The 144,179-nt window shown below is 42.5% G+C and overlaps 1 long non-coding RNA gene and 1 other non-coding gene across 2 annotated transcripts; both read right to left on the bottom strand.

The window, feature by feature from the left end:
* Positions 1–24,061: 24,061 nt before the first annotated feature.
* LOC126485122 (uncharacterized) lies at positions 24,062–99,290 on the bottom strand. Its single transcript, XR_007587909.1, has 3 exons — positions 99,170–99,290; positions 91,528–91,629; positions 24,062–24,175 (listed from the first exon to the last, which is right to left on the bottom strand). It is a non-coding gene; the product is annotated as an uncharacterized LOC126485122 (long non-coding RNA).
* Trnas-gga (transfer RNA serine (anticodon GGA)) lies at positions 98,233–98,316 on the bottom strand. Its single transcript is given in 2 exon segments — positions 98,233–98,267; positions 98,277–98,316. It is a non-coding gene; the product is annotated as a tRNA-Ser (tRNA).
* Positions 99,291–144,179: the final 44,889 nt, after the last annotated feature.

The raw sequence follows: 144,179 nt of genomic DNA, 5'->3' as shown, positions 1-144,179 counted from the left end.
GAGCATACACCTCGGTTCTCCAGTGGTGGATTAAATGCGCCAAACCAACGTTACGGAGAACGTTGATACGATACGGGCAGGACAAATCGCAGTGGAATCGCACAACGGCTGATTTTTATTTTACAGCCCTGAGGGAGCTGATGACCCAACAACCATCGCCGGAAAGGCATACGGCCATGCGCAGGATAAAAGCCAAGTTATTACAGCTGACGAGACTAAGAATGGAAGGTATAATGGTCCGGGCGAGATTGGCGGACACAGTTGCTGCCGAAACCCCGTCCATGCACCACGTGGTACGTGAACGCCAACGACGACGCAGGACATTGATCAGGGAACTAATCTCTGAAACTGGCCAGCAAGTTGTGCACCAGCGTGATATTGCGCATGTGTTTACCGACTATTTCCGCCAGTTATATTGGACCTGTACATGTGAACCACGAGACACTACATGATGTCATCTCGGAAATGCCAGATAGAGGACCACCACTGGATGCAGAGACTTTCATCACAGCGATAACAGAGGACGAGCTGACAGACGCAATTGCCAGGGGGGCTCCGAACAAGTCCCCAGGACAGGACGGCTTCCCAATTGAACTTTACCGCGCCTTTGCATACCTCATGGGACGGACCTGGATTCAGATGTACAACGAACTCCTGTTACCGCAGACTGAGATACCTGCCGAATTCACGGAGGGTATCATCATCCCAATACCCAAACCACGCGGTGGCAGAAATCCAGGAGATTATAGACCACTCACTCTCTTGAACTGCGACTATAAGATTTTCGCGCGCATCCTTGGGGCTCGCCTGCGGTCTTCACTTTCTGATAGACTCCTCATAGATCAAACTTGCCTCGGCGGTAAGAGCAACGTACATACGGCGCTCAGTGACTATCGAGATATCGTCGCATTAGCAGCGGCATGCCGAGTGCGTGGGGCACTCGTCGCTATTGACTTCGATCATGCATTCGACAGAGTGGATCATACCTTTTTGCATGCGGTCATGGGCAGATTGGGAATCCCACAGGCCTTCATCCTAGTGATCATGCGACTGTTACACGGCGTACGATCAAAGGTCTCGGTGAATGGGCGGGGCACTGACTACATTGTTATTTCAAGGTCAGTTCGTCAAGGTTGCCCCCTTTCGATATTTTTGTATGCAATGGCTTTGGAACCCTGTCTATATGGTCTCCGAAGACGGTTGGAGGGCGTGCCGTTGCCACAACTGACCTTTCATTGCCGCGCTTATGCTGACGATGTGATGCTGGTGGCACGGACAGGCGAAGAAGTACGTACGGCGTTGGCATGGATACAGCGATACGGGATGGCGGCAGGAAGCGTGCTTAACCTACAAAAATCACGCTGCATGAATGTCGGTCGAGGATTACAACCGGGGGAGGAAGGCCCGCTCATCTTAGTTAAGACCATAAAATGCCTAGGTATTACGTTCTACACGGATGTGCAGCGGACAGCAGCGGATAACTACCGACGCATATTGAAGCTGATGCGGACAATGGTGCTGTTACAGAAATTAAGAGCGTTGGATATGATTCAGAGGGTGACCTATGTTAACGTATACCTAGCACCGAGACTCACTCACGTAGCGCATGTCCTGCCTTTAACGCGCACAATGGCATCACGGATACAAGCAACTTTCGGAACCTACGTGAGTGTGGGACACCTGTTTAAGATCCGATACACAACGCTTACGCTACCACCTGGAGAGGGTGGACTTGGTCTAGTGAACGTATATGAAAAGGCACGGGCGTTAATCGTCAGTACAATTTTCCGACAGTGGCGCGGTCAATTTCGCAATATCTCGGGTGCGTTGGCCGATGTACTAGCGCCCACTTCTATGCTGCCCCCAGTCGATGTGGGCCATATTTCATCGAAGCTGTCACATTTCAAGTCTTTTTTTTTGGAGCTTAGCTATGTCAGAGATTCCTTCCCAACAACACGACTACCGACGACGCGAGACGTATACCAACTCTTACTGCGCCGGTGCCCCAGGAATACCCTGGAAAAGAAGTACCCAGACAAGAACTGGCGACAGATATGGCGCGTTATACGGAACGTTTACCTCCCAACGTCGGTACGCTCAACATGGTATGTGGTGATAAATAGGAAGTTCGCAACGAATCAACGGCGGCACGCGATTCATTTGGCAGACACTCCACTATGTTTAGGCTGCGCAACAGTGGATACTGATGAACATCGTTTAGCATGTAGTGGGACGGCTCCAGTGTGGCACTTGGCACAACAGATATTGGCGTTCCTGTTACGCTCCGCCCCTCACACAATTTCATCAGACACACTTTTTTTCCCCCAAGAATCTTATTTCCCGGTCCAAAAAACCAATGCAGTGACATGGGTGCGGGGAATGGTGGTGGGCTACGTGTATAACGAATCGGAAAAGGACAAAATTGATTTTTGGCATTTTCTCCTGGATGGACACACGAAGCTGCAACGGCATAAGAAATATAGGCAAGACTTCGCTAATTACTTGCGACTTACATTTACCGACCCGCCGGCCAGATGGGGTGTGACGGGTGAGAGATGAGATAGACGAAGAAGCCGAGATAGACATCGATCACACTTACAGCCCCTTAGTTAATTTCGAGAAGACGACCCAGTCTTACACCAACGTCTGGAGAACGAATAGATGGCTCTCTTGCTCTATCGAACGTCGGGTCGTGAGCAGGTGTCGCCCCCGACACGAATTTCATTTCATTGCTACAGGAGCATGTTTCTTTTGTATTTGTACTATCCGCAATTGTCTTCATGTCTTTCATTTGAGCATTTTCAGTTTTATTCATTTCCTTAATTAATTAAGTTACTAATTAGCCACTATTTGTCAACATATCGACTTTGTAGACACTATTTATGCGATAGTACAACAACATGTATGTCAGCAAAGGTGGTAAGCCTGACATTGGATACAAACAAAAAAAAAGAAGAAAAAAACAAAAAAAAAAAAAAAGTTGGTAGAGCAATTGCCCGCGAAAAAAGGGGTAGCGTTAAAAAAAAAAAAAAAAAAAAAAAAAAGATGGTAGAGCACTTGCCCGCGAAAGGCAAAGGTCCCGAGTTCGAGTCTCGGTCGGGCACACAGTTTTAATCTGCCAGGAAGTTTCATATCAGCGCACACTCCGCTGCAGAGTGAAAATCTCATTCTGGAAACATGCACATTTTTTTAAATTTAAAAGTTGTGACTTTTGGCATGAAGGTCATATAGCTACAGCCCTTTGCGATTTCTTTCTTTCTTTGGGAACAGATAAGTGTCATATGGCGCCTTGTCTCGCAAATGCGGAGGCTGAGACACCATTACTGTTTTGGTTTTGACCAAAAATTCAGGAACAAGTGACAGCAGGATGGTAACCTGCATTCTGGTGCACTTTAGATATCAAACTGATATGCAAATCTATTACATAGTGAGAGCTGATTGATTTATAACCTAAACCTATTGTTCTGCTAAGTGGTTTTTCCTGTAACCCCTCCCTCCCACTTTAATTGTTGTTCTGCTAAGTGGTTTATGACACCCTGAAGGTTGAGTTTCGACTGCCTGGGGATAATCCTTCTTTTTGAGGAACCCCTTACCCTTCCCCTCCACATCCACCTTCACCAACCCTCTGGGATATCCCCAACACCTTTCTGCTTCCCTTCCCCAACACAATCACACTTTTGATATCAAATTAATTGACTAAATAATTAAATCAGTTGATTTATTAACCCTTCCATTTTTAAGAAATCACCCAGCCCTCCTCTCCCATCTGACAGGCCCCCTCACCAACGCCTTCTGGAAGTCGCCGAAAACAGCACCGAGTCTGTGCTGAAGAAGTAGGATCTCATGACATAAAATCAAAGTCACTGTCAATTACATAGCAGAGGGCATACTGTTCACTTATAAAATTCGAATTTCAGGGGTTGAGACCCTTTATGTGGCAGCAAAAGCACACATCCAGAACTATATGTCCTAATTAGGTAATTACACTGTTGAAGATTGGAGGTGTTGTCTTGCTGGAAAATTTTCGTGCGTGTGCTCAAACCTACATGCAGCGATAGACTGCCTAGTGCACAGTGCCACCATCAAAAGATGGCAGGCGGCGCCTCAACTTTGGTAGAGCTCCTGCCTGCTCACCCGCCACCCCCATTTCCCATGATGTAATAACCGCAAGGTCAGAGAAACGAGATGAAATGCAGTGTAGTAGCCGCCATTTGGGGTATTTGCGCGTGTGTCTGTCATTTGGGCACCGCCAAGGAGGTCAAAAACAACCCAATGTTCGAATTACAGATCACAATACTAAATACCACCTACCATCTACCACAAACCAGATGTCAACCTCCATTCATCTCGTGACCCCAAACAAAGTATCAGGTAGGGGCAACTTTTTGATATTGATACCTGAGAACTTACTGTCAAAACAATCCTCCCTCCATTCCCCCCCCCCCTCTCTCTCTCTCTCTCTCTCTCTCTCTCTCTTTCTCTCTCTCTCTCTCTCTCTCTCTCTCTATATATATATATATATATATATATATATATATATATCAAGTGGCTACTTCCTGCCCAACGCAGGTCTGTTGTGTGCCACATTAATTCCTCTTGTGACCTAAATAAAGTAGTGGATACCTGACAAACGACTAGCTGGGGATGTCTTGGAAATATTTCCTCACTCAATCGGATTCATTGACTACTTAATTAAATTGATACCCACTGTGTGTGACAGTTTATCCTTGCATCCTATTGGATACTAGGACTGATAATTTGCTGTGATTCGATCCCACGGCAGTCCGGTTTCCAAACCCTTCTGGATTTTATTTTCCCTTGCCTCCTTTTGGTGGATACTGGAACAGTTACATCGTTTTGTAGGACGTCCATGTTGGAGGTGGCTGAGACTTTCAGATTTCAGCTCCATTCCATGCATCTAAAGTATCTGGACCCCTGGCTGGAAATGAAGTTCGTGGTACCCCCATCGGCAATGCTGGAATTCTATATGGTGTTGGTCCACCCTTAGCCTTGGTGACAGTTTCCAGTCTCGCAGGCATACGTTCAATTAGGTGCTGGAAGGTTTCTTGGGGAATGGCAGCCCATTCTTCACGGAGTGCTGCAATGAGGAGAGGTATCGATGTTAGTTGGTGAGGCCTGGCACGAAGCCGCTGTTCCAAAACATCCCAAAGGTGTTCTTTAGGATTCAGGTCACGACTCTGTGCAGGCGATTCCATTACAGGAATGTTATTGTAACCACTTCGCCACAGGCCGTGCATTATGAACAGGTGCTCAATCATGTTGAAAGATGGAATCGCCATCCTCGAATTTCTCTTCAGCAGTGGGAAGCAATAAGGTGCTTAAAACATCGGTGTAGGCCTGTGCTGTGATAGTGCCACACAAAAAAACAAGGGGTGCAAGTCCCCTCCATGAAATACACGACCACAGCATAACACCGCCGTCTCCGAATTTTACTGTTGGCACTACACATGCTGACAGATAACGTTCACCGGGCATTCGCCATACCCACATTGTGTACCGTGATTCGTCACTCCACACATCGTTTTTCCACTGTTCAACCTTCCAATGGTCACACTCTTTACACTAAAGGAGGCGTTGTTTGGCATTTACCGGCGTGTTGTGTGGCTTATAAACAGCAGCTCGACCATCAAATCCAAGTTTTCCCTCCTTCTGCCTAACTGTCATAGTACCTGCAATGGATTCTGATGCAGTTCCGAATTCCTGTTTGATTGTCTGAATGGATGTGTGCCTGTTACACATTATAATCCTCTTCTCTGCGTTTATAAGACGATTACATCCCTGTTCCTAAGACACAGTAGCACCACTCGCAAGAAAAACAAGTGGAGCGGGTCCATTCATCACGATTTCGCTAAATATTGCTCGGTGCCATCAGTATCCAGTAAATGACGAAGTATTATACTTCGTAGGGGACATGAGATGGATTCGCTGTGATCAGCAGGCTTATAAAATATCTGTTGGGGTGTAAAGTTACAGTGTTCTGACATGTGCAAAGAAAGTGACTATGGTAGTAAGGGAGATATGGGTTCAATGTGGAAAACTGTGATTTCTGTGCGTCAATAGCTGTAAGGGCGATGAAAGACTATAATGTAAAACTATGTGCAGTCATAAGAAGGATGTATATACTGATATTTCAACGTGAGATTCGTCCCAGAGCCACAGACGTCACAAGGAAGTATTTCCAATTCTTCGTTCACTGTCGATCGTCATCAGACTGGGGTTGCAATCGAAACAATTAATTATAATTACGGTGATCTATATGTGACTGGTTTAATACGAGTATTACTCTGCCGATCATCCAGGTGTGTGACAAAGCTAGTTAGTGACTGGAACGAATTGAGATTTCCAGCTTAAGGTTGTCGCGCGTGTGGCTGCAAAGGAAAGTTCCAGCCAGCTAGCAGTCAGCTCTTACCCACAGCAGTGGGGGACAAGTGCTGGCGGCGATCTTCGCAGCGCCCTCTGGATATATGAATAGCGAACGGATACTCACTATACATTAGGCTGTCTCCATGATCGCGCATGTTGCATGTATTCTGCTTGGAAGATTGAGTGAGTGTCGATCACTGTCGAGTTTGGCGCTGGGCGCGTTGATAACATCCGAATTTATATTATTTGAATTCTCCGCGGGTTCCCTCCCTCGGTGGAGGTGGTGCACTCTGGCAGAAACGCGCATCCACGACAGTGGTGGCTGCAGTTTCCTTCAGCCTCTGAACGTTGGCACTAGTGTCGTACAAGAGGATGGATGTTGACATCTGGGAGGAGAGTGGGCTGTATGTACAATTTTTTGTCAGCTATGTCAGTAATATAGCGTGACAACTACTAGGATCATGTTTTAGTATCTCTCAGTATATTGTAGTGCACTCTGTGTTGTAGTGGTATTAGTTGTTGTTACTATCCTGTCATGTGGTACATCCTTTCTTCCTCCTTCTCCATCCTGGTGTAGCTGACAGAACAAATTTAGGAATTCTACAATGCTTTATGGTTCAAATGGCTCTGAGCACTATGGGACTCAACATCTTAGGTCATAAGTCCCCTAGAACTTAGAACTACTTAAATCTAACTAACCTAAGGACACCACACTCACCCATGCCCGAGGCAGGATTCGAACCTGCGACCGCAGCAGTCCCGCGGTTCCGGACTGCAGCGCCAGAAACAATGCTTTATAAAATACACTTAGCAGACCTGTAGTGGTCGGGAATCCCACAACCATGACCGCATAAATTCACGCTGATATTTGAAATTCCAAATATTACTTAATACAGCACTAATTCCAATCAAGATATCGAATTCCGGTTGGTCAATTTGTTTCATTAGTCATACAGCAAGCACACACAGGAATCTAACACCTCTGCAGTTTACTTAAGGACATGGCATGGAATGGAGCTGAAATTTGAAATTCTCAGCTACCTCCAGGGTAATGGACATCCTACGAAACGATGTATCTTTGTCAGTATCCACCAATACGGAACAAGGAAAGACAAAATCCAGAAGGGTTTTTAAACCAGGCTCTTGTGGGTTCGGATGACAGAAAATTTACCAGTCCTAGTGTCTATCAATAGGATGCAAGGAAAAACTGTCCTACACAGAGGTATCGATTTTATTAACTAATCAGTCAATGCAACAGAGTAACTACAAAAAAATTTCCAGTGGGCTAGCAGTTGGTTCTTGCCCACAGCCTTGACGACAGGTCCTGGTGGCGGACCTCGCAGCCCTCTTTGAATAGCTGAATAGTCGACTAATGCTCAGCAGGTGTTGGACTGTCTTCACTATCACCTGTTTTGCATGTATTCTAAGTGAAAAATTGAGCAATTCAGTATTGATTACCGCCAAGTGTTGGCAATGGATGTATCGATAACATCTGCATTCTTACCACTACAATCATCACCAGATGTCCTTCATGGCTGGGTTGGTTCACTGCTTCAGACACGAGCATCCACGACTGCGGCTGTGGTCACGCAGCATTTTTCTTTGTCCTCAGACGGCTGGCACTGGCAGTGCACGAGGGGACAGGCGCACTGCGCGTGGACATTTGTGATGCGAGTGTTTCCAGTGATCTCAAGAATCTAACCTGACGACTATTAGGATGGAGATTTAATACTTATCAATAAATTGTAGTGAACTTTGTCTTGTAGTTGTATTAGTTGTTACTGTCCTGTGACACAGTAGACCCATTTCTCCTCCTCCTCCTTCATCCTGGTGTAGCTGAGAGAACAAATTTAAGAAGTCTACAACGCTTTATGAAATACACTTAGCCAACCTGTAGTGGTCGGGAACTCCACGACCGTGACGATTTAAAAATTAAAACTCCACCTATCATTGAATGCAGCACCACTTCCAATCGCGACGTGAAATTCCCAATTGGTCAATTCTTTGTTTCCAGTAGTGGTGCAGCGAGCACACACATCAATCCAACACTTCCACAAATTGTTTAAGGGCATATCATCCAGCTGCGCTGAAATTTAAAATTCTCAACTCTGTTCAACGTCACGGACTTCCTACAAAACGTTTTAACTGTTCCAGTATCCACCAATAGGAGATAAGGGAGTAAAAATCCAGGAGGGTTTGAAAACTGGGCTGTTGTGGGATCAGATCCCTCCAGACATACCTGTTCTATTACCCACTAACTGAATGCAATAGAAAACTGTCTCACGCAGAGCGTACCGCTTTAATTAGTCAGTCAATCAAACTGATAGATTTAATTTTCTCATTATGAGGATATTGAAGGGCGATCTATTTTAAATATTAAAATACATTCAAATTCCAATATCTCAGAAAGTATTTTTTGTTCAAGACAATTAATTTCAACAGTCTTATCTCTCATTTTCTGGTCTTAAACACTTTCTTGTAGTAAAATAAGTTGGCTTTACGCTGACCTCATACATAAGATGTCAAATGGATAATTATTCATCGCTCTTGGCTTTTGAATGCTTTTTAACAATCAGATAGTGAGGGAATATTTCAAAGACATCCACAGCTGGTGATTTATCAGGTATCCACTATTTTGTTATGGACAAAAGAGAGGTTAATGTGGCACACAAGAGACCCGCATTGGGCAGGAAGAAGCCACTTGAAAGAGAGAGAGAGAGAGAGAGAGAGAGAGAGAGAGAGAGAGAGAGAGAGAGAGAGAAGAGCATGTGTTTTGACAGAAATGTCTCAGGTGTCGATATCAAAAACTTGTCCCCAACTTATGGTTTGTTTGGGTTCGCAATATTAAAGGAGGCTGACATCCAGTCCATGGTCGATGGTATTCAGTGTCCTGATCTGTAATTAGGACAGACACACGCACAGGAGGCCCCAGACAGTGGCTATTACACCGCACTTCATTCCATTCCCTGGTGTTTACAGTTTTATATCGTGGGAAGTGAGGGTGAGGGGTGTGTGCAGACGTGAGTCCTATACAAGTGGAGAAGCCCTGCCTCCTGCAAACTGATAAAATAAAGAGTTTATATCAAAATATTATTGACATTGATTTGAATTTCATTTTGTGAGGTCCATCCTCCCCAGCACAGACTGAGTCCTTCGTCTGTCAATTTCCAGATGGGGAAGAGGAGTGGGATTGGGGAATGGGATGGGAGGGTTGAGGGATTTCCCAGAGGGTGGTGGTTAATTAATTGATCGATCAATTAAGTAGTCAGTTAATTTGATATCAAAAGTGTGCTTGTGAGAGATGAGTAATTCCCAGAGGAGTGGTTGAGAAGGGGGATGGGTAAGAGTTTCTCAGAGAGCTGGATTATCCCCAGGGGTCATTCATCAACCCTCAGTGTGTCATAAACGACTTAGCAGAACAGTAGGCTAAGATCATAATTCAATCATCTGTCACAATTTAATTAATTTGCATATCAAAAGTGCGCCAGAACACAGGTTACCCACTACTTGAGACGCTGTCTAAAGAGGTGCATTACCGCGTTGCACAAGACATGAATTGCTTCACCATTGGGTAGCCTTTCCAAACAGCATCACTTAATCGGCGTTCAGCTTGTAAGCAGTTCTCCATACTGTTCTTGCTCCTTGAGGCAAGATATCATGGGACTCTATGTCGTTAACACCGAAGAACACAGTAAGCATAACCTCCACTTTTGACTGCACTTGTCGAGGTTTTTACGGTCTTCGCAATCCAGAATGTTTCTAATGGAGTGACTGAGCCTTAATTTCGGTATGACATCCGTAACCCCTGCATCATTACCTGTTATGACACGTTTCAGTGGCTGTCCGTCCTTATTGATTTAATCTGAGCAACCTCCTTTCCTCAGTTTGCTTTTGCCTTTTTTTGTTCGACATAAGACATTTTCGCAGACACCTTAGCAGTCGCACGTTCCACATCCAAAACATCTGAAAAAATTTCATTTCTTGCGCCCATTGGCAAGCCAACACCATCAGATACTCAACGATTTCCCTGAGTGTGATTTAGCGAGAATTCATAACCATGTCTTTCATTTTTCCATGACATCATCAGTTGCTGCTGGTTTCGCCACATCTGTGCTCAAATATCACAAGAAGAGTTAACTGAGTTAATAGTGTACTGCCATTGCAAAACCATTAGGATAAACATTTGTAGTTTACATCGATTATAGTTACAGCTGGAGAAAGCTAAGTCGCCACATGTTATGTTAAAAGAATGGTGCTTTCTGAAAAGAATACACAGTGCTTTCGTGTATCGGTGAGATGTTTTGTTGAACACATATTACTGAGCGATTTTCACTTTACAATAGTATGTGTAGATTTTGTTCTGGTACTATATTTTGATCTACATGGTTTAATTAAGTGACTGATTAAGCATTCCTTTCAAGTCTGCCTTAAGTGATTACAGATACGAGCGCTCAGCCTCATTGCACAGCTTTTGCCTATAAGCTGAAAGCGGAAGCACTATATAAAGAGTGATTACTTATTATTTCTTGTTTAAATAGCTAATTATGCGAAATACACTTCCACTTTAGAGTTATCCAGGAACAACGACGACATTGTAATAGTTTTCTGTGTACATCGGGATGCTTGATGTTGGTGAGTCCCCATGCCTCTCACCCATGGGGTGCTTGATTGCGAAGAATATCTATGGCAGTTGCGCCTGTCAAAATCACTTCATGGAAGTTTTAACCTAATACAATTATTATGGATTATATTCCACCAGTTGCCGATTATCGGCGAGAGCGAGAGTTATAGTGGTAGGAACACACCGAAGTCAGTCATACCGATGGCGGTGTTCGAGGGAGGCCAACGAAATCAGGCATTCCGACGGCTTGCTGATTCACCACAATAAATCCCTCAGGAGAAAGAAAACTACGTTACCATTCAAGTAGCTTATTTGCCAGAAATGTCACTGTCTAGCCATATTATTTGTATTGCACCATCACATTTGCAATACTTAAATAACGTTTGAACATCAGGGTCAGCCGATAGAACATCGTAAATGAAATGTAGAATCAAATGCGTCGGTTCTTAACTGCAACAACAGGCACACTTGACATTTTTATATTACAGCGCCGTCTACCATGAATGGAAAACAATGGTTTCAGCAAATCATAGACATGTTATGGTATAGGAGGGCAACTCGGGTGCTTAGCAGGTGGTCAGTTGTAACACATACAGATCCCCCTTCACTGATATTAGTTCTTCACCTAGGACATTTATTTAATACGATGCATTTGTATCGAAATATTTAGTTACCTCAAGTTGCAACGAACACCCTGTATATCCACAAAATAATCTACATCCTCTGTAGTGTTATACTCACACATTCCTCGTTTCGTATTCTGCCGCTAACTACACTCATGCTCATAAATTAAGGATAATGCTGATATATGGTGAAACAACGCTCTGGTGGGCGGTTTGGGGGTTTAAATCGCCTCGGGGCATGACCATGCGGTGCATTTGACCTGCGGTCGTCGCACGGTGGCAGCAGTCCATATACACAGAAGTGTGTTGGTGTATGCCAGAGTACGGTGCAGCGAGTAAGAGTGCAGACGTTTTCAGACGTGCTAATGGTGACTGTGGCTCAAAGAACACATATTGATGGCGTTATGAGGGGTAGAATACTAGGGCGAGTGTAGGCTGGTCAAACACAGCAGGTCGTAGCACGGGCCCTCCGTGTGCCACAAAGTGTGGTCTAAAGATTATGACAACGATTCCAGCAGACAGGAAACGTGTCCAGGCGCTACAGTGTGCAACACCACAAGAAGACCGATATCTCACCATCAGTGCCCGCAGGCGGCCACGGAGTACTGCAGGTAGCCTTGCTCGAGACCTTACCGCAGCCACTGGAACAGTCGTCTCCTGACAAAAAGTATACAGACGACTGAACAGACATGGTTTATTCACCCGGAGACCTGCAAGGTACGTTCCATTGACCCCTGGTCTCAGGAGAGCCCGTAAAGCCTGGTGTCAAGAACACAGTACATGGTCATTGGAACAGTGGTCCCAGGTTATGTTCACGGTCGAGTCCAGGTATAATCTGAACAGTGATTCTCGCCGAGTTTTCATCTGGCGTGAACCAGGAACTTGATAGCAACCCCTAAATGTCCTTGAAAGGGACCTGTATGGAGGTCGTGGTTTGATGATGTGGGGACGGATTATGATTGGTGCACGTAAACCACTACACGTCTTTGACAGAAGAATTGTAATATGTCAGGTGTATTGGGACGTCATTTTGCACCAGTATGTCCGCCTTTTTAGGGGTGCAGTGGGTCCCACTTTCCTCCTGATAACGCACGGCCCCACCGACTTGCCGTCGTGGAGGTGTACCTTGAAAAGATATCGGGCGAATGGTCTGGCCTGCCTTTTCTCCAGACCTAAACCCCATAGAGCACGTCTGAGATGCTCTCGGTCGACGTATCGCTGCACGTCTTCAAACCCCTGCGACACTTCAGGAGCTCCGACAGGCACTGGTGCTAGAATGGGAGGCTATACCCCAGCAGCTGCTCGACCACGTGATCCAGAGGATGCCAACCTGTTGTGCGGCCTATGTACGTGTGTATGGTGATCATATTCCATATTGATGTCGGGGTACATGTGCAGGAAACAGTGGCGTTTTGTAGCACATGTGTTTTGGGACGGTTTTCTCAACTTATCACCAGTACCGTGGACTTACAGATCTGTGTCGTGTGTGCTTCCTATGTGCCTATGCTATTAGCACCAGTTTTGTGTAGTGCCACATTGTGTGGCCCCACATTCTGCAATTACCCTTAATTTATGAACATGAGTGTACCTCTTTCGTCGACGGGACATTAAACCGTTATCTTCCTTCGTTTCTAATGTTTCACTTTTTGTTTTATCCAAGTCTCACTTGCATTCAGTACAGAGCTAATGGTCCCGTCTCTTCTTTTCAAGGTCTTCTATCGTAGGGTGGCCTGCTATTATACATTGGCAGTATGTCATGCTTTTTGTAGTATTGTGAGCTATAGTTGTCCTCTGTGGCATTTAATTTTACACCATCTTGATTCAGATCTTTTTCCACTTCATTTTTATTTTTTTATCACAGTTAGAAAACAATTTTGGTGGCTGGGATCTCAATAATTTTTGTAGGCCACTGCTGAGCTGGTCGGTCTTGAGTAGCAGGTGAGCTGAATGCGGTTCAAAATGAAATAGGGAGATAGTAACAATGGAAGAATGCCTGTGTGTGAGATGCGTTCCGACAGACCAGTTGCTAGATCAGTATCAGTGGACAGAAGATGGAGATATGGATTTCGCTCGTGATGCGGTGCTAGACTTTAATCTGTTACAGATACGATCACCATGGCTCTTAAATATAGCTTAGTCACTAGTAACCAGATACAGAGAGACGGTTTGCGGAGTTTGGGATCTGAAGAATTCTTAATGACAGTAAAATTATAGGAGACTTAGACTATGTAATTAATAGGTCGATGGGGAAAAACCGGTATCATATGAGCAAAACAAGTAGCGGTAACATGCCGTTCGAGTAGGAGAGTGGGTAGTCACATAAGCGTAACTGGGGGGGAAAAAAAAGGAAAACAAGAGGCTGGCCTCGGTCTAGGTTCTTCTGTAAGACGTTGAGAAAAAGCACTTTTTATTTCTACGAAGGAGACTCCTTGCCTAGCTTCCCTTGGAACGTTGTACAAGCGTCTCTGATCACAATCACATCGAGCTAACAGCGGGTACTGAAGCCGCACTGACTACATTGCCTGAATAAATTTTCTTATCAGCATTTAATTACAAGATATTAAGTACTATTAAATGATTTTGACAGTTCAAGAATTCTTCCAGCGCCCTGTGTAGATACTTTCGTCCAAATGATGAGGACCAGATTACATGTATCAGATCAGGTACATCTGTGGCGGAGCAATTACTCGTCTCCTGCTCCATGGGATGGGAAGGATGTTTTATGAAACTGCTGTAGTAAGAAGTGATCTTTTTCTCGGCGTGGTAATTGACTACGTGCCGATATTTATGTATTTTAGTTGTTTTTTCAATACATTACACAGTTGTGACATTTTAATTGTTGTTATTGAATTCTTAAAGAGGGCGAAATATTTCCTAAGCATTTAAGAGCAACTCTAGTCATATGACGTAACTGTCGAAAGCAGATAACGTCACGTCAGCAGTTACCACTTTCACAAGGAAATTTGTGTACTAGTCAACGTAAATTGGTTTTGCGTGTGTCAAACAACAAGTACATTCGTTCTTGAAATTCACCTAAACTGTAATAAGCATAGATGTACTACCTAAAGCGACTTACGAAAATTTGTCCCAGTTTGTGACTCGTATCAGATTTCCAGCATATCGCGATAAGCAGGATATCCGGATTCCAGCCCCGGCCTGGCACACATTTCCATATGTCGCTTTAGGAAGAGCGTCTACACTTTTTACAGTTAAGGTCAGTTTCGGGAATAAAATTCCATATTTGAAACTGTAGTTTGTCATCAGATATAAACCTTCATTCTTCGTTGATAGTGTATATTTTCGTAGATAAACAAAGGAAGTGTTATTTAAAAATTATAGCTTTTATCTCTCAAGCGTAAATATCAATACCACTGAAGACTTCCAAAACAATAAACGTTGTATGGCACCTTTTACTTAAGTTTCAAATATATCCTTTTTAATGTATTACAAGTAAGTAATTATACACGGATATAGAGTGCATCAGTAATAAACTGAGGTACACTGGCATTTAGTTGCTGGTACGGCCGAGGTATCGTGGAACTAAACACTCGTGTTATTTACGAAATAAATTTGATTTTTACAGGAGATGGGTGAAATAAACATAGAAAAATCGTAAAAATATCGCAAGAGAATAATGTATTCTATGTAAAAGTAGTGGCTAATGCTTCAACCACGCACCCAGCAACGATCTCTAGTGCACTCACAAAGAGACTCCCAACAAGCATCTCAGCGTGTCTATGAGCTGCAGCACTGAGAAAAAACGGTTCTATAATTTTGGGAAGATCAATGTGTAGTGTCTTTTTCTTCTTTTTAAAAAATCTTTCTTTATTGTCTACAATACAACATCACATCTACTGACGAACTTATTTTATGGTTATCATTCTCTACACCAGATGAAAATATATTCATCACGATTGATCTTCCCTTTCCTCCTTCTAGATATAATTAGTGGTTTGTCTGCTGCTATTATTTCGCATTGGTTCTTATGAAATGATGCTAGTTTTTCTGTATCATGGGTAAACAAAGGTTGATATATCGGATAACAAACAGACGTTTGACATGCGAGATAAAGCTACGATATCAGACTATTTATTTTTTAATAAAAATAAATTTCATTATCAAAATTAAAGGGAAAGTCCTAAAAATGTGGCATTTATGAAATGATCAGACAGACTCCAAATTCCCAGGAACAGTTACAACTAGATGTGATAAAAGCATCCAGGTTAGTGCAACGGAAGATGGACGCGATGCGTGGATTCAAAACTGGGGGTGCTAAGGCGCACGGTCGTCAGCGCCCTTTTCCGAGAGCGTACTACTTGGACCAGCAGGAGAGTGACACGATGTAAAGGAGGCGGTGAAGAACCTCTCTGTACAGCGAAAGTTAAAGGAGCAAACTTAGTGGAACTTCACGAGAAAAGAACGCAAGAAAGCGCGAAATATGACAGAAAGCTTATAATACTTTGATACGAAATCAGCTAGAGCCTAAAGGAAGGGGAAGTAGAAATGCAAACAGGAGACTGGAGAATTTCTCTTAGAGGATCGTGCCGAGATAAATCGTGTTAAAAATAACAAAACTGAAAAGTACATAAAGACTAGATTTATATACAGGAAGAATTAATATAGCTGTGGAGTGAAGAGGAGAAATGTCTGTATGAAATGCTATGGTAGCTTTTAAGAACAGAGCAAACTCCGGATGACTGAGAACACTCTCAGAAAATATCTTTGAGAAATGTCCAGCAATATGACCGACGAAACGGAAAGGATCATTTTGAAGAAATGAGCGTACATTGCAGAAATTAGAATTATTCAGTGCACTGAAGCATTTAATTATCAACGTAATATATACGAAGTGACTGATTTCAGAGTACTTTATGTATTAAAATATATTTCGACATGCTCTTAGACTCAATGATATACGAGGGCAGTTCAATAAGTAATGCAACACATTTTTTTTCTCGGCAAATTTTAGTTGAAAAAACCAGAAATTTCTTGTGGAACATTTTCAAACATTCCCGCTTCGTCTCGTATAGTTTCATTGACTTCCGGCAGTTGGCAGCGCTGTACGGAGCTGTTAAAATGGCGTCTGTAACGGATGTGCGTTGCAAACAACAGGCAGTGATCGAGTTTCTTTTGGCGGAAAACCAGGGCATCTCAGATATTCATAGGCGCTTGCAGAATGTCTACGGTGATCTGGCAGTGGACAAAAGCACGGTGAGTCGTTGGGCAAAGCGTGTGTCATCATCGTCACAAGGTCAAGCAAGACTGTCTGATCTCCCGCGTGCGGGCTGGCCGTGCACAGCTGTGACTCCTGCAATGGCGGAGCGTGCGAACACACTCGTTCGAGATGATCGACGTATCACCATCAAACAACTCAGTGCTCAACTTGACATCTCTGTTGGTAGTGCTGTCACAATTGTTCACCAGTTGGGATATTCAAAGGTTTGTTCCCGCTGGGTCCCTCGTTGTCTAACCGAACACCATAAAGAGCAAAGGAGAACCATCTGTGCGGAATTGCTTGCTCGTCATGTGGCTGAGGGTGACAATTTCTTGTCAAAGATTGTTACAGGCAATGAAACAGGGGTTCATCACTTCGAACCTGAAACAAAACGGCAATCAATGGAGTGGCGCCACACCCACTCCCCTACCAAGAAAAAGTTTAAAGCCATACCCTCAGCCGGTAAAGTCATGGTTGCAGTCTTCTGGGACGCTGAAGAGGTTATTCTGTTCGATGTCTTTCCCCATGGTCAAACGATCAACTCTGAAGTGTATTGTGCTACTCTTCAGAAATTGAAGAAATGACTTAAGCGTGTTCGTAGGCACAAAAATCTGAACGAACTTCTCCTTCTTCATGACAACGCAAGACCTCACACAAGTCTTCGCACCCGAGAGGAGCTCACAAAACTTCAGTGGACTGTTCTTCCTCATGCACCCGATCTCGCACCGTCGGATTTCCATATGTTTGGCCCAATGAAGGACGCAATCCGTGGGAGGCACTACGCGGATGATGAAGAAGTTATTGATGCAGTACGACGTTGGCTCGGACATCGACCAGTGGAATGGTACCGTGCAGGCATACAGGCCCTCATTTCAAGGTGGCGTAAGGCTGTAGCATTGAATGGAGATTACGTTGAAAAATAGTGTTGTGTAGCTAAAAGATTGGGGAATAACCTGGTGTATTTCAATGCTGAATAAAACAACCCCTGTTTCGGAAAAAAAAAATGTGTTGCATTACTTATTGAACTGCCCTCGTAAAAAAGCATACTTTCGTATTTACAAGAGTTCACAACCAAGGAAAGCAAAATAATTTTTTCTATCTCAGGTGTGTCTCTGGTTCCACGTGTAGCAAAATAAAAATAAAACAAAAAATGTTCTGCAAAACAATCTCTTATTTTATCCTTTGTAAGGGGGAAAACGAATGAAGCAAAACGTGAATTTGTCGGTGGCGTTTACAAACTGAAATACAGATTTGAGAGTGTTAACTGAAACTGAACGTCCATGAGGAACGTGGAAGACATAACAAACAAAGAGGAGTGCTTTACATAAAAGGCAACGCTTTCGACCTTCGACATTCGTTTTATTCCCTTTTAGATACTATGTGAATCGAGGGTCTGTAGCCATATGATTCTCTCTATTATATGAAGGATAGACTATGCAATGGATAGTAATGAAACACTGAAATACCTATAGAGACGAAATTAGAATACTGTCCAATAAGAAACGAAAGAATAGTCAGATTGTGAATGCATTATAATTTAGACTATTCTACATGACTGTGACTCCAAAAAATACGGAAACTATCGACGTTTCTTCAGATGATACATAATAAACTTGAAATAGTGCTGAACGAGTGACGTATGTTAAAGCACCATAATAATATTACCAGTTTAGCCCGTATGAGGTAGATGCAACGACAGACCTGAAAGAGACATTCTCAACAGTAGGGGAGAAAACGTATTATATTAGCGTTCACGCATGTATCTGTCGAGGAACATCAGCCTCAATCGTAATCTAATAAATATCAAAGATGAAGTATAAATCGCAAAAACCGGAAGCAAACTCACTAATTTTGGAAGCAAAGGCATCTTGTAAACTTTGACGCAAATAAAAGTATGTAAAAAACAGACTGGAACAGCTGAAGAACAATCACACAATTTGAGCGAAGAACAAAAATCCTCAGGAATATCTTGTCGCAGCCACTGATACTCAGTGGTGATCACTATAAGCCGACGATAAATGGTTTCAGGGCCATCAACGTCCTACTTTTCTTGATCGAGGGGTCTGTGGATGTTGTTCTGCTTTGAGATGGCCAGTCTGCGCTGCTCGCATCACGGTTCAAATACAGAAGGAAGATGTTCCAAATGGTGATTAGATTTTCATGTCACTATAATTCCTTAGTGTCCACCTTCGAATATCGTGATCACTTAGACTAGTTTTAGAAATCGAAAAAGTTTCGTAATGATTGACAAAAAATTCCTTATTAGTATCCCATTCCAGTCTCCGTGATGGAACTGCAAAGGTGGAGGTAACCATGAAAAAAGTATTGACTAATCAACGAAATAATAACATTATACGAATCGGAGCGTGGAATGTCAGAAGTTTAAAGGTGTTAGAGGGCTAGCAAATCTGAAAGGCGGAATGAAAAGAATCACTCTGAGGGGGGAGGGGGGAGGGGAGGGCATGAAGCGAAATAGAAAAAAGATAAGGGTAATATCAATAGCAGAAAAAAATGGAATAAAGGGAACAGAATTCTTTACGAATAGAAAAGTGGAGCAGAGAGTGAGCTACTGCTAACAGTTCTGTTGTGGCGTTCGCTGTGTTATTCAGTGGTTTGGTATTTAACTAATTTTTAAATGAAAATGATAATCTTATTTCATTACAGTGAGTAATTACTAAATAATTTTTCTCCCGGCTAAAGATTTGGTCAAGTTGCTAAAGAACTCCAAGTTAATGTTGTGTTAAAGTGTTGTCTGTAAGTTTTGTAAGTGTCACTAAATCACAGTTCATACAACAGATTCTATACAACTTTTGACTATGATGGAAACAGTTATCTTCAGCAAAATGATCATTAAAACCACCGAATATCAGACGCACACAACACTGACGTATGTTAACTGAAACAATATTTTTCGCAACTCGTGCGTAATTAATTTTGGCTCCATACAGCAACTAGAAAAGTTTGTTATAAAGTTCGTGCTATGAGTATTGTTTCTAAAGAACCGATCTGGTTCGAATTATTTTCATTAAAATGAGTTCGGGACCACCGGTGCACATTTATTTTTGCACATTTGTATTACTTTCGGCATTTATGTCTGCAGGGTTTCGTAATTTGAGTTTGCCACTGATATAATTGTTAAGATGGCGGCAGACAATTGATAGAGACTTTCTATTGTTAGAGCAAATAGGATAAATATTTGAAATGCTTATTAAACTTTGCTTTCGTATTGTGCACTGTTTAGACTTCATCGAGCAAACATTTGATTTTTTATAAGGAAAACATACACAAAAAACGCGATACAAATCGCTATCATCAATGGCTGCGCTCCTTACAGCGGAACGAAATAATTAACACAGATAATGCTTATAGAATGAGGAATTAAAGTTACAAATAATTATTCACTCATATTTATAATAATAATGAACTCTATTCTCAAGTAATAATTAACAAATAATTACAATTTCTTAACAGACCTCAGTTTGATATGCGTCCGCAACCTACAAAAGCCATCCAACAAAAGGTAAAAACAAAGGAAGACAAACGCAGATCATAAAAGGAATTTACAATTATCATTGTCTTTGTATGACACACATCGATATGTCCAATCACATAAAATATTATATAAATAATTAACATTTATTTCACTGTTTTTTCATATGTCGTATAGATAATGTTTACAACTGTTAAAGGCATGATTTCCTCTCGTCGCACTGTAGCTCAAATTTATCTCGTGGATGTTATACTGTGATAAGGTTTTTCCCATCATAATCAGTTTATGAAGGGAGATGATGATTTAATAATCACAGAGGACTCGAACGGGTTAGCAGGGAAAGGAATAGATGAAAAAGATGCAAAACACTATAGCCAAGGATGACTAATTGAGTTTAACCATCAATTTCAACACTAATAGCGGATACACTATTCAAAAATCACAAGAGAAGAAGGTATACTTGGTAAACGCCTCGAGGTATGAGAATATTAAAGCTGGATTACATCATAATGACGTACCAAAATCAAATATTGGGTTCAGAGGCGTACACAAGAGTCGATTAGTAATCATGAAGACTAGGGTGAATTTTAAGAGGTTCCTCCGGAAGAATAAGTGTGGAAAGAAATGGCACACTGAAGAACTGAGGAATAATGAGGTGCGTTTGAGGTTCTGAGCCTACAGATACTGCGATGACGAAAATCTGAATCGGCAGTTGAGCTGAAGTGGAAAGGAAATCTCTAAAAAGGGCACTCATACAGGTTGGAGAGACAAACGTAGGTACAAGAAAAATAACTGTGAAGAAAAACTGGGTAACAGAAGAAATAATTCAACTGAGCAATGTAAGAAGGAAGTAGAAAAATATTCAGGGATATTCAGAAATAGAGAACTATGTCACATACGAGGGTCACTCCAAAAGAAATGCACACTATTTTTGTAAAAATACAGTTTTCATTCTGCATTTGTGAAAGTTTTACAGTGTGTAGAAACATCCTTCCCGCTTGTTTTCAAACTTAGTTCAACCTGTTCCCGTGAGTGGCGCCGTCACAGCATGTCTTCAAGATGGCTGCTACAGTTGACGTTCGTCAGAAGCAACGTGCTGTCATAGAATACCTGTGCTGTGAAAACGAGACAGTGGGAAACATCCACAAAAGGTTGAAAAAGGTGTGTGGAGATGCTGCTGTCGATCGCAGTACAGTTAGTCGGTGGGCAAGCAGGTTACATGATGAAAGCGGGCAGGGCAATATTGAGGATTGTGCTCGCAGCGGCAGGCCTCGTACTGCACACACGCCAGACAATGTGCAGAGAGTTAATGAATTGGTGACTGTTGACAGACGCATCACAGTGAACGAATTGTCACGCCATGTTGGGATAGGGGAAGGAAGTATTTGCAGAATACTGAAAGTGTTGGCGTTACAAAAGGTTTGTTCCAGGTGGGTTCCCAGGATGTTGACACTGGCTCACAAAGAAACAAGAAAAACGGTATGCGGCGAACTTTTGGAACAGTACGAGAATGGTGGAGATGAATTTCTTGGCAGAATTGTGACAGGTGATGAAACATGGCATCATTTTTCAACAGAGACGAAGAGGCAATCAATGGAGTGGCATCATGCAAATTCACCCAAGAAAAAAAAAATTCAAAACCACACCTTCAGTTGGAAAAGATATGGCTACGGTGTTTTTCGATTCCGAAGGACTCTTGGTTGTGGATATCATGCCAAGTGAAACCACCATAAATTCTGATGTATATGTGACGACACTAAAGAAACTTCGACCACATTGGCAAAAGCAGGATGTTTTGCTGTTGCACGACAATGCACGGCCACATGGCAGTCAAAAAACCATGGAAGCGATCGCAAAACTCGGATGGACAACACTGAAACACCGGCCTTACAGTCCTGACCTGGCTCCATATGACTATCATCTCTTTGGTAAACTGAAAGACTCTTCGTGGAACAAGGTTTGAAAATTATGACTCCCTTGTGCACGCTGCCAAACAGTGGCTCCAACAGGTTGGTCCAGAATTTTACCGTGCGGGTATACAGGCGCTGGTTCCAAGATGGCGTAAGGCTGTTGAGAGGGATGGAAATTATGTGGAGAAATGAAAATATTATTCCTAAAGGATGTATCAACACACTGCAAAACTTTCAAACATGTAGAATGAAAGATGGATTTAAATAAATAGTGTGCATTTCTTTTGGAGTGACCCTCATACAAACAAAATAAATAAGATATGCAGGATAGTCAAGTCGAAATGACAGCAGCAAAAATGTGAAGAATTCGAAAAGCAAATCGTCGTTGGAATGACTGATACGGCATACAGGAACGACAAAACAACCTTCGTTAAAAGTAAAAGCAAGGGCGGCAACACCGAGAATGCAATGGGAATCCCACTGTTGAGCTCAATGGAGAGAGGGAATAAGTAGAAATGGTACACCGATGGCGCAAATGGTGGGGAGAACTTGCCTCATGACGTGGTAGAGGAAGAAATAAGAGTCGGTTTGGAAGACATAGGCGATCCGTTCGTAAGATGGCTGTATGAGCAGAAGTGGCAGTAGTTTTGTGATCTTTGGCACAGGGAGATAGGTTCAAGAGGACAGTTGTGAAGGAATTCACATTGGGCTACCAGAGTTAATAGTGTTATGGGTAGACGACGTCAGTCAGCTGTGGCTGAGAGTGCGCTTTTCTTTGGTTTATACGATTGTCACTGATGGTATGGAGCGCTTCGTACGGGATGCCGTCTTCTCCATCTCGGGGTACGCTGAATATTCGTCAGGCAAGGGCCTGAAGACGGTGCAGTAAAACGCTGAAACTGGTTGGCATATACAATAAGGTTGGAAACTAGAGGGCTGAAAGGTATTTAATTTGACATCCTCTACCGCAAATATCTCTAAAAAAGCCGGACATACAGAGACCTTTTTTTTAAAAGTCATGATGCTAAGGTTCAACTCTTGGTTAAGAGAACACTGCATGGGTAACTATTTATTGATTACCACATACGATCTCAGGAAATTAATATATCACTCTTCTCCCTTTTAAGAGTACTGAATGCAGACACACGATTTTTCTGGAATGTTTAATATATGATCTATCTGTTATATATTCATTTTCAGGCACTGTCAACATCAATACAGTTTAACACAGAGCTCATACGTGCAAGTACTAACCCTGTTTATCGTTCATGCTTTCTCATTTAAAATACAGCTGTTTAATTGAAATAGGATTTTTTATTTAATTGATCTCGGAGCTTCATATTTCCGTTTGATGACTGAAAACCTGCTACGTACATACATGCTCACACACATTGCACAGTGCTTGATTTATTTAAACGCTTGTAGTAAAAGCTAGTAATTTATTTCTGTGTGCTGCAGAGTACTGCTTTACAGGTAGGACGGCAGAACAGAACTTATCCTCGTTATTATCGTTTGGCAGGAAAGAGTTATTGGTAGGGCCATGACAGAAGTTTTTCGAAGTATTCGGGTAACAGTTAACATTTATACCGCGTGGTTTTATGTATGTCAGTTAATATCACAGTCTTGACGGTTGGAATGTTATCAGTCACAGATGCTAGATAAAATTCCGCTACTGTACTGACTATAGTGCTTGTAGAAAACTCTGTACTGTTACGTATGAATCGTGTTGTACAGGCACGCTTCATATTCACAAACTTATACACTCACATCATGGTTATATTGAAAGTCTACTGACTACAGAGACTAAAAATTACATACCAGTCACAATTCATGTGCGGCTGTCATCTGCCTGCAGCCTGGTGTACAATGGGCGGCGGCCACGCGCCTCATCGGTCTTGTTCACCTCAAGATGGGGCTATAACAGCTCGAAACCTGTTGAGATTGAACCACTACAACTATTTACAACTGAAGCAGTTTATTATCTGATTCTTCCGTTCTACATTCGGAATACTAAATAGGAAGATTATTGAAATGGTATGGAGCTATGATATGGAAGTGGTAACGTGCAACTTATATATAAAAAAAGCCTTTCATCATATTTATTTACCACAGATGCCAAACTTCACAACGACAAAGATGAGTAATACTTATTCGAAGCATGGACGAAGTTCAACTGAAGCAATTGCGAATCATTAAGCTCACAGGAACACCCCAAATAAATAATTTTAAATTACAGTTCCTACAATAGTATAGCAAATTCTGTTTTTGTAATCAAAATCAGACAAACCTTTTGAAGACTATAAACATCAAAAAATCGCCCCGGAGGCACTAACTTCATCAAACAACAGTTTCAGCTATTTAGAAATCAATATTGCGAACATCAAAATGTGCGTACACTTAAGACATTAAAAAACTTTCAAGGTGGGAGAGTATGTGACTTCCGTACAGGCATCAAAATAAGTAAGTGACCATTATTAAATCAAAAAGCATAATCAGTTAGTCATAACAGCAAACAAGAGCAAATGTAAAGCAACGAAGCGGCTGAAACACATGCATTAACCCACGCCCCGAATTGTTTCTCTATTCAGTACAGATTATAAAACTCACGCACAGAAAATACATTAAATTTACGTAACATTTAAATGGCAGATAGCACATGGTCGTTTCATTCTTAACTGACAATGATAAATATTTAAGATTCATAAACCCGGAGGGCACATGCTCCAGTAGAACAAATCTTTCTGCATCAAAGGTAATTGGCAACAAAACCTTTCAAAGATAGAGAAACCTAGGACATACAACCACCATTAGTGCAGGTAAAGACAAATCTTTGTAGATCAAGATTAACAGACAGTGAAATTTTTTTTAGATATACCTAAACCTAGAAAAACTTGCAGCAATAGTGCAGCACAAAGCAAGTCTTTCTAGACCAAGTACTCAGGAACAGAACAGCGTAAAATGGAAGGCTACTTACAATCAAATGAATGTTTAACCCGAGTATCCTCTTATTACCAAGATGCTAATACCACATTAAGGGCTTGGTCTAAACCAACGGCCAGCAGTATAAATCGTAAAATATCACGAAAAGCACATCAAACGAAATTCAGGAGCACAGCACGAGAGTTTTCAGAAACAAAGGCGGTCACTTCATCGCACGTAACAAATAGTGCTCACCTTTATTCCGTATACCGTATGAGCCCTAGGAGACTTAAGGATGGTGTATGTGGCCACGTCCACCAACCAAGGCACCTGTAAACAGCTTTAGTTGAAATCCAAAGTATGACCTATTACTGCAAAGGCAGAGGGAAGTCGTGAAGCGGATGCACACTCGTCCCAGTAGCCATCCGCCATCTAAACGCAGCGTGTAGGCCTCCACAGTTAGCAAGCTCAGGCCTTGATCCAGAGAGACTTCCTCTCATACACTCAACTGCCAGCAGTCAGACCTCTCGTGTGAGAACCCACCTGAGGTGCAGCAAGAGTGCACCTACCAAGACAAGGCTACAAATGTTATACAGTATTTCAGACATGAGTGTTTCACCTGTGTTATAGTATACCGTCTGTATAGCCATTAAGTATAAACCCAGAAGGTTGCTCTTGTCGAGATACGGCGAGAATTCCGTTTACAGTGGCGTATTCTGATTAGTGGTCAGATCGAAATAGTCTGTCTCAAACCACGTTAGCTACAAGTGTTCAATGTGTAACTTCAGTTTTTTGTGCCTACTTATTTCATAATTTGTATCTTAACAATTTGGGTGAAGTGTCATTTAGTAGAACTTTATCTTTCAAATGGGAAGTAATATGCAATGTTTATAAATATTTACTGCGTGCAGTACAGTACATGAAATTGATTTTTCAGGAGTGAATGTAACGTATGTAGCGTCTATACTTAGTGACTTCTTTTTCAGTGAATCTAGTTCATGAATCCTTTATTTCATTTTAGAGTGAGCGTTTGACTGAATTTTATGTTGAGCTACAATTTATAAAACTAGAAATTTTTTACTGCCTTGGTAAAGCAGCACAGTGGTGTAGCTACTCGACATGTTTTCATTTAACTGAATGAATATGTTCTGCTTGTCTTGTGAAAAGAAAACTGTGATTTTGCATTATTTTTTGAAAGGATAGTTGAAATTTTGTGATCTTGTACGTGTAGAGCGAAGTGGTATCTGCTAACAGGAGATGTGAACAGGCTTCAGAGGCATTTTGATTATTCCAAGTGTGGTTTAGTAGTTAACTGGAATGAGAAACTAACTGCATGGGAGCGCAAAAACCAGCTTGTGTTAAGCAATTAATAGAACCAACAGCCATTTTTGATACTGTATAATTTAAGTAAGGGCTGTGTTACTTGGCTATGATAGTTTTATTATTTGCGACTGTTTGTTGAAGTACTCCACGGTGTAAAATTTTTGTCTGGGATGTAATGTGAATAACAATATCCTTTAACTGTGGAAGAGTTTATCAACCACATACATCTTACTTGATGCTTGTATCTTATTCGGAGCATTCGGAGAAAGTTATTGGTTTCCTGCAAATATTTTTATTTCTTTTTGACATTCGGCGGAAAGTTAAGTATATGTCTCCTCTATAAGCTGAAAGCTGATCAAAGTACTTAGGAATGTTGTTTGGAGACTTGAGATAGTAAGTCGGCCAAAGCTTACTTGAATCACTGGCGTGCAGAAGTTACCTTCCTTTTGTCCATTTATTGTAGGATATTTATGTACATGGATATCTTTTGAGGTTTGTGCCAAGTTTCTAGTGTTGTGAATAGCCATTAAGTAAAAACCCAGAAGGTTGCTCTTGTCGAGATACACCGAGAATTCCGTTTACAGTGGCGTATTCTGATTAGTTGTCAGATCGAAATGGTCTGTCTCCAACCACGTTAGCTTCAAGTGTTCAATTTGTAACTTCAGTTTTTTGTGCATACTTATTTCATAATTTGTATCTTAACAATTTGGTGAAGTGTCATTTAGTTAGTGGTATTACGAAATTGTGGGGACGCATGTGAAAATATGTTACTGAGGTAACTGAAACATATACCTTTGATTAGAATCTCTGGTACGCAGGACTGACTGTATCGATGTAGGCGGGTTGCTGTTGTTGATCTTCAAGGTTGTGGAGCTAGTATAATTATTTCATATGTAGTAATTATTCTTGTACAGTATTATTTTTTGTGTTAATTCGAAGTTGGGTCTTTTTTATTGTTAGCCATCTAAGTCAAAATCTCAGTTAGCACTAAATTCAAAAGTGGAACTAGGGTATATTGAATTGCATCTAACAGCATTAGCAGTAGAAATTATTAGTGGGGTAATTTCCCAGGTCAATGATACAAGTGAGTTATCTGCCACAGCATTACATATGCGTGATCAGAGTAGTTAGCTTCCTGTGTTAAGATAGGAACAGGAAAATGTACAGTTAGAGTCAATATTGCTAATATACCTTTGCAGTGTGATGAGGCACAGAACTCTAGCATGGTAGCTGAGGGTTCGAGTCTGGATGCTAAGACAACCATGCAGACTAACCCAGCCTCTACACATTTAAGTACTGTTACTGAAATGGTGATGGAGTATTACAGCAAACTATACATGCGTTGATTCAAAACACTCAAGAGGAGGATGCTAAGCAGCTGAATGAGAAAAGTGAGAGGTTAAGGATGAACTGTCTTGTAAGATTCATAACCTGTCGATGTAGATTAGATGATGAGTACGAGGGGTGTTCAGTAAGTAAACCAAGCCTTTTTTTCCTTGGCCGATTTCGGTTGGAAAAAATACGGAATTTGTTGTGGAGCATCGTGGAATATTCCCGCTACAGTCCCTGTAGTTTTATGAAGTTACGATACGTTTTGGCGCTATACGTATGCTTCAAAATGGCGTTTTTAAGGAATTGTGTTCCAAGCAGAGAGCTGTCACTGAGTTTCTTTTGACGGAAAACGAGATATTCGCAGATATTCATAGGCGCTTGTAGTACGTCTACGGAAACTTAACAGTGAACAAAAGTACGCTTATTCGTTCGACGAGGCCTCTGTCATCATCGCAGCATGGTCGCGCAAACCTGTACGATATCCTGTGTGCTGGCTGGCCGCACACACTGTGACTCCTACAATTCTGGAATGTGCAGACACGCTCAGTCGAGGTCATCAGCCAATCACGATCAGACACCTAGCAGCTCTACTCGACATCCCTGTTGGTAGTGGTAGCACACTCGTCCACCAGTTTAAGTGCTCAAAGGTGTTTGCTCACTGGTTCCTCAGCTTTGAACTTTCACCTGTTTGGCCCAACGAAGGAAGCACTCAGTGGGAAGCAGTGCATGGGTGGGGAAGATATTAACGGAGCAAGACGTTGGCTCCGAAGTCGGGCAGTAGAGTGGTAGCATGTGGCCATAAAGACCCATACAGACCCTTCCAGTAAGATGTCGTAAGGCCATCGCATTGAACGGAAATTATGTAGAAAAATTGAGTTTTGTAGTCAGAACAATAGGAAAAAATATGATGTATTGCAATCCTGAATGAAACTAACATGCTTTCAGAAATAAAAGTGTTGCATTACTTATTGGACGCCCTTTGTACGTTAGGCTCTAGAATCTAAGAAAATAATATAGAGACCAGGCTGGAAAATACAGATAGAGCAAGTTAGGCAAAGGTAATAACTCACATATAGATATAGAAAACTGTGTGCAGCTTTTGTGCGGAATAGCGATACTCCACAAAAGTTAAGGAAGAAATGATAACAAAGATGAATAGTGTCTTACAAGTCGCTGACATCATCCAGCTTAAAAAAAAGGAGTCACATAGTTACCCTATCGATGAAATGAGACGTTAGTCACAGTCTTTCGAAGCAAAATCAGCATCTCTCACAACCAAGAAAAAATTTAGTACAATTACAGTACTGGTAGAGGAACTAAAAAACCTTAAGGACGAGTAACCACTAGCTCTGACAGAAATTCTGGTGCCACTCATCTTGTTCCTTTGGCCTACACATAACAATTTCAGTCGCTGAAACAGTTCAAGGAAGGGCAGAAAACTATTAACGGTCAGAATAAGAGGCATGTCAAAGAATCATATGGACACATTTCACACATTGAGAGCAAATAAGAGTAGGAGGACAATGTTGGCAGACTTCATGGTTCTCATCATAGGAAACATGGTAAGCAGATGCACTCGTGGCATGTAAACGAGCCTGCTTGTGTTCATGACCTGTTTTGGAGAGAAGATAGACATCATTCACCATAGAATGCCTGAGAAAAATAGTGTACACAACAAGCATTTTCTTGCCTTCGAGAAATTTGTAGATATTCGAAATGCTACGAATGAAATGCATCTGAGGGCTGGTTTCAGCAGCTTAATTATTCACTATCACCAATATAACCAATTGGCCATAAACTAGAATTTGAGTATGGATACCTACCTTGCCACTAGAATGTGTCCACTATCTTCTATATGCAAAACATATGGAGATTTTTATCATGCATTCCTGTCAGCCTATTGGTCTCAACCAACACAAAACCTTCTCAAACCTAACATTGTCATCACGCTTAAGAACTTTCAGCAACCTTACTTTTCGATATTCTATTTTGAAAACATAGTTTTAACGAATCTGTTTGTGTCCAACCCAAATTTATCTGAATACCTCTCACCAAATTACCAGTCCAGCTGAAGAACATTGTGCTAATGGATCACTGTAAGATTGCCACTGAAGCCTTTTACAAGAACTTGAATTTCATAATGTTGATTGCCCATCGAAGAAAACAATCGGGAAAATAGTAGACAAGAATTACAAATTCTGCATGACCAACGAAATAAGTGGTATGCAGGGGGACTGTTTAATAATTGGGAGAATGAGAGACAAGACTCCAGGCACCAGCCTTAGCGTACAAATAATTGTCATTCCACAATGTAGTTTAACAAAAATGGAGGAGATTACATAGTAGGAATGGTGAGCAGAGCCCTTCAAATCAGAGAAGGTATAGAAAAAGGAAATAACTTCAACTGTGATGCTCACAGTGACAGATTTAACCCAAAACAACATAATCAAGGAAGGTACAGCCCACAGAGAAGAGTAGGAATCGTTGGGGTTCGATCTCAGGACCAACGTAATAATCACAGAGAAAATGGTTTCACACGACAATGACATCATACAACTCGAAAAACAAAGGGAGTGTTTGTCAAGGTGGAGGATACTGCAGCCAACGTTGTAACTATTTTACATTTAAACGATCTGAGGGATATGTTATTAGATGAAATTCAGAGCAGTCAAAATTTTGTAATCCATCCTGTTGTTACGATGTCAGCTGGTAACTTCAGTTTATCTTGTGTTCTATATTCTGGGAGCACTGTTTCTGTTATGAATGAAGTTGCATTTCGTGTAAGAGATCGTTGGCTGGACTGCACTGCCACTACAGCAGATAAAGTGAAAGAGCAATTGTGGGAAAGAGTGTTTAAGTTTTGAAAGAAACTCAATGACAATTTGTATACCAGGGCCACAAGATTTTTGTGAATTTTTTGTTAGCTCCATTGCTTAGTACAGATGCAATTCTTGGAGTAGACTCTTTAATTGAGCATAACGTTGTACTGAACTTTGGTGGTGTAGGAGCAGAATTGGAGGTGAATGAGGTATATGTGCGGCTAAGGTTTGAAGGCAGAGTTTAGAAGAAACAGAATGAAATGATTTCTTATAAAATCTCCCTCCATTCAAGTCTAAACCCAACTAAAATTTTTGTGTGTTGACACAGATGACATCAGGGGGTGATACTGCGAGCACAAACAATCTCTTGACGTACTGAGGACAATACAAGATAAGGCTAACGAAGTTGAGGGTTTCGCCAATGCAAATGGAGATGTTTTGTTCGAATATCTGCAGTCGCATTTTCAAGTACTCTCCAAATGCCAGATACTATCAGAATTTTCCTATATGTCTTTAGAATGAGGAACAAAAAAGCTTTTCGCTGAACTGTAGTCAATCCCTCTTGTGTACAAGACGAAGGTAGAACAGGAGATTCAATCTACATTAAACCAAGGAATAATTGAACCTGCAGTAAGTTCGTATAACAGCCCTTTACATGTGGTTTCGATGAAAGATGGATCGGTAAATATGGTTGGTGCTTGACTGTAGGCAAATTAAAACCATTATTATGCCAGAGGCAGATTGTCCTCAGATGCACAACAAACTTTTATATAAACATCATAGGAAGAAAGTCTTATATTCTGTCTACTTGCATTCCAGTTATTTACAAATTAAATTCCATGTTTCCTGCCGACAATACACGACTTTTATTTGTTCATCTGTGAAGCATTTCTTACGTGGAGTTGGTCGTGTGAATAAAGTTATATCAGAGAATGGACCTCAGTTTTGTGCGTGCCACTGGGTGCAACTTTTATTATGCGTAAAGATAAAACAAGTTTTTATCTCTTGCTATCATCCTGCTTCGATTCTGTCAGAGCGCGTGATGAAAGAATTAGGAAAGCTGTGTTGGTTATACTGTCATTGTCAACACAGGGCTTGGGACCACTAGCTGAATTTTTTCATGATATCTTGAATGAACTGCCCAATGATCCTGCCCCACTTTCGGCCCTACTTGTACTGAAAAACAAGCAGTTGTGAGACAGAATGATGGAGCTAGTTCCTTTACCTACTGTACACACCAGCTACGTCATTCTGAGGCGGTTGATTGGTGAATACCAATATGACAAGTCGGAACCAAAAATTTTGGAATATTGTCGAATGAATGTAAAGGTGTTATGTGTGAGACAGAGTGAAGGATCTAGTTCGTTTACCAACACACCAGCTACGTCATTATAAGGTGGTTGATCTGGTGAATATCATTATGACCACTGAGAAACATACAATATTGTAATATTGTCGAATGAATGTAAAGTATGTGAGGCAGAGTGCAGGAGCTAGTTCCTTTACCAGCACACTAGCTACGTCATCATAAGGTGGTTGACGTGATGAATATCAATGTTGCAAATAACAAACAGAACAGACTGGATTATTTTCAAATAAATATAAAAGTGTAATGTGCAATGGAAAAGGTATTCGTCAGGTCTCATAGTCTGTCTCGCATTAGAAAGTCACTTAACCAAAACTTTTTCTTGTTGTACAATTCACCATTTCGTGTTCAATTGGTTGCACAGTCCAATATGCTTGGTGTGGAGACATTAAGAATAAGCATTTTACGAGGTCTTCACTACACGTAAAAAGTAAAATCGTTCGTTAGTGGTTTGGTTAGTGATGATAAGTGTGTACATTCAGGTAGAACCTTAGGCCAAATACAAACTGTGACGTATATTTTCATGTCAAAGAAGACTGCACTGAGGAACTTACTGAGTATTAGGACAAGTATATATCAATAATTTGAGATCTGAAGTAACAGTTTTGCATAGTAAAACCTGAAATAAGTGCATACGTTGAGCTGGGAACGGAAGGTAAATTGCGAGCCAATGTGATGTGAAACGGTCTTAAAAATGAAACTTCTACGTGGATTAAAACAAAGTCCCAGAATGAGACTGGAAGTCAGGAACTTTGCCTTATGCATTCAAATGCTGTATCGACTGAGCTAACCAAGCACGGCTCACTACCTGTCCTCACAGCTTCAATTGTGCCAGTACCTCGTCTCCTACCTTCCAAACTTCACAGAAGCTCTTCTGCGAACCTAGCAGAACTGGCACTCCCGGAAGAAGTTTCATCTCAGCGCACACTTCGCTGCACAGTGAAAATCTCATTCCATCCCCCAGGCTGGCGCTAAGCAATGTCTCCGCTATGTCCTGTACTCCAGGGGTGCTAGTTCTGCTAGGTTCGCAGAAGAGCTTCTGTGAAGTTCGGAAGGTAGGAGACGGGCAACTGCCAGTGTTTAAGCTGTGAGGAGAGGCAGCGAGTCGTGCTTGGGTAGCTCAATCAGTAGAGCAATTGCACGCGAAAGGCAAAGATCTCGAGTTCGAGTCTCCGCCGGCACACAGTTTTAATCTGCCACGAAGTTTCATATCAGCGCACCCTCAGCTGCAGAGTGAAAATCTCATTATGGTCTTAAAATTCTTAGCACAGAGGCGCTGCTAAATAAGTTTAAGGAAACATTTGTACAGTGTTGAGTAGCTTGCTGGTTAACTTTCTTTGCATTCTTATTAGTATTAGGGTAGTGTATATTTTTCTGCTGTGTGTTTTTTCTATGTTTGATGTTCTTTTTATGGAGACTTTTCTTGTCTATTCAGATTAGCATCATTACAATTTCCTGTGACTGTCTAATATTATTAGTGTTAGATTTCTAATGTCAATTATATAAGACATGTAGTGACAGCTTGTGAAGTTCAGTTTTGATAAATGATGTTGTTTTCTCTTCTAATATGGCTGATTATTGAGCTGTGCATTCTTGTTACATTTGTTTCTCACTGTTTCAGAAAAGTAAATACCTTTTGATATATTTTCTATTGTCTTAGAAAATTTGGACTGCCCATATTTCTGTGAACTTGGTAAAGAAAAAAACTGATAATTACGTGAACGCAATGCCAGTAATCAACGATTAGCGATAAATAATAGCGAGTACACAGATTCACTTTAGTGGTTTCTTTTGTGTTTGCATCAGATTTTCTCACTAGAATATAAAAATTTTGAAGAGTCTCTTTTTATTGAATAATTTGATTACCTGTAGAATTTTGCACTTCTAGAGCGCCATTATCTTTGTCTTCGAAGTTGCTCATTTCAGTTTCATATGGCGTTCAAAACTGTTAACTATTGTTGTGCCTGAATAGTGGTTAATAAGAAAGTGCAACAATGGGTGTTTGACTTGATATATGTTGAGGTGACGATGAACTTTTGAGTTTGAACTGTTGTAGAAAAGGATCTTGTGGGCAAGCGCATAGATGCTTCGTTGTATTCAGGTTGTGTTTTCCTGTTGTATATACAACTGACCAGCAAGGCACTGTGCAGTTATTGAGATATTGTTTGATATTTATGATCTTTTTTGTAGTGAATCTTGTGCAATACCATAACATTATTCTTATCCTGAAGACAGTTAAAAGTCAACTGGAAGTGTTGAGAAAACTGGATGTCGGTTTTGAAGAATGAAGTGTTGTATATACAGGGAGACTAACTTTGCATTAATTGAACGAGACTTTTGTCCTGATGACAGGTTACTTTACGTTTATCCTGAAGTTGTTCTTTATTTGTAAAAATGATCCGGCAGTGTTTCTAATATCAGTTACAACTACTTAGGTTACTGGGATTTACTGGACAATGATTTGAAAATGGGAAGGTTAATAGACATCTGATGCTGTAGTGTTCTGTAACCTGTTACAACAAAGAAATTGAAGATCCCTGGATAAGGTGACTGTATTTCACTTTTCCTTATTCCTTACTCCTTATTCATGCCAGTATATATCAGATAACTACAGTGCATGCCTCTATTCTTTATTTGTAACTAACCTCACATTAATCATGTGTTGAATGCAATGTCGTGTGACGAGGGCCTCCCGTCGCTTAGACCGCTCGCCTGGTGCAAGTCTTTCGATTTGACGCCACTTCGGCGACTGGCACGTCAATGGGGATGAAATGATGATGATTAGGACAACACAACACCCAGTCCCTGAGCAGAGAAAATCTCCGACCCAGCCGGGAATCGAACCCGGGCCCTTAGGATTGCCGGTCTGTCGCTCTGACGACTCAGCTACCGGGGGCGGACATGTGTTGAATGATCAGTAGAGAAGAGTAGTTTATTCTTACACATGACTTTAAATTTCTTTACTTAAATATCCTATGACTTTTGGTACATTGAAAAAGGTATATAGAGCACAGAGAATAATATTTACAATATATGGTAAACTGTGAACATCTAGAGCGTTAATCTTATGTGTCAGCTTCAGAGTCGCCAGCAGGAAGTCGTCTGGCAACTTATCGCATGATCTCGTGAGGCATTCTTTGTTATGTGTCTGACGGTCTGTGGGCCTCCACAGTCACAGCGTGGGGATGATCGCTCACCTCACTTGCCTCAAAAATCTACACAGCTGCCGTGTTATGTTCTACTGCTGCTTAGCTTCGAACATGTTTTGCGTGACAAGTCATAGTCTGGTGGTTTTTGTGTGATACATGATGTATTATTGTTTTGCTGTCGAGTCCATTCTTGATTCCATGCATTAGTAATATTGAACTCATCTTCCACAGGGACAGCTACTGTTATTGTTGGTGGTCGTATAGAGTGCATTCGGTTATGATCGACGTTTTAATGGACTGCTACCTTTGTTTACTCGTTCGTGAGAGCATTTATGTGATGTAGTTGAGAGAGTTGAATGTGGCTTACGTCTGTGAGCCATTCTGTTGGTCATTAGTTTTTCCTCACTTCCAACTGGCATACATCTCGTTTGAAGCATCCAGATGGTGGTGTAACCAAACTTCCTTGATTTTAAATATTTGTTTACGGTAAGATTATGTTACACGTGAATGCTAATAGTTTTCAACATTTCGTTGGTGTTGATTTGATAGCATCAGCAATCATTCTCATGGGGTTATTTAATTGGCTATCAAACTTTTGTGCATATGGGTTCTTTAGGCAAATTGGGGCACAATATTCAGCGGCTGAGAAGACAAGACCCAGAGTAGAAGAACATTTGCAGTAGCTGTTCACACACTTTACTTTCAAAAAGATATTTTCTAGTAAATATGACCACTCACTTTTCACATTATTAGAAACAATGTTTCTGTCTTCGTATTGTCCAGATGGGATTCTTATTGTTTAAAATTTTGCAGTTTCATCATCTTATATAAAGATGAAGAATGTCTGCTTCAGACGCCAACGTTAGTTTACGTTCATATCATTGCCTTTACGTTTGTGTCACCTGCATGTTGTACACTCTTTATATCTCTCCGTTGAACATCGTGCTTCACCTCCTTGTATTGTGGGGCCAATAGTGATATCTTCACTACTAACAATGCTTTCCAAAAAAGTAAATTGATTATTCGCAAAGTAAATGCGTTTATCTCCGTTGTCCATTTCTCAGTCTAAGACTAATGTGAAGCCATGTGTAATATATTCCACAATCGAAACAACTGCTACAATTAGTTCTTACAACGCTATTTTCGTATTTTGTGTAAAACTTTAAAAATACATGACCAGTCCGCGATCCGAAACTGTGATCTCTTTTTCTACAGTCAGATGTGCTATCCGTTCCACCATCAAACGTCTGCCAGAGTCAAATTCTCTGCTGAGCAATAATTTTTGCCAAGAATAATTTTGTTGTGCTGTGGGTCGCAGCTTATGCCTGATAGTCGACAATCTAGTTATGATATGCAGATCCATTTGAGAAAGCTCTGCATTTTACTTAGTTCTGAGCGAGTTTAATGATGCAGCAGGGAAAAGAAACGCCCGTCGTTGCACATATCACCGCTCTAAAGGGGTGGAATATAAACGCCTCAACTTTCGCTATGCTTCCACTATCAGCGTTACAAAATTCCTTTCTATTGTTACATGAAAGTTGTAATGGCATTTTCCATCATTAAATAGATAAACTGTTGACAGAAAAAATACGTAAAAACCACGTAACTTCGACTAACGCATCTATAACACACATATAGCGTCGTTTTACTCCTAACCTACCATAGCACCAGAGCATCAGCCTATAACAGAGCGTTTTCGATCGCATGAACATATCTCGATATTTAATGATTTTTAAGCTTTAAATAAATAAGACTTATTTTTTGAGAACGTTGACCGTAAATACTATTCAGATGTTGTAGTCAATCAGAATAACAACAATCCGAATCACATTTTTAACATAGGAAAAAAAGGCTATTGCTTTCGGTTCCTTGACTCGCACAAGCTCTACTCAATAATACCTGAACCTCTTGTAACCAAAGAACACGGGTCTTTCATATGTTCGACATGCAGAGATGCTGAAGTTGGTAGACATTAAAAAAAAAAACAAAGCGAAGAACTGACTTTTTCATGATATATACATCTTTCGTAAATATTTATTCTAATATGTAAACATTTCAAGACTCCATGGGATAGCCACCATAATACTAAAGTAGATATAGATGGTGAAAAATGTAGAGGAAAACGGAGGTTGGAAGACATCCAACAAATAACTGAGGAATCTTGATGGAGAAGCTACTCTGAGTTGAAGAGGTTGGCATAGGAGAGGAAATCCTTGTGGGCCTATCGAACCAGTCAAAAGACTTTTACTCAGAAAAAGTTACTCTTTGCACGTGATGTATTGCCTCCAGTCATGTATGACAACAGTGTGGACACTATTGCTCCTGATACGTCTAAATATTAAGCTATTGCTACACTGATTGAGTCGTCGTCTATTGTCAAGTATATAAGTAGCAGATTTCCTTAACTTCATCTACTTCGGGACCATCAATCCTGATGTTAAGTTTTTCGCAGTTCTCATTTCTGCTACTTCTCATTACTATCGTCTTTCTTCGATTTACCCTAAGTTCATATTCCGTACTCATTAGACTGTTAATTCCATTCAGCAGATCCTGTAATTGTTCTTCACTTTTGATCAGGATAGCAATGACATCACCCAATCGTATCGTTGATATCCGTTCACCTTTAATTTTAATTCCACTCCTGAATCTAACTTTCATTTCCATCATTTCTTCTTCGATGTGCAGATTGAACAGTAGAATCGAAAGACCACATCCCTGTCTTACATCCATTTTAATCCGAGTACTTCGCTTTTGGTCGTCTACTCTTATTACTCCCTCTTGGTTCTTGTACATATCGTTATTACCTGCCTCTCCCTAAAGGTTACCTCTATTTCTCTCAGAATTTCGAACATATTGCACCATTTTACAATGTCGAACGCCTTTTCCAGGTCGACAAATCCAAAGAACGTGTCTAGATTTTTCTTTAGTCTTGCTTCTATTATCAACCGCAACGTCAGAATTGCCTCTCTGGTTCCTTTATCTATCCTAAAGCCAAACTGAGCGTCGTCTATTATATCCTCAATTTTCTTTTCCGTTCTTCTGTCTATCTCTGTCAGTAACTTGTATGCATGAGCTGTTAAGCTTATTTTGCGATAATTCTCGCAGTTGTCAGCTCTTACAATCTCCAGAATTGTGTGGATCACATTTTTCAAACGTCAGCTGGTATACACTCTACACACCTACTTGATTAGTCGGTTTGTTGCCGCTTTTCCCAATGATGTTAGAAATACTGACGGAATGTTATCTATTCCTTCTGCCTTATTTGGTATTAAGTCTTCCAAAGCTCTCTTACAATCTGACTCTAATACTGGATCCCCCATCTCTTCTAAATCGACTCCTGTTTTTTCTTCTATCACATCAGACGAATCTTCCCGCTCATACAGGCATTCGATTTACTCTTTCTATCTATTTGCTCTCTCCTTGGCATTTAACAGTGGAATTCCCGTTATACTCGTAATGTTACCACCCTTTCTCCTAATTTTACTTTCCTGTAAGCTGAGTCAGTCCTTCCAACAATCATTTCTTTTTCGATTTCTTTATATTTTTCGTGTAGCCATTTCGTCTTAGCTTCCCTGCACTTCCTATTTAGTCCGTGCTTCAGCCAACTGTATTTCTGTATTCCTGAATTTCCTGAACATTTTTGTACTTCCTCCTTTTGTCGATCAACTTATGTATTTCTCCTGTTACCCATGGTTTCTTCGCAGTTTCTTTTTTCTAATTTCTATAATTGCCCTTTTTAGAGATGTCCATCCCTCTTCAACTGTACTGACTACTGAGCTATTCCTTATTGCTGTATATATAGCCTGAGAGAACTTGAAGCGTATCTCGTCATTCCTCAGAACCTCGTATCCCACTTCTTTGCGTATTAATTCTTCCTGACTAATCTCTTAAATTTCGGTCTACTCTTCATCACTACAACAATTTGATCTGAGTCTATATCTGCTCCTGGGTAAGCGTTACAATCTAGTATATGATTTCGGACCATGCTGTAATCTAACTGAAATGTTCCCGTATCACACTGCCTTTTCCAAATATACCCCTTCCTCTTATGATTGCCGGCCGCTGTGGCCGAGCGATTCTGGGCCCTTCAGTCTGGAACTGCGTCACTGCTACGGTCGCAGGTTCGAATCCTGCCTCGGGCGTGGATGTGTGTGATGTCCTTCGGTTAGTTAAGTTTAAGTAGTTCTAAGTTCTAGGGGACTGATGAGCTCAGATGGTAAGTCCCATAGTGCTCAGAGCCATTTGAATCTCTCGTGATTCTTGAAAGGAGAATTCGTTATTACCGGCTGAAAATTATGACAGAACTCAATTAGTCTTTCTCCTCTCTTATTCCTTGTCCCAAGCCCATACTACCCCCAAAATATATCTAACCTACAAACAAAAACAATATCTAACGCCACCCCCAATTTCACGCTAGAAGCTAATAGAAAGGATTTTTGTCATCACTTCAGGCTCCGACCGCGAAAAAAAAGTAAACAATTTTCCGATAGTCCTGTAAAAAAGCGAGGGAGAAAGGAAATGGTACAATTTTTTTCCGCAGCTGTCAGACGGCGGGTTGTCCAGATCTTATTCTCGGTCATCGAGAACTAAACACCCTATAATTACCGAACATGTCTCACGTCATTCACCCACTCCGCGGAATTATGACGAGTAGTATTGAAGTAAGTGACGTCACGAGGAATCAGTTCGGTGGGCCCTACGGAATGAGGCGTCCGTCGCAATAATAGTGCCAATATGTGGCGTGTGAGGACCCACCAGTCCGCAGTCATATCAGGAACGAAACTGTGCACGTCGAAGTCGAAAGTGGCGCATCTGGGGGACAGAGAGTCCTCGACAATATGTTTAGTGTTGAAACGTGGACGAGTGGGAAATTTTTCAGTTGCTATCACATAAGACAGCGCCCTCACTGCGGTGGGAAGGAAAGGCGAGTGTATGTTATTCCACACCCACTTCCTGCTAACTGCCAGATGTTTGCGTTCACAGTAGCAGGCAGTGTCGGGTGAAAGTAGCAGTAGAAGTCCCTCTTTCTAGACACCCGCGTGATCGGTAGGACTTCCAACTGACAACTCATATCGACCAGATAAGTGTGACTGTAAGGTAGTGGCGGCGCAATATCTGCAACTGCGAATGGCCAGCGGAAAACCGGCACAACCAGTGTGCTGTTGGTATCCTTTTCCGAAGCATGTAGGTCATGTAACATTAACAGAAAGAGAGCACGATCCATATTTTGCACGTGTATCAGTGCAATGCCACCAACATGTGTAACAACGCCTGTGTCTTATAATGGGTCTTGAATACCCTACCACCGCTGATGAAATGGCCAAAGGTCGCCTGGAACTTGGCAGCCACCGTAGCAGGCAGAGCGAGAATGTCTGTTTAATGATTAAGGCGTTAACAAAATGTACTCCCATGATCAAGTCAGGGGTTTAAAAGGTATGGAGATGAGCTTGAGTGAGAATCACATTAAATAGGCTGTGATATGTTTCCGCTGCTGTATGGTACACTGCACGTTCTCATGGAAGGTCCCTCCCAAACATGTCTTTGCTGGAGCCTTGGTAACGGATACAGTGATACTGATGCTCAATGCTCTCCCCACGTCCATGTATTGCGACCTTCGGTTGCTGACACAGCTGCTAGCCATCTCGCTGGAGCGCTGAAGCCACGTGATCGTCGTAAACACGTCTTTCACTGATATCGCCAAGTGAACTGTACAGTCCATGTAGACCCAACACTTAAGACGTACACTGCAGAGACAAATGCCCTCCAAGTGCTGAAATATACCATGAAGTGCAGGCTAGATGGTGACGGTGAAGAAAAAGGTTGAAAGAGGGCAGCCTTACTGCATGATCTGAGTCGACCGCCAAGGCGGTACCTTCTAAACGACATGTCGACATGACTGCCACCATATCTCTATAAGAGCTTAACGCCACGTGAATATTACTGCCACCTGCCAGATATGTTTGGTTGGCATGAATGGCATCCTTTACAGCAGTGAGGAAGCGAGCACAAAGGATGCGTATGAACAGTTTATAATGCGAATTCACTAACGTCAGCTGGCGGAAGTCTTGTGGGCTGCACCCCCTGTTCAGTTTTGGCACATGCGACCTCTCTTAGCAGTTTACCAGGTTCCAACGACACTGACAGACGAGGAATTTCTTGACGAACTTTATGAAATAAACCTCAGCGAGCATGTTTCCCCTGAGGAGTTTCATGCTGAGGTAGCTGTGAAGTTTAAGACGGGACCTAAAGGTAAACGTATAGTTAACAACATTATTGAAGTCACGCCGAGAATTCGTTGTCTTCTGCTGCAAAAGGATGGAGTTTACATCCAATTTGAAGCCCTAAGAGTTAGAGAATTTGTTGCTGTCCAGAAGTGTTTTAGGTGTTGGGGTCTGGGACATTCCACCAGGCACTGTGACAGAGAACAAGCATGTGCAAAATGTGGGAAGACAGGCCATAATAGGTCAGAATGTAAAGAGCAGACGGTAGTTGGGTGCATTCCATGCCATCACAGGAAGAGGGTATGTAAAAAAGCTGGGGGTCCAGACTGTCCAACCTTCAGACAACTTTACGAAAGGCAGATCCAACGTACAGACTACGACTTGAGTAATGTTAACTAAGCCTAACTCTCAAGTGTTTACGAACTACACTAACATTCAGCATACTCAGCGGAGATATAGGTCACCGTCCACTAGAGCCAGAGCATGGCGACGTGCAGTGGCATGGAGAAGACAAATGAGTATTTTAGCACAGGGAGAAGGAGATACAGCACCGGAATCACTCTTAGTGGCCATTCAAAACAAATACTTTCGCATGACCGACATGTTGGATGATGCTTGCATTCATGGAGCAATGGAGTATCATCTTGCGCGAGAAATTAAGCATGAGTTATTTCAATGGGCAATGCTCCATTCAGCCTTGTTATTTCGCATAGAGGACTTGGAGGCTCAACTTCTCGTCGAGAACAGTGATAATAACCCAGCATCAGCTTCTGACAACTTCTCAACTGCGGAACCCTCCCTGCATTCTTCGCAGCAGGCAACGAGTGAGAATGGGTACTTTGTTACTGACTGTCACGAGGGAACATCCACAGTGTCACCTGAATACGATGTGTCTAAGTGTGAGTCTTACATCAAACCTGTTCGCTTTATTTATGGAGGTAGCACACATGATGGATCAAACCATGGGTTGGTGTCCAGAAGTAATGATTCAAATTCTCAGGGTCCTACAAACAAGGAAATAGAAAGGGACAAAGTACGCAATGAAGGACGTCACATCAAAGATAATGAGAAGAATACTGAAACTCCTCACTCTGTGGACTTAAAGAATGGTACAGATGAGGAACCAAGATCTGAGGAGCAGGAAGTACCTACCGTGCCATCCAAACATACAGTTGACTCAGTTGATTACTGTGACTTAGAGAATAACATTAGACTCAGTAGGTTAGAAAATAAGGATATATTTCAAACTGCTCTACGTCTGGTGACGCGATTAACTCACCCTGAGGGAAATACAATTTGTTACCCCACGACTGAACAGACAGATCGTATGATATTAAGGGTAGAAAACTTGCCAACGGATAAAAGTGAACTTTGTAACTTGCTGGCTATGGTATGTACGCGTCGTGGCGAGGGGCTAAACTTGCATAACGTATACAAAGACCTGGTTCGCGCCCATGGCAGAGTGTATTTCGACCCTAAGGAAACTACTCCTAGGTGTTTTGTATTCACCAAATATTCATCGTGAAATTTATACAACTTAATTGTATGATAAGTAGACTGGTTATGGCTGAACTGGGCAGATTGATTGATGACGTTGGAGCACAAATTGCCTGTCTTCAGGAGCCTTATATCCACGGCGGTAAGATTCCCGGATTACCAACGCATTGCACGACAATCACAGGAACAAATGATGCTAAGGCGGCAATAGTGATAACAAATAGGAAGATCAAAGTCACACGTATTGCACAACTGTGTTCTGAGCATGTTGTGACGATTGAGGCATTAATAAGGGGAGACGTTTGGATAATCTCCTCAATTTATGCCCAGTACTCCTTGGAAATTGAGCCCTTTCTTGACAATATTAGGAACATAGTAAATTTTTCCAGACGGAGAAAATTACTAATTTTGGCAGATATAAATGCAAAATCCACACTGTGGCATGCAGACAGGACAGATACAAGGGGACTTCTAGTGAATGATCTTCTCAATGTGTGTCAGCTGGTAGTATTGAATAAGGAAGGACATGGGCCCACGTATAGGGGCCATGCTGGTGGCACTAGTAATATAGATATATCGCTTGCGAATGAACTAGCTTATCCCCATGTCGCGACCTGGCGGATTTGCGATGGTGCATCACAAAGTGATCACAATATGATTATAATAGAGGTGGATAACTCTTATCGCTCAAATGTGCAGGCAGATTCATCATGTCACCCACGATTGCTGTTTGAGAAGGTCAACCTGGAGACCTTGTTTAATGTAATAGACAGTTTCAACATTAATGAAGTACAAGGGAGTGTGGATTTCAGAGCTCACTTCCTGGTACATGTGCTGCAAGAGGCGCAGGTCAGGGCCATTCCGTCTGTGAGTGGTGGAAGACAATCTCGTTTCCCCTGGTCCCGACAGCTAACAACACTAAGGAAGAAAGCTCGAGATGCTAGACGATATTACCAACTAGCAAAGACATATAATGAGAGGCATATAAGGCTGCAACTGTATTTGGCTGCCAAAAATAGGTACAAAGATGAACTGCAGAAGACAAGACAGGTCCAGTGGGACAAGTTTGTCAAGACAAATCTGTCTAAAGACATCTGGGGCGAGCCATACAGAGTGCAAACAGAACGGGTCAAATCACCTCTGATTATGTCAACACTGCGGCAGGCAGATGGACGCATGACGGATGGATGGCGGCGTACGGCAGAATTTCTCTTACATAGGCTGCTTCCTGACGATGATGTAATTGAAGATGACGTTTACCATCGTGATCTTCGCAGGCAAATTGGTGAAGAATACGTCAACGACTTAGCTGTAATTCCGTTTGCGCAGGAAGAGGTTGCATTAGCAATTCAAAACTTGAAAAATAAGAAGGCCTCTGGCCCGGATGGCGTGCATGCTGAGACCGTGAAGGCCGCTGCCCCTCTCATTATTCCGTACCTGACAAAATTGTTTAACGACTGCCTACTGGAGGGTAGAGTTCCGGCCACCTGGAAGACGGCTAGTGTCATAATTATCAAAAAATCGGAGGATAAAGATCCGACAGATGCCAAAACATACAGGCCAATCTGCCTACTAAACATTTTAGGCAAATTGCAGGAGAGACTATTGTGTGATAGACTTCAGACTCACCGGCAGCTGAGGGGCCTATCACCCCATCAGTTTGGCTTTCGCCCTAAGAAATCTATCGAAGACGCAATAAACAGGGCAATCGAAATTACCAAGAATACGGACTACAGTTATGTTCTGGCAGTGTTCATAGACATCTCAGGCGCCTTTGACAATCTCTGGTGGCCTGCTCTGTTCGCCAGATTGCGGGACTTGGAAATTCCAACTGCATTGTACACAAACTTTCTTGATTACTGTAGACATAGGACGGTAGAATGGAGGGCAGGAAATCAGACAGTTGTCAAAAGAATATCTAAGGGTTGCCCTCAAGGCTCCATCTGTGGTCCCATTTTCTGGGACATTGTAATTGAACCACTGCTGGACATGATAGATAAGGATAGCAGGGCTTCAGGAGTTGTTGCTTATGCTGACGACCTAATGGTGTTAGTATCAGCGAACTCTCGGAAACAACTAGAGACTATGACTTATGATTTGCTTCGTGACATTACTGATTGGTGTAAGAAAAACAAACTGACTGTGGCGACGAGTAAGACTGTGTATATTCTCTTAAAGGGTCAGCTGCTACGTAACCCAATTATTAAACTGAATGACGTGTCATTGAAACGACATGAGGTAACGCGGTATTTAGGGCTTTATTTGGATGAGAAGCAGTCTTTCATACCACATGCAAGAACAATGACGGAAAAAGGACTGAGTATTATGCATAAAGTGGCGAGACTGAACAGTGCCTCCTTTAGGCTGCCGCTGAACGTTATGAGAGCGTACCACACTGCTCTATTTGAATCTATTACATGCTTTGCAGCTAGTGTCTGGGCACATCGGCTGCACCTAGGTACTCACGTAAACATAGTTAGGCGTGGCCAACGGAGTGTTCTGCTCCGATTGTCAGGGCCGTTCAATACCACTTCCATCGAAGCCTTGTGTGTTGTACTAGGTGTATGCCCAATTGATCTTACCATCAGGCAACGTGCGGCAGCCTACTGGTTGAGGAGAGGGGAAGAAGGGAAGGTGAGAGATATTACAGGGCAAAATCTAAGGAACATGAAGGATTTAAGAGACTGGAAGCTACAGACATGGCAGTCTGAATGGGAAGCGACAGACAAAGGACGACGAGTATACAACTTTTTTCCTAATGTACGTGAGAGATTAAGATTGCAACACTGTGATCCTACGCGCGGTATGGTCCATTTCCTGACAGGTCATGGACCATATCCTGCGCACTTACAACGAGTGGGATTAAGAGAGAGACACATGTATGTGTGTGTGGTCAAGTCGGTACACCGGAACACGTCGTTCTACACTGTCACAGGCTTTCAAGGACACGACAACAAACTGTGAGTGAAGACTTATATAATCTAATAAGACAGCAGGATGAGTGGGTGAGACTGAACAATTTAAGCAATGAAATTTCAAATGTACTCCATGAACAGTTTAGGGAGGATCGTCCTTATGCACGGGTCAGAAAGGGGGCACAGGTCAGGCAGCATCAATGGAGTGACACTGACACAGACTCAAATACACAATTAGACCCAGATGAAGTTGTGAATGAGGACATGGAATGAAGGTTCTGGCATCCCAAGAGTGACTGGCTCGAAGTCAATTCCGAGCTCTCGCACTTGGGTGTTAATGTATACAGATAGATGTGTATTGTTGAAATAGAATTGTATAAATATTATGTATTGTCTGAAATTGTTCTTGTTTTCGTAACTAATGTAATGTGATGATTGGTAACAAATGAAGGTACTCCTAAGATTATATATTAGTGCACATTTATCATGAACATGGTAGTATGGTTCTTGTTTGCAGAGTAATGAATGTAGAGGTTCGAACGTACAGGAACCACATCCACTATGACAGGCTCGAGGATTTGCCGAGCCCTCATATGGGTGTGGCTTTCTGTGGAACCAGAGCTTGCAGTTCTTAGTTACATTGCTTTGGCCATCTGCCAAAGAAATAGATCCTAAGTTTATATACATCATATGTTAATTTAATTCTTCTTTGATTTTATTTATTTCTAAATCTCAAATTTTCTAAATTTTTTTAGAGTTTTTTCTGTATTAACAATATAAATAAAAAAAAGGGAATAACAAACAGAAGAAGGTTAGTGGCACACCGAGGAAGAAATCTGGTCCGCCTCCACGTGGCTAGGGACGGGCAACGGTGTGAGAACTTTTACGACCATCTAGAAGTTCTCACACCGGCTAAGACACCATGAGTGCCACTAACGCTACATATTGTAGAAGACATACAACCCACCATAGCTACTAGACGGTGGGTTCTTCTGTAAGTTAAATGAAAAAAAAAAATGTCCTATTTTACCAGACTACCTAACCTGCGACGTCCGACTATAATGAGGGGTGGCTGCCCAGCGCCACGACGTCTGGGTATGGTCTCACCTTGGTTTCGACACGTGTTGAGAACACTCACCACGGCACTCCTCGAACACCCGACTACTAGTGCAGTTTCGGAAATGCTCGGGCCGAGACTCCAAGCCATCATAATCTGTCCTCGGTCAAACAATTAGATCGCGCACATTCCCAATTTTACACCGGGTTAGCACGCCCACTGATACTACATACATGTGTCTGACTAGCAGTCATTCCTCGCCAGGTGACGCTGTCATCGCCTGGATGGTTTTATATCGATAGCAGGTCGGTGGTCATAACGTTCTGGAGCTGGCCGGTGTGTTGGAGCGGTTCTAGGCGCTTCAGTCCGGAACCGCGCGACCTTCTACGGTCACAGATTCGAAACCTTCTTCGGGCATCGATGTGTGTGATGCCCTTAGGTTAGATTAAGTAGTTCTAAGTTCTAGGGGACTGATGACATCAGATGTTAAGTCCCATAGTGCTCAGAGCGTTTTGAACCATAACGTTCTGGCTGATCAGTGTATGAGAAAACATTACAGGAAGTTGAAGTATCTGGCAGATTAGAAGTGCATGTCGCACCGTGCCTCAAACATGCGACCTTCGCCTCACATGGACGAGTGTTCTACCGTCTGAGCTACCCACCCTTCACTCACTACCCAACCTCACAGCATTACTTCCAATAGTACCTTTATGCTATCTTCCAAACTTCACAAAAGTTCTGGTGCAATACAGGACTGGCACACGAGCGAGCAAAGTCTTAGTTTTGAGTCCCGATCCAGCACACAGTATTAATCAGCCAGGAAGTTTAATTCAGCAGACACTCCACAGCATTGTGAAAATTCATTCTCGGTTACAAAATGTTCTGCACCAAGCTAAAAAAATTAAGTATTCACATGGCGCTTGGCAGAGCGCCAAATTGGCCGTGTTTTCTCAGTTTCGCATAATATTCATAATATTTACTGCCGGGCAGCATGCTCACTCACAGAAAGGCGACTAAAATGATATTGTACGGAGCAGCTACAAGAAAGAATGCAGAAATTAAAAATACAACTACCTCGCTTTCAAAACATAATTGTAGGAAGAAACCGCGCCGCTGCAGATCGACCATTTGTGGCAACAGTACTAAAACTTTACCTACATATAAATATAACTGTCAGAATACCTTCACACACAGCTGCTTTACATTTTATGAAATATCACCATATGCTGTGAAAGTCAGCGTGCAAATTACTTCAAGTCTCCTACGTGACTAACTTTAAATCACTTTATTTCTCTCCCAACTACTATTAAATCCGGACAAGAACAAACTATAAGACGTTGTAAAGTTTCGATGTTGCTCAAGGCTCATAAGAATCTTAGTACATGTGGGAAGCCATGGCAGTCTTTCTTACATAACGCGCTGTAGTTTCCTGAAACTGTTTAGTGGTCTGCAACCTTCAAGCACGACATAACGTTCGGACCGTTTCGTAAATACGAAGTCGTAATGTTTCAAATGTGCCGTACTCTTAATAGCTTTCGTTAGTACCACAGTCAGTGGAAATAATAAACTTCTTGTACTTGATACCGAGCAGTAAAGTCTTGGGTCACTCTAGACGCTGTCTGAAACGTGTCCAACTGGGGGCTACAAACGCTTATATGCATGTGACTCCGGCTGTAACAGCAAAATACAACGATCGTTAAAAATGTCTCCTTTGCTGTGAAAATTACCAAACAGCAAGTTCAGACCGATAAGAAAACCCGTCGGCAGGTCTTAAGTTCTCCGAATTAGTGGCAATAGCTTTAGCACTGCGTGTTTCAGTTTATAGAGCTACTTTCATAGCTCTGAAACAAAAAAGAAGAAAGCTTCTCGGGATTCGCTAGTCTTCTCGCAAGAAATCTTGGTTTACTTGTGATGCCTAATGGCTATTAGATTTCACGTCCTCAGATTTACTCCTCTCTTTTTTCGAAAAAAAAAATGGTTCAAATGGTTCAAATGGCTCTGAGCACTATGGGACTCAACTGCTGAGGTCATCAGTCCCCTAGAACTTAGAACTAGTTAAACCTAACTAACCTAAGGACATCACAAACATCCATGCCCGAGGCAGGATTCGAATCTGCGACCGTAACGGTCTTGCGGTTCCAGACTGCAGCGCCTTTAACCGCACGGCCACTTCGGCCGGTTCTTTTTTCGAAAAGCGGGAATTTATTAATGGCAGTCAAGTATACTTCCCTATTGGCGTATTTTTTTTTTTTTTTTCTCGGGTTCTAAAGTCATGCTCAAGCAGAAAACGATGCCCGAGAGATTGAATATCAAGTTTCATTTTGTGTTAGCTCACGACACAAAATATTTTCATTTTATTTTACTGCTTTATATCGATACTTTCTGGTCATTGATATAATATTCGTCAATCTTCAGGTTGAAAGTCTTCGCAGAAGAATCTGAGAAATGTTCTAAAATTGAAAGGCAAGTCTACTGGAGTCGGCGATTGCGTTGTAAACAAGCACATTCCAGGATACGTCTTTCTACCAAACCTTTCGACTGTTTATTTGTCTTCGCTGCAAGAGAAGCAGGAATTGTCCCGTCTATGGGCAAATCAGTCCAGCTTCAACTTTCTTTGCATGTAGACGTGTACACCAATGAGGAGAAGTTAGATATGTTACTTTTATACAGTGAACATCAAAGAAACGCTGTCGAACCTATAGGAGTGTGTAAGGATGTCCATTCTGATCGGCGCGGTCCGTTGCGCCAGGAACGTGCACGAACTATAAGGCTACTGATGGGAATAGTCAACTTCGACGTCAAAGAGGCGACGAGGAAGAAGACTGCAACTGGCAGACTGACAGAGCACATGGAGAAGCTGTTGTGACTACCACACTTGTCAACCGCATGGTAGCATGACATGTATTGCCAGGGAATATGGGATCAGCCAGAGATTGTCATTCGCATCTTAAACCAATATACAGTCCACCATCATCTGTCACTATATGCTTTAGAACGTAATGTAGTATTTTGTTGGTTTGCTCTGCAGCATCTGGGAAAGGACACTACGTTTTCCCAACGTGTGCTCTCCATCGACGAAGCTACGTTTATGAACCGCTGTTGGGTAAATGTCCGTAAGATGGTCTGCCTGCTTAGCTTGTCTACCCTGCACCGGGCTAGGGCTCGATTCGTGGCCGGGTTGGAAATTTTTCTCCGCTGGACTGGGTGTTGTGTTGTCCTCATCATTACCGACGCGCAAGTCGACCGATGTGGCGCACCCGGCGGCCGAACTTCCCCGGACGAGGCCTCCCGGCCAACAATGGCACACTATCATGTCATTTCATTTTCCGTAATATGTGCTACTGGCCAGCTGAAAATTTGCGCCGGTTTCGTCACGTATAACACAAACGAGCGAGGGGTGTAAAAGGATGGTGCGGCATCATAGTAAATTACACTGTGGGATCTTAACTTCATCCCAGGAGTGTTTAAATGTAAATACGTATATAGACTTTCTTACGAACGTTCTATTTGTTTTTCTAGAATACGTACCACTAGATAAACAACGATGTACGTGGCACCAACATGGTGGCTGCTCAGCTCACTCTTCCTGTGCTGCAACGCAAATACTGAACGAGAAGTTTCCTGATCGGTGGATAGGACTGAATGCTGCATAACAATGGCCCGTCTACCGGGATGATTTCACTCCTCATTTTTTTCCGTGGGGAACACGGAAAGATGCAGTCTATCAGGAAGCCCCAACTACGCCATACAATATGTATCGTCGAAGCGTCACAGCATACAACGGTATATCATCCAATGTTCTTTCATCTCTTTATCTATCTCGCAAAAGATGATTGCAAATAAGCCTTGCAGACCGTAAACAATTTGAGGAAATGTTTAAGAAAAGTGTAAAACTACTTACCGCTAAGTAAAATATCTGTTTTGTCTACGAAATATCGTCAGTCACTCGAAAAAAATATTTAGCTTATTTAAAGTGTATTTCATCTACTTTTAATTTCTGCTAGTATCTATAGAGAGCATGTGTTTTAACTTTAAGAAGCATTCAGGAGTCTCCAGGAGGAGGCACGCCTGGTTTCTTGCTTTTCACGTTGGCAGGTAAGCAGCAACGTGGAAGGTTTAAATGGAAAACTGCCTGACGCAACTATAGTTGTTTCCATAAAAACCTGGAGACATACACATAATTGAAACATTTTTCTTAAGCCTCAACTGATGCGCTAGGAGCTAGAATATGCCGTAGTTCCATATCCAGAAATCATATCCAATTTGTACAGGAAACGAAGTTTTATCTTTGTAGCGTAGACCTGTCCTGCTGCATGTGACGACGAATCCTCGCACGAGAGTTGTGCCTGGCGGTGTTACATCGCAATAGCCGACTCTGGCCGCATTGCTTTCTGTTTTCAGAATATCCCTGTGTCTCTTTTGTGAAAGGATCAGATGTCATCATTAACAAGTGCTATATCACAGCAGTTGTCTTTCCAAGAGTTACTGAATGCAGTTATAAAAGCTATGCGGTACCATTAAAAAACACACTTTTTCAGTATCTCGGTTTATAGCAGAGTTCAGAGGGTTGTCAATATAAATTATTACCTTCCCCTCGGCATAATATCAATTTTGAGAAAGCTCGTTTCCATATCTAGCACCGTTCACGAAATAAAAGGAGCGTTGCTTCTTACATACTCTCCCTGTACTCATATTTATGGCGCAAATAGGTATCAGAAACTCCTAACGTTCTTGTGCACCTGTATCAAGAAATGAGGGCCGCAGATGGGAAAGAAAATGAAGAGGATGCAAAGTTTCTTTCAACCAGATCCAGCGCTGCTCAGTAACTGCAAATATTGCTCCTTGGGAACAGAAGTTCTTCAGACATGTAACGATTCTGACCATACCTCATTTCAAGTAAGCTTGATTAATAATTATATAGCCCTGGTTTTCGACTTAAAAGCCACCGTCAGTTCACCCAGTACGCCATGCGGATAATTTGAATATGACTGTTAAATTGAAAGCAGTCTTCTAAAGCAGTTTTTAGAGAAGTTGATGATAGTAAACTTTAACGTGGTTGCCACGTTCACCGACTTGCATTGAGTATGAATGGGATCATTCTAGTCTAAAAGAGGAGGAAAAATACTTCACCACATCTGAAATGTGCAGCAGTAACCACCTCTCCAACAAGGTGTGCCAAAAATGTAGTGGAAACTTCTAAACGAGAAAACGAAGAAATATAAGGAATTAACGTAGTGTCGACGACGAGGTCATTAGAGAGGGAATACGAGCTCGGATAACCGGAAGATGAGCGGAGATATAGCCCACATCCTTTCCAAAGGAACCACACCGACATTTACTGTAAAAGATTTAGGGAAACCATGTTGAATCCAGTTATGGATGACCGCCAGAAGATTATTTTTGCTATAGTGCCACTGCACTTGGCTATAATTTCGATCCCGATGTACTTCATTATAAGTGATTCACTGTAATGTAACACTTGCAGAATGAGTTTTTGAATCTATATGCTTCCAGACAAAACGGTATTTTATTATACTCCTTATTTGAATTCACCGTATTTTTACGTACATATAAAAAATTGTACTTGAATTCCCCACGTTTTCGTGTATAAATAAATCTTTGTACCTTAACCCATCCTTTTACAAATGGGCAATAAAAGTAGAGGGCGTTGGCTGTCCAGCACGACGTAATGTAACATTTGTCATAACCATTTCTAGTATTTGTACGCCTCAAGGCAAAATTGTATTTTATTATAAATACTATTTGAATTCCCTTTATTTTATGTAAAAAAAATTTTAGCTTCCTCCATCCCTTTACACATAGGGCAATAAATAGAGGGTGTTGGCTGTGTATCAGATAGGCGACATCGTTCTTCGTGGTCCTGAGCACTTTATCCTCGTATCTATGTCTTCTATAACATCGGTGACTTTCTTATTGAATATCTTTGTCTGTCTGTTGTCATAGCTGCGTGAATAAATGCTCTGGAAAAGTGATGGGCTTGTACTTCCTCACTTTCGCAAATCGACGGCGACATTTTTAGCGCCGAATCCCGGGACTGGGAGCTTGTGGGCTATTATTGGACAACACACTGCCGTCTTCTTGCCACTAACGGAAGACGGAGCTACTGCAACATCACAAAAGGTATGAAGCGCATTTACATATTGTAGAGTAGGCACTCTGCAAAATTCTTTTAGCACTGTCCTCTGCTCTTACAGCTGAGAAGAAAGTAATCATGGCCCGCGAGATGTGCTGCTGTCGTTAGCAAAACATTAGGAAGTCTCTTGTCGAACCGATGAAGCATCATATGGGTGTGCATATTTAATTTAAAATCGTTCGTCAATTGCTGCACACGATTAGCACTAGCGTCTCTGGACATCCGCGAATTGCTTCACATAGTGAATCCTTGCTCCTTTGAAACAGTGGGATGTATGAAAGCGTGCGTAGCATACTATTTGAAAGGTAAGAACTACAATGCTTCTTGAAGGGTTACAAAGTCTGAAAAGATAACGATCACCTCAGAGAAGTTTTATCGTGCGTGTAGTATATCAGCGATTGGAGAGTTGACAGATGACACACCGCTAGCTACTAAACACTGCAATAAATGCGTGGTACAAGAGTTGTCACTCTGTCACAGCTTGACGACACCTTACACGATCATCTATCGGACGAAGAGTGTATCACGGACTTAGTTCTTTCCAACGAGTATCTTTACAAACCGAAACGCGCAGTTTTCAAGGCTCAAGAGTCTTGAGAAAAAAAAATCTGCTTCCATCGTGACATTGTGTGTAACTGATTCAGTCTCGTCTGCGACTGAGATTCTCACGTTAATTATGCTCGAATCATCTTCTGGAGACACTGAGACTTGAACCAGATTTTGGCAACAGTTTGAAATCAATATCGATAGGAATGCTTCCGTGTCTACTATCAATAAACACGTGTTGCTAGGAGAATCTCATTTGTGAGCCCAAAACAACTGGTCGATGGCATTTATTGTGCTGCCCTAGGAGCATTTTTCCGCTAGCGACTTATTATTTGTATAAAAATATTCTGAGATTAACACTGCCACTACCACTAGGGGCAGGGAGTGGAACAGAAGAGATAATGTTAAAATCTTCGAAAATGAGCTGTTGATATTTATTTCCTGTGTTTAGTTGACCCGAATACTGCAATTTGCATCAGCCGGCCGGAGTGGCCGTGCGGTTCTGGGCGCTACAATCTGGAGCCGAGCGACCGCAACGGTCGCAGGTTCGAATCCTGACTCGGGCATGGATGTGTGTGATGTCCTTAGGTTAGTTAGGTTTAATTAGTTCTAAGTTCTAGGCGACTGATAACCTTAGAACTTAAGTCGCATAGTGCTCAGAGTCATTTGAGCCAATTTGCCTGTATTTCTCCTGTTCAGTGTGTCAACCGGGCCGCGAGAATAACCAACGCAGCGGGCCAACGATTTTGTTACCATGCTTCACCACCTAAGAACAATCCGAACGTCTAAATACCGTAGAAAAATGTAACATCCTCTTTGGTGTCGTATTCTGTAGAAGAGCAGAGGATCAATCAAGTATGTGTGTAATATATAGGGTGCCCCAGAACCGTAGCGACAAACTTAGAGGGGTTGCAAAGAGCGTCTTGAGGAACACGTCGAGGATAGAAACCTAAGTGTAGGAACCCGACTCCAGAAACGTCATCCGAGGACGCTACACAGCGTCGAAGTTAAAGGCGATGGCACCTTTCACTGGGCTACCCCTTCGACAGCAAACGTTTTGTATGCTGACGGGCCGTAGGCGGAAAATCTCACAATGTTGTTTGTTATTCAGTGATCACGACTGATTACCACGAACTCCAGTGAAGAAGATGGAGCTTCCTGATAGAACGGCCTTGTCTCCTATGAATGCGATGCTCTGTTGCCTTGGTGGATGGTTGTTTCGGACTCGGGTTTGCATCTGCAGTTAATTTTTCTCCTGGAACACACTAAAATCTCCACTGTTTCCGGAATATAGGAGAAGAATAAGCAGCAGTTGGAAACCAGTGTCCCAAAGCATCACTCACCGAGGCAACAGAGCATTGCATAGCTGATGAGAGCAGCCTGTGCAGCAGCTAGCTCCATCTTCTCCCCTGGCGCTCGTGACAGTCAGTGGGGAACACTGAATAACAAACCAAAAAAACGGTTCAAATGGCTTTGAGCACTATTGGACTTAACATCTGTGGTCATCAGTCCCCTAGAACTTCGAACTACTTAAACCTAACTAACCTAAGGACATCACACACATCCATGCCCGAGGCAGGATTCGAACCTGCGACCGTAGCGGTCGCGCGGTTCCGGACTGAGCGCCTAGAACCGCTAGACCACCGCGGCCGGCAATAACAAACCACATCGCGATACCATCCGCCTAGTGTCCGTCAGCGTACAAAGTCACGTCTGCTGCTGAAGAGTGGCCTAGTGACAGGCGCTGCCGCCAATAATTTCGTCGCTCTGCAGCGTCGATGGATGATGTTTCCAGACATGGTTTCCTATCCTCGATTTGTTTCGCAGTACACTCTCTACAAACCCTCGAAGTCTGTCGCAACTTTTCTGGGACGACCTTTATGCTACATACGCATATGTTTAACATGTCCTCGTAATCTCCTGGGTCTGTATCCATCAATCCTGGTACTCATATTACCTACTATCTGGAATGAAATGCTGTCAGGAATTCAAGTGATAACCAGGTTATTGAGAGAGAAAGGGGAACGAGAATGTGGATAGAGAAAGAAGGGGATGAGAAAATGGTCAGTCAGAGACGGGGTCGGAGGGGGGGCGAGATTGACAAAGAAAGGGGGTGGAGGTTATCGAACGACAGGGAGAAGAATGAGATGGACAGAAAGAAAGGTGAGAAGGAGATGGACAGAGAGAGCAGGAGGAGTGTACATGGGGTACGCAAATCAATGACGTCAGTTCGTTTTGAAACGTGAATCGGCGCCTAGTAACTGCCAATGAGCATCTTTGGCAGCAACCGCTAAACAAATCAGATAGCCGATGTTAACAATTTAAATTTAAACTTATTGATCAGCAAATATTGACTGAAGTGGCAGACAGTGTTGTGTCGCCTCCCTTTCACATATGTTGACCAGGTGAAGAATACTGACTGGGCATAGAAAAAGGACATTACACTTTCGCTAATAGTGGAAGTGCCAGTAGGCAGCAATAGGAGGCGCCACAAGCTGTACTTGGAAAAGGCCGGGATATACGAGAAGATTTCAGTTAGATGTCATCACGCTGAGGCAGATATTTCGAAATCAGATACTGATTTTAAGGCGTACCCGGGAGAAGATACAGAATAGATCGCAATTTAGTAATAATGAAGACTACGCTGAAGTCTAGGGGAGTAGTCAGGAAAAGTCAACGCGCAAGGAAGTGAGATGCGGAAGTACTAAGGAACGAAGAGACACACTTAAAGATCTCTCAGACTGTTGATACTGCAACCATGAGCAGCTCAGGAGGCAGTTCAGTTGAGCAGAAATCGACTTCTTTAAAAATGGCAATCGTAGATCTTGTAAAGAAAGCTGTAGGTGTAAGGAAAGCAACTGCGAAAAATCCATAGATAACAGATGAAGTATCTCAACTGGTCTGCCGGCCGGAGTGGCCGAGCGGTTCTAGGCGCTACAGTATGGAACCGCGCGACCGCTACGGTCGCAGGTTCGAATCCTGCCTCGGGCATGGATGTGTGTGATGTCCTTAGGTTAGTTAGGTTTAAGTAGTTCTAAGTTCTAGGGGATTGATGACCTCAGAAGTTAAGTCCCATAGTGCTCAGAGCCATTTGAACCATTTTGAATCAACTGGTCGATGGAAGAAGGCTGTAAAAGATGTTAACACAAATGCAGGAATACCGAAATAGAAGTCATTTCGGAATAAAAGAAATAGGAAGTGCAGGAAGCTGAAAGGAGACTGACGCACAAAAATGGGAATAAATCTAAAAAGAAATTATTCTCTCAAGTAATGACTCGGCATATAGAAAGGTCAAAACAGACTTCGGTGAACTTAAAAGTAAGTGCACTAACAATAAGATTGCAATGTGAATTCCACTATTAAATGCAGAGGACAGAGTGGAGAGGTGAAAAGAATACATCGAAGGCCTCTATGGGGTAGGACTTGCCTGATGACGGTATAGGAGAAGAAACAGGAGTCAATAGTGAATCGATAGGGGATCCAGTATTATAATCATAATTTGGACGACTTACGATCAAATAAGGCAGAAGGGATAGATAACATTCCTTCGGAATTTCTGAAACCATTGAGGAAAGTGGCAACAAATCGGCTATTCATGTTGGTGTGTGAAATGTATGAGTCTGACGCTATTCCCTCAGAGTTTCGGAAAAACATCATCCACAATTCAGAAAGTTGCAAGAGCCGACAGCTGCTAATAAGAATAATACACAGAAGAATGAAAACGAAGATTGACGAGGTCTTAGGTTACGATCGATTTGGCTTTAGGAAAGCTAAAGACGAAAGAGAGGTATTTCTGACATTGTTTTCGATAATGGAAGCAAGACTGAAAAAAAATCAAGACACGCTCATAGGATTTGTCGACCTGTAAAAAGCTTGCGACACAGTCAAATGGTACAAGACGTTAGAAATTCTGAAAAAAATGGGGTAAGCTAGAGGGTAAGATGGATAATATACAGTGTACAAGAACCATTACCGAACAATAAGGCTTTAAGACCAAGAACGAAGTGCTCGGATTAATAATGGTATAAGGCAGATTTAGTCTTTCTCACACACTCCTCAATCTATACATCGAAGAAGCAACGAAGGAAATGAAAGAAAGCATCAAGAGTAAATTAAAATTCAAGGTGAAAAGATATCAATAGTTAGATTCGCTAGCTGTTCTCAGTGGAAGTGAGGAAGAATTATAGCGAATTGAGCGAACAGTCTAGTGAGAGCGAAATACGGATCGAAAGAAAGACGAACATAACGAGAAGTAGAAAAAATGGGAATAATGAGAAGCTTAATATCAGAATTGGTGATCTCTAAGCAGAAGTTAAGTAATTCTGCAAAATAAGCCATGACGAGCGCAGCAAGGAGAACGTAAAAAGCAGACTAGCACTGGAATAAAGGACATTCCTGGCCGGAAGAAATCTCCTGGTACCAAACATAGGCTTTAATTCGAGGAAGAAATTACTGGTAGCATTGTATGATAGTGAAACGTGGAGTGTGGGAAAACCGGAAGAAAGAGAAGAGTATTGAAGCATTTGAGATGTGGTGCTACAGAAGAATGTTGAAAGTTAGACGGATTGATAAGGTGAGGAATGAAGAGGTTCTCCGCAGAATCGATGAAGATATGAGTACGTAGAAAACACTGAGAAGCAGGAGGAACAAGGTGATACTACATCTGTTGAGACATCAGGGAATTACCTCCATAGTACTAGAGTGAGTCGTGAAGGGTAAAAACTGTTGTGCAAGACAGAGATTGGAATACATCGAGTAAATAATTGAGGACATATCTTGCAAGTGCTGATCTAGGATGAAAAGGTTGACACAGGAAAGAAGTTCGTGATGGGTCTCATAAAACCAGTAAGAAGACTGATTAGTCAAAAAAAAAAGTATTAACGTACGTTCCACATCTCTTTCTAAACCAATGGATGGTTCTCAACAAACTTGCCTCTCACATAACTTCTGGAAAAAGCACTCTGGGGTTAAAAACTACCTACTTCTCATACGGGTTGATGTGTGGGCATCTTCATCCACAGAAATTTTTCTGAGTGTTGAGGGGGAGTCAAGATTGTATATTTGCCATTTATTATATAAATCCGTTGGTCATTTTTGAGATAAGTGATGTCATAAGAACTAAATTCTGTAAGGGATACCATATCCTCGATAATTAATAGTTATCTATTCAGTATATGAATAAAATCTCTGTACTATAGATACCAGAGTGGAGGTGGTTCCATATGTTCCCTGTTGCCTGCGCACGTGCCCCTCCAATGCGGGCACTATGGGTGTGGGAGAAAGAGGAACGAGACAGAAACGCATAACAAGAACCTTTTGACCAATTTTGCATTCTTGTCTCGTTTTTGTATAATCTGTCATATACTTATAAAGCAGTGTAGGTATGTCTCGGACCTCCTTCCTAACCCTTGGATCAATTTCAACCAAATTTGGCTGAGGACAGGCTGAGGTGGAAAGGAGGAGATGTTCAGAATGAGGGGGAGGAGGAAATAGACAGGGAAAGAGGGGGAGATGCATGAGGCAGTAGAAGGTGTAGAGGCTGGGCAGGTGGAAAAAAGAAGAGGGGGTTGTGGTGACGGAAAGAGAGAGTAGGAGGAAGTTATGGTCATAGGGAGGGGGCAGGAAAGTACAGTGAGAGAGAGATCATAGTACAAAGAGAGAGAGATCAATGTACAAAGAGAGGGAGAGGAGGAGATGAGAGAGTGGGGAGCAACAAAATGGTTCAAATGGCTCTGAGCACTATGGGACTCAACTGCTGTGGTCATAAGTCCCCTAGAACTTAGAACTACTTAAACCTAACTAACCTAAGGACAGCACACAACACCCAGCCATCACGAGGCAGAGAAAATCCCTGACCCCGCCGGGAATCGAACCCGGGAACCCGGGCGTGGGAAGCGAGAACGCTACCGCACGACCACGAGATGCGGACGGGGAGCAACAGATCGGCAGATATAAGTGGGAGGATGAGATGGGTAGACAGGGAAGGGTGCGATTGACACAGAGGGGGGAAGTGTGTTCAACATATGTGTCGAACACGTATGCGGATGAAGCCAAGAGGAACATGCTAGTTGTTTATATAATATTACTGTGGGAGTAATAGCATTTGAGTAAACTTTTGACATGCAACTGTTTGGGTGCATGAATCCCATTGTATCCATACCGCTACCTAGGGTCTAGGGTTGCAGAAGAGAAACGGTGATATCTGGAAATTAGCGATAACGACCGATGATAGTATCAAACAGGTAACGCTACGTTCAGTGGGACAATCCTGATGTTTCATCCCGGGACAAAGGCAGTAACATATAAGTGTATCCATCTAACAGGAGAGGCAGTTTCTACCAAATACCGCTAACACCCCAATGGCTGCAGGTACACGTATAAATGGAGGGTTATAAAAGAATAACTGAGGAACGCCTCGAACAACCAAATTTACTATGTACATGACACATTATTTGCATAAGAAAACTGTGAGCGTACCATATCCCTCCGATCTCTTGAGGTGGTGACGGGACATGAGAGGGGGTCACTTGTAAAAATGTTCGAAAACGACCTATTTGTATATCTTTCCTGTATCTGCTGGACTTTGAATGCTGTCACTTATTTGTGTTGTTCGTTGCATCAACTAGGTCGTATTGACCACAACAGCGAGCGAATTATTTTGTAAGTGCATTTCTGAGTCAAAGATTCTACAATGTGGTGAATATCATCAAATACATTTGAAATCCACTCTGGAAGCATGTGCCGTAAAATACAGTAGAATCATACAATAACGGATAAAAGAAACTGCAAGCTGAAATTCACTACAGCTATAGGTAATCAGTGTGTGTGTGTGTGTGTGTGTGTGTGTGTGTGTGTGTGTGTGTGTGTAATATATCACGTATGCATACGCCGGCGAAACCGCGGACAAAAAACTAGTATGAAGATGCATATCAATAAAGCAGAATATGCTACACAAATTAGCTAAAATATGAAAGCAGAATTTATCTAAATATGTTGATAATGTGTGTTAGAATGTAAACATGTTTGACGTAAAGCCTATGTGTCAGTGCGATGGTAATGTCAAGTTGACAAGTACGATTATTTCGAGCAGCAGTTGAGCACAAATTCCAAAATCATAACGGGAAACGATGAAGGTGTTTTAACACACAGTTACAAAACGCTTTTAGGCAAAAGATCATTAGATAACCTTTCTCAAAATTACTGAAGAAAATTCAAAAAGTGGATAACAGAGATTGCAAAAGGTGATGAGAAACCTGAAGCCATTGCAGTTTATATACAACCACTATTTGGCAAGATTGCGCAGAAGGCGACTTATTGCGAGAATAATACACTTTCAAAATTTTTGTGTCGAAATGCATCCATAATATCAATTTAACAAACGCCCATATAGATTAAAAGAAACCACAAGGAATCATCAGGTGAAGGCTCCTAATTAAGTGGAAGGCACTATTACTCGATTTCAATTCTACAATGAATACTATTTAAAAATGAATACATCTGCAAGGCAATTTCGCTGAAATGCGAGATTACTCGAATTATCAGAAGCCAAGTTGCAGCGCAAAGAAATAATGAACGTACGGAATAAAAGAGAAATACGTCAAATTTAATTGAACTGAATGTTAAATGCCTTACGTAAGCAAGGGCAAATAGTAAACTTAATTTTATTTCAACTGCAAGTCACCATAGATTTCTTCCGCTTACTGATGGCAATTCAAAATCTACAGTGAACTGCCTGACTGCCAGCAAATAGTCTTGGAGAAACTTATCAGCTCTAGTAACGTCAGATTAAATTTTTTGGAAATTTGTGGTAAGACCTATGCGACCAAACTGCTGAGGTCATCGGTCCCTAAGCTTACTCAATACTTAATCTAACTTAAACTAACTTACTCTAAGAACAAATGAAAAGGAAAGAGGATTGGAAAGAGATAAATAGGAAATAATAACTTACAGTCGCACAGAGAAGTGCAGCGTTGCAACGGCGAGGGCTGGAAATTCCCCACCGGATTGGGAGACGAATCCAGATGCTTCGCTTCTCTAGAACTACTGCCTTAACCGCCTTGGCCATCTGGACATACTTCTCATCAGACCCAAATTCCTAACTTCCCGCTCTCCGCACGACAACGAGTACGGCTGACGTGTCCATAGAGTTATAGATATATACAAATATTTATTATATCAGGATAGCCGAACTGTGGCATTATATTTTCTTTAGCAAGTTATCCATTCGATACTGAAAGTGAATCAACTGTTAATCCGGTGATGACAACTACGAATGTTTGACATACCGAACGTAACAAATCAGCCTCGTTAGCAATATTCCGGAACACAGGGGGATAGAGTTCAGAAATTATTCAGCATGCGATCTTTTCTCGGCGACAACCAGTGCCAAATTCGTTACAGAAATTGACCAACATTCCAGGTTGCGTTCCTTTCTGAGAGGCAATTCCTTATAATCGGTGCCGCTTGAAAATCAGCAGCATTGCAGATGCAGTTCGCCGCCCAGCCTCACACACAATCACCAGCCAAGCTGACTCCCGGTGTTGCGAACAGCTAACAGCGACAAGAAGAGCGGCCACGGTCACTGCAGTCGGCAACTACTCTCTCTTCGCCGGCGGAGCCGCTTGAATCGCCTTCCCCGGCCATGCCCTGTCTCGACCGGCCGGGGCAGTCATAGAAATCTCTGAGCTGACGTAAGTGAGCATGATAACAAACGATAAGCGCACTCAAGAGGATCAAAAATTGTTGACGGGTAAGGATAGTTGTCTAGAAAATGCCCAACTTTTACAGTTTCAGAACGATTAGCACCACGCGACCGCTACGGTCGCAGGTTCGAATCCTGCCTCGGGCATGGGTGTCTGTTATGTCCTTAGGTTAGTTAGGTTTAAGTAGTTCTAAGTTCCAGGGGACTGATGACCTCAGAAAGTCCCACAGTGCTCAGAGCCATTTGAGCCTTATCCCATATTTGTAATGTTGACTATTACTTTGGTCCTCTTAAACGGACTCGTCAAATCTGTAACAAAAATTGACTCTTTCTTGGATCTTCTTTACAACTACAGTCAATGAGTCTCATGAATTAAAAAAAAAAAAAAAAAAAAACAAGATCTGGTCGGACGATAGTCTTTCTTATTACCTCCTCCGTTTACATTTCATAAGACTCTTGCCTCGAATCTGTGTGGGGAATTTGCGTTGATAACATTAACAATCCGCCACATATAACTTGCATCGGACTCGAATACTATCACAAATTACGAAATTAGTGCTGGTAGAGATTTTACAGCAGAATATTGCTAGCTATGTTTTTACTACAAAATTGCGAAACGTGACTGGTAACGAAAGAAAAATCAAGCGTTTATATGCAGAGGTTTCCTAACCTCCTGAACTATGGAATGCGACTACACGTATAAAGAAGACGATCCATTCTTCAAATTGAAGTAATGCTGTATGAGAAGGAAAGACTTTCAGCTTGAGAAACGAGTGTCAAACCCACGACATTCAAAAATATGTCACGTACAAAGCGTCAGTGTGACATTATCATAGATAGAAGAGAAAAACTGGATAATTTTGTGCCCGTTACAATTATCCTCGTATTAATATGGCACTCCTTTTTGCCAGATAGGCCTAGTAAAAGAAAACATCCACTTAGCTTACCTTCTGGGAACTCGTGAACGTCATCTAACATTATTTCCTGTCACATTCTGCTTCCATTCCAAATGTAATGATGGCAGTTTTGTGGCAATCGTGGCATTGTGAACAACAACGTACTAAACAACAGCGGACACATTCCGGTAGTTGTGTTACCTTGACTGAATGGATTCCAAGTAGCAGTAACGGCCGGCACCGTTATCCGTAGCAATAACTAACATACAAACTCAGCTGGCCGGACTCCGCAGCGCCAGCGCGCTACCACATAATCTCGTACAAATTGAACTTCAGTGAAAAACTGCCGGTTACGACGATCCACAAATTGCTTCTAGTAATTTATTAACCTGTTGTCCAAAGAAAACATATGAGTAGTCAAGCAGACTGCGCAATTTATGGGAGCTAGATGGTCGTAACCAGAAAAATTACTGTTAGTCTCTGTGCAAGGACTTTTCAGTATCACACTCAACGCAGCGGTAATGTTGCATAAAATCAAAGGTTTATCCGAATGATGAATAAAATGGCCTGACTGTATCGAAGCTGGATGAACTAGTAAATGAAGGCGCTTCAACTGATCCGGTCAGTGAAGATGATGGAAACTGAAGTTCGTTTCTAACTAGAGCTGCTCTCTACCGAAACTACCCTTCAGCAGGGTTTGATACAGTGCATAAATGACGTACTAAATGGTAGTATTTACTGGTAGTATTGCTAGCACTGTTAGGGAAAGGGAGATAGATGAATTTGAGAAAGGAACTAGGGATTGACGATGTCTGTTTTTCTTCTTTCGCACGTAAGTAGAACATCATTTCGTATATTGTTGTCCATTGTGTATTTTACAACCTTACAAAACATAAATTGCATTTTATAAGTAATAAAAATTCTTTTAATTGAATCAACTGTGGTTTCTTGGTGATACATTGCGAATTAACTAAACAACACTGTTTTTAACCTTGTTTCACAATTTATTATTAATGTTATTGCACAATCTGGGTTTCGGGTTATAAACAAATTTTCAAGTACATTACTGATTCCCAGTAATGTACTTGAAAATGGGTTTATTGCCCTAAACCTAGGTTCGGTGCAAGTACAGTTTACATCCGTAAACATAAGAAGACTTTATAATTATTGTCGTTGTTTTGTACTCAATAGAACGTACTCCATTATGATCAACGGCAAGAGTTTCCTAACATTATTGTTAAGTGTGAAAATCATTTATGAATAGCAATAGGTTTTACATAAGATCGACGAAGTATTGAAGTGATGTTTGATTTTTTAAGGAACTGCATTTTCTAGTGTAATGTGATAAATCTGTATCGCTTTTTATTTTTATTTTCACTTCAACATTCCTCCGTTTAACGTTACAAATCAACAGTTTTCAAATGAAACCTGAATTAAACATTGACATTTCCAAATTCAAATTTGCAGTAAATAATCTGTATTTCTAAGATATACACTCCTGGAAATGGAAAAAAGAACACATTGACACCGGTGTGTCAGACCCACCATACTTGCTCCGGACACTGCGAGAGGGCTGTACAAGCAATGATCACACACACGGCACAGCGGACACACCAGGAACCGCGGTGTTGGCCGTCGAATGGCGCTAGCTGTGCAGCATTTGTGCACCGCCGCCGTCAGTGTCAGCCAGTTTGCCGTGGCATACGGAGCTCCATCGCAGTCTTTAACACTGGTAGCATGCCGCGACAGCGTGGACGTGAACCGTATGTGCAGTTGACGGACTTTGAGCGAGGGCGTATAGTGGGCATGCGGGAGGCCGGGTGGACGTACCGCCGAATTGCTCAACACGTGGGGCGTGAGGTCTCCACAGTACATCGATGTTGTCGCCAGTGGTCGGCGGAAGGTGCACGTGCCCGTCGACCTGGGACCGGACCGCAGCGACGCACGGATGCACGCCAAGACCGTAGGATCCTACGCAGTGCCGTAGGGGACAGCACCGCCACTTCCCAGCAAATTAGGGACAATGTTGCTCCTGGGGTATCGGCGAGGACCATTCGCAACCGTCTCCATGAAGCTGGGCTACGGTCCCGCACACCGTTAGGCCGTCTTCCGCTCACGCCCCAATATCGTGCAGCCCGCCTCCAGTGGTGTCGCGACAGGCGTGAATGGAGGGACGAATGGAGACGTGTCGTCTTCAGCGATGAGAGTCGCTTCTGCCTTGGTGCCAATGATGGTCGTATGCGTGTTTGGCGCCGTGCAGGTGAGCGCCACAATCAGGACTGCATACGACCGAGGCACACAGGGCTAACACCCGGCATCATGGTGTGGGGAGCGATCTCCTACACTGGCCGTACACCACTGGTGATCGTCGAGGGGACACTGAATAGTGCACGGTACATCCAAACCGTCATCGAACCCATCGTTCTACCATTCCTAGACCGGCAAGGGAACTTGCTGTTCCAACAGGACAATGCACGTCCGCATGTATCCCGTGCCACCCAACGTGCTCTAGAAGGTGTACGTCAACTACCCTGGCCAGCAAGATCTCCGGATCTGTCCCCCATTGAGCATGTTTGGGACTGGATGAAGCGTCGTCTCACGCGGTCTGCACGTCCAGCACGAACGCTGGTCCAACTGAGGCGCCAGGTGGAAATGGCATGGCAAGCCGTTCCACAGGACTACATCCAGCATCTCTACGATCGTCTCCATGGGAGAATAGCAGCCTGCATTGCTGCGAAAGGTGGATATACACTGTACTAGTGCCGACATTGTGCATGCTCTGTTGCCTGTGTCTATGTGCCTGTGGTTCTGTCAGTGTGATCATGTGATGTATCTGACCCCAGGAATGTGTCAATAAAGTTTCCCCTTCCTGGGACAATGAATTCACGGTGTTCTTATTTCAATTTCCAGGAGTGTAGACAGTGCAGAGCAGAAATTTTCCATAGTACACATGGCCCTTCATATATGCTCAGTCACTTTCTAGACGATTCACCACAATCGGTTTCTAGGTGTATCTAGTAAGATATTGATCGCGTATGCAAACAAAAGAACTGAAATGAGGTAAGCGTCCCGGGACCTCTGCTGTTCCTGATCTATATAAATGACCTGGGTGACAATCTGAGCAGTTCTCTTAGGTTGTTCGCAGATGATGCTGAGATTTACCGTCAAGTAAGGTCATCCCAAGACCAGTATCAATTGCAAAGCGATTTAGAAAAGATTGCTGTATGGTGTGGCACGTGGCGGTTGACGCTAAATAAAGAAAAGTGTGAGGTGATCCACATGAAATCCAAAAGAAATCCGTTGGAATTCGATTAATCGATAAATAGTACAATTCTCAAGGCTGTCAATTCAACTAAGTACCTGGGTGTTAAAATTATGAACAACTTCAGTTGGAAAGACCACATAAATAATATTGTGGGGAAGGCGAGCCAAAGGTTGCGTTTCATTGGCAGGACACTTAGAAGATGTAACAAGTCCACTAAAGAGACAGTTTACACTACACTCGTTCGTCCTCTGTTAGAATATTGCTGCGCGGTGTGGGATCTTTATCAGGTGGGATTGACGGAGGACATCTAGAGGGTGCAAAAAAAGGCAGCTCGTTTTATATTATCACGTAATAGGTGAGAGAGTGTGGCAGATATGATACGCGAGTTGGGATGGAAGTCATTAAAGCAAAGATGGTTTTCGTCGCGGCGAGATTTATTTACGAAATTTCAGTCACCAACTTTCTCTTCCGAATGCGAAAATATTTTGTTGAGCCCAACCTACATAGGTAGGAATCGTCATCAAAATAAAGTAAGAGAAATTAGAGCTCGAACAGAAAGGTGTAGGTGTTCGTTTTTCCCGCGCGCTGTTCGGGAGTGGAATGGTAGAGAGATAGTATGATTGTGGTTCGATGAATCCTCTGCCAAGCACTTAAATGTGAATTGCAGAGTAATCATGTAGATGTAGACGTAGATGTAGATGAACGCCTGATAGGTATGCAACACACCTAACCTATAGGTAATGCGGTTATGATCTTAAGTGAACAAAGCTACTAGGAAAAGTACTGTAATCTATGTTTAGTTGTAACAGTCTACAGTAGCCTACAGTACTTTTACAACTCCAGCTGTAACGACTTTTCTGGTTTTTACAACCTAAATACTTAAGCACAGTGTCATTCAAACTAGTAAAAATCTCTAGGAGGTATGAATATGTTTACCATATCTCTAGACAGGAAAAAACGGGGAGTTGCACAAACTTAGCGTGAATTGATGCAGTCGTCCTTTGCCGGTAACGCATGGAGTGACTGAATGCAGTTATTCAAACGGTGTCTAAACATTTTAATGTATTACAGGGCACAGGATCCTCAAATGACAAAATTCTAAAGTCGTATGATCAGGCGAGTCTAGATGCTAATGAAACAGGACGAACATTTTTCATTCACCACTATCAGTCCGTATTGGACTAATGCTTACATAACATACAGAAACGAAATAGAAAACAAAACGCTCCCAGAACGCAATCTTCGGATTAACCGAGTCTGTGCGCCGACTATGCAGTGATATTCAGTCCAGTGAGTTACCACAGCTTACAGTGTTTGTGCAGGCAGTGGGCGGCAGCTCTTACAAGGGAAGTCTCTCGGCTCGAACATGAATTCGGTATTCTAACAGTATTTAGAAGCTTTACATATTACTCTGATCATAATGTTGAAAGCATTCGATTGTGTTACTCTCAGTTTGCACACTATCGGCCTTTAAAAACGTACGTGAGGCTCCTCAACAAAATGCTTGAAACAATATGCAGAATCACAATAGGCACACTTGACGAAACCAGTATCTTGACGGTCCTCAGAATCAAAATCAATTACCACTTGATTCACATTATTGAGTCCAGCAACATGTGCTGGAGCTGTTTATTGATTAGATAGCCACTGAATTGCTATTTATTTATTTAATGGGATAATAATAATTATTAAAAGGTGGCAATTTTATTTAAGCATCGTTTTTTACTCTTTCGATTGTTGCGCGTCAGCGATAGTGCAATGCTGCTCGCTTTGGAGAATACAAATTTTCTAAGAAGTATTTGGTGCAGGAAACACTTTTGCGATCACGGCTGTGATTTAGACGGTATTCGCGTAATTGTACTGATTAAAAGTTATCGTTTCCGAAAGACGCAGGTTCGATTAACGCTGTGTGCACTTTTGCGCGTATAATGAAAATATTCATAACACGTCCCGTAACAAAAAGAAACATGCGAATCACATCCGTGATCAAACGACGAAAATATATGATAACATGAAAGTTCCTTAATCGATGTGAAGGTATAAAGGCTGTAAAAAGGAAAGAGAGAGAAGGTAAATACAAGTTACTCAAAACAAATCTCTCCTAAGTGTAACGTCTTGTCATTTCCTATAACTAAAAATTGCAAGGTCTAATCTGAGCCTGTCCTGAATAACAGCGAAGAACATTTATGTTATCATATTTTTTCTTCGTTTGATCACGGTTGTGATTCGCATGTTTCTTTTTGTTACGCGACGTGTTATGAATATTTTCATTACACGCGCAAAAGTGCACACAACTTTAATCGAACCTGCGTCTTTCGGAAACGATAACTTTTAATCAGTACAATTACGCTAATACCGTCTAAATCGCAGCCGTGATCGCAAAAGTGTTTCCTGGATCAAATAATTCTTATAAAATGTGTATTCTCCAAAGCGAGTTGCACTGCACTATCGCTGACTCGCAACAATCGAAAGAGTAAAAAACGGTACGTAATTAAAATTGCCACCTTTTAATAATTATTATTATCCCATTAAATAAATAAATAACAATTCAGTGGCTATCCAGTCAATAAACAATTCAGTGGCTATCCAGTCAATAAACAGAGGGGGCAATTCAGTGGTAACCTATTGACAGGACTAGCTTACAAGTGTGTGCTAATGTGAGTTTTATCTATTTGTTTCATGCTGTAATGAGCGGAAATCTACGATGATCCTAAGTACAATATTTGCGCTGTACCATTCCTTCCCAACGGTAGCAGGACGAAGCATTGTTTACGATAAGCACAACATTTACCTCAACCTGGTGCTGTATGTTACTCTTAGGAAGCTATAAGAGTCAATTATATTTAAATAACTGCGAGAAGGATCAATAAAATGCAGCATCAAGTGTTTTCAGTAGAGGTTAACTGAACGAGATTGGAACTGAATTTTAATCAAACGAAAGCGAACATTTATAGTACTGATTACAATCTGGTGCAGTGTAGTAATTATTTTATGTTTTGTGTGACGGAATAATTGATGTGTTGCGTGTGACGTTTTCCCGATTAGACTTGCACCCAAACATTTGCAAACATGGTGAAAACAGTGCGACGTGTAAGAAAAGCTACACAGCAGGAAGTAACTGTAGAACATTCAGAGGAGGAAGGAATAACTAGTGATGTAGAAATTGATAATATTTTTTCAGATCAGACAGAGGATATAGAACAGGACACTAATATTAAAGTCACTAATATTAAAGTCAGTGATCCATCTGCTGTAGAACACTCAGGCAGAATACAGACGGTAGTTCAAGTGCATACTGAAGCAGAACCACAAGAAACACCAGTTACAGACGATTTACCACAGGTAGAGCCAACACAAACAGTAATGGATCAATTTTCTCTCTTAATGATGAAAATGGAACAAATGTTTAAAATACAGGAACAATCACACATACAGCGTGAACAAGAAACTGCTAAACAGCTTGCAACTGAGATTAATAATAATTTAGATAAACGTATTAGCAGAGTAGATGAACGGATTAGGACCTTAGATGAACGCATCAGTAAATTAGAAGAGCGCACGCAGTTAAGCTTTTCACAGTTCTCAAAAGAGATAGATCAAAAGCTTGAAAACCGGTTAAAAGATCACGATCGCCAGCTGCGACAGCAAATAGATGCCCAGTTGTCTGCTATACAGAACAACATTTCAAGTATGCAACAAACATACCATGACTTACCACAGAATGTAAAGCAAGTAACCCAGGATGTGGACAAATTACAACTAACACACACTTCTTTGGAAGCAGAAATACGCAACATAAGTACACGAATAGAAAACCTTACGGTTGATAATCAAAACGTAATAGAACAAAAATGCAAAGAACAAGAAGAACGCGTTGTGACCACATTCAACACATGGCTAAATGACAAAGACAAACAAATTAGTACTGTTATACAGGAGGAACTACCTGTGATGTTACAACGAGCAAGAACACAACTGATACATGAAAACAACACAAAGATTTATGAACTCCAGACTGAATTACAAAACGTGCAGAAAGTGCTTAATGAAACACGTATGCAAACATCTCATAACAGTTCACCGGAGTGTGTTAGTATCACAGAAACACACCCTGATCATTATGAAACGCCTTTAACTGAAAGTAGGGGGCAGACGGGCAATAATTTCAATCCAACACGTGGAGTAACATCCGTTTATCAAGACCATACACAATCATTGGTGACTCAGGATGCTTTAGTGAAGAATTCACATTTTCAGAAGTTTACCAATGATAAGAACGGACCCCATCCAATTGTGTTTATCAAAAGGATCCGCGGAATAATGCCAAAAAGTTGGAACGAAAGGGAGAAAATTGTCTTTACCGTTACCCATATTCAAGGTGAGCCAGCGTTGTTCGCGACACAGAAAGCTGAACAAGCTTTTCTAAACAAGTATTGGTCGCGTGGGGTACAAGAACGATTAAGAAAAGAAGTTTATAGTCTTGAGCCATTTAATAGAAAAGGCGGGACTTTGCGGAAATATTTCGAAAAGTATCTGGACAAAGTGAAATATTTATCCACACCAATTCCTGAGTGTGATGTTTTGAAGATATTAAAGGAGAAGTTACCCCGTGATCTAAAGGAGAAATTGTGTCACATTCCTGAAGACAACGTGGAACATTTTCTATCTGTACTGGACTCTTTAGATTTGGTTATCGAAGAGGACAGACACCATTATGGGAATAATTCGTCGAATAATGGTGATGGTAATGGCAACGGGCGAAACCACAAGAACAATAGTAATAGAAACACCTACTATGGGAATCAAAATCATTGGAATAGTCCGAATTATTCAGGAGGGCAGAACCACAATATGAACACAAATGGACAGTACAGTAATGCACCGAATCAAAATTATCATCCACAGAACAATAGTGGACAAAACAATAACGGAAACTTTTCAAAGAAACGGAAACGAGATTTTAGAGCTAACGCCAATTACAATAACGGTAATTTTTCAAGTGATCAGCAAAACATGCAACCACCACATAACTGGTCAACACAGAATTATGCACAACAGCAATGGCAGCAGCCTAGGCCACCGCAATATCACAACAACAATCATTTACAACCCCTGTACAACACAAATATTTCAAATAACATGCAGCAGCATATGAATGCGCAGCCATGGCAACCACCGAATCGAAATATCAAGATCATTGAGGTAAGTGAACTGCAACTATCAACCAGTACCAGTCAGTCAAACTAGATGCGACGACATTCTGCTCCCGTGTGTCAGTCGCAGGGTGTCTAGGGGGCACTTGCATGAATAATGTTAGTAATAACGAGCAACCAAACGTGCAGACAACCAGCTGTAGTAACAATGAGAATGTGTGTCGCATAGAATCAGCAGCGATCGGGTCGAACGACGCGAAAAATGCAGTGTGTAGGAATAATTCTGTTGATGTTGCTCAGCAACGTAGTTCAACTATGCAGATGTTAAGATATAATGGACGGAGTCGATATACGAGAGGAATTATGTCAAGATTTTCGGAAGAAGTGTAATTTTTTTGAACGGGAAGTTGTACAAGCAGCTATAGTTTGTGATATTTATGGTATTCAAACTATGGTGATTTTAGATACTGGAGCATCTGTTTCTGTGCTGAATGAATCGTTCTTTCTTCACTTCAAGAAGATTAGAAAGGTTCCAGTTTTTCCAGTCACTAATTGTCGAGTTACAGGAGCCATTAGTCAGAAAGCCCAACTAGTTCGGGAACACACGGATTTGTATTAATTTTGGAATGGGAGCCAAAGAGTGCACCTTCCTTATTGTAAAGAATTTAACCGTGAACTGTCTCCTCGGACTAGATATTTTGCGAGAGACGGAAACTATAATCGATCTCGCAAAGGGTGAATGCAGCATGTGTTTCGGTAACACGAGAGTCAGGTTGGACTTGGTAAAGACCAAAGAATAGCATGGCAAATATTGTCAAATTTTAAAGATAGAACCGATTCGCGCACATTTATGGCGGCTTCAAGATAGTTTCAATTGCAGTACATTCCCGGTCATGGAAGATGTGAAGGACGAGGAGAATATCCACCTCTCTGAAATAGTAGAAAAAGTACAACAATCCTCTGGTCTTGAGTCTGCAAGAAAAGCAATTATTAGACACACTTACTTATTATCGTAAAATATTTTTGAAAAAACCTGGACTAATTAAAGGTTACGTGTACGACATGCAAGTGTTTCCCCATGAAATTTACTGTCCTCAAACGTACTCAATATCCAGCGCGAAAAGGGAAGCAGTAACAAGACTCTCAGAATACCAATTAGTTGTAAGAAAATTTCAGCTCCAGTTCGACAGGGAAGAGGACGCCGAGCTGCAGCAAGGAGAAGAAGAATTGCTTCAAGATGATTCTACCCTAAGACACTTAATCAAACATAATACAAACTTGTTGAGATTTAGTAAACTTTCAGGAACTTATGCATGTGAAACTACGAACAGTGAACAGAACTGCATATTTCACACGACAGTAGGATATAGTGACTTTAGAAAATATACGTTTCATTTTGTTGATTGTTAACTGTTTTGAACTCACTAGGGTGAGCAGGTTATGTTCTTTTTTTTTCTTTCAGACTGTGTACAGGATACACTTACAACGCGTGAAGTTTAAGCGAGTTACGTATAGGTTCAACAAATTTTCCACCGTAAGTTAGTGCTCGGACTTGCATGAGCTATAAACCAGGTCGAACAAGATGTTGTTCATGACTGAACAGATCATTACACAGACAAACATATACAGACTTGTGTTTATCACTGCACAATTCTTTGTAAGTCCAGGAGCACCTTTTCGAGAAAGATATTACTTAGGATTTGCTTTTATATTGTAAATGACTACAGTTATGTACTTCATTTGATAGGTACAATCATTCAGTTATTTATCATTATGTAACTAGACTGTGTAAAGACATTCTTATGGGTAGCACAAGGACTTTACCTTGTCAGACTTGATAACTGTGATCAAGTGACTACGTGATGGAGTGAACATGTCACAGATGACCTATGAACAAAGACTTCCTGTGAATATTATCCTCAGCGCGTACGAACTTTATTTCACTGGCGAAAGAGTGGAATTTAACACAAAAGTGGACGCTCAATGAGTGCTTTGTGTTACCATGATTTCGTTTTCAAATTTTGTACTACGCGTGTTTAGTAATGCCAAATATTCAGAGTGTTATTGGGACCACATGCGTGGACGTAACATTCCAGGCAAACTAAAACTCAAGAGCAAGTGTTTTTTTCGGTCACTCAGCAACAGTGGTGAGTCGTAACAGTGTTGGGAACTGCTACTGATTATATCATTAAACCCGTTGCAAAACTGTATCAATGTTGTAACGTAATTACATGAACCTTTAATTGCAGATAATCAGTTACGTCGGAAGGACGAATGGACTTGCATCATGATCAAGAAACTCACAAACAGTCGAACACCTCACAAAAAAAAAACCACATTCTTCTTGTTGTGTGAAAGAGTGCGTGAAATATGATGTAATTTAGATGGTAATTTAAGGAACTCATACTGCTGTTTGAATGTCATGTGACTGTATGCTGAGATGCTGAGCACATGTGTCGGTGAGGGCAGCATACTTCAGCGACATCATCCGTCATCCCTTGCCGCATCCTGCCACGTCATCGCAGTCCATCGCAGACGTACCTGATGGGGCGAGACATCGGTGTTGCAGTACACCAAGTCGCCAGCCGCCGTCACCAGCAGCACTATCACGAAATTGTACCATTATTAAATGTCATACGAAGTGAATATTCAAATTTTGAAAAATAAAAAAGAGGGTATGGAAGATGTGCTCACTCCGCCGTGGTTTTTTCCCGTGGTTTTTTCCCGGGGTTTTTCCCACTGGCCTTTGCCCGAATGGGGGAGCGTACCTCAAAATCCCTGAGACTTAAAAGTAAACAAAGCACATGCTTCCAAGTGAAAGAACACAGTGAACTTTAAACAGAACAGACAAGGAAAATAAGCCTGCTTGGATGTCCAGTCAAACAAGTGTGACTGTACATCCAAAGGGGGCAATGTAGTGCTACAACGACGAAAATTAATATTACGACGATGTCACACCTTATTTTCATGATTTAAAGAAGTATTCATGATATTAAAAATGTAATTATAATTTTATTATTTTCATTTTTGTGCTAAGTGTATCAAAGACTTTCTAGCGCACGGAATAAATTAGCATTGTTTGTACTACGAAACTATATATGATTGTTAAGGGTTAAGCAAGTAATACTTCGATGTAAGACATTTTGTGGAGTCTGAATTTTGTTCTCGTACTGGTCGGTAGAGAAGGAAAAGTTCCTTAATCGATGTGAAGGTATAAAGGCTGTAAAAGGGAGAGAGAGAGAAGGTAAATACAAGTTACTCAAAACAAATATCTCCTAAGTGTAACGTCTTGTCATTTCCTATAACTAAAAATTGCAAGGTCTAATCTGAGCCTGTCCTGAATAACAGCGAAGAACATTTATGTTATCATATATTTTCTTCGTTTGATCACGGTTGTGATTCGCATGTTTCTTTTTGTTACGCGACGTGTTATGAATATTTTCATTATACGCTCAAAAGTGCACACAACTTTAATCGAACCTGCGTCTTTCGGAAACGATAACTTTTAATCAGTACAATTACGCGAATACCGTCTAAATCGCAGCCGTGATCGAAAAAGTGTTTCCTGGACCAAATAATTCTTATAAAATGTGTATTCTCCAAAGCGAGCAGCATTGCACTATCGCTGTCTCTCAACAATCGAAAGAGTAAAAAACGGTGCTTAATTAAAATTGCCACCTTTTAATAATTATTATTACCCCATTAACTAAATAAATAGCAATTCAGTGGCTATCCAATCAATAAACAGACGGGGCAATTCAACACTTTCCAGGAATATTGAAACATAGGCTGATACACTAGAGCAGACAGCTTGTTGTGAATAACACAAAGCATTTTCATTATGAGAATTCTGTTTCCTAAGTATCGAGGTCACTGCAAAGAGTCCTTAAACAATCTGTTATCTTTCTTGCATATATTTTATATTGGGGCAAGAGATACGCGTCCGTTTGAAGGCTGTACGTATTTTGTTGTTTGGAGACATGATAATGGATTCAGTGTCTTTACCGGTTGTTGAATCATATACAATTGTCGTGTCCTTGTGAGCACTCCAAAAATCACAGACTATCATATACTTACGGTTGTTTGCACCATTGTCATTAACAACACTATTACGTAAATTTAAAGTGGAGGGGGTCAGAAACGAAAGGAAAAAGAAGAAATTGATGATATCAGCTGCACGGGACTTTTACGCGGAATTGGTGGTGACGAGTGAAAATATGTGCTGAACCTGGAACCTGGGATCCCCCGCTTACAGTGCTGCTGCACTAACCATTGCCCCATCCAGATACATTGCATATATCGCGGCTACCTTGACAGCCTCCCCCCCCCCCCCCCTCCGCCGCTAACCATCATTCTTACCTAGCATCCCGCAGTCCCTGTCCTTTTGTCCTTGTCCCTTGTCCTAATTTTACGTTCCTGCAGCTGGAAGTCGAACGATACTGTACATCTGCACTGAGGGTTGTGCATTCATTGCCCATCGAGGCGAATTAATTATATGAATGTGTCGTATCTGTTCTTTCGGACAATATCGATAAAAATTAAACTTAAAATAAAAATAAAACAAAAATAAAAATAGACTTATCGCTGACCATTAGCATCGCACATGGCATTGCATTCGATACTCATCCAGCCACCGAGTACAATAAGAGCTTCTGTCACATTAAAATTAATAATAGCTCATTGTTTTAAGTCTTAAATAAAACGCATTCTGAGCAGAGTCAAAGAAATGGTTCAAATGGCTCTGAGCACAATGGGACTTAACATCTGAGGTCCTCAGTCCCCTGGAAATTAGAACTACTTAAACTTAACTAACGTAAGGACATCATACACATCCATGCCCCAGGCAGAATTCGAACCTGCGACCATAGCGGTCGCGTGGTTCCAGAATGAAGCGCCTAGAACCGCTCGGCCACACCGGCCGGAAGAGTCAAAGAATTTAAGGTGGTGTGCATTACAGATTTCGTTACGTCCGAATATATTGCTTATACAATAGACATTCAGTAATTACAGAGACAAACTGATGTAGAAATGAAAGAGTTTCTAGTTGTAGTTTTGTACTTTCACGACTTCAGGCTGGCACAATGCGATGAGCTGAATGCAAGTGACAGATAGAGGGTGTCTTGTTTATAATCTCAATATTGCATGGCGTTTCCGCTCGAAATTTCCACAGTAGTTGAACAATGTTCAGTGATACGGATTGTTTCTTAAGATGAAAAACTAATTACTGTCTTTTCATTAATGATTTTGCAGCATGGTGAAAGTTGTATGAACCGCGTAGCTTTTTGTAAGTGGGTATAACAGTTAAAAAACGGTGCTTCGTCCCAGCCGAACATTTGAAATGTCAACTCCTACGCTTGAAACCCGCAGTGACGACATTGTTTGTGGAGACCGACGTTTTACAGTTGAAGATACAACAGTTGCAGCAAGTGTTGGCACAATTCGTAACGTTATGAGTAACAAAATCAAGACCAGCAAAACAAGGTGGGTGCCGAAGGAGTTAATGAAACAACGCAAGGAAACAAGAATCATTGTATGTACAGACTTGACAGAATGCTATTAAAGAAAAGCAGACCCTTTCCTAAACAATATTTTAGCGTGTAATAAATTTGGGTTCACGATTTTTAACGAGAGTCCAATAGACAAAGCATGGCATAGGAACACATCAGCTCATCTCTCCGAAAGAAATTCAGAACGCAATCATCAGCGAGAAAATTAATGTCGACAGTGTTTTGGCATGCCCAAGATGTCATCTTTTGTGAAGATCAGCTTACAATAAACAGTGGTCTACTATGTCAGACAAGTTACGAACAAACCAAACCTGGCAATGAGAGAAAAACGTCGCGGGTGTTAAAGAAAAGTTGTGATGTTGGTATACGACCAATTATCGCCCTCACACCGTCCAGCTGACCCAGGATACCATTGAAAAAAGTAGGCTGACAGATGCTACCTCATTCTTCCTACAGTCCAGATTGGCTCCCTCGGATTTTTATTTGTTTGGTCCACTCAAGGAGGCATTACGTGAAAATAAGTCCAGAAACAACGAGGAGTGCAAAGAATTTGTGAGAAAAGTGGCTCAAAGAACAAGATAAAGGATTCTTTGCATGAGATATAAAAATTAGTTCAACGTTGGTACAAGTGTACTAATATTGGAGGGAACAACGATGAGATAAATGACCTAGTAGATAGTGTCGGAAGTTCCATGCGGCTTTTCGCGGATGATGCTGTAGTATACAGAGAAGTTGCTGCATTAGAAAATTGTAGCGAAATACAGGAAGATCTGCAGCGGATAGGCACTTGGTGCAGGGAGTGGCAACTGACCCTTAACATAGACAAATGTAATGTATTGCGAATACATAGAAAGAAGGATCCTTTATTGTATGATTATATGATAGCGGGACAAACACTGGTAGCAGTTACTTCTGTAAAATATCTGGGAGTGTGCGTACGGAACGATTTGAAGTGGAATGATCATATAAAATTAATTGTTGGTAAGGCGGGTACCAGGTTGAGATTCATTGGGAGAGTGCTTAGAAAATGTAGTCCATCAACAAAGGAGGTGGCTTACAAAACACTCGTTCGACCTATACTTGAGTATTGCTCATCAGTGTGGGATCCGTACCAGGTCGGGTTGACGGAGGAGATAGAGAAGATCCAAAGAAGAGCGGCGCGTTTCGTCACAGGGTTATTTGGTAACCGTGGTAGCGTTACGGAGATGTTTAATAAACTCAAGTGGCAGACTCTGCAAGAGAGGCGCTCTGCATCGCGGTGTAGCTTGCTCGCCAGGTTTCGAGAGGGTGCGTTTCTGGATGTGGTATCGAATATATTGCTTCCCCCTACTTATACCTCCCGAGGAGATCACGAATGTAAAATTAGAGAGATTAGAGCGCGCACGGAGGCTTTCAGACAGTCGTTCTTCCCGCGAACCATACGCGACTGGAACAGGAAAGGGAGGTAATGACAGTGGCACGTAAAGTGCCCTCCGCCACACACCGTTGGGTGGCTTGCGGAGTATCAATGTAGATGTAGATGTAGATGTAGAGGTAGAAAATGTCTCATTTTCTAAAAGTACATTGTTTTTTGCATCTTTAAATATTGACTTTCCCTCGTATATTTTATATATCTTTTTAAACACCACAGTGAATGGGTCCTTAGTTACAAGCCTTCTGTATTGCACGGTATAAAAAACGTTGTATTCTTCTTCTCTGACATGTACTTGACGGTGAGTGGATGTGAATTTCGAGATTAAAGTGGAAAAGCTGTCCTGGAAATGAAAACTTCTGTGACGCAACTACAATCAAGTCGAAAATACATCCCAATTGTTCCCGTTAACTGTCTTTCTTGCATCACGCTCTATTAATAAAAAGTGCAAAAATCAGAAGTAATTGTAGATAAATTTCTTCCTAGACTAGTCTTAGTGAAATGTGAATTTCTCGGTCAAAGTGTTGCAGGTCACATAACAGTAACATGAAGCTCTCTTAGACTGCTATCTTTAAACGGCATGGTGGAGATTATTTTATGGAATTAATAGTTAATACTTACGTGTTGTGTTTACTTCTTTATTACTTTAATAGTCACCTAGAGAATTTCGCCGGCCGCGGTAGCCGTGCGGTTCTAGACGCTTCAGTCCAGACCCGCGTGACTGCTACGGTCGCAGGTTCGAATCCCACCTCGGGCATGGATGTGTGTGATGTGCTTAAGTTAGTTAGGTTTAAGTAGTTCTGAGTTCTAGGCGACTGATGACCTCAGATGTTAAGTCCCATAGTGTTCAGAGCCATTTGAGATTTTGAACCTAGAGAATTTCGACTTTTTACTGGAATTTTTGATTTTATGGTAAAGACGAGGAATCAAGCAAGCTTGGGTCGAATGGATGAAAGCAATGATCAGCCCACTGACGAGAAAATTGAACCGACTGCTACAAGTCAAGAGAATAGACATCCGTTAGCGTAAACATCCCGCAGAATCGAAGTGTTGGGCGGAACATTGTCTCCAGTGTTAAACCAAGTTGTCGCAAAAACAAGCAGATATGCTGACAAAAGAGAACTTAACTTATATGCCGACTATACAAGATTTGTCGAAGGAAATTCGAGTCGTGTGGTAGTTTAGCTAATAAAATTTCAGAACTGAAAAAGCTCAGGTGCGTTTATATAAAGCGATCGCTAAACTGAAAACTGAAGCGAGTGAAATGAAAGGCACTCAATAGTTGCTGTTGGAGACCGTTAAGCAGTGGAAACTTCCTGGCAGAATAAAACTGCGTGCAGGAGCGAGACTCGAAGTCGGGAACTTTGCCTTTCGTGGGCAAGTGCCCTACCATCTGAGCTATCAAAGCACGACTCTCGAACCGTTCTCACAGCTTTAATTCCACCGGTACCTCTTCTCCTACCTTCCAAATCTTACAGAAGCTCTCCTGCAGACCTCGCAGAACCAGCACTCCTGGGAGAAAGGATAATGTGGAGACATGGCTTAGCCACAGACTGGGGCATGTTCCCAGGATGAGATTTTCACTCTGCAGCAGAGTGTGCGCAGATGTGAAAGTTCCTGGTGTTGCGGCGTAAAGTCAGCGCCGGCACGCCAGTCGGGAAAGACAGAGAACAGAAGGCTGTGACAAGAGGTCAGCCAATCGCATGCTGACCGACCTCCCTCCGGGGCAACAACATGACAGCAGCGACCCCAAGGTGAAGACGACATAAGAGCAGCACCTGAGTATTGGCAGCCCACTTCGATAGCAGCTTTAACGTTAGCCACTTCGTTAGCTGCCGCATGGTAGCCTTTTTATTAGCAATGTCTACGTAGCACAGTTAGAGATCAACAGTCACTGCAGTTCAGTTGAGAGATGATGATCATGTATAGAGGACTACAAGAATTCTTCGATCAAAGTTAAGTATTGTCTTGTTGTAATAAAACTCACTAATAAGAGTTGTTTGTTTGTCCACCGAACGTAGTGTGCAAGATTCCTACACACAGCAACATGGCGACGCGATGTACAACTAAAGTGCGCGTCATTTACGACGGCGGCTGAGTTTAGGTTCGTTCTGCACATCTGATGTCACAAAACACAGTCAGCCAATGAACAGAGAATGACGTTGCCAGAGCTCGACTGCAGTGCAGAGCAGGGGCGAGTGTCTTCAGTTTTAGAAATGTTCAGTCATAAATAAAGTAATTGAACAAAAGCAATGTCTTGATGGCAGACTTTCTTTTATAGAAAGATTGGAAAAAGCATTCTTTATACCAACTGCTACGTATTCTATTAATTAATTAAACCAAACAAGCAATAAGCCTCCTAATTCAGGCGATAGCAAGGAAAGGTGTTTGTATCATTCTAACGAACCGTTTTTTCGCAATAAAGAACAGCGGTAATTGTTTATTTCCTATTGTACTTCGATGAAACGTGAGTAATTGATAGTCATACCAACAATATTTGTCGGTATTTTGCGTGATATTTTAGAGTCCTCCAGGAATTTTACTGAATCACGATCTGTGTTAGCGTAATGGTTAAGTTGTTTCACTGCTACGCGAAAGTTTCTGAGTTCAAACCTAGATCGATGCTTAATATTTTCGTTATTTAACAAACAATATCGAAGTGTCTTACTTCATGAATTTTATTCGTTTGAATGTAACTCATTGAAATTTCTAGTACTTTGTCTCTTCACTATGATCATAAGTTTTCGGTTTTCTAATTTTGTCCTCCAATATTTCTTTTCACAGCAATTAAGAACAATGAAAAGTCACACATACAATATTCATGTTATCTGTTTTGTTTGTATATCTTCTCTTCCACAGTCGCTGTTTTACTATTCATATTGAGATATATTCTTTTGCGACAGTATTAAAAGTATTATTTAGAGCAGAATTTCGGCTCGTACGTTGCCGAGATACTTGATTGTCTTACGCAATTCTTTGCTTCGTTGCTTTGGCAGCATCATATTCAATGTTTTCGTCGACTGATCTATGTTTTGGCAAGTATTTTCTGTCCGTTGTGACAAACACAAATTGTTTGTACAATATATTTTATTTTCTATGTTTTATTACGTCCACAATTCAGTTTTGTGCACTTTGCCAACTTTGTTTTAATCAGAACGTTTTAGAAAAAAGCGAAATGACTCTGGTATAAATAAAAGTTTTATTACAGTCGCAAAAGATGGAATATTTCCAAATTTATAAAAACTGTTTATTTTATAAAGGATGTTTATTTTAACTGGGGACATTGAAATCTCTTGAAAACGACACACAGAGCCAAAAGAAATTCTAATGAAAATTAGTTCCTTTCGGAAGGGAACATAAAATTATAACAAATTTGACCACAAATTCGTCGGATTTTGTAGCATTGGATGTCCCACAGTTTTGTTTAATGTATTTTGTCTACTTCTATTTGATTGATTGAAGTGCTTTAAAATAAAGCCAAACGCTTTCGATGTTAATAAAACTTTTATTACAGTCCTGAAAGACGGAATATTTCTCAATATTACATATGACACCTATCTGGTACTTAAATTAAATGAGATATTGTTATACAGTGAATTTTATATGAAATTTAGGTATCCTGTCCACATTTCATTCTCAACATTGTGGCAATTAAAATCCACCATACGGAAAGTATACGCTATGGACTTTTACCTCTGCAAACTCTTCAAAATTTCGTACAATGGTTTACTACATTTAATGCTGCACAATAACTGCGTTGAACATCGAAGCAAAATTAAGTCATTTATGGGGAGAAGGTACCGGTTAAGAAGAGGTGTAAAAATCAAATTTTTGGGCCAAATAGTTTTGTGAAATTGAATTATAAATGTGTCAAAGCAGTCGAAACACCATGTGTCTGCACAGGCGAGCAGTGCAGTGATGACAAAATCGCGCACAGTGCGGAATGCGGGGAGCACGTCTCTGTAGCAGCGAAAGGGTTAATGTGACCGTGGTGGCTTTACTTCATAAACTGCGCGCTATCACTAAACGTAAGTTTGCGAACTACCATATACTATACTATGGCGCTGTTTCTCTTGGGCGTGCGTCGTTTGCAACTGGCAACGCAGCAATCTCCCGCGTCTGGGCGGGCGTGCGCGAGCCGCCAAGATAAAAGAATTGAACTATAACATGGCGCCAACGATATATGAACAATACCATAGCGACAATCTGTTAACGTTTCGAAACCAGACCCACCAGCACCGAGTGAGGTGGCGCAGTGGTTAGCACACTGGATTCGCATTTGGGAAAACGATGGCTCAGTCCCGTCTGGCCATCCTGATTTAGGTTTTCCGTGATTTCCCTATATTGCTCCAAGCAAATGCCGGGATGGTTCCTTTGAAAGAGCACGGCCGGCTTCCTTCCCCGTCCTTCCTAATCCGATGAGACTAATAACCTCGCTGTCAGGCCTCCTCCCTCAAAACAACCCAACCAGCCCACCAGCTGCCACAGATTGTCTCTGTTTTGTTTGGTCATGGGCTTTCGTGTTTTGGTTCAAATAGCTCTGAGCACTATGGGAGTTAACGTCTGAGGTCATCAGTCCCCTAGAACTTAGAACTACTTAAACCTAACTAACCTAAGGACGTCACACACATCCATGCCCGAGGCAGGATTCGAACCTGCGACCGTAGCCGTTGCGCGGTTCGAGACTGTAGCGCCTAGAGCCGCTCGGCCAGCTAACTAGTGCACAGTCCACCATCAGACGGCGATTCGGAACGTTTTCAAGCACACAAGGGATCAAGCATTGCAATTCTTTCTCGCCTTCTATCGTTCGCATCCACGAGATGGATGATCGCCAGCGGAACTGCTACACGGCAGCCGCCATGGACACTGCTCCACTTTCCTCAGCACCCGGCGCCGAAGGAAGACCGCCAGTATCGCTTCGTGCCGCATGATTTTGTTTTTCAGGGTTTTTGCGATGGCATACGGTGGGCGCGAGGCGAGATCCTTCGTCGACTTGGCGCATGCATGTATCTCATGCGGATTGCAGCGCCGACATTACAATCAAATTTGCAACTGTCAAGTGCACAGTGATCCTTGTGTATCTCTTCCCCAGATTCACGGATCTCGGGTACCGCACGCCCACAGCAGCCGCCAGCGGGTGTCATCACTACACCACGGGACTACCCCGTGGAGCCTTCGCCTCCTACGACTCCTCCGCCCCCTCTCGTCCTACAGATGGAGCTGGACCCACCCAAGCAGCAGCAGCCGACGCCTTGCATCTTGGTAAGAGCCTCAGGAGTTGGACGAGTACCCAACCTTCTGGACGTTTTCTGGGGCACATTCCCACAAGAGCGCAGGCCGGATGGCGGGGTACGTCCCTTGGAGCCACAGCTTCTGGACCATCAGTGCGTCCACGCTCAGCCCTCCCCCCTCAACGTTGTTTTGCTTTGGCGACGTATGTTACGGAGTAAAGTCAGCGCCGGCACGCCAGTCGGGAACGACAGAGAAGAGAAGGCTGTGAGAAAAGATCAGCCAATGACACGCTGAGCGACCTCCCTCTGGGACGACAACATGACAGCACCGACCCCCAAGGTGAAGACGACATAAGCGCCGCGCCCGAGTGGTGGAAGCCAATTACATACCATCTAAGATCATCAGCAAGGAGGTTGAATAATGCCCGTTCAAATGTCAGGCAAAACATGTGCTGTCGTGTACAAGATGTAGACCTAACCAGTGGCCGACTACAGTTACAGTGCCAGGGCACCGCTACTGGAGCCACAACGTAAGCTCGTACCACTCGAGGGCAGCACTTCTGATGAGATATAAAATCGAAATGTTAACATAAAATGATTAAAGTTTAATCAGAACTAATGTGCAAGAAGGTAAATCGTAAACTATATAAGAGTACAACACATTTCATCCTCAACAACGTCATGTAGGACCACATTCGGTATGATTTGTTCATAATTTCAGGAGTGGGTATCACAACCGATACAAAGTTTGTTAAAATAATTACTTTTCAATAAAATAAAATTAATTCAAATATTTATTTCTATTTTACTAGCACAGTTGTGCAAGAAAGTCAACAGTAAAATAGAGTGAAATAGTACAAGTGTCATAAAGCAAACATAGTGTTACATGGAGTCTTTACTTTGCAGTATGACTTAAGAAACACAGTTCATTAATAAAATTACAAGTGGTCATTACAATTTCCATAGAACAGAGAGAAAGTTAAAAGAAGGAATAGTCGGATGGGGATTCTTATTTTTTCTACCCACAAATAAATAATTCACAAAATCAAAGAACCACTTACGATTGCTTTAAATCTGTTCATTTATTATAAGTTATGGGTCTACCTTGTCACCAGTTTCTTCTAAAATGTCCAGTACTATACCATTATTCCCAAAAAGCGAAATAAATATGTCGCTTCGTTGTTTTTAAGCTTCGAATGACATCCCAACTCACTTCCACTGCTTGCATATCCGTATTCACGAAATCTAATTGGAGACAACCTTCCAGTTTCCCCTATGTGATATCTCTTAAGTGAACCGCGAATATCTTATAGATACCTGCACTGCAGAATTTATTCGGTTGGGTTCTAAGCTATGTCGCAGCGATTTACTCAGTTTATTATTCGTCCGAAACCCCACTGTAATTTTATATTTGCGGAAGACGTCTGCTATCCTATCTGACATGGACCCGTATAATGATAACGGAATATACTTTTCCGCCTACTTGTTAACCATTACTTTCTTTCCTACTCTATTAAAATTTTTTCTTCCAGACCTCTTGATTGCCGCTTCGTGAAGCCATTAGCCACTCAGATGTGAACAATCAAATCAGTTTCTTGGTTAGTCACAGCTTTAGAGCAACCTAGCCAAGCTAGCCGACAAAACATTGATGTAAATAATGCCCGCATTTGAGCTGGTGAGTGGCATAAATCATGCAATATAATCAAATTCCCAGCCGTTGGCTTACGATGTATCTCAATTTTGCAGTATTTCATAGTCTGGTAATTTCTAAATCCAAAAAAATAATTGAACCCTCTACTTCGATTTCATGAGTAATTCCATATTTCTGAGGAAGGAATTAAGAATATTCCTACCTCCTGAACCTTATTTTCATCACCAGTAAAATTACGAAAATGTCGTCGACGTACCAGTAATGCATCGTATTTTTTTTTTTTTTTTGCATATTATAGTGTGCGTATTAAACATATAGTTCTCTAAAAATTTACAAAAATTGCTGAAAGGATGCCTGAAATATTTGAGCCTATTGCAAAACCACCTCTCTGGTGACTGACGTTCTTATTACAAGTAAAATAATTAAAATCTAAGGATAGTTTAACTGAATCCAGTAGCTCGGCAGCATGAGGGGGGCTACTTTCCCGAACTACACAAAATTGTTATAAATAATTGCTGATGTTTCATCAAATCACATATTGGTATATAAGTTCTGAATATCAAAAATACAAGAAGTACATTTTCAGGAAATACTGTGTTTTGTAAAATATGTATCACCTGAAAGCAATTTTTGACACACTAAAACTTTTGATACGTAAAAAATACTCTAATTTTAGCTTGACAGAAGCTGTTTACAGAGTAATTTGGACATTTCTCGCAAGAGTGGCATTCAGCACAAGTAACTTCTCGTTTTTCATTTAGTATATAGAAATATATTAGAACTGTCACAAGCATTCAGAAAATCGTTAGCAGAAGCTGCAGGCGGCTGCATATTTACCTGTACGATTTCATTGTCTTCAAAAGATTTTTCTGTTGTGGAAATGTAGTTGGCATCAGTAGTGAGAACAAGGGAGGAACTCTTTTCAGCCTTAGTGACAAACATTTTATTTTTTACCAGTTTTGAATTTGATTTCTTTTCGGAGTTAAACAGGAATTGGAAAGGGAGATTTTTATTACAAGAGAGTACAAGCGCATTACACGATTTTACTGTTGTATTCGCCTGTGCAGATTTACATAATGTCAATACTTTGCAACTACTCTTAACTTCTGAAATTATTTCTTTAAACAGCTCATTATCAAAGTTTGGAGGCAGGTTAAAATTTAAGCCTCTATCAAGTAGCTTTCTTGGAGAAAGTTGTACCGGTTAAGTTAAACACTCTTGTGGCGAATTGGTGTTCACTTACTTGGTCGGCAGCAGTCGATGATATCATAAAATACAGCTTTTGGTATAGCTGTGTTCTGTGATATCATTATTCACACTTCTCTTGACTACTTGTTACCGCAATAATAGTAAATAAAAACCTCATAGTAACCCAGATCACCCAGTTTTGTTCTAACACATTGCCACGGCGGAAATAACAGACGAACAGGATGTATGGTTCATGTCGTCTATTTACCCTTAGTACTCGTATGATATAGAACCTTTCTTAGACAAAATAAAAGGCATTGCACGACACTCAGAAAGAAAAAGGCTGCTCATGAGCATGAGCAGCAAAATTTACCCGTAGGTAGAGCCGACTGGTAAAAAGTTAGAGATGTTGTTGAGGCGTCGTCATAACATACTGTTCAAGGCAGTATAGATTACAAAAAGCTTGTACTGACAGATGTCCTAAAAAGAGCCCAGGAAGCAGCTATTCCACGGACAAAAACTGGGAGGGGACAGAAACTACCGTGGTCGACAGAACTGGCAAGACTAAGGAAGGATTCACGGGACAAAAGAAAGTACTGCCAACAAGCAAAGACAGCTCGTGAAAGACAGATAAGACTTGATCTGTATCGTGACGCTAAGCATGAATCCCAAAAACAACTAAAGACAACAAGCAAGACTATTGGGCCCATTTTGTGAAAACCCAGCTACAGAACGACATCTGGGGACAATCATTCAAGTTAGAAGCAGAACGAGTTAAGACACCGACAGTTCTGTCAACACTAAATCAAGCTGACGGCACAATCACCAGAGGATGGAGAAGCACAGCAGAATGTCTTCTGAACAGGCTCCTCCCAGACGGCGACCCCACACGAGACTAGCGACACCACGCTGACCTAAGAGAGAGCATGAGGCAAACATACATCAGTGACAGTGTAACCATACCATTCGCACAAGAAGGAAGTCGAGACGGGAATCAGCAGGCTTAAAAACCGAAAAGCACCCGGCCCAGACAAAATACTTTCAGAAACATTAAAACAAACAGTAACACAAATCACACCCTTTCTTACTAGCATGTTCAACGAGGCACTACTAACAGGCAGAATTGCAAACCTCTGGAAAACTGCTAATGTAGTAATAATCAGGAAATCATAAGACAAAGAGCCAACAGACCCCAAAAAGGATCGACCGATCTGTCTCTTAAACACTCTCGGCAAGGTACAGGAAAGGCTCCTGTGTGGCCGGTTACAATCGCACAGACGCGTCCTCGGGCTAACGCCCCATCAATTCGGCTTCAGGAAAGGTAGATCAATAGAAGACGCCGTCAACCAGGCACTGAAAGTTACAAATAGCATCAGCGACAAATACGTGGCCGCCATACTAATCGACATAGCCGGGGCTTTTGACAACTTGTGGTGGCTATCCCTCTTCGCCAGGTTAAGGGAAATGAGGCTATCAGCTTCCCTCTACCATAGCCTCCTCGACTACTGCAGACTCAGAGTGGCGGAGTGGAGGGGTGGTACACGGATGGTTGTCACTACCATAGCCTTCTCGACTACTGCAGATTCAGAGTGGCGGAGTGGAGGGACGGTACACGGAAGGTTGTCAAGATAAAAACAAAGGGATGCCCACAGCGCTCGATCTGCGGACCAATATTCTGGGATATTGCAATCGAGCCCTTGCTGAACATCCAGGACACTGACGACAGGGTAAGGGGTGTGGTGGCTTTCGCAGAGGACCTGCTCGTGTTGGTGTCAGCCAACTCGAGATCGGCACTAGAGACGAAAGTCACGCAACTGCTTCAGAAAATTAACAGTTGGTGCAAAGAAAATAAATTAAAAATAGCTCCCAACAAAACTGTATATACCGGGTGATCAAAAAGTCAGTATAAATTTGAAAACTGAATAAATCACAGATAATGTAGATAGAGAGGTACAAATTGACAAACATGCTTGGAATGACATAGGCTTTTATTAGAACCAACAAAATACAAAAGTTCAAAAAATGTCCGACAGATGGCGCTTCATATGATCAGAATAGCAACAATTAGCATAACAAAGTAAGACAAAGCAAAGATGATGTTCTTTACAGGAAATGCTCAATATGTCCACCATCATTCCTCAACAATAGCTGTAGTCGAGGAATAATGTTGTGAACAGCACTGTAAAGCATGTCCGGAGTTATGGTGGGGCACTGGCGTCGGATGTTGTCTTTCAGCATCCCTAGAGATGCCGGTCGATCACGATACACTTGCGACTTCAGGTAACCCCAAAGCCAATAATCGCACGGACTGAGGTCTGGGGACCTGGGAGGCCAAGCATGACGAAAGTGGCGGCTAAGCACCCGATCATCACCAAACGACGCCCGCAAGAGATCTTTCACACGTCTAGCAATATGGGATGGAGTGCCATCCTGCATAAACATCGTATGTTCCAGCAGGTGTTTATTAGCTAGGCTGGGGATGATGCACTTGTGTAACATATCGGCGTACCTCTCACCCGTCACAGTAGCAGTTTAACTGTCCAGCGCCATCTGTCGAACATTTTGTGAACTTTGTTTTTTTTTTTTTTTTTGTTCTAATAATACACCATGTCATTCCAAGCACGTGTGTCAATTTTTACCTCTCTATCTACATTATTCCGTGGTTTATTAAGTTTTCAAATTTATACTGACTTTTTGATCTCCCGGTATACTGTTCAGGGGGACACTGCAGAGGAATCCAATTCTAAAACTAGACAATACAAGCATACAGAGGAAGCAAGCCACACGTTATCTCTGACTGCATCTTGATGAAAAACAGACTTTCTACCATCATATAAAATTGACAATTGACAAAGCCTCCAAAATTATGCACAAACTAGCAAGACTAAACACAACTAGGTACAGATTACCTATTAAGACGGTAAGGACCTACGATATTGCGGTATTTGAATCCACCGCAAGCTCTCCTGCAAGTGGTTGGGCTCACAGACTGAACAGACTAAAAAGACAATTGCAAGACGAGGTCAACGTACTGTACTCCTGAGAATGAGCGGAGCTTTCAACACCACGTCACTAGAGGCCTTTGCGTTGTGATGGGAACCTGCCCTATAGACATAAAAATACGTTACAGTGCTGCACTTTACTGGCTTGAGAGGGGCAGGCTCGATAAAGTCACCGAAATTACGGGAACCAACATTATGAACACAACACAAATGAAACAATGGCGGATTCAAACATGGCGGGGAGCGTGGGATGCATCCGACAAGGGTCGCCGAGTACACTCTTTCTTTCCTGATGTACGTGAAAGACTACAACTGGAACATGTCGACCCAAGCCTGGGGATGGTCCACTTCCTGACAGGCCACGGACCGTATACGGTACATTTAAACCGTATGGGACTAACTAACGATGAAGTATGCGTGTGCGGAGAAACTGAGACACCAGAACATGTCACACTGCTGTGCAGCACGCTAGCACAAGTGAGACCTATACAGAACGACAATAACATCGCCAGAATAATACGTAATACTTAATACGTAATACCGATGACTGGAACACAATAAACAGCGTAGACGATGTTGTATCGAGCACTCTGCACGAAGAATACAAGCGCCAAAACCCATATGGAAGGAGGCGTAGACAAGCACAAACAACACAACAAACCACAAGGGAGGACACAAACACGACCACAGATTCCGAAACCGAGGAAGGAACACTAAGTGAACATAACTCAGAAGGGATCAAAATGTAAGGGACCAAGACCAACAATGCCTGACACTGCATGCCACAACACATTCATAAACAACACAACAATCATAAAACAAATAAACACCGGTACTACATACTAAGACTGTAGTAATAAGGTAATGTCGCTTTGGAGGAGAAGGCTCGAAGAACATTTATTCCGAGGCTCCTCCTGCCCAAGGACATACTGCAAAGGACATATTGCACACAAGCAGTAATTTATTGCTCGTCTTACTGTGTGCAGACAGAGGTATGTTCTCTTCTCTATTCAAAGCTACAATCAATGAATTGTCTATACCAGTAATATATTAATTTTTTAAAGGAATAATGCATTCAAGTAGCAATGAACCATATTCTAATTCTACTAACAAATTACAAAAATAAGTGTATTTATCGCGTAAAGCTAAGATTCATGTATGAGGTGAGCAGTCAGTGTTTAATCTGTATAATCTGTGTAAACATACATCAGCACAAACCATTTCAGATGAGAATAGCTCGAGGTTGTACCGAGACCTTCTCATCTGAAATGGGTAGAAAGAGGCCATTATCAACCAACATGCTACTTAGACTACATTACACATCCAAATACAGAATATCAATTCCCTCTACATACTGTAAATTATTTTCACCACACTCATTGTATAACATTTTCTTTCTTTTTTCTTTTTCTTTGACATTTGAACTATATAAATTATCAGAATGAGATTTTCACTCTGCAGCAGAGTGTGCGCTGATATGAAACTTCCTGGCAGATTAAAACTGTGTGCCCGACCGAGACTCGAACTCGGGACCTTTGCCTTTCGCGGGCAAGTGCTCTACCCGAGTTCGAGTCTCGGTCGGGCACACAGTTTTAATCTGCCAGGAAGTTTTGTATATAAATTATATTCTCATCAACTAGGTAATAACAAATTATATGGAATGATTTTAACAATTGGTAAGCATTCAGTTCGCTGTAACCTCAGGGAAACCTTTATATATGATGTTCTTTATATCATTCAAGAAAAAGCATTAACAACTGTATACCAATAAGATTGTAACAATGAGAAGTCTTTGCTGTTAGATTCAGAAGCATCCGACACACCTTACATTTCAAGGCGGTGGATTACTCTGTACTGTTAATGAAATAAATAAATAAATAATAAATACCAGGTCATCTAACGATGGGCTATCCCCGAAAGGAGTCATGAGCACAATAAAGGATTCAATACCATCTGAATCTGTTTTGCTTATGTAACTTACCAGAATTTTTAAGTTCCCTTCTATAGTTACGGTTATTATGGTAGCACGCCTCTAGCGCCGGCACGCTAGCTCAGCGTGTTCGGTCAGAGAGCTGGTTGGCCTCTGTAACAAAAAAAAAACTAAGTGGAAGGATCAACAAAAGAACTTGAACGGATGTCATGTGACGTCCGGAACGACTAAACACAACGATCAACAACGAACAAAATGAAAAAAAAATGCTCAGGACTTCAGGTCCGATTTACTATCAGTGCCGAATTGTCGCTATAAAATGCGTGAATCTTAAAGGATATATGTTTCATTTCCGCTGTCAGATCAAACCCAGAATGAACAGTTTGTCCCCACTGTGAGTTTACCACTTCACGAACATGGTACGCTGGAGGCGGAATTAATTTTTGCAACAGTTTTAATGGAGGGGAAGCTGCTTAAACTTCGACAGTTTCAGATGTACTCTCTCGGGTAATACGTTGAGGTGTCGAAAGTCATGAGATAGCGATATGCACGTATACAGATGGCAGTAGTATCGCGTACACAAGGTATAAGAGGGCAATCCGTTGGCATAGCTGTCATTGGTACTCAAGTGATTCATGTAGAAAGGTGTCCGTCGTGATTAAGGCAGCACGATAGGAATTAATAGACTTTGAACGCGAAATGGTAGTTGGAGCTAGTCCCGTGGGACATTCCATCTGGGAAATGACTTTAATATTAAGTCTGAGGTATGCGACTTTCACAGGAAGTGGAAGACTTTAAACTAAGGGTTATGAATTTTTTACTGCATATTTGGCGCATCATTTTAATAAGACGTTCTGGTTGGTTGGAAAGAGGACAGGGAGGTAGAATAAGGCACGCAGTTCGTCAGTATGTAAATAACGAATCTGGACATCAATTTTATGCCGAAAATAATGACTTTCCTTGACTTTCAATGAAATAAAGAGACTTTGAAGTTAAAGTTTGGTAACTGTTTTTTTTTTTTGCGTATCTGGTGTCATTTTTCATATTATGTGCTGATTGGTTGGAAACAGGGAAGGAAGAAGTTATAAAGCATAGCACTGTTTTTTTTTTTCATCATTTCTTGCTGTTTTTAATACCGCGCTATAACTTTTTGGAGATAATGAGGCGAAAAGGTATGATATGATGTGAACGTCATAAATAATGTAATTTGACGCCATTTTATGCCTCAGTTGGTAACTTGGTTTTCAGAGTTCTCAAAATGTCATAGTGAGATATGATTTCGACTTCGTTATGGATTTTATTTATTTAATTTCGAGTGCTTTGCAAAATTTTGTCCCTAAAGTTGGACAGTGTCATATTAAAAATGTCTTTCCTGAGTCACTCTCGCACTTCACTCGATAAATACACTCCTGGAAATTGAAATAAGAACACCGTGAATTCATTGTCCCAGGAAGGGGAAACTTTATTGACACATTCCTGGGGTCAGATACATCACATGATCACACTGACAGAACCACAGGCACATAGACACAGGCAACAGAGCTTGCACAATGTCAGCACTAGTACAGTGTATATCCACCTTTCGCAGAAATGCAGGCTGCTATTCTCCCATGGAGACGATCGTAGAGATGCTGGATGTAGTCCTGTGGAACGGCTTGCCATGCCATTTCCACCTGGCGCCTCAGTTGGACCAGCGTTCGTGCTGGACGTGCAGACCGCGTGAGACGACGCTTCATCCAGTCCCAAACATGCTCAATGGGGGACAGATCCGGAGATCTTGCTGGCCAGGGTAGTTGACTTACACCTTCTAGAGCACGTTGGGTGGCACGGGATACATGCGGACGTGCATTGTCCTGTTGGAACAGCAAGTTCCCTTGCCGGTCTAGGAATGGTAGAACGATGGGTTCGATGACGGTTTGGATGTACCGTGCACTATTCAGTGTCCCCTCGACGATCACCAGTGGTGTACGGCCAGTGTAGGAGATCGCTCCCCACATCATGATGCCGGGTGTTGGCCCTGTGTGCCTCGGTCGTATGCAGTCCTGATTGTGGCGCTCACCTGCACGGCGCCAAACACGCATACGACCATCATTGGCACCAAGGCAGAAGCGACTCTCATCGCTGAAGACGACACGTCTCCATTCGTCCCACCATTCACGCCTGTCGCGACACCACTGGAGGCGGGCTGCACGATGTTGGGGCGTGAGCGGAAGACGGCCTAACGGTGTGCGGGACCGTAGCCCAGCTTCATGGAGACGGTTGCGAATGGTCCTCGCCGATACCCCAGGAGCAACAGTGTCCCTAATTTGCTGGGAAGTGGCGGTGCGGTCCCCTACGGCACTGCGTAGGATCCTACGGTCTTGGCGTGCATCCGTGCGTCGCTGCGGTCCGGTCCCAGGTCGACGGGCACGTGCACCTTCCGCCGACCACTGGCGACAACATCGATGTACTGTGGAGACCTCACGCCCCACGTGTTGAGCAATTCGGCGGTACGTCCACCCGGCCTCCCGCATGCCCACTATACGCCCTCGCTCAAAGTCCGTCAACTGCACATACGGTTCACGTCCACGCTGTCGCGGCAAGCTACCAGTGTTAAAGACCGCGATGGAGCTCCGTATGCCACGGCAAACTGGCTGACACTGACGGCGGCGGTGCACAAATGCTGCGCAGCTAGCGCCATTCGACGGCCAACACCGCGGTTCCTGGTGTGTCCGCTGTGCCGTGTATGTGATCATTGCTTGTACAGCCCTCTCGCAGTGTCCGGAGCAAGTATGGTGAGTCTGACACACTGGTGTCAATGTGTTCTTTTTTCCATTTCCAGGAGTGTATTTTGCCGGAAACACCTTTTGAAAGCTTGCTTAAGTGCAGAAAGATTCGACTGCTCCGACAATGCATAAAGCACTGTCACCATGAATATAGCCACTGATGAAATCTATCGTCTGAACGTTTTTCTATGAACGAGGGAGTACCTCATTATATCCACGAATGAACAAAAGAGGGAGTAAAGTCTTACACTGACTTGACAAAAGTCATAGGATACTACCCATTATCGTGTCGAACCTTCTTTTGACCGGTGTAGTGCTACAACTCAACGTGACATGGACTCAACACGTCGGTGAAAGTCCCCTGTTGAAATACTGAGCAATGCTGCCTCTTTAGCCGTTCATAATTGTGAAACTGTTGCCTGAGCAGGATTTTATGCACGAACGGACCTCTCTATTACGTCCCATATCTGGCGATTCGGGTGGTCAAATCATTCGCTCGACTCTTCAAATGTTCTTCAAACCAATCGCGAGTGTTTGTGGCTCGGCGACATGGGCCATCGCCATTCATAATAATTCCATCGTTATTTGGGAACATGAAGTCGTTGAATGGCTGCGAGTGGTTTCCAAACAGCCATTTCTGGTCAATGATTGGTTCAGCTGGTCCAGAGAACCCAATCCATTCCATGCAAACACAGCCCACACGGTTATGGAGTCACCACCCGCTGTTCCTTGTTGACAACTTGGGTCCGAGGCTTCGTGTGCTCTGCAGAACACTCGAACCATTGGACTTGTACATAAGTATGAAAGTGTTTCATTCACAAATTTGCTTGGTGAACGTATTTAGTAGCTCTGTCGTAGCTGGCTAAGACCAACATACATAGGGAGAAATGACATCACGATAAAATAAGAGAAATCGGGCTCGCACAGAAATATTTAAGTGCTTGTTTCTCCCGAGCACCGTTCGAGAGTGGAACGGTAGAGAGACAGCTTGAAGGTGATTCATTGAACCGTCTGCCAGGCACTTTATTGTGAACAGCAGAGTAATCACGTACATATAGATGTAGATAGCTTGTTTTCAAACCTGCCATCCACCCCCACATACAAATTTTTCGTCATGAAATTTGTAAACATAGTAGCTGAGCTTTTTCTCTGAGCCAGTGCACAAGTGTTTTTCCCCTGAAAAAGACCTGGGTGCGTCTCTTTACTTTTTTGGATTTCCTCTGCACCATGTATGAATGGGATATAGGCAGTTTTAACTTGGAAGATTTTTCAAATCTCGCCAACCAGTATATCTTAGGTCACATTAGGCTGTGACTATAGTGCCATCACAAACAGCATTCTACTAGCACTGATCATAATTACCATTCTGTGCTTCTCGTTAAGCAACTGAATCGGCAGTACGCTTGTGGCATCCCTGTGCACAAAGCTACCACTGTTGGGCGATGGCATGACTCCAGGGGCAGCGAGATTTAGAACTTGTGGCCTGTTCTGGTCTGGTCTGGTGTGGCTCAATGCTGTACGTGCCTGTTTACCATCACCCGATGGTTGCATGACTCACGGCTGATGGTGTGCCAGACTCGTGTATCTGCTGCAGGCTGTGAGGCTATAGTGGCATGCTGAATATACTTAATTGTTTTAACTATGACATCCGAGGGGTTGAGGGAATTTTTTAATCAGGCACGCTCAACTGTTTCCAAACTTAAGGTAAATGAACTACAGTATGACGGGAAAACCAAATATTCTACCTGCGTGTGAAAACATCTAAAGTGGTTTCTCAAGTCCCTGAACGTAGATCAGAAGGCAGTTTCAAACTGTTTACTATCTGTAGGGTGCAAAACATGTTTACGTATTCTGGAAATAGCCAAGAGGCTTAGACTGACAGGAGACTTAAAATCGCTCAAAAGAGGAAAGGCCGCTGGACCTGATGGGATACCGGTTCGATTTTACACAGAGTACGCGAAGGAACTTGCCCTCCTTCTTGCAGCGGTGTACCGTAGATCTCTAGAAGAGCGTAGCGTTCCAAGGGATTGGCAAAGGGCACAGGTCATCCCCGTTTTCAAGAAGGGACGTCGAATAGATGTGCAGAACTAGAGACCTATATCTCTAACGTCGATCAGTTGTAGAATTTTGTAACACGTATTATGTTCGAGTATAATGACTTTTCTGGAGACTAGAAATCTACTCTGTAGGAATCAACATGGGTTTCGAAAACGACGATCGTGTGAAACCGAGCTCGCGCTATTCGTCCACGAGACTCAGAGGGCCATAGACAAGGGTTTCCAGGCAGATCCCGTGTTTCTTGACTTCCGCAAGGCGTTCGATACAGTTCCCCACAGTCGTTTAATGAACAAAGTAAGAGCATATGGACTATCAGACCAATTGTGTGATTGGATTAAAGAGTTCCTGGATAACAGAACGCAGCATATAATTCTCAATGGAGAGAAGTCTTCCGAAGTAAGAGTGATTTCAGGTGTGCCGCAGGGGAGTGTCGTAGAACCGTTGCTATTCACAATATACATAAATGACCTTGTGGATAACATCGGAAGTTCACTGAGGCTTTTTGCGGATGATGCTGTGGTATATCGAGAGGTTGTAACAATGGAAAATTGTACTGAAATGCAGGAGGATCTGCAGCGAATTGACGCATGTTGCAGGAAATGGCAATTGAATCTCAATGTAGACAAGTGTAATGTGCTGTGATTACATAGAAAGAAAAATCCCTTATCATTTAGCTACAGTACAGCAGGTCAGCAACTGGAAGCAGTTAATTCCATAAATTGTCTGACAGTACGTATTAGGAGTGATTTAAAATGGAATGATCATATAAAGCTGATCGTCGGTAACGCAGATGCAGACTGAGATTCATTGGAAGAAACCTAAGGAAATGCAATCCGAAAACAAAGGAAGTAGGTTACAGTACGCTTGTTCGCCCACTGCTTGAATACTGCTCAGCAGTGTGGGATCCGTACCAGATAGGGTTGATAGAAGAGATAGAGAAGATCCAACGGAGAGCAGCGTGCTTCGTTACAAGATCATTTAGTAATCGCGAAAGCGTTACGGAGATGATAGATAAACTCCAGTGGAAGACTCTACAGGAGAGACGCTCAGTAGCTCAGTATGGGCTTTTGTTAAAGTTTCGAGAACATACCTTTACCGAGGAGTCAAGCAGTATATTGCTCCCTCCTACGTATATCTCGCGAAGAGACCATGAGGATAAAATCAGAGCGATTAGAGCCAAGACACAGGCATACCTACAATCCTTCTTTCCACGAACAATACGAGACGGGAATAGAAGGGAGAACCGATAGAAGTACTCAAGGTACCCTCCGCCACACACCATCAGGTGTCTTGCGGGGTATGGATGTAGATGTAGATGTAGAGAAAAACATTTTTTGTCTAACAGGCAGGTTGGGACCTGCAGGGGAAACAAAACACCATTTGCCCTGGCTATAAAGAACATCCCATGCCGGCCCAGACTAACATGAAGGCTGGAAGAACCCAGAACTCCTGGCTACAATGCACATTTTTTAAGTATTCCATAACTACCATTTTGAATTGTCATCTTGCATTTCAACAGGGCAATGCTCCTGCCAATTTATACTTACATCAGTTGCCCTACTTCCAGCAATGGTGTCGTAGGAGTGGGGGAAATGCCTGTAGCACAATTTGGCTATTTTTAATTTCTTATCAGATTTTGAATTTACTACCATTTCCTGCTGTTTTATACATAGGACAACTGACCTATGTCGGCGGAGATGCAGGGGAATTGGCGAGAGAGGGGGGGGGGGGGGGGGGTGAGAGGGAATCTGGCATCAGTGCATGATGTCACAGAGGAGAGGGGGAAATCTGCCAACAATACGCTCGGTCCCAGAAAAAAAAAAAATGGTTCAAATCGCTCTGAGCACTATGGGACTTAACTTCTGAGGTCATCAGTCCCCTAGAACTTAGAACTACTTAAACCTAACTAACCTAAGGACATCACACACATCCATGCCAGAGGCAGGATTCGAACCTGCGACCGTAGCGGTCGCGCGGTTCCAGACTATAGCGCCTAGAACCGCTCGGCTACCCCGGCCGGCTCGGTCCCAGAACTGTTCTAGTCCGCGTGCTACGAGAGGTGAAAAAATCAGTGTATCTATGTTACCAACATGGCGGTCAATTTGGAAGCCTCCATCTTGGATGCAACTCGTAATTTTAAAATTAAAATGGGATCATAGGACAAGTGAAAAACAAAAAATGGAGTGTTTTTTAATTAAAACAGATGTTGAGGAATTGAGACATGTAAAGAAGTCAACGAATTTTGCTCTTTGGGCATCGAAATAAGTGATCATGGCCGAAGTAGAGAGGATACAAAATGCAGACTGGCAATAACAAGAAGGGCATTTCTGGACAAGATGAATTTATTAACATCAAAGATAAGTATAAGCGTTGAGCAATCTTTTTGGAGCTGTGTAGCCTAGTGTGAAAGTAAAAAGTGGACGGCAAACAGTACAGACTAGAGGAGAAGCTCTCGAAATGCGGTGCTACAGAAAAGTGTTAAATATTAGATGGGTAGCTCGAATAACTAGTGAGGAGGTACTGAACTGAATTTGGGAAACAAGAAATTTATGACACACCCTGCCTAAATGAAGAGGTGGGTTAACAAGTCACAAATTGTGACACCAAGGAACCGTCAGTTTGGTAATGGTGGGATGCAGGGGGTGGGGTGAGGGGTGAAAAGTGTATAGAGAAAGCAAGGTTCGAGCACAGTAAGCAGGCCACGTGGATGTAAGCTGCAGCAGTTATGCAGAGGAGAAGAAACTTAGAATGAATTAGCGAGGAGAGCTGCACGAGGTTTTCGGAATGAAGAAAACGTCAAGAACACAAGGCTTCCTGCGCACAATTCGTGACTGGTAAATGCAGCAGGAGGGAATGGTGATGATACACACCGCAAGATGTAGGTGCACACAGTCACAGCGCTCGGACAGCGTTAGAAGGCGGCGGCAGGTGGAGGTGACGGCGGCGGCAGAGCCACTGGCGGAGAGTGCATCCGGCTTGGACCGCGGCCGGCCGCGACTTGGCATACGGGCAGCTGCGCGGGCGCCACACGGACATATCACGGCGCACAGGTTGCGGCTCGCTTCTGCTCTCTGCACGCTCCGCTGCCTCCACACCGCAGCAGGTCCAGCGCTGAGGATGGGTCCGCCTGCCTGTATGGACGAAGTAGGCGGACCTCACGTCACAGTGTGGCCACCGTCTCATACGTACAGTCACAACACGCTCTGTAGCGATTTGACAGCTCGAGTATAGCATTCCAGGCGGAGAGGAAGCAGACAGTCAAATGTGTCATGAAAATAGTGTTTGATTTCAATTATTTTCTACTTAATTAACCAAACAGCTGTTATCTTTTTCCGTTCTGTGCGTTAGTTAATTACCAAGAGACATGAGCTACAGTGGAACAGATGTAAAAAAAAACAGCCGAATCACACCGATTCAATGACAAAACCTATAACTTACTCATGAAGAAACACTTTCGAATACGTGGTATATTTGCAGCTTGCTCGGCTGAAAAAAAAAAAAAAAAAAAAAAAAAAAAAAAAAAAAAAAAAAAAACATAAACACATATTTCATGCCTGATAAGCATTTATTTAAGTAATTTTCTTTTGTTATTACCATAGACACTTTCCTTGATGCTTAAAAAAAATTTTGTGGAGTCTAATGAGCCGCCCATTCCTACATTTCACTAACTTCTAATACATGAACATTTTTGTGAATGTACATTAATTACTTTTGCTTCAAAAGCGAATGTGTTGCAGAGTCACTCTTGTGGCTCAGAGTTAGCAACAATTGTAGTATGGATTTCTTCTGTGTTGGGAAATAGTATTATTGCTCTTCACAATTTATTATCGCGTCTGTGTGGTTTTCCCTTAAGCTACAGAAGTGGTGGCTTATTTAGTACGTTAAATAATGTTGGTATTATATTCGATATAAGTTTCCTACGTTCCACATTCACTAATTTGGCTGAAAATGTAGCTAACAAAACTCCACTTTGTTGGGTTGACACACAACGCCATTCTGCAGAAGGTCAGGTCTTCCGGTTTTTACTACAATTTTTTTTTGTTATTAAAGGAAAACGAGAGTATTCAGTAAATATCTGCAGGTTAGAAGAGAATCGTAAATAAGCTATGTACCGTTTCGTTTCGCCCAGTGTCCTTAGGAAATTAAAGAATGACACATATGTTGTCATTTCTTAGTTACTGTCGATTTGTATGGCGCTACGTACACTCCCTATGGAAAAAGAAACTGTGTTACAAATCAGCATAAACGTTAGTATTGGCACTCATGCGATGTTGTTGTTGTTGTTGTGGTCTTCAGTCCTGAGACTGGCTTGATGCAGCTCTCCATGTTACTCTATCCTGTGCAAGCTCCTTCATCTCCCAGTACCTACTGCAACCTACATCCTTCTGAATCTGCTTAGTGTATTCATCTCTTGGTCTCCCTCTACGATTTTTACCCTCCACGCTGCCCTCCAATACTAAAATGGTGATCCCTTGATGCCTCAGAACATGTCCTACCAACCGATCCCTCCTTCTAGTCAAGCTGTGCCATAAACTCCTCTTCTTCCCAATCCTATTCAATACTTCCTCATTAGTTATGTGATCTACCCATCTAATCTTCAGCATTCTTCTGTAGCACCACATTTCGAAAGCTTCTATTCTCTTCTTGTCCAAACTATTTATCGTCCATGTTTCACTTCCATACATGGCTACGCTCCCCACAAATACTTTCAGAAATGACTTCCTGACACATAAATCTATACTCGATGTTAACAAATTTCTCTTCTTCAGAAACGCTTTCCTTGCCATTGCCAGTCTACATTTTATATTCTCTCTACTTCGACCATCATCAGTTATTTTGCTCCCCAAATAGCAAAACTCCTTTACTACTTTAAGTGTATCATTTCCTAATCTACTACCCTCAGCATCACCCAACTTAATTCGACACATTCCATTATCCTCGTTTTGCTTTTGTTGATGTTCATCTTATATCAAGACGCTATCCATTCCATTCAACTGCTCTTCCAAGTCCTTTGCTGTCTCTGACAGAATTACAATGTCATCGTCGAACCTCAAACTTTTTATTTCTTCTCCATGGATTTTAATACCTACTCCGAATTTTTCTTTTGGTTCCTTTACTGCTTGTTCAATATACAGATTGAATAACATCGGGGAGAGGCTACAACCCTGTCTTACTCCCTTCCTAACAACTGCTTCCCTTTCATGTCCCTCGACTCTTATAACTCCCATCTGGTTTCTGTACAAATTGTAGATAGCCTTTCGCTCCCTGTATTTTACCCCTGCCACCTTTAGAATTTAAAAGAGAGTATTCCAGTCAACATTGTCAAAAGCTTTCTCTAAGTCTACAAATGCTAGAATCGTAGGTTTGCCTTTCCTTAATCTTTCTTCTAAGATAAGTCGTAAGGTCAGTATTACCTCACGTGTTCCAGTATTTCTACGGAATCCAAACTGATCTTCCCCGAGGTCGGCTTCTACTAGTTTTTCCATTCGTCTGTAAAGAATTCGCGTTAGTATTTTGCAGCTGTGGCTTATTAAACTGATTGTTCGGTAATTTTCACATCTGTCAACACCTGCTTTCTTTGTGATTGGAATTATTATATCCTTCTTGAAGTCTGAGGGTATTTCGCCTGTTTCATACATCTTGCTTAGCAGATGGTAGAGTTTTGTCAGGATTGGTTCTCCCAAGGCCGTCAGTAGTTCCAATGGAATGTTGTCTACTCCGGGGGCCTTGTTTCGACTCAGGTCTTTCAGTGCTCTGTCGAACTCTTCACGCAGTATCGTATCTCCCATTTCATTTTCATCTACATCCTCTTCCATAATATTGTCCTTAAGTACATCGCCCTTGTATATATCGTCTATATACTCCTTCCATCTTTCTGCTTTCCCTTCTTTGCTTAGAACTGGGTTTCCATCTGAACTCTTGATGTTCGTACAAGTGGTTCTCTTATCTCCAAAGGTCTCTTTAATTTTCCTGTAGGTAGTATCTATCTTACCCCTAGTGAGATAAGCCTCTACATCCTTACATTTGTCCTCTAGCCATTCCTGCTTAGCCATTTTGCACTTCCTGTCGATCTCATTGTGGAGACGTTTGTATTCCTTTTTGCCTGCTTCATTTACTGCATTTTTATATTTTCTCCTTTCATCAATTAAATTCAATATTGCTTCTGTTACCCAAGGATTTCTATTAGTCCTCGTCTTTTTACCTACTTGATCCTCTGCTACCTTCACTACTTCATCCCTCAGAGCTACCCATTCTTCTTCTACTGTATTTATTTCCCCCATTCCTGTCAATTGTACCCTTATGATCTTCCTGAAACTCTGTATAACCTCTGGTCATTTCAGTTTGTCCAGGTCCCATCTCCTTAAATTCCCACCTTTTTGCAATTTCTTCAGTTTTAATCTACAGGTCATAACCTATAGATTGTGGTCAGAGTCCACATCTGACCTGGAAATGTCTTACAATTTAAAATCTGGTTCCTAAATCTCTGTCTTACCATTATATAATCTATCTGATACCTTTTAGTATCTCCAGGGTTCTTCCATGTATACAACATTCTTTCATGTTTCTTAAACCAAGTGTTAGCTATGATTATGTTATGCTCTGTGCAAAATTCTACCAGGCGGCTTCCTCTTTCATTTCTTAGCCCCAATCCATATTCACCTACTACGTTTCCTTCTCTCCCTTTTCCTACTACCGAATTCCAGTCACCCATGACTATTAAATTTTCGTCACCCTTCACTATCTGAATAATTTCTTTTATTTCATCATACATTTCTTCAATTTCTTCGTCATCTGCAGAGCTAGTTGGCATATAAACTTGTACTATTGTAGTAGGTGTGGGCTTCGTATGTATCTTGGCCATAATAATGCGTTCACTATGCTGTTTGTGGTAGCTTACTCGCATTTCTATTTTCCTATTCATTATTAAACCTACTCCTGCATTACCCCTATTTGATTTTGTGTTTATAACCCTGTAGTCAACTGACCAGAAGTTTTGTTCCTCCTGCCACCGAACTTCACTAATTCCCACTATATCTAACTTTAACCTATCCCTTTCCCTTTTTAAATTTTCTAACCTACCTGCCCGATTAAGTGATCTGACATTCCACGCTCCGATCCGTAGAACGCCAGTTTTCTTTCTCCTGATAACGACATCCTCTTGAGTAGTCCCCGCCCGGAGATCCGAATGGGGGACTATTTTACCTCCGGAATATTTTACCCAAGAGGACGCCATCATCACTTAATCATACAGTAAAGCTGCATGCCCTCGGGAAAAATTACGGCCGTAGTTTCCCCTTGCTTTCAGCCGTTCGCAGTACCAGCACAGCAAGGCCGTTTTGGTTAGTGTTACAAGGCCAGATCAGTCAATCATCTAGACTGTTGCCCTTGCAACTACTGGAAAGGCTGTTGCCCCTCTTCAGGAACCACACGTTTGTCTGGCCTCTCAACATATACCCCTCCGTTGTGGTAGTACCTACGATACGGCTATCTGTATCGCTGAGGCACGCAAGCCTCCCCACCAAAGGCAAGGTCCATGGTTCATAGGGGGGGGGGGGGGGGGGACTCATGCGATATCGTATCCATAAGTGTCACTTGCTGGCCCCTTGGGGAGCTGCTGTCACGACCGGTAATAAAACCGAGGCGGAGTGTCGCGACTGTTACGCTAGACTGTGATGCGAACTCTCTAATGGAAACAACATTATGAGAAAATCGACTTCACAGAGGCGTGGTTGTTCCAATACCGAAGAAGACAGACACCACGAAATGTACAGATAAGTGTGACATCTCCTTGGGCAAAAAAAAAAAAAAAAATCAGCTAATACTGATGAATAGGTGATTGGAATTAAAAATTGAGAGAGAGTCGTTGAGAGAGAGTCGCTCGGAGAACAGTTTGGCTTCAGAAGAGGCATACGTACAAGAAATGTAATTGGACTGTACGAATAATTAATGTAACAAACCCAAAAATAGATTAGTTTGTGCAGTTTTTGACGATGTGGAAAAAGCCTTTAATAGAGCTCACTGGATTAAACTCTTGCATGTGCTGAAGAATGTAAAAATTAATTGGAATGAAATGAGGGTAATAAGTAATTTATACACTGTTAAAAAAGTATTCCATATTTTGAGAAGTAGTAGTACAGAGAAAAAAAAGATAAAAATATCCAGAAATACTTTAAGAGCTATGAGCCTCCGTTCCTATGTTACACATTTCTTCTACTACAAGCTATTTGTTATTACGAATAACCTACAAACTAAACTCCTTCCAAAAGGTCCAAGGTCGTCGAATGGCTCAGCGACGCCGACTGACCGCCGATAGCGCCATTCGATGCGGATATGAAGAGGCATTTGTTCAGCAAACTGCTCTTCCGGCCGTCTTCAGTTTTCTTGACTGGAGCCACCACTTCTCAGTCAAGCAGTTCCTCGACTGGCCTCGCAAGATCTGAGTGCGGACCGCTTGCCAACAGAGCTCGGCAGACATTGACGTTCACCCCCCAACAGTTATCCAAGCTCCAGAGCGCTTTACTTCTGTGACATGAAGGGAATTAGTCTTACCACTGCGACAAGGCTGTTGGTTACCTGTAGGATGCAGTTAACAGATGGGGACACAGTCCTCTGTTACTTTCTACGGATACAGCATTCAATAAACATCTGTTAGTATTGTTACTGTAAACCGTGTTTTTAGTTCTGTGTTAAGTGCTACACATACGTTAATTGTGTTTTGATATGTTTGCGAAATGCTTTCACGTTGTAGTTTCCTGAAATTTCACATTGTAGTTTCCTGTGTCCTATAATTTAGCAAAATTTTGATGATTACATAGTTTACAAAAAGGTTTTACATTAGGTAGGTTCTATATATTGTCGTCACTTCGCGTAAATCTCACCTTTCCTTATGATAAGAGAGGTTTGAGTCTCTTTTTTGATCAAGGCTGATGCATGAGTTAAATGAAATAGAAGATGGTGGTTTTACATCGGCTGCTGATATGATCTGTCCAAGAACATGGTATGTGTACAGATATGGAATACTTCTGGAGCTTATGCAAAGACATTTCTATATAGCCCATATCATTTTAAAGTTATAAATTTAATTTTTTAGGTTTGAAAGTTGTTGGTAATGGCCATGATGAATATTCTCTCTGTCAATAATTATTATTTCTATCATTTCAAGTTCTAAGAGTTGTATAAGTCTTGGAGGCACATTTGGCTTATTAATTGTAGTTCATCATTCAGGATGCAAGCAGGTTTTCTGTGAATATGGTTGTATATTTCTGATTATTGAAACAAATTCATCTGTACTCTTTTTTTCCACGAAATATAATATTTCTATGTTTTCTTCGATGCTTATCTCCGTGTTTCCATGTTGGGCCAAGTGAGCCAGGAAAGTCTATTTAATTAGGTTGCTAAGCTTGAGGGTGCCCAAGTGCTCTCGGTGTCGTACGTTAGAACTTCGACCAGCTTGGCCAATGTAAAATTTTGGGCACACAGAACTCCCCGATGCTACTGTACCTGGTATTTTAGCATCCATCGGTCTTACTCATCCTCTACTATGGGCGACCCTGCGTGAATAGTTGATACACCCATATCATACACAGCGTGTCCAGGCCGTTCAGCCACGAGATCAGCCAGGGGTGGACACCATTAAATCAAAGGCGTTTTTCGTTGCGGCAGTATCTTCTCGCGAAATATCCATCACCAACTTCCTCCTCCAAATACAAAAATATTTTATTGACGCCAACCTGCATATGGAGTCATGATCATCATAATAAAATAAGGAAAATCAGAGCTCGCACGGAAAAATATAGGTGTTCGTTTTTTTTTTTTCGTGCACTGTTCGATATTGGAAATATAGATAATTATTGTGAAGGTTGTTCGATGAACCCTCTGCCAGGCACGTAAGTGTGATTTACAGAGTATTCATGTAGATGTAGATGTAGACGATTTAGAAACTACACTGAACGAAAATTTACAGATAACTTGGTACCTCTTCATTAGTTTCACCAAAAATTTGTAGTAATTCAGTTGCTCACTATAATGTCACCAAATTTGTTACTATTGATGAAATGCTGCAGGCTTTTAAATACCGTTGTGGGTTTGTGCAGTACACTCCAAATAAGCCTGTGAAGTATGGTATCAAAACATACGCCATTAGCGACGCAAAGACATTTTATACCATAAATTTCGAAGCGTAATGGCAACAGTTGGGTGGACCATACCTAAAGTCCAATGAACCTGAAGATGTTTTCAGAAGACTGATAACCCGCGTAGATGGCAGGAATAATGTTGCAACTGACCACTATTACACCAGCTATAGTCTCAGAATCTGCTGGATAAAAAGTTGACCATCATAGGCAGTTTGAAAGAAAAATAAGAAGGAAATCACTTTCGAATTACAGGCTAGTGATACTGGGGAAATCAAAATGACACTTAATGGCTTTCAGAATAATTTCTGTTTATCTTCAACTCTCGCTAAACGAAACAAAGCTGTGATCCTTCTCTCTACAATGTATGACATAATTGAAATTGACTTCAAAACTGGAAAGTTGGCAGTAAATTTTGACTACAAAAGAATCAAGGGAGGGATGGAGACTGTGGATCAGATGTGGTCTTCATATACAACAACCAGAACAATAAGGAGATGTCCAATTGCATTGTTCTAACGCCACCTTCATATCGCTAGACTAAATTCGAATATCGTATTCAGCCACAGCAATCTAGATAATAAAGATAGGAGACGGTTTTTTCCAAAAAGAAAAACCTACTATATAGCCTTTTGGATGCTTATCTAGTACGAAGAGTAACACTAACGAACCTTCCAAAAGATGTACAAATGTTTATAGAAAGATTCAGAAAAGTGTGGCCAGTTCACGACGAACATAGACCTGCAATATGTAACGTATGTAGACAACACAGAAGTTTCAGGACGAAGACTTCGTGCAGTAGATGTGGACAAAATATTTGCTAGAAGCATTCTCATCTTAACGTTGTGTGTTTCTCCTGTGATGACAATGACCAGCAGATGGAGACTTGTCCTGATTGAGGATGAAACCTTCCCGTCTCCTCTATACCTCTTTTGTTAATGATAACCTCCCCTTTTACAATAACCTATGTAACCTTCCCTTGGGATTTCTATCTCTTGTTTAATAATAACAAATGAAATCTCCCCTTTGAAATTTATTCTCTTTCTCAATCTTCGCATACAAATTAAATTGCTGCTTATTAAAAGTGATTTTCTGATTATTTCGACGAAACATAGAATGTGTCGTCGTCGTGGCCCTCAGTCGTTATCTGCAATAACCCAAAACTGTTCCTTACCTTTTTTTACTGTTACTGGATCGCCATCTGACTGCTACATCGAAATGCGACATGAATGTACTTACTCTGGTTTACTATACTCTATTAACTGCTGGTGGGTTGTCATAATAAGTGGCTTTATTTATTACCAAAGCTGACGTTATTCTTTAATAGAAAATCTGACGTTATTCTTTAATTAATTTGACTGAAGTTACGTAATTCATAGTTAAACTTTTTCTTGACAACAATAAAAATTTTTCAAAGTTTTACGTTGATGGTTTTTGGGGTGGATTATAATCAGTAATGCAACATTGCTGGCAAAAATTAATTATATTCTGAAAACGTTTCAAATTTTTACTGTTGGTAATGAAATGATTTTACAAACGTTCAGATGGGACTTACTTTTTACAATAATCTTACAATTAGCATTGCGAAAACATATCTTCAGTATTCTTGAGTTTCACAAAGAAAATAATTCAATAATATTAGTTCCTCTTATGATAATAGTTAGTTGATGTCTCTGTACATCCGTTTATAATCTCTTGTAAATCATGGCTGGTGGCTGGCAGGCACACTACTACTCTCAACCTCTCGCTTCAGACCTGCTACCAACTCACTTCACAGCTCGCTTACTACTGACTTCCTGCGAACGCTGAAGTGCCGTCTCTCCTGCCAACAATGCTTTCTGGTGCAGACAATCCCTGCTACCATTCATTACAAAATGTATCAATGCGCGGTCTTTCCCGCTCTTTTCTTAAAATGTATCCATACGCGGTCTCTCCCGCCCTTTTTAAAATTATATCAATTTGCGGTCTCTCTTGTCAACAATACTTTGGTGGAGACATTCCCTGCTACCACAATTATTTCCAACATGACAAATATTAATTATTCCTACTTAATCCTATTAATAAAATGTAAAAATCTTTCATAAATTGTGATTTGACAATAGACAATAGAAATAAACACGTCTTACAAGGATGTATATTAATATAAACTAATTTAATAAAGATGATTTCTTTTTTACTCATTTTTACCTGAAATAAATAATTAACACGAGGAAAACGTGTTTTATATTCAGCTTTTAACCTCCGGTTTGTCTAGAAAGGATAATTATGTGAAAACGAAATTGAGGTGTAAATGCCGCTGCGCACCCAGTTACGCGAAACAGGGGGGCGCGCGCACCGAAGGGTCAGAAGGCGACTCCGTATCAGTCAATCATAGTGTTGCAACATTTCAACAAAAACATCAAGTGTGTGTGAATTTAAGATCTTAACTTCGTAACAGATATCCATTGCAGAAGACCCAGTGCTTGATTATGCACTATGATGGTGTAGTGCTATTTGTCTGAATGAGAGATTTAATGCTATTCTTTTTTGGACAGCAGCCTTTAGACTCAGATTACAGGGAAGCTTTACACAGAATTACTAAAACGTGTTATTATAAAAACTGACGCTGGATCTTTCGACCTCTGGATTATTCAGTTTCTATAAATTTGAACTGTATGGTGAGTGTATGACGCTGGATCGTTCGACCTCTGGATTATTCAGTTTCTATAAATTTGAACTGTATGGTGAGTGTAATGTTAAATTTACACGTAATTTACTAAATAAGTGTTCTACAGAGCATCGTGTGAGGCAATGAGGAAAAATATGTTTGCCCCCTGCTTCACAAAACTATATTTTAAGTAATTAAAAGAAGAAGGTTGGAAAGTTATTTGGAAAGTAACTGACCACCAAAAAATTATATGAACCTCTTGACTGATGCACAAATTGCTCTATCCAGGAGCACTTTCTGACAAACAATAAATGGCACGAAACGGTTAACTGAGTTGTGAACAAGTACCGAAACGCGAGATGATGTCAGAGCTTTTACAGAGCACCGCGTCAGCTGTCGTCTGGCTTTACTGTTCGAGACAATGCCAATTGTTTATGAGGCTGTAGCAGTTTCAATATTCCTGAGTAATGCACAGCATAAAGTCAAATAACGGTTCTCGTCTAAGAGGAAATCACAACTGCAGAGCGCTTACTTCTTAGTACGGACTGCGCTTTGGCTCTCTTCATATTTGCTGTAACGATAGCATAGTTACCTCTTGCGCAAAACTCGTTCCTCGAAATGTTGAGGGTGACTCTCCAGGAAATTACTGGCACGTCTCAGGTAGCCATTAAGCTGTTAACGTTTTCTACGTATCAGCAACGCCCTTAGCGCAACCACATGAATCCAAGAGAGTCAAATTTCCTTCGGCTTCTTCAGTATGTTCCTGTGAAGTGGAACACATCCCGTGAAGCAGTGACAGATCGTTAGCCCGAATTGATATTTCATCCCAGGGGTTTCGCTGGTATCCTGTCAAAGCCTAACATTATGGTACCTTCTTACAACCATATTTTGGTTGTTTCTCCCATTCCTGGAGCTCCAATGTCACACTAGCCATCTAACTCAGATATTTTCTGGGATGGATGAGCAAATATTTTTCAACTTTTTCGCTTTCATTCATTATAGTAAACCTCCCTACTTTCGTATTTTACTCTGTGGGAGGAGGGCGATTGGCATCGACGACGAGGTCAATAGAGACTGAACAAAAGCTAGGATTGGGCGATGACGGGAATCGAAAGCGGCCGATCCCATTCGTAGGAACGATCCCGGCATGTGTCTTAACAGATTAGGAAAATCACGGTCTGAAAATCAAACTAGCCGGCCGGAGTGGCCGAGCGGTTCTAGGCGCTTCAGTCAGGAACCGCGTGACAGCTACGGTCGCAGGTTCGAATCCTGCCTCGGGCATGGATGTGTGTGTTGTCCTTAGGTTGAACTGGTTCTATGTTCTAGGGGACTGATGACCTCAGATGTTAAGTCCCATAGTGCTCAGAGCCATTTCAACCATTTTTGAAATCAAACCACTTTCTTCCCGAGAATCTTACCATCGTGGCACGTCGTTCGGTTTGACTTGGTGAAACTGTCAAAGGATTTGTAACGACAGGGAAAGTTCCAAGGTTTACAACACACCACATATGTGAAGTTTTACATGAATTTAACTGTGCACCTACCACTTCTTTTGCAAATACAGATCAAATGCGAGAAACCAACGTGACACAAAACCATGAAAACCAAATTATATTTTTTGGTAGAAAAACTTAATGACACTTCGTGGCAGATTAAAATTGTGTGCCTGTCCGAGACACGAATTCGTGACCTTTGCCTTCCACGGGCAAGTGCTGTACCGACAGTTTTGTTTAACTTTTATCCCTCGATGTCCTGTTTACAAAGAAATCTATAAAAACAGAGGTCTGTTTCCCATAGCCTGTTTGACGCTAAAAACAAAAATATCTGTCCCATTTTAGGCCCTGACGCCTAACTACACCTATCCCAACAGTTCTACCTAAACTAAGAAAGGAGGAATGGATAGGAGGAAAAGGGTAACAAATTTATGTAACAGAGAAAAGTTTTTTCTTCTTTTTCTTCAGGCCTATGTGATGCCATCTATGCAAGTCACCTGTAACCATGGAGAAATCCATGAACGTCTTCTTGGAATAAAAGAGAATACCGCTGGGGACTGTATTATCAAAAATCAGAATTAGTGTATTATATCAACTGCTCACTGAAGGGACATTCCACCTGCAGGCCGTGTCGTCTAAATCACTCAAGAGGAAGTCCTAAACGTATTTCCTGTATTTCGGATTAGAGACAATGGTGCAATTTCATTCGTTCGCAAAGGCCAAACATCGAGGATACCCTTCTCGCCATGACAAAAAAATATCGAACTCCAAGGCCGGGGAAGCAATTCACAGAGTGAATCTTCGTTTGCCGGTAGTACACATCATCCGGGAACAATATCTTTTGCGTCGTTATTCGGTCAGGAGTAGCACGTGTGAGAAATGTCAGAATTCGTTGGACCAAGTGCCGGATGTCTACAGCCGGGCCGCAAACGAAGCGATGATCGTCCGTGTCCGGCACGTTACGCAAAGCGGGGAGCCATCAATGTGAACTTGGTGTAGACGAGAATGAACTAATTATCTCCCGTTGACCGTGGCATACCATGCAGAGCACACTGCCTACCGTATATTGAACTACCTGTAGTGAGGTACTTCTGTTGCGTTGGTAGCACGAGCCAATTGTATCTCAGCATAGACCACCTTCAGACAAACCCAGGACACAGGTGGCAAAGAGGCACAAAGTTAGCTGAGCTCTAGAAAAAAGAATGTGCTGTCAGAAAATGGCACCGGGATGTCCGACAACGTCACCGGAGGAGAAAACGAGGCCGGGGCATATGCACCAAGCAGTTGGCTGGTAAGGCACAGCGGGCAACGCCGCCATATTGTTGACTGTAAACTGATAAAAAGGATCCCACCTCTGTCCAGAACATCGTAAAGACTCAAACCTGCTCGAGCCTGGCGAAGGTTGGGGGACTGATATTGGACTTTAAAGATCATCCCCTGACTAATAAAGGAACTAACTGCAGCTAACAGCCGGCCGAAGTGGCCGAGCGGTTCTAGGCGCTGCAGTCTGGAACAGTGCGACCGCTGCGGTCGCAGGTTCGAATCCTGTCTCGGGCATGGATGTGTGTGACGTCCTTAGGTTAGTTAGGTTTAAGTAGTTCTGAGTTCTAGGGGACTGATGACCTCAGAAGTTGTCCCATAGTGCTCGGAACCATTTTTTTTTCTCTTTTTTTGCAGCTAACATCTGGCGAGCAAGTGTGGACAAACTGAAAAAGTTTGCGTCGCGTGACCAGTCCGCGACTCTAAGTAGATGTTGGAATAGTAAGTACCTTGGGGGAGGTCAAGGGAGTGGAGGCGATGTTCAGTAAGTCGAAACCTTATCGACTGCAGCAGTCATCTGCAGTTGAGACCCACAGAGCGCCGCTGGTCAGCTTTAAAATCGATGCCGAGTCAGGTTAAGGTGTCGGCCGCATTAAGCAGGTCGACATTCAACTCAGACAGGTCTGTACCGATATACATAGCTTGCGATTTACGCACATTAAGGAGACTGCCTGACGCCTCGCCGTAGGTCGCCACCATTTAAGCGCCGCCCCAGTGTCATCAACGCTTCAAAGGCAGAGGACCAAATCGTCCACATAGGTGGTGCAGCACAATCGATGTCCATCTAGCGACATGCTCGTCAGTCGTTGTCGTCGTCTACATAGCAATGATTTTAAAGCGAACGAGAATAAAAGCGCCTGCAAGGGGCATTGCTATCACACCGAACACCTGATCAGCTGAGTGTGGATACCAATATGCGGCATGTCTTAGAGGACAGCCATAAGAAAAAATTGGTCAACTCTATCAAATTCCTAGCTGAAATCTAGCTCTACCAAAGCCATGGGCGATCATTAAGCTCGAGTGAGGGCAATTACATCCCTGTAGCAGTAGAGTTTTGTCCACATGTAGTACACTCCACATAGTGAGGCCTGATAATAGCACACGACACGATGGGTCGTCCTCTTAAGTCTCACTGCCAAAATGCGTATAAAGAAAGACCTGCATGTCGTTATTTAGCAGTGTCAGGGGGCGATAGTCTCTGATGTGTGGACCCCTAAATGGTTTGTGAACAGAGGTGCCTAGAAAGGCATCACTGACACGATGGGGGACATGAGTTCTCTGCAGTCCGTATGTGCGCTAAGAGAGGGGGATGAGGTCAGAGCCACGTGACATTTTAGTAGCTCCTGCTCATATAGCATCGAGGACTTCGTCTTCTGTTAGTGGTGCCTTCATTGCCAATGACAAGTGCTCTAATATTGTGTTGAATATGACGCGGGAGACTTCAATGGCAACTGGTAAACGCGGATGGTTAGTGTACGACCTGGCATAGTGAGTGTGAAGAGTGCGTCCAGTGGCGCACTCAATGTCATATTGCCTGCCTTCTTCATAAGTGATGGCTCGAGTCAGGGCCCAGTGCCGTAGTCGCCTGCCTGCTAGAAGGTGGTACATTGACGGAGCTTCCAAAGCCGTATGCTCACAAGGGCTCGCAACGCCGTCCCTTCAACGTAGTGGCAAGTGGGGGCTGTGAGCTCTGCTTTGGCACAATTCGCTGTTGTACATCGTTCATGCGAGAAAAGAACCATACAGCAGTCGCTCAATATTTGGTCATAAAACTACAGGGATTGCCTCCTTCGAGCTTCCGAGTCTCTGCAATACGCCATCATGGCCCGGTAGAAGGCAAATTTTGCACAGCACAGCCACCAAGACAACATAGATAGGTAAGCATCACAGCAGAGGCGACACTAATCCCAAATCACCCCGATAAGCTGCCGACAGTTGGGAGACGCCAATAGAGCCACATTCAGCTTCCAAACACACCTTCCATGCCACACCCTCCGGCAGATGAGTGTGATGCTTTGGGCATATGCCGTATGGTCGGGAAAAGTGACAGGCCACATCTCACCAGCGAGCGCGAGATATAAAATCTTAATAATTTGAACCCTGAATAGTATTAAAGACATGCCCCTCACCTCTGGAAGATAATGGACGTTGTCAAGGATGAGGATCGCCTCACCGCTACCGGTATCTGATGTGTGAGGGTAGAACGTTTATACCGAGATGGGTTAAGAAAATCATCGGCATACACTTCTTGTAAGATGGCCAGCCTTAGTCCGCCACATGCAATGTATTGTGGACATCATCAGTTTATGTGGGGCGTGGATAACAATGGTGATCGTATCTAGGCGATATGTCCGTGTCAGCACTCCTCCTGTCGAGACATGGGGTCTACCAGTGGCGTACGACTGGGGCCGGCCGCTCAATACAGTAGAAGCTGTGGCGGTCACTGTGCTGAGGCAGCGGCGTACAACCAGCAGAACGCGCCCACCCACAGTATTCACAGGCCATCCCGATTCCTCCCCTACAACGTCCGCCCGAGGGCAGAATCATCACTCGACCACCACACGTCGGCGACCTCCAGAGATGGCTAGTCAACAGAGGGAGCGAGCGGCGTAGAGCAGGGCGTCACAGGCTGCAGACGACAAACCGCTAAGGTAGGTGGGCAAGTAGGCACGCTCAACAGCCGGCCTCCCGAGACTGATTCATCTCCTGACATCGATTCGCCATCTCGTGCGGCCATCCTAAGGAGACAATCGTCAGACGGTATACGACTTCGTTTCTTGCGCTCGCGCGGTGACTTCTGCTTCCAAACATCTTGTTTCGTATCAGAGTGGGCTCGGCCGTCATCCGCCACCACCCTAATCGGAAGGAAAGAAGAGGTTGATACGACACCCAAGTTGACGTCCATCACAACTGTAACATAGCATCTCGGATTCTGATGGACGTAAGAGGGCGTCGTTTCTGCCAGAGGCGATGTAGAGAGAATGTGAAGACACATCGCTATTAGTGCCTGGCAACAATGGCAGATTAGGAGGAATCTGGGCTGTTGGTTCTAAAATGGCTCTGAGCACTATGGGACTTAACATCTGAGGTCGTCAGTCCCATAGAACTTAGAACTACTTAAACCTAACTAATCTAAGGACATCACACACATCCATGCCCGAGGCAGGATTAGAACCTGCGACCGTAGCAGTCGCGCGGCTCCGGACTGAAGCGCTTAGAACCTCTCGGCCACACAGGCTGGCCTCGGCTGTTGCATCCGACACCTCTGTAACAGTCGCTTAGGTGACACGGAGTACTGTAGGTGTCATGGGTGGTGTGACATATCTTACCGGAGGCAATCCGACAGAACATGGCACTCCTGGCCACAGGTTGCAAAAATTTGCGGGTGACTACCACACATTACGATCGTCCACACGACACCATACATCGAGTAAGAAGACACGAGCTTTGGCAGTTAAGTCTGATGTTGTGCACGCCATTTATGACGTGCTAGGTCTCGAGAGTCTGCAATTTTTCTGCGGCGTCACTAATGACGTTTCCATAAATTTGAGTAGCAGATACGACCACATCTTGCGATGCTTCAAAGGGTGTGCAGAGACCGACCCCTAGGTCATGATCAACCGAAACAGCTCCGAACTGGCTATGAAGGTGTTCGAATTTCAGTCACTATATGAAATGTGACACAACATCTGCACAAACGTCTTCGGTCCGCAATTTGATTTCCACGACACTGCTCGTGATGGAGAAGTGAATTTTTACAATATCTTGAGGTGCGAGATGAAGTTCCTGAGGTGCGAACTGTTCCATCTCGTGTGCTCGAAATCGTGCATATTTAGCTTGAAAAGTGATCTTTATAGTCGCACAGCAGTACGATAACGCCGCTGCAGGTCAGAACTTGAAGTAAGATAGCGACGTAGCACCGTGCGCAAACATGTAAACACCGACTGAGCTACCCAGCATGCAATCACGACTCATGACCCGTCTTCATAGCTTTACATCCGCCAGTACCTCATCTCTTACTTTTCAAACTTCACAGAAGCTCTCCTGCGAAACTTACAAGACTAACGCTCCTGGAAGAAAGCATATTACATAGGCATGGCTTAGCCACAGCTTGGAGGTTTTTCCATACTGAAATTTTCACTCTGCGGAGGATTGTGCTCTGATATGAAACTTCTTAGTAAATGAAAACAACTTGCAGCACTCAGACTCGAACCAAGATCTTCGCCTCCCATGGAAAAGTGCACGACTTACGATACGTCCTCACGGCTTTACTTCCTCCAGTACCTCGCCCTCCACCTTCCAAACTTAACAGAAGCTCTCCTATGGCTATAGCATGTCTCATTCCTCCCAGGAGTGCTAGTCTTGCAAGTGTTGCTGGAGAACTTTTGTGAAGTTTGGAAGGTGGGAGACGAGGTGATGGGGAGAGTGAAGCTCTAAGGATGGGTCGTGTGTCATGCTTGGGTAGCTCAGTCGATCAGTCGGTTCTCAGCCGTCTTGTGAGGAGCACGTGCATGGGGCTCTGTGCGGCGCTCCGCGAGTGGAGTGAAGCTCTAAGGATGGGTCGTGAGTCATGCTTGGGTAGCTCAGTCGATCAGTCGGTTCTCAGCCGTCTTGTGAGGAGCACGTGCATGGGGCTCTGTGCAGCGCTCCGCGAGCGGAGTGAAGCTCTAAGGATGGGTCGTGAGTCATGCTTGGGTAGCTCAGTCGATCAGTCGGTTCTCAGCCGCCTTGTGAGGAGCACGTGCATGGGGCTCTGCGCGGCGCTCCACGAGCGGAGTGAAGCTCTAAGGATGGGTCGTGAGTCATGCTTGGGTAGCTCAGTCGATCAGTCGGTTCTCAGCCGTCTTGTGAGGAGCACGTGCATGGGGCTCTGTGCAGCGCTCCGTGAGCGGAGTGAAGCTCTAAGGATGGGTCGTGAGTCATGCTTGGGTAGCTCAGTCGATCAGTCGGTTCTCAGCCGTCTTGTGAGGAGCACGTGCATGGGGCTCTGTGCAGCGCTCCGTGAGCGGAGTGAAGCTCTAAGGATGGGTCGTGAGTCATGCTTGGGTAGCTCAGTCGATCAGTCGGTTCTCAGCCGTCTTGTGAGGAGCACGTGCATGGGGCTCTGTGCAGCGCTCTGTGAGCGGAGTGAAGCTCTAAGGATGGGTCGTGAGTCATGCTTGGGTAGCTCAGTCGATCAGTCGGTTCTCAGCCGCCTTGTGAGGAGCACGTGCATGGGGCTCTGTGCGGCGCTCCGCGAGTGGAGTGAAGCTCTAAGGATGGGTCGTGAGTCATGCTTGGGTAGCTCAGTCGATCAGTCGGTTCTCAGCCGTCTTGTGAGGAGCACGTGCATGGGGCTCTGTGCGGCGCTCCGCGAGTGGAGTGAAGCTCTAAGGATGGGTCGTGAGTCATGCTTGGGTAGCTCAGTCGATCAGTCGGTTCTCAGCCGCCTTGTGAGGAGCACGTGCATGGGGCTCTGTGCGGCGCTCTGCGAGTGGAGTGAAGCTCTAAGGATGGGTCGTGAGTCATGCTTGGGTAGCTCAGTCGATCAGTCGGTTCTCAGCCGCCTTGTGAGGAGCACGTGCATGGGGCTCTGTGCGGCGCTCCGCGAGCGGAGTGAAGCTCTAAGGATGGGTCGTGAGTCATGCTTGGGTAGCTCAGTCGATCAGTCGGTTCTCAGCCGTCTTGTGAGGAGCACGTGCATGGGGCTCTGTGCGGCACTCCGCAAGTGGAGTGAAGCTCTAAGGATGGGTTGTGAGTCATGCTTGGGTAGCTCAGTCGATCAGTCGGTTCTCAGCCGTCTTGTGAGGAGCACGTGCATGGGGCTCTGTGCAGCGCTCCGTGAGCGGAGTGAAGCTCTAAGGATGGGTCGTGAGTCATGCTTGGGTAGCTCAGTCGATCAGTCGGTTCTCAGCCGCCTTGTGAGGAGCACGTGCATGGGGCTCTGCACGGCGCTCCACGAGCGGACCGTTGTTCACTCAAGCTAGTAGTGATATTGTAGCATCAGGAGAACACCTCGATCGCCGATGGCGCTTTCGCACAGAAAGACAACGATAACATTAACGTTCCATGCCCAGTTTTCTGCATAAAATAATGTAAGTCGATCATCTCCAGCATAGTCTACCTGAAATTTATCGATGAAGCAGCTTATTCGCCGTTTGTAGCCTGCCAAGCCGACTCTGAGACAGTAGGGTTTCCTTTTTCTTCGTTTTTCCCAAGATGGCGAAATATCCGGAGAAAAAAGGACGTTCTGTCACTGGTAGACAGCCTATGATGCTGGTCATGAGTTCCACCTTTTTAGACAGAGAATGGCGGTAAAGAACTTCACAGGGAGAGGACTTTTTACAGAGTCACTGGAAAGAGGATTACATTACAAAATTGTTCCAGTAGACAACGTTAGCAGTAAATTGGATGACTGTATATGAAATTTTAGATGTAGGAAGAAACTGTTGTCAGATGTGGACAAGTGCGTTGTTCAGACAGTTCAGGATCTTGGTACTGGAAACATTACGGGTCTCAGGATTCAAGTAAAGCGATTCAAGAGGGACATTCAGGATCAGACTTGAGACCTGGAGAGTTGGAGACGGACGGACTCAGAGGACTGCTAGGCCGACAGGCACAGACAGAGGGCGGGCCACTACGATTCGACGTCGACCTTCAATGCTTGTGGTAAGATTACATTACAGCACCAGAATATTAGGGACAGACTGGCGCAACAACTTGTTAATGTGGTTGGAAGTGGCGACCTCTCTAACGACCACTCTGACTCAGTAAGATATTTAAATCATTTGCTGTCAGCCTCATGTCTTGCAATCATTGCATACCTAAATATAACTTCGCGATTTAATAATAATGACAGTGAGTCATCACAAACAATTCTCCATCCCTGTCCATTCCAGAACCTTGTCAACAACTAGTTACCGTCGGTAATGCGACCATCGATGTACTATTTGAGTTGAAACTGTCAGTAAATTTAAATTCTGCATCTAGTTTACTCAATAATTTCACTTCCATAGTCAGTGATCCCATGTGCCCACACACGAGCAATATAAATTTTAGCGAAATCCACTCAGGAAACAGTGCTCAGGGCCCTACAGTAAATCGCGTTTTTTAAAATTGTATTGTGTAACTTTATTAATCAACACTGGCTCCTGAGGAGTAATCCGTCGCCATAAAGTGTACCGGCCAAATCAGCCAGGTGAAAAGCCTTGAAGTGAGGGATCTCGCATTTTTGCTCAGGATTCCGTACCAATCCATAGAAATGTAGAAAATAAGGTGGTTAGGCATGCAAGTATTTTTTCGCAAAAATTTTCGACAGAACTGAGTAATAACAACATAATAGAATTTTTGTGATTATTTGTAATACAAGACACCAAGTGCAAAATACGTGATACATATACGTTTTCATTTCAGCTTTTATTCCATCTCCCTTCCCCCCTCCCTCCCCCTCCCCCCTGCCTACTCTCTAAGTCCGTCTGTATGTGCAGGCTTAACTCGGCAAGCGTCCCAGGGATTTTGATCCGGTTTTGAGTAATACCCACACTGATACACGAGAAAGGTTTCTGTACATAATTTATAAATATTTGCTACAAGTTGTCTGGATTATGATGAATTAAAGTGAAACGTCCCCTTTGAAGAATTATACATGACTGTCCTTAAGCTGATACACAATATTTTTTTTAGCGCAACGCAATCTGACTTTCAAAAATCCCTACCAAAGAATGGCCCTGACTAACATTAAACTATACCTTTCACAAATCACTTACCTCACAAAAATCTTCGCTGCTCAAGCTACTGCAATACAGCGAGCGCCACTAATGCCAGCTAAATAAAAGATTCAAACTATGGAAGGCACTAACTACTGATAGGGATAGTTAGCAAATGAAAGATATTAATAGAGAACGAACAATGTATTTACCTTGATATCATCATATATAAATATAGCAGTTCATGACAAATTTCAAAACTCTGCCATCTCTCTCCCGACATCCACCACTGCTGGCGGCTCACCTCCAACTGCCCAACGCTACGCGCTGTTCACATCCAGCTGCCGCTGCCCAACACTACAATGGCAGACAACAATGCAAACTAGACACAGACTGCACACAGCACAGCCAGTGATTTTCATACAGAGGTGGCGTTACCAATAAAAAAACCTAAACAGCCTACTTACAAAAGTTGTGAAAACCATTTCATTTCCACCTAGCGAGCAGCGGTCAAAACTCGAGACAGGAACAATCACTTGAGGATAAGTAAATGAAAACGCATGAAAGGTATCTTAAATTATCTGCAGCTATATTTTGTTTACAGTCGTATAAATGTTTCCTAATACCTGGTACAAGAATAATTATTAGACTCGTCCACAGGAGGACATCATTGTTCACTATTTGAGAAAGATTATATAATCGCTGGCACAACAATCAGTGATTATAGCGGATCAAGTAACTTTGGTATGTCCACATTCATTACTTCCAAACAAGGTTTGTACCTACCCTCTTTCGTCCACAAAATCAATGCGACGAATAATTTACTTCTGTTTTCATAGAGGGCCTGGCGCGCTTCATCGTCAGTTGTAGTTATATGGTTTCTGCCGCATTGCTTGCGTGGTGTGAAACATTTTACTTATTTAAAACTGTTTCCAGTCTCTCGCCAATAGCACAGACTCACTTTGTGCTATCACATTTCACTTGACAGCAACAAAAGAAAACGGCCGGAAATGAAGAAGGGATAGCATATGGTCAGTGCCTTCTAGATACGCAGGCCGACACACAGTGGCCGTATTGGAACGTGACTTCACTAGGTGGTGACCGCTTGTTCTACGAAGTTTCAGTTCGCGACTGTATGTGCCACTTAAGAGTTCACATTTCATACTGTGCACGCCTGTGGCTACTGTTTAAAGTATGGATAAAAGTGCTGTGTTCTTTGTTGCCATGAAAATTATAAATCCCAAGAACAAGTGAATGTGCACATGTTAATTTCCCAAACGCGATAAGGTGAGAAATCGCTAACTCGCTGCAATACACAGAAATGATTTTGTGCCTAGACTTGTGCAGGGTAAGTAAATGACGATAAATTTGTAATATGTATTTTCTTTCCATTGCACTGTATTTAAAAGCAGTTATACAGTGAAGATCCAAAGAGACAGGTACACCTGCCTAATATCGTGTAGGGCCCCCGCGAGCACGCAGAAATGCCGCAACACGACATGGCTTGGTGTCGACTAACGTCTGAAGAACTGCTGGAGGGAAATGACACCATGAATGCTGCAGAGTTGTCCATAAATCCACAAGAGTACGCAAGAGGTGGAGATCCCTTCTGAGCAGCACGTTGCAAGGCATCACAGATATGCTCAATAACGTTCATGTCTGGGGAGTTTGGTGGTCAGCGGAATTTTTTAGACTCAGAAGAATGTTCCTGGATCCACTCTGCAACAATTCTGGACGTGTGGGGTGTCGCATCGTCCTGTTGCATTTTCCCGAGTCCGGCGGAATGCACAATGGACACGAATGGATGCAGGTGATCACAAAGGATACTTACATATGTTTCATCTGTCAAAGTCGTATCTAGACATGTGAGGAGTCCCACATCACTCCAACTGCACTCGCCCCAAACGATTACAGAGCCCCCATCAGCTTGAACAGTCCCCTGCTGACATGAAGTTGTCTCCGTAACCGTACAATTCCACCCGCTCTATGGAATTTGCAACGAGACTCATCTGACCAGGCAACATGTTTCCAGTCATCAACGTCCAACGTCAGTGTTGATGGGCCCAGGCGAGGCGTAAAGCTTTGTGTAGTGCAGTCATCAAGAGTACACAAATGGGCCTTAGGCTCCGAAAGCCTATATCGATGCTCTTTGAATGGTTCGCATGTTGACACTTGTTGATGGCCCAGCACGGAAATGTGCAGCAGTTTGCGGAAGGCTTGCACTTCTTTCACGTTGAACGATTCTCTTCAGTCACCGTTGGTCCCGTTCTTGCAGGATATTTCTCCGGCCGCAGCGATATCGGAGATTTTATGTTTTACAGGATTCCTGACAATCACGGTACGCTCGTGAAATGGTCGTGCGGGAAAATCCCTACTTCATCGCTACCACGGAAATGTTGGATCCCATCGCTCGTGCGCCGATTGTAACACCACGTTGAAACTTACTTAAATCTTGATAACCTGCCATTGTAGCAGCAGTAACCGATCTAACAACTGCACCAGACGTTTGTTGGCGTATATAGGCGTTGCCTACCGCAGCGCTGTATTCTGCCTGTTTACATATCTCTGTATTTGAATACACATGCCTGTACCAGTTTCTTTGGCGTTTCAGTGTATATAAAAGACCGAGGTCATTTATTGCTGAAGTCAGCATAGTTGACGAGTGACAAGATTAGTACGAAGCAGGCTTTCGAATGATTATCATTAACGCAAATCTTTTGACAAAGAACAATAATACTGATTGTCGTTGTGCCGTTACAGATTTGTCACAAATATTTCCAATTGGAAAATACTATTTGGACATGAATCTACTTTGACGAGAAAACAGGACGGCATTATATTATAACTCTAGAACTACCGAGGATGAATAAAGGGATGTGTTCCATCGATATTTCGGGGTTGTACTCGTACTTGTCATTGTAACTGGCTTTCCGGGAAATGCCTGACGGTAATCGAATGCATCTGGAAGCAACACAACTTTGGCATGCCATGAATGAAAATGTGAAATCAGTTGAGCAGTGTGAAAATGAAAACAAAAGTTCAAATATATCTGAGTTAATATGGGGCACAAAATCATATTTTGTTCTTTCTGGATCGTCATCAGCAAGTCAGGCAGCGTAATTCTTGTTAACATAGACACACCAGGATCTCTACCTCAGTTGTGTTATTCTGTAATTGTTAATGGGAACTTGGAAGTCTTAGTTGTTTATGAAGGAATTTTAGACAATAACCTGTCGAACATATGTAAATTTCGTACGAAAGTCAATTCTCTTCATGTTATTGAAAGTATACTGAAATCTGCTGGAAACTGTGCATCTCCAGATGTTGAAGGTAAACAGCATTTTCTTTTTCTGTTTGAAAAATCTCAAATACTTCTTGTGAGTAACAGGCACAGACTAAGATACCAACCAGAAAACTTGCTATTTTTCTTTCGTTTGCAGATTATTTCTCCAACTGCCTATAGGTTCATGTGGGAGTCAGGAAACTTGTTAATGCCCGTGCCAAGCACATTTCCAATTCATCTGCCTCTCCACGTAATGCTGCTAAAAAAACTGCCTTGTACTGTATGTGAGCTCCTTCAATGAAGCTGTCACTGCTTTCCTTTTTGGCTTCTTCCACATCCATTCTAAAAGTTCTTAAATTCTATTTCCTGTAAATATTTGCTGTAAAACATTTCCTTTGAGCTGGGACCTGTTGCTACTTTGAAGTGCTCATGTAATAGTTAAACAATGAATTTTAATTTATGTCAACTCACTATTACACCACAGTCTTTCTTTCATTAGTTTTACCATTTTTTTGACATGCCTGCAGGAGACTTTTTGGTCGCATGTAGATAGATACAGTCAAATTTGGGTTTGATGGTCTGGAAAAACTCTTGAAATGTATCTGTTGCTGCGATTTCCTGTAATTTAGGCTGTCGCATTCCTGCAGATAGTGCTGTTTGAAAATAACTTAAAGTTTCCTTATTGATGATCCTTTTTGTGAATACATAATTAGACGTTCAGGAAACGGTTTGTTGATTACTGTCTTTTGTGTCAAGTTGCATATCGAGTCAGAGTTCATGGTGTCAGCTGCAGCTGCGGCAAACCTTACTTTGTCGAGAACGTGTTGGGGGAGGAAGAATTTTTCTGCCTGAGGGCTATTCTGGTATTCTTGCATTTCAAGTAGTTTTTTATTTCTTTTTGTTATTGTCTTTATTTATTCATTGCTACATCAAGATCCATAAGTCTTATTCTGCTTAGCAAGTCAAGAGATACTTTTCCAGTCGGACGAAGGCACTCAAGGTTATTCATGTAAAATATATAAATAAAATTATGAAAGGAGAGAAGTAGGTGGTTCAAAAAAATGTACCGCATTCCTTTTGTAACGTCCAGTTGCTGGTTCTATCTACTACCTAATGCCGACTCTTATGTAACCTTACTCATTTTAGAGATCATCATCGCTTCTACACTCTGGAATAGTCAAAAACTGGTTAACATCAGCAATAGCGTGAATCAGAAGTCATTTACCTGAGTCCAAATATTCTGATAAAATATGGGAGTGAAGAGTAAACTACTCGTTTAGTTTGTATTAAATATATTGGGATTTTTGATTTTCTGCCTGAAGTCTTCCAGTGACATGTTACCCTTTTTAGTGAAAGTGGTAAAAACTTTATCTCTGTTTCGACTTCAGTTAGCGCTGGAATGTTTCGAAGGAATTGTGGATTCGTAGCATTGTACGAATATTTTTTGGAGAGACATTTCATTCTCATTTTCTGTGCGGCCTTAGAAAATTGTCTCGAGTTATTCATGCAGTACGCTGAATGTTGTAACTGATCAGCATCTATGATTCTAAACAACAGTACTTTCTGTCTTCTTTAACTAATCATGACTGATGAAGATGTTTTATTGCTGCTCTTTGACCACCATAGTCAGAGAAACCATTTACCATCGAGTTTCAAGAAAGACAGCTGTTTCATTAAAGATCCCTGGAGTTATAATAAATTATCAATACCCACTGCACTATGTCCTATTTTAGTTGGGTATATTGCTGTGGGGAAGAAACCAAAATTGGACAACAGTGCCCCAAACCAGTACATTAGTAGAATCAGTATTATCCAATATGAAATCAATATTGAAATAGGCACTTAAAATGACTTCTTAGTTGTTTCTATTACGCGTTGTTAGCACTCTTATTGCCTGATGAAGTTTAAAAAAGTTCTGTTGTGGGCCCTTACATTGTCAGAAGAAAAAAAACTGCAGTACTCCTTTATGATTATGGCCTCGCATGTTATTCCACTTTTAACGTATCTAGTCACGTCTCCTTCCTAACATTACGCCTGCAGAAAGTTCATAGAGGCCATTATCCTTTGAGATGAATCTGATCTATATCTATGACTTCCAAGTGATGTTTTGTTGTGCATAATACAGCTGTAGTAATATCTTTAGATTTTTCGGTTACTTATAGCTATGTGATAAACTCATCTTTTATTTAAATGAAGTTCACTTTGTAACTTGTGCAGAACTTCTTTCAGTTGACAATGTACCTAACAATGAAATTTTTGTCAAATTTTCTCCATAGCTGACCTATCAATATGCAAAATGTGTGCCCATAGCTGAGTGTGAAATCACAGGTTATTATGTGGTGTACCTAAGTGTAGTCTACATGCTCTAGTATCAGTTGGTGTTCTGGGAGAGCAACAGGAAATTGTGTAGTTATTTCCCGGTACTGTTTAGCTGGATGCTCCTGAGGAATTAAACTTTTTGGATGATGTTGGATGTATATTGAACGATTTTTAGTCACATTTGTGTTTCTAACACTCAAGTGTAAAATATTTTGTCTTTATTTATATTATGTTACGATATATAATAATGGCTTTGTCTCTGCAGTGGGACAAACATCACAGTATTTTTTACTGTATTATTGTGTGTGCTATGTATCTGTCTGAGTTTTCGTGATGGTTTACAACTTTCCATACAACTTTTCGTCATTCCCACTGGATTTTTGAATTTATGGACTTCTTTCCAAAGAGCTAGAGTGTCAGTTTGGATAATTATGCAGATACCTACAGAATCATTATTGTCATTTATACAAATATACAGGGTGCACATTAATAAAACCGACAAACTGCAGGGACGGATTCCTGAATGGAAATGGAAGAAGAAAGGTCCAATGAACATGCATCCGGAAATGGACGGTGTGTGTGCAACGACAACGAACCCTCCCAGATCGCTTTATAGAGCTGCATCGCATTCACATCACAATAGATGTTTAAAGTGGCCTCCATGGGATTGCAGGTGATAGGCGTAGTAGCGGTTGTCATGAGGGATACACATAGTTGTGATTTGGTTTACGCGATGTTGTCAGGCCACTTCCCTGAAGCTTCTGCTCGAATTCGTCACAATAGCCTGTAGAAGCCTATCCTCCAGATCTTGTGTACAGACAGTCCGCCACCTCCTTGCACGTTCGTCTGTCTGGAAGGACCTATGATCACAGAAACACACAAAAGGACTTTAAATGTTGTGCAATGTATTTGGCGCAGGTAACAATGCTTACTTTGGTTTCCATCCGCTTCGCCGTACACAAATATCATTTCGGCTTGTTACCGACAAATACCAGACTATTCTGCTGCTTGCAGACGCTGCGTCAATCACACAGTCTTCAACACACAAGGAACACACGGCATATGGTCTGAGGAACGGTCATTCGTCAGCGCCATCTACCGTGGCAACGATGCATTTCCGGACACATGTCCGTAGGACCTTTCTTCCTCCAGTTCCATTGTGGAAACCTTCCCTGCAGTTTGTCGGTTTTATTAATGTTCATCCTGAAGACATCCGAAATAATTTTGAAGTGAAATTGCCTTTGAAACTTGTTTTAATGATGTTTCACAGATTAAGCTATGTAGGGAGAAAAATGACCAAGTAAGCGCCTTATGATGAAATTGATAGTACTCTGTGAGATAATTTTCTGTCAAGGAAACATAAACTACAATTTTTTCGTGTTTGAGGTTCCTACAAGCCCTAAAAAAATCAGGAATATAAAAGATCTTTCTTATGTTTTCTGAATTAATGAACACTGTCTACGCAGGTGTTCCACTCCGTAGAATAATATGGGTTTCAAGTACAGTCAGCATATTTTGAAGGCTATACGAGACAGACATTTACTAAAACGACTCGGAAGATAAATTCTTATGTTCTGTGGGACACCTATTGCTTGATTTAAAAGGGAGACCCGCTGTTTATTGTTACATATAACTGATCTTTCACTGCAAAAAAAGATAAATCCCAGAGGCGAGAGAGAACGAATTTCAAATCGCCGTTTGTCTTCTACCCTGGCGTGGAGCATTTGTAATAAATTATCAAAACAATTTTATACGCAAACAAAGCAGTTTTGTTCCATTATTTTACGTGACAGTACAAATTTCCTTAGCTTAATTGTAAGGCTATGAAGGAGAAGAAAGCATTGAAACACCGATGCATTTTCAGACATGATACTCTTGAAGTCCATATAGCTGCAACGTGCGTCAAGTCGCAGCTCCGTTACAGACTAGGTGGTCAATGTGCGAGGTCACCGATGTGCGCACAGGCCTGTAGTCCAGGGGGCATTCACATGGCCCCACCACGGTAGCAAAGGATTAGTATATATTAAGAAGTTTGCTATCACTATTACAATTGTTCACAAGTTCAATAGATATTTGTTCAGTTTACGCTGACATACTTTCGTTTGCCAATATGATCACTATTCGTCACGTAGTTTCCCTCAATGTTATGTACCACAGTAATCACAACTGTCAGAACGTTAATGTTCATAAATTATGAATGAGTTCAAATTATTATTTATCATATAGAGAATTTATATTTGTTGTGAATGAGTTGCTATTTACGTGTAAACTAGTTACATATCATATGATCATTAAGACTACTGGTAGCGAATAACCATAGGCCACTCGAATTTTTACAAGCTTGATAAACGGAACTTTCGAAGCTAGCACGATTGTTCTTCATGAGCCCCTAGTGTAGCTGTGGACATTATTGAAGAATCTCGAGCTCCCCTTTCGATAAACAGTCAAAGTGAAGCCACGGATAACCTTTACCAAAGCAGAAGTGACTTTGGTTTACAATTGTTGATTGACACAATGCTGAACAAACAACGTATGGTAGTTACTAATTGCCATTAGCGTTGCAGCATAGCTGCACTACGTGAAGTTATCTGAACACCTCGCTGAAAATGACCTACAAGTTCGCGGCGCCCCCCATCGGTAATGCTGAATTCGTCGGTGTCAGTCGTGAGGCTTGGCAGGAAGTCGGCGTTCGAAAACATCCCAAAGGTGTTCTGTAGGATTCAGGTCAGGACCTTGCGCAGGTGGGTCCATTACAGGGATGTTATTGTCGTGTAACCACTCCGCCATAGGCCGCGCATTATGAACAGGTGCTCGATCGTGTTGAAAGATGCAATCGCCATCTCCGAATTGCTCTTCAACAGTGGGAAGCAAGAAGGTACTTAAAACATCAGTGTCGGCCTGTTCTGTGATAGTGCCATGCAAACAACAAGGGGTGCAAGCCCCCTCCATGAAAAACACGACCACACCATAACACCACCGCCTCCGAATTTTACTGTTGGCACTAGACACGGTGGCATATGAGGGTCACCGGGCATTCTACATACCCAAACACTGTCATCGGATCGCCACATTGTGTACCGTGATTCGTCATTCCATACAACGCTTTTCCACTGTTCAATCGTCCAATGTTCACGCTCCTTACACCAAGCAAGGCGTCGTTTGGCATTTACCGGCGTGACGTGTGGCTTGTGAGCAGCCGCTTGACCATGAAATCCAAGTTTCCTCACCTCCCGTATAACTGTCATAGTACTTGCAGTGGATCCTGATGCAGTATGGAATTCCAGTGTGAGGGTCTAGATAGATGTCTGCCTATTACACATTACGACCCTCTTCAACTGCCGGCGGTCTCTGTCAGTCAACAGACGAGGTCGGCCTGCACGTTTTTGTGCTTTACGTGTCCCTTCACGTTTCCACTTCACTATCATATCGGAAACAGTGGACCTATGAATGTTTAGGAGTGTGGAAATCTCACATACAGACGTATAACACAAGTGACACCCAGTCAACTGACCCAGTTCGAAGTCACCGAATACCGAAGAGCGCCCCATTCTGCTCTCTCACGATGTCTAATGACTACTGAGGTCGCTGATATGGAGTAGCTTTCAGCAGGTGGCAGCACAATGCACCTGATATGAAAAACGTATCTTCTGGGGGTGTCCGGATACTTTTGATCACATAGTGTACCAGAATGCCACTTGCGTCTGCCCTCTTAGCTGAGTGGTAACGTGCTTACCTCCCATGCAGCAGGCCCTGGTTCGATTCTCTGCCATGCTGGAGATTTCCTCCGCTTGTGACTGGGTGTTGTGTTGTCCTCATCATCATTTCATCCTCAACAAAAATGGCTCCAAGCACTATGGCACATCAGTCCCCTAGACTTAGAACTACTTAAATTTACCTAACCTAAGAACACCACACACATCCATGCCACCGGTCGGAGTGGCCGAGCTGTTCCAGGCGCTTCAGTCTGACCGCCACGGTCGCAGGTCCGAATCCTGATTCGGGCATGGAGGCGTGTGATGTCCTTAGGTTAGTTAGGTTTAATTAGTTCTAAGTTCTAGGGGACTGATGACCTCAGAAGTTAAGTCCCATAGTGCTCAGAGCCATTTGAACCATTTGAACATCCATGCCAGAGGCAGGATTCGAACCTGCGACCGTAGCGGTCGCGCGGTTCCAGACTGAAGCACCTGGAACAGCTCGGCCACAGCGGCTGGCCAACCTCATCACCGGCGCGCATTTCGCCCAATGTGGCGTCTACTGAAATAAGACTTGCACTTGGCGGCCGAACTGCCCCGAATAGGGCCTCCTGGCCAGCAGTGCCACACGATAATTTAAAAAATAGTGCCATTTGTATATTCCCAATAATAAGGACATTCACAGCGAGAGGGCCCAATGAGGTGCGAACGTGTGGAGCAAGAAGGCAACGGTGGCACGAAGATTCACACGTGTTTTCTACAGCCAAGAGAGGGAGTTTGAATGAGTCAAGTCGTGGATTTCCGAGTGGGGGGTTGTCCTTTCGGAGAATTGCAACACAAGATGGACGTGCTGCGCTCAGCTGTGCTACTATACTGGTATCAGTGGTCTCGTGAACACTCTCACTCCCGCAGACGAAGTTTTGGATGTCCACGCAGAGCAGATGCCCGCCACAATCCTCTTATTGTAAGGAAATTGTGGCAGATCGTACGGCTACCACAGCACAGATAAGAGGGCTTGTGATCCCAGACGTGTCAACTCGAACTGCTCTGAAGTTGTGGGACTAGGTGCTCACACAATTCTAGCCCTTCTTCCACTCACGCTACAGCATCGTCGTGCACGGCTGGATTGATGCCGTCAGATCACTACTGAGACTGAACGGTCCGCCGCGGTCTTCAATGATGAAAGTATATTCTGCCTGCACACAAATAATAGTCGTTTGCGCTTACAATGTAGACATGGTGAGCATGTCTCCTAGAATACATTCATCCAGGACGCATTGGCTCCAACCCTCTAAAACTTTCATTCACCTTTGGTGTTTCTGAAGGGGACGCTAACCAGCGCCCTGTACGTGAAGAATGTTGTTTTGCCGTTCTTGAAAAAGAAATTTGATGTGATGTTACAACAGGCTAATGCTTGCCCATATACTGCCTGTAAAACTCATCTTCTACATCTACATCTACATTTATACTCCGCAAGCCACCCAACGGTGTGTGGCGGAGGGCACTTTACGTGCCACTGTCATTACCTCCCTTTCCTGTTCCAGTCGCGTATGGTTCGCGGGAAGAACGACTGTCTGAAAGCCTCCGTGCGCGCTCTAATCTCTCTAATTTTGCATTCGTGATCTCCTCGGGAGGTATAAGTAGGGGGAAGCAATATATTCGATACCTCATCCAGAAACGCACCCTCTCGAAACCTGGCGAGCAAGCTACACCGCGATGCAGAGCGCCTCTCTTGCAGAGTCTGCCACTTGAGTTTATTAAATATCTCCGTAATGCTATCACGGTTACCAAATAACCCTGCGACGAAACACGCCGCTCTTCTTTGGATCTTCTCTATCTCCTCCGTCAAACCGATCTGGTACGGATCCCACACTGATGAGCAATACTCAAGTATAGGTCGAACGAGTGTTTTGTAAGCCACCTCCTTTGTTGATGGACTACATTTTCTAAGCACTCTCCCAATGAATCTCAACCTGGTACCCGCCTTACCAACAATTAATTTTATATGATCATTCCACTTCAAATCGTTCCGCATGCATACTCCCAGATATTTTACAGAAGTAACTGCTACCAGTGTTTGTTCCGCTATCATATAATCATACAATAAAGGATCCTTCTTTCTATGTATTCGCAATACATTACATTTGTCTATGTTAAGGGTCAGTTGCCACTCCCTGCACCAAGTGCCTATCCGCTGCAGATCTTCCTGCATTTCGCTACAATTTTCTAATGCTGCAACTTCTCTGTATACTACAGCATCATCCGCGAAAAGCCGCATGGAACTTCCGACACTATCTACTAGGTCATTTATATACATTGTGAAAAGCAATGGTCCCATAACACTCCCCTGTGGCACGCCAGAGGTTACTTTAACGTCTGTAGACGTCTCTCCATTGATAACAACATGCTGTGTTCTGTTTGCCAAAAACTCTTCAATCCAGCCACACAGCTGGTCTGATATTCCGTAGGCTCTTACTTTGTTTATCAGGCGACAGTGCGGAACTGTATAGAACGCCTTCCGGAAGTCAAGAAAAATAGCATCTACCTGGGAGCCTGTATCTAATATTTTCTGGGTCTCATGAACAAATAAAGCGAGTTGGGTCTCACACGATCGCTGTTTCCGCAATCCATGTTGATTCCTACACAGTAGATTCTGGGTTTCCAAAAACGACATGATACTCGAGCAAAAAACATGTTCTAAAATTCTACAACAGATCGACGTCAGAGATATAGGTCTATAGTTTTGCGCATCTGCTCGACGACCCTTCTTGAAGACTGGGACTATCTGTGCTCTTTTCCAATCATTTGGAACCGTCCGTTCCTCTAGAGACTTGCGGTACACGGCTGTTAGAAGGGGGGCAAGTTCTTTCGCGTACTCTGTGTAGAATCGAATTGGTATCCCGTCAGGTCCAGTGGACTTTCCTCTATTGAGTGATGCTCTTCAAGACGTGCGCCAGCTTCCCTGGCCAGCACAATCGCCAGACTTATTTCCAATCGAGCACGTATGGGGTGTGATGGAGCCAGAAGAGACTCGTCCTATTCGACAACCAACAACTCTTAAGGGATTAGGTGAACAGGTCGAGCAGACTTGGAATACCTTATTCCAGAACGGTATTCGTCTTTATATGATCGTCTGAATGCTAGATTCAGTGCGTGCATTGCAGCCTGTGGAGTTTACACCACACTGATATGGATGTTTCAGCGTGGATCGATGCCGGGTACCTCATAAAATCTTGTGGTATTGATATGTAATCATTTCATGTACTCCATATGCACTGTTGCATGTATAATCTTGAGTGAATTGAAAACCTTTAAACTATTTACTTTTTCCCGACAGTGTAATTCAGCGTCGTCACCATAGTTGATGGTAGTTTTATTTAGATACGCTACGGTTTGCGAAATTGTGAGAGGACTGCAGTTTGGATTTTGTCCAGCATTGCTGTTACGGCGACCTTCTTGGCTTCACTGGTTTTGGCGAGTGTTCAGTACTGGTTACAGAAAATAACTTACAGCGGAAAGAGGTGCTATTGCGGATACAGCAGCGAGGACTGGAATTCTGTGAATGCTCCTGGGCAGCAGACACTACAAATTAGCAACAAATTTTGTGTCGTGGATTACGTGAACCATCAACAGGTGTGGGACAAGGCCAGTGTTGTCTGTGCGTGATGCCACACACCAGCATGCGGTGTGTCCCATTTCAGTTACCCCAGTGTTGTCGCACAGTGTTGCTCTTATTCTGGCTGTCTGTTTTAAGGTTAACATCAAGCCACGAGCAGCTTAATTCTCTACCCCTCTGTGCTTATTGCTATTAGTGTCTCCCAGCTGACTTTTTAAGCTCCTCTGACGGCAGTCACTACAGTTTTATGCATGTGTGTTGACCGTGCGAGATTGTATTTGCGATTCTTGTTCAGAGTTCCTTTAATGGCGCCACAGGCGAGATAAAAACGAAGGATTGCGGCGGTAACGGATGTTCCTGTGAAAGTATTACACATCTTAGATATCCAGGTGAAATATAGCAGGAAGAATACTTCGGTAGCAGTAATATCAGAGGATACAGTGGAGATTCCGTCATAGCGGCGGGTCCACCAGCTTGGGAGGCGATGTCAGGTACCATCGATCCCCCAGTAACGGGCCACAGATGCCTTCCTGTAGCTGAGATGAGCATAAGAAGGATGGCCCAGTTACAGGTTACCGCCCTTCAGGTGTGACAGACAACAGAGGCTTTTTATCAAACTACAGGCTTTTTATTAAAGATATTTTGCAAAGATTTTACTTTTGAAATTCCGGACATGCATTATTAAAGAGTTTTCGCATTATTTTAAAAATCTCTAAGATCAACAGATTCTCATTTAGTAAAAAATATAAAAGTGACTCCAAAATCCACCATCCCTTGAAAAATTTATTTAATCTTGTAAAAACAAAAACTTAATTTAAATGATCAGTATGTTCTTCAACTTTAAATTACGTCATCTCTATCTGAACATAACAATTTACACTACGTTTAACAGCAAATGAAAAAATGACCACAGCACAACACAACGCCGCGCTATGAGTATCCTTAATGATACAACATTACGCACTATAACAAGGTGAAAGTCACCATTAATGTACGAGTACAAAACAAATGCCCAGTCTTTGGAAGCATTAACATCCGTCAAGAATCTGGGTGTGACAATTCGATATGATCTCAAATGGAATGAACAGATTACACAAGTAACGGGTAAGACTGTGGTGTCACCGCCAGACACTACACTTGCTAGGTGGTAGTTTTAAGTCGGCCGCGGTCCATTAGTACATGTCGGACCCGCGTGTCGCCACTGTGTGATCGCAGACCGAGCGCCACCACAAGGCAGGTCTCGAGATACGGACTAGCACTCGACCCCAGTTGTACGGACGACTTTGCTAGCTACTACATGGACGAAGCATTGCTCATTAGCCGAGCCAATAGTTAGAATAGCCTTCAGCTAAGTCAATGGCTACGACCTAGCAAGGCGCATTTAGTAACCTTGCATGTATCTAAAGAGTCTCACTTGTATCGCCACAATCTCCAGATGTACCAAAAGGATGGATTAAAGTTAAGTATTCCAGAAGCTACGTACTTTTCTTTATAGCATTCATTACGTATCCTGTTTCCGACTTCACGCCCATCCTGCTTTAGCGTAGCGCGTGCCTTTCGGCTTCCTCTCATTGTGTCTAGGCTGTCTTGTCTAGACACAACAAAGACAAGCTCCAGATTGCGGTTTATTGGTAGAATCCTGAAGCGATGCAGTCCTTCAGCAAAGGAAACTGCTTAAAATACCTTAGTTCGTCCAGTCTTAGAGTATTGCTCGTTTGTATGGGACCCCTACCAGTTGGGTCTGATTCAAGAGATTGAGAAGGTCCAAAGAAGAGCGGAAAGATTCGTGACTGGTACATTTAGCCACGGCGAGAGCATTAGAGATCTCATAGAAAAAGCTTGAAGTGGAACACAGTTGCAGATAGACGACGCTCTAAACGGAAGGGGCTGCTCACTAAATTCCGAAATCCGATCTTCACCGAGGGTGTAGAGCATATATTATTACCACCAACTTTCAAATCGCGCAATGATCACCATTCAGAGATAAGGGAAATTAGAGCTCGTACTGAGGCGTTCAGACAGTCTTTTTCTCTCGCGCGATCCGCGAGTAGCACAGAGGGGAGGAAATATGACTTTGGCACGAATTGTGCCCTCCACCACACACCGCTTAGTGGCTAGCGGAGTATATATGTAGATGTAGATTCTTTCTACATTCAAGAGCATCAGCCCAACTTCGCACGGTAAGCTATTCAAGTTTCAGGAAGTGTACTGGCATTTCGCAACATTCATTATGGGCAAAGAGCTGATGATTTAGAAATTTGTAGTTAGGCACAATCGGCGACGACTTTTAGTGTTGGTTGCCAGTGTGTATTTAGTTAAAAGGACGAGTATGAGAAATTCAGCGTTAGATGTGATGTAGCACGCTCCATTAGGCCAATTTATTTATTACACTCCTGGAAATTGAAATAAGAACACCGTGAATTCATTGTCCCAGGAAGGGGAAACTTTATTGACACATTCCTGGGGTCAGATACATCACATGATCACACTGACAGAACCACAGGCACATAGACACAGGCAACAGAGCATGCACAATGTCGGCACTAGTACAGTGTACATCCAACTTTCGCAGCAATGCAGGCTGCTATTCTCCCATGGAGTCGATCGTAGAGATGCTGGATGTAGTCCTGTGGAACGGCTTGCCATGCCATTTCCACCTGGCGCCTCAGTTGGACCAGCGCTCGTGCTGGACGTGCAGACCGCGTGAGACGACGCTTCATCCAGTCCCAAACATGCTCAATGGGGGACAGATCCAGAGATCTTGCTGGCCAGGGTAGTTGACTTACACCGTCTAGAGCACGTTGGGTGGCACGGGATACATGCGGACGTGCATTGTCCTGTTGGAACAGCAAGTTCCCTTGCCGGTCTAGGAATGGTAGAACGATGGGTTCGATGACGGTTTGGATGTACCGTGCACTATTCAGTGTCCCCTCGACGATCACCAATGGTGTACGGCCAGTGAAGGAGATCGCTCCCCACACCATGATGCCGGGTGTTGGCCCTGTGTGCCTCGGTCGTATGCAGTCCTGATTGTGGCGCTCACCTGCACGGCGCCAGACACTCATACGACCATCATTGGCACCAAGGCAGAAGCGACTCTCATCGCTGAAGACGACACGTCTCCATTCGTCCCTCCATTCACGCCTGTCACGACACCACTGGAGGCGGGCTGCACGATGTTGGGGCGTGAGCGGAAGACGGCCTAACGGTGTGCGGGACCGTAGCCCAGCTTCATGGAGACGGTTGCGAATGGTCCTCGCCGATACCCCAGGAGCAACAGTGTCCCTAATTTGCTGGGAAGTGGCGGTGCGGTCCCCTACGGCACTGCGTAGGATCCTGCGGTCTTGGCGTGCATCCGTGCGTCGCTGCGGTCCGGTCCCAGGTCGACGGGCACGTGCACCTTCCGCCGACCACTGGCGACAACATCGATGTACTGTGGAGACCTCACGCCCCACGTGTTGAGCAATTCGGCGGTACGTCCACCCGGCCTCCCGCATGCCCACTATACGCCCTCGCTCAAAGTCCGTCAACTGCACATACGGTTCACGTCCACGCTGTCGCGGCATGCTACCAGTGTTAAAGACTGCGATGGAGCTCCGTATGCCACGGCAAACGGGCTGACACTGACGGCGGCGGTGCACAAATGCTGCGCAGCTAGCGCCATTCGACGGCCAACACCGCGGTTCCTGGTGTGTCCGCTGTGTCGTGCGTGTGATCATTGCTTGTACAGCCCTCTCGCAGTGTCCGGAGCAAGTATGGTGGGTCTGACACACCGGTGTCAATGTGTTCTTTTTTCCATTTCCAGGAGTGTAGTTACCTAGTGTAAGTGGTATCTACGCAAATCTAGCACTGTTAAGCTGGCCTATTTCAAAATATATCTATCTTAAGGCATGTTAAGCAATTCGAGTTCTCCTGCACGAGAAAAAGAAGTGGGCTGATGCATTTTCATGTAGAAAGCATAGTGCGTAATTTTGTACCATAAAGTTAGTGGACTGGGTATTCATAGTTCTGTGTTGTGTTGTCCTGTGTTTATTGGTTCATTTTATGTTAAAGGTGTGTGAATTGTTATGGTCGGTTAAAGGTGATGTAATTTAAAGTTAAAGAAAATTTAAGTGTTGGTACTGCTCATTTAAACTGATTTTTTATTGTTACGAGACTAAAGTCAACTTTCAAAGAAATTGTGGAATTTGGAGTCAGTTCCACATTTTTATTAAATGAGAATCTGTCGATTTTAGAGATTTTTTAAAATACTGCATAAATTCTTTAATAATACATTAATGGAATTTCAAATGTAGATTCTTTTAAAAGTATATTTGACACAAGACCTTTAAATTTGTCGTGTTGTCTGTGGCATTTGAAGGGTGGTAACATGAAAGTGGGCACTGCTTCTCAAGCATATCTCATTTACAGCGATGGCATCTGTGGCTCGTTACTGGGGGACAGTGGACAGTAGTGCCCCCAGGCTGGTGGATCCGGGGCCATGACGGAATCTCCACTGTAGCCTCTGATATTATTGTCAAAAACTTATTCTTCAATAAATGCTATTCAGCTCAACCTAGTCAGCTGCTAAAATCTCAGTCCTCCACTCCCCACCACTAAATACCTCCGGCCAGCTGATTACGCTTCTGGGTCGATTGAAGTTGAGTTGGTAAAGTACATCTTGCTTGTAATACGTTCTGAAATGCTTTAACATGGGTACTCCTACTGCACAGCTTGTGAAACTACTTAGGCAGAACAAGCTGTGGTGTGAGCTACGAATGTAAGGAAGCAATTAGGGGGTACAATACCAGAACAAGTTGACGTTCTTAACGAAATCACCGGCTTATTGGTGGTGTTCCTGGCCGACAGCAGTACACGCTGACGGTAATAAACGCCGCTGTTGCAGAGATCAGAGCTATTTTAGAACTTTTTAATGTTCGGCCACCATCCTTCGCGAAGGCCTACGATAACAGATTCAGAGATGTAAGCAAGGCTAATGGGGGCGAGAAGCTAGACCAACAATCGGAATAGAAAGGTTAGGCTCGGGTAGCGAAGAAAGTAGAAGTGAAAGTAAGGAGGTGGAATCAAATACTAGACCAGTTAGCCAATGCAAGTGATTAGGATGGTTAATGTTTTTCCTAGGATGCCCAATAAATTTGAAGTTGTTTGTTAGTACTATAGGAAACTTTAGGATGTTCAATAAATTTGAAGAAGTTTGTTAGTACTATAGGAAACTTATGGACTAGCTCAGTTAATGATCTGATGAAATTTGTAAGGTAAGGCTCCCCCCCCCCCTCCCCATGGACCATGGACCTTGCCGCTGGTGGGGAGGCTTGCGTGCCTCAGCGATACAGATGGCCGTACCGTAAGTGCAACCACAACGGAGGGGTATCTGTTGAGAGGCCGGACAAACGTGTGGTTCCTGAAGAGGGGCAGCAGCCTTTTCAGTAGTTGCAGGGGCAACAGTCTGGATGATTGACTGATCCGGCCTTGTAACACTAACCAAAACGGCCTTGCTGTGCTGGTACTGCGAACAGCTGAAAGCAAGGGGAAACTACAGTCGCAATTTTTCCCGAGGGCATGCAGCTTTACTGTATGGTTAAATGATGATGGCATCCTCTTGTGTAAAATATTCAGGAGGTAAAATAGTCCCCCATTCGCATCTCCGGTCGAGGGCTACTCAAGAGGACGGCGTTATCAGGAGAAAGAAAACTGGCGTTCTGTGGATCGGAGCGTGGAATGTCAGATCTCTTAATCGGGCAGGTAGGTTAGAAAACTTAAAAAGGGAAAAGGATAGGTTAAAGTTAGATATATTGGGAATGAGTGAAGTTCGGTGGCAGGAGGAACAAGATTTTTGTTCAGGTGAATACAGAGTTATAAATACAAAATCAAATAGGGGTAATGCAGGAGTAGGTTTAATAAAGAATTAAAATATAGGAGTGCGGGTAAGCTACTACAAACAGCATAGTGAACGCATTAACGTGGCCAAGATATACACGAAACCCACACCTACTACAGTTTATATGCCAACTAGCTCTGCAGATGATGAAGAAATTGGTGAAATGTATGATGAGATAATAGAAATTATTCAGGTAGTGAAGGGAAACGACAATTTAATAGTCATGGGTGACTAGAATTCAAGAGTAGGAAAAGGGAGAGAAGAAAACACAGTAGATGAATATGGATTGGGGGAAAGAAATGAAAGAGGAAGTCGTCTGGTAGAATTTCTTACAGAGCATAACTTAATTATACCTAACACTTGGTTCAAGAATCATAAAAGCAGGTTGTACACACGGAAGAATCCTGGAAATACTAGAAGGTATCAGATAGATTATATAATGGTAAGACAGAGATTTAGGAACCAGGTATTAAATTGTAAGACATTTCCAGGGGCTGATGTGGACTCTGACCACAATCTATTGGTTATGATCTGTAGATTAAAACTGAAAAAACTGAAAAAATGTGGGAATTTAAGGAGATGGGACCTGGATAAACTGAAAGAACAAGAGGTTGTACAGAGTTTCAGGGAGGGCATAAGGGAACAATTGACAGGAATGGGGGAAAGAAATACAGTAGAAGAAGATTGGGTAGCTTTGAGAGATGAAGCAGTGAAGGCAGCAGAGGACCTAGTAGGTAAAAAGACGAGGGCTAGTAGAAATCCTTGGGTAACAGAAGAAATACTGAATTTAATTGATGAAAGGAGAAAATATGAAAATGCAGTAAATGAAGCAGGCAAAAACGAATACAAACGTCTCCACAATGAGATCGACAGGAAGTGCAAAATGGCTAAGCAGGGATGGCTAGAGGACAAATGTAAGGATGTAGAGGCTTATCTCACTAGCGGTAAGATAGATACTGCCTACAGGAAAATTAAAAAGACCTTCGGAGAAAAGAGAACCACTTGTATGAATATCAAGAGCTCAGATGGAAACCCAGTTCTAGGCAAAGAAGGGAAAACAGAAAGGTGGAAGGAGTATATAGAGGGTCTTTACAAGAGCGACGTACTTGAGGACAATATTCTGGAAATGGAAGAGAATGTAGATGAAGACGAAATGGGAGATACAATACTGCGTGAAGAGTTTGACAGAGCACAGAAAGACCTGAGTCGAAACAAGGCCCCGGGAGTAGACAACATTCCTTTAGAACTACTGACGGCCTTGGGAGAACCAGTCCTCACAAAATTCTACCATCTGGTGAACAACATGTTTGAGACAGGTGAAATACCCTCAGACTTCAAGAAGATTGTAATAATTCCAATCCCAAAGAAAGTAGGTGATGACAGATGTGAAAATTACCGAACAATCAGTTTAATAAGCCACAGCTGCAAAATACTAACGCGAATTCTTTACAGACGAATGGAAAACTAGTAGAAGCCAACCTGGGGGAAGATCAGTTTGGATTCCGTAGAAATATTGGAACACGTGAGGCAATACTGACCTTACGACTTATCTTAGAAGAAAGATTAAGGAAAGGCAAACCAATCCTTCTAGCATTTGTAGACTTAGAGAAAGCTATTGACAATGTTGACTGGAATACTCTCTTTCAAATTCTAAAGGTGGCAGGGGTAAAATACGGGGAGCGAAAGGCTATTTACAATTTGTACAGAAACCAGATGGCAATTATAAGAGACGAGGGACATGAAAGGGAAGTAGCGGTTGGGAAGTGAGTGAGACAGGGTTGGAACCTCTCCACGTTGTTATTCAATCTGTATATTGAGCAAGCTCTAAAGAAAACAAAAGAAAAATTGGGAGTAGGTATTAAAATTAATGGAGAAGAAGTAAAAACTTTGAGGTTCGCCGTTGAGATTGTAAATCTGTCAGAGACAGCAAAGGACTTGGAAGAGCAGTTAAACGGAATGGACAGTGTCTTGAAAGAAGGATATAAGATGAACATCAACAAAAGCAAAACGAGGATAATGGAATGTTGTCGAACTAAGTCGGGTGATGCTGAGACAATTAGATTAGGACATGAGACACTTAAAGTAGTAAAGGAGCTTTGCTATTTGGGGAGAAAAATAATTATGGTCGAAGTAGAGAGGATATAAAATGTCGACTGGCAATGGCAAGGAAAGCGTTTCTGAAGAAGAGAAATTTGTTGACATCGAGTATAGATTTAAGTGTCAGGAAGTCGTTTCTGAATGTACTTGTATGGAATGTAGCCATGTATGGAAGTGAAACATGGACGATAAATAGTTTGGACAAGAAGAGAATAGAAGCTTTCGAAATGTGGTGCTACAGAAGAATACTGAAGATTAGATGGGTAGATCACATAACTAATGAGGAGGTATTGAATAGAATTGGGGATAAGAGCAGTTTGTGGCACAACTTAACAAGAAGAAGGGACCGGTTGGTAGGACATGTTCTGAGGCATCAAGGGATCACAAATTTAGCATTGGAGGGCAGCGTGGAGGGTAAAAATCGTAGAGGGAGACCAAGAGATGAATACATTAAGCAGCATCAGAAGGATGTAGGTTGCAGTAATTACTGGGAGATGAAGAAGCTTGCACAGGATAGAGTAGCATGGAGAGCTGCATCAAACCAGTCTCAGGACTGAAGACCAGAACAACCACAAGAACAACAAGGTAAGGGTCAGCTTGCAGGAATTAGTCCACTCGTAGAAGGTATGAGATCAGAAGTTAGGCAGAGAGCTTTCTTCTGCCTAATGTCCACAAATTACCAACTCAGACCAGTCAACCTGCTATATTCAAAGTGTGATGTATAAATTTAATAGTCATGGGTGACTGGAATTCGTCGGTAGGAAAAGGGAGAGAAGGAAACGTAGTAGGTGAATATGGATTGGGGGGAAGAAATGAAAGAGGAAGCCGCCTGGTAGAATTTTGCACAGAGCATAACTTAATCATAGCTAACACTTGGTTCAAGAATCATGAGACAAGGTTGTATACCTGGAAGAATCCTGGAGATACTGAAAGGTATCAGATAGATTACATAATGGTAAGACAGAGATTTAGGAACCAGGTTTTAATTTGTAAGACATTTCCAGGGGCAGATGTGGATTCTGACCACAATCTATTGGTTATGAACTGCAGATTGAAACTGAAGAAACTGCAAAAAGGCGGGAATTTAAGGAGATGGGGCCTGGATAAACTGAAAGAACCAGAGGTTGTACAGAGTTTCAGGCAGAGCATAAGGGAACAATTGACAGCAATGGGGGAAAGAAATACAGTAGAAGAAGAATGGGTAGCTCTGAGGGATGAAGTAGTGAAGGCAGCAGAGGATCAAGTAAGTAAAACGACGAGGGCTAATAGAAATCCTTGGGTAACAGAAGAAATATTGAATTTAATTGATGAAAGGAGAAAATATAAAAATGCAGTAAATGAAGCAGGCAAAAACGAATACAAACGTCTCAAAAATGAGATCGACAGGAAGTGCAAAATGGCTAAGCAGGGATGGCTGGAGGACGAATGTATGGATGTAGAGGCTTGTCTCACTAGGGGTAACATAGATACTGCCTACAGGAAAATTAAAGAGACCTTTGGAGAGAAGAGAACCACTTGTATGAATATCAAGAGCTCAGATGGAAAATCAGTTCTAAGCAAAGAAGGGAAGGCAGAAAGGTGGAAGGAGTATATAGAGGGTTTATACAAGGGCGATGTACTTGACGACAATATTATGGAATTGGAAGAGGATGTAGATGAAGATGAAATGGAAGATAAGATACTGCGTGAAGAGTTTGACAGAGCACTGAAAGACCTGAGTCGAAACAAGGCCCCCGGAGTAGACAACATTCCATTAGAACTACTGATGGCCTTGGGAGAGCCAGTCATGACAAAACTCTACCATCTGGTGAGCAAGATGTATGAGACAGGCGAAATACCCACAGACTTCAAGAAGAATATAATAATTCCAATCCCAAAGAAAGCAGGTGTTGACAAATGTGAAAATTACCGAACTATCAGTTTAATAAGTCACAGCTGCAAAATACTAACGCGAATTCTTTACAGACGAATGGAAAAACTGGTAGAAGCGGACCTCGGGGAAGATCAGTTTGGATTCCGTAGAAATGTTGGAACACGTGAGGCAATACTAACCTTACGACTTATCTTAGAAGAAAGATTAAGAAAAGGCAAACCTACGTTTCTAGCATTTGTAGACTTAGAGAAAGCTTTTGACAATGTTGACTGGAAAACTCTCTTTCAAATTCTGAGGGTGGCAGTGGTAAAATATAGGGAGCGAAAGGCTATTTACAATTAGTATTGAAACCAAATGGCAGTTATAAGAGTTGAGGGGCATGAAAGGGAAGCAGTGGTTGGGAAGGGAGTGAGACAGGGTTGTAGCCTCTCCCCGATGTTATTCAATCTGTATATTGAGCAAGCAGTGAAGGAAACAAAAGAAAATTTCGGAGTAGGTATTAAAATCCATGGAGAAGAAATAAAAACTTTGAGGTTCGCCGATGACATTGTAATTCTGTCAGAGACAGCAAAGGACTTTGAAGAGCAGTTGAACGGAATGGACAGTGTCTTGAAAGGAGGATATAAGATAAACATCAACAAAAGCAAAACGAGGATAATGGAATGTAGTCAAATTAAATCGGGTGATGCTGAGACAATTAGATTAGGAAATGAGACACTTAAAGTAGTAAAGGAGTTTTGCTATTTAGGGAGTAAAATAACTGATGATGATCGAAGTAGAGAGGATATAAAATGTAGACTGGCATCGGCAAGGAAATCGTTTCTGAAGAAGAGAAATTTGTTAACTTCGAGTTTAGATTTAAGTGTCAGGAAGTCGTTTCTGAAAGTATTTGTATGGAGTGTAGCCATGTATGGAAGTGAAACATTGACGATAACCAGTTTGGACAAGAAGAGAATAGAAGCTTTCGAAATGTGGTGCTACAGAAGAATGCTGAAGATGAGGTGGGTAGATCATGTAACTAATGAGGAGGTATTGAATAGGATTGGGGAGAAGAGAAGTTTGTAGCACAACTTGACTAGAAGAAGGGATCGGTTGGTAGGACATGTTTTGAGGCATCAAGGGATCACAAATTTAGCATTGGAGGGCAGCGTGGAGGGTAAAAATCGTAGAGGGGGACCAAGAGATCAATACACTAAGCAGATTCAGAAGGATGTAGGTTGCAGTAATTACTGGGAGATGAAGAAGCTTGCACAGGATAGAGTAGCATGGAGAGCTGCATCAAACCAGTCAAAGTACTGAAGACCACAACAACAACAATGTATAAGGATCAAAGACATCATGTCAATTGCCAGCTTTCACTCACGGTACAGACTGGGAGGTAGCAAGGCAGATTGCACAGAAGTGAGATTAAATGCTATCAGTATGATGAAAAGGGACCACATTAGCGGTTTTGAAACCAAACTAAAGCTAGTAGTAGGTGTTGACAATTAAGGAAACGGTGCAGGTGGAATGTTATTCGTGACCAACACATTCCACGAGTAGGGAACCCCACAGCAGGCACCTTGCATTACATTTGTTGTCAAATTAATAATGAACGTGTTTGTACTCTTCTGGAAAGCAAGACTTCCAATCTCGGTTGTTGATGACCATTGGCTGGAACTAAATCAGCATCATTGCAAGGCTCCTCCAATTCAGCCAACACATTCTGTGTCAGGGTAATTGGTTGTGCATCGATGATTTTACTTGGAAAGCTCGGTTTAGGATAGTGAATAATCTTACCAACATGTAATACTTGGTTATGATATTATAGCTAAGATAGGTCTTTTACCAAATTTTCAGGTGGT

Source organism: Schistocerca serialis, chromosome 6 (genome assembly GCF_023864345.2).
Source record: "Schistocerca serialis cubense isolate TAMUIC-IGC-003099 chromosome 6, iqSchSeri2.2, whole genome shotgun sequence".
Lineage (NCBI taxonomy): Eukaryota > Metazoa > Arthropoda > Insecta > Orthoptera > Acrididae > Schistocerca > Schistocerca serialis.
Note: the sequence above shows the minus strand (reverse complement) of the source record. Positions and strands in the feature narration are given on the sequence as shown.